Source organism: Euprymna scolopes, chromosome 26, assembly GCF_053919585.1.
Source record: "Euprymna scolopes isolate OS-2025 chromosome 26, ASM5391958v1, whole genome shotgun sequence".
Taxonomy (NCBI): domain Eukaryota; kingdom Metazoa; phylum Mollusca; class Cephalopoda; order Sepiida; family Sepiolidae; genus Euprymna; species Euprymna scolopes.
Genome location: NC_136507.1, coordinates 76,784,745 through 76,907,852, shown reverse-complemented (window position 1 = coordinate 76,907,852; position 123,108 = coordinate 76,784,745). Strand labels below are relative to the sequence as shown.

Below are 123,108 nucleotides of genomic sequence, written 5' to 3'. Positions count from 1 at the left end.
GTCGAACTTCAAAACAATACTGATCTTGAGAAAATGCGTCGTCTCTGTCAAAAGTGTTGGGCAGACATGCAAACATACATACATACATACATTTATATATTGGTAACTAAAAATTTTTGACCGAAACCGATTAAAAAGCTTGCCCTATCTGTAAATACCCTGTATGTAAAATTTCAAATGTTTAGACCAGAAAGTGTCTGAGTAATTTGGTAGAAACCGCAGAGGTCAAATTTTTTTTTTACTTCGACCCCTATTATGACCCCTTAACATTTATTGTTTTGGGCTCAAAGCAAGTTATTAAGTTAGATCCATGTTCAAGGAACCTATATCTAAAATTTCAAGTGTTAGACCCAAAATTGTCGAAGGAGTTTTGTAGAGTTCTCAAAGGTCAAACCGTTGAACTTTGACCTCTTAAAAGCCAAATTTCTGGCAGAAAACCGATCACAAAGATTTTCCCAAATCTCAGTACCCTGTATATCAAATTTCGAGCCTGTAGAGTGAAAATTGACAGAGTTATTGCATAGGGAAATGTAAACACACACACACAGACACGTTCACTTTTATAGATGTATAGATTGAACAAAAATATACGCATACATAAATATACGGAAACAATTTTGTGTTTACTGTAAACTTTTTTTGCAAATATTATGCAAGCATAAATCATGTAGAATATCTGCATGAATATAATTGCACGTAATAGTTAACAAAAGATGATCATCCCATAAGAAAGCTGAAAAAACTAATAGGGAATTAATTAAAATGAATGTTTAAAAGAATATGCAAATTAGCTAGATCTTTTGCTAGTGAATGCAATTCCACAAGCCATATATAAGAGGGTTTTTAATATAAATATCAATACACACAAAAGAAAAACGAATTTATAGGAGTATATATATATGTATATATATATATATATATATATATATATATGAGTAAATGGTAGTTTGCTTGAAGCATTGCTGGTAAAGAAGTATATGAAAGTTTTAAAAGCCAAAAGCAATGTGGAAAGGACCGGAATCATGAGAGTAAAGAAAAGAAAAACATACAAACAGATAGACGGGTAGGTTCAAGTAGAGACATATCTAACTGTTTAATCATCTATCATTCCTCCCCTCGTTATATAATTAATTTACAACCAAGTTGTTGTTATGTCCAATGTATATAAAGTCCGTTGGTGGTATGGAACTTTGATTTTTTTCGGGAGAAATACACCTCCCCTTTTCAAAAAGAAAGCAAAAGTATATTCAAGATGGCTTGTCTTATTAAAAAAACAAAAAAGGTGTTTGACGAAAATTCCCCCTATATTAAACACATTATATATATATAATTTAGGGGGAATTTTCGTCAAACACCTTTTTTGTTTTTTTAATAAGACATGGTTTTGGGTTTAACTCATTTTACTCTAAATACAGGGTTGAACGATGAAATTGTTGCCCTAAAGAAAACAACACGACCACCTTATTTTAAAACTTTTGAAAAAGATCAATTCAGGTAACTTAATTATCTAGTAGAGCTGGCATCTATTCAATGTAGCCGCCTTCAGCCTCAATCACCACCTCAATATGGGTCCGGAACTGGGAGCATTTCTTTTCCACAAGCACCAGCGGGAGCTTGGCGAATACTCAGCGTATGGCGGTGATCAGGCTGGCTTTGGTGTTGTGGGAGGTCATGTTGGTGATGTACTCGACATATGACCAAACGAAGGGGTCCAGCTGGTTCAGGTCGGGGAAGGAGAGGGACCAGTGACAGAAAAGTACAAAGTCATAGCACTCTTTCTGAAGCCAAGCCTGCGTCTGTTTTTAAATGTGGGCTGGGCCCAAGTCCTGTCGCCACACCCAGGGCTGCCAGTGGCCACCTGATTGCACTAGGAAATCACCACACTCTTCAACACATCCAGGTACACATTGGTGTTGACTTTCAAGCCAACTTCGAAGATCTGAGATGGCATGATGTGGCCCTCACTTGAAACCATACCAAAGACCATAACCATGGATGGAAACTTTGTTTTTATTACTCTGGGCACTTCCCTGTTATTCATGGCAATCCAGCGATGTATTTTGAGAGAGCTGGCAATGGTCCTGTTGTCATAACTTGGATCGGTAGAGAGCATGAGTTGTACAGTGGCGCATCTCCGATCTTGCTTGTTGAACACTGTGTCACTTTTAGACATGATAGAAGGCTCCTATCACTCTTGGTATTTGTACGCAATTGACCAACTAGTAGATGGTCTGCAACAACAAAAAAAAAAAAAAGAAAAAAAAAAAAGAAAATCAGTTTTCATCAAATGGAAATGGAACCATGTTGTCTTTTCTAGGGCGACAATTTTATCATTCCACCCTGTAATTTATATATGGCTAAAATAGGACAAATTTACCAAGTAACTGACAACAACAAAAATAGCAATAATTGAAATTAAACTTTAATAATTTAGTAAAATGCAATCATTATTACGTGAGTTTAAATCATTGCGATTCTTTTTTAATAACTAGTTCAGGTACTTGTGCAGAGTATGGTGCCTTAAACGAACGCATTTTAGGTGAAAATATTATAACGCACGACGTCCGTGTCATATCAAAATTAGTATGAATTTAAAAAAAATTGCGAAAAATGTATACAGTCGATGTGCTAGATGTATTTTTTTTTTTTTTAACAAATCTACAATTGCATTCTGACATTTTCTGCTTAAAAAATGGCGGACTCTTAATTAAAATCAAGGCAGATAAGTCAGTTTGTCGTACAGAATTGGTCGCACAAACTGTTCCACATTAAAACTAACAACAACAAAAATAATAATATTTGAAATTAACTATTAATAATATGATAAATACTCGATAATTTGATCATTTTTTTTTCGTAAATTTTGGTATTTATACTAATTTCGACATGACATGTAAGTATGTAATAATGTTTTCACCTGAAATGCGTTGGTTTAAAGCACAAGTACCCGAAGTTATTATAAAGTGATTGTAAGTAGATTTTACAAACACTTATGACGCAATAGGTGTTTCGAATACCTACGTAAGCACGCGGATCCTGTTGAATCCCGTGTAAAATTATATTCGTAATAATTTTATTTATATTGTTTATGTCAGTGACTGAGTGACTGACTGACTGCACCAGTGCACCATCCCACGACCCCCCTCCCCACTATGCCGCTTCCGTAGTAGATATTTTTCATTTTTATTAAGGAATTATTGATAGCCAGGCAGGGTGGGGTAAACAGAGAGGGAGAGAGAGAGAAAGAGGTAAACAGAGACCGGGAGAGGGTGCAAAGGGGTAAAGAGAGAAAGAGGGGGTAAAGGGTGAGAAAAGAGAGAGGGGGGGTTAAAGGGTAAGAAAGAATGGGTAAAGAGTGAAACAGAGAGATCTGTTTCACTCTTTACCCATTCTTTCTTTCTTAGAAAGAGAGAGCGAGAGAGGGGAGTAGAGAGAGACAGAGAGAGAGAGAGAGAAAGAGAGAGAGAGAGAGAGAGAGAGAGGGGGGGGGAGTAAAGAGAGAGAGAGATGGAGCGAGCCAGCCACTCCCAAGAAATAGTTTGTATACATATAATACACACGTCATCGTCACTAATACGACTACTAGTCGTCTGTTTAGTACACAAATTCTTCTCTGGGCCATAAGTTACTGTTTGTATTTACTTCTTCAAAGAACAGAGAGAGAGAAAAAAAAAAAAAGAAAGAAAAGGAAAATAATACTAAAGAAGAAACTTAAGTAATTTGGTAAACTCTATTTTAATTTTATAACTTGTTGAATCCAAAAATCGCCTCAAAGAAACAAGCTCCAATTTAGTCGGGTGTAATCGGAATTTCCAGCAGTCATAACTTAGTCCGTACCAATTAGAAATTAAAATAGTATCTGTTTTTAACTTTATTTAATCGAAAATTAGTTAACTGTGATTTAACTTGTACTTCTGTAGTTAAATTAAAAAAAAAAAAAAACTTTTCAAAACAAACTAAAAGGCACTTATTGATTCTTTTACACAATTTGAACCGAGTTTTTTTTTTTTTTTTTTTTGCAGATCTGAAACTAAGTTAACCATAACTTAAGGTTTAGTTCAGCAAACGTCGGTTCGAGTCAAATTCTGTAGAAGCACCCAATTATTAACTAATCTCTCTCTCTTTCTCTCTCAGATTTCTGAAAGGTGAGAGCACTTTAATAATTTTGTAAATTTTATTTTGCATTTCGGATTAAATTTTTTTTTTTTTTTTTTATAGATGAGGACTGATGCTTTGTATTTTTAATTATTGTAGTATTTGCAATATTCGAACTGCTGTTCTAATATTGGAGCAGTGGAGCACTAACCGAATCCTTCAACTTTACTTTAATTCCATAGAGAACAAAAAACTTGAGTCCCAAACCTACTTCCTTAATGCACACTAGTCCGTGTTTTCGGAAAATAAGTCGGTAAATTAATATAATTTAAACCAGTATTTTTTTTTTTTTTTTTTAACTTGAACTAGAACCGTAATTCTCTTTAACTTTTTGGGTACTCATGCAGTGCATGCACTCCGTGCTGAAATAACGTTATTATTTAAAAAAAGCCATTCTTAACATGGGGAAGGGAGAGTGTTTTGTACCTATTCTGTATCTTACAATTGAATAATAAAAAAAAAAAACTTTAATTAAACGTAGAAATATGACTTAAAAAAAAAATAGCGCGGATCACTCTCTGCATTATCACCAACTAATGGGTTTGTTTTTGGAATATTTCCCTCCATCCGGTTTTCTTTTACAATAGTTTCCTTTTTCTTTGCATATTAAAGTTATGGAGGCTCGCCAGCGCTATAATCAAAATGATCCATTTTTATTTAGTGAGATTAAAAACAGTCGGATTTAATTTATCATTTGACTTTCGCGCCTTCCGTAAACAAACTTTTAAAGTTGTTGAAGTCAATCGCTTCATGTGTGTGTGTGTGTGTGCATATATATATGAGTTTACAAATTAATTAAACTTGAACATGCTTCAATTAGAAATGTCATATTTAATTAAACTTTGACGTTCCCAAACTAAGGAATTTTCCATTTAAAGCTAAAAATCAGGTCGACGCTTTTGATAATAATGAAAGAAAAACCTGTTTAGTGTTTGGCGTGTTCTAAACTAATTTTTTTAAATTAACTTCTATTAACCATTTTTTATCATTGTAGATACGGATTTACTAATTTATTAAACTCATTAACGGCAATATGGATGGCTATGACGCGGGCAAAAGTTCTGACGGTAAGTAAACCATTTCTTTTTTTTTTGTTTGTTTGTTTGGGTTTTTTGTTGTTGTTTTTAGAAAGGCCATTTTTTTTATTTGGTTACTTGTTAAACTTCGTATAATTAACCTATAATTTATTTTTAAACTAAAAAATACATAAACCAGTATTGTTTTTATTTTGTGTTCAAGTATTTCTTGAATGATGATGATGGTTTTGATGGGTCTGTTTCATGATGGTAATTCTTTATTTAATTATTGGCTTTCAAAAAAAAAAAAAAAAAAAAAAAAAATCCATGTTTCACCACATGGCTTTAAAAAAATGTCATACGTGATGACGAAATTCCTGAATTACGCACAAAACTATTTTTTTTTATAGGCAACCTATTTTTAATCCTTGTAAAGCGAGGCATTAATTAAAATTAAGGCTATCTTGAACTTTTTAGCTTTAAGATGGCCACCATAGAAATAACATCAACCAGGCCATTACAGGCGGACATTTAGGAAATTGACCCCCCCCGACCCCCGCTAAATTCCATACTTTACACTTTTTGGTGCTTCTACACTTTATTGCCGAAATTGGAGACGCCATTTTATTTCACGCACCTGCTCTCCGAATTTAGGGGAGAACATATTAAACTAGTACCGAAGTATGAAATAAATAACAAAAAATCAAACTTCCGGAAAGAACTATGAAAAAAAGTAAATAAAGTGAAAGAGAACATATGTCCGTAATTGTTTAATTGGAAATGTTTCGATTTAATTGATGAAAACCGGAAAGTTTTTCATGGAAGATTTTTTTTTTTTAAAAACAGAAAATGAAACGACAATGGTTTAAACTGGGCGAGCGCCATTTGAAAACAAAACCAAAACATTTATTATATAAAAATGTATCAGAATATAATTGGAAAACATTTATTGAAAAGTTTGCGTAAAAAAATAATTTTAAACCGTTTAATTTACTTATTTCATGCTTCGGCCATAGGTCTCCCCTGGATTTGGAGAGCAGGTGAAATAAAATGACGTCTCCAATTTTCGGCAATAAAGTGTAGAAGCACAAATAGAAAAGAGGCTTGCCTTTTTTCTGTTCTTGGGCTTCGGCCGGGATCAAAGTGTAGTATCTGTTTTGCAGATGCTGCACTTAAGATAATTTGTCCCAGTCAATGGAGGAGAAACCCTCTATACTGGTACAATTATTATTTTTGGTAACCAGAGTGCCCCCTTTTTGCCTACTTTTAGGGGAGCTGGTTTTTACCCCACATTAAAAACGGCCTTGTGCCTAATTTGCTTTGGTGGGAAGCAAATAAATACAATAAAGTGTAGAAGCACCACACTTTTTTTTTGGCGCTTATACAGTTTAGTCAAGACATTAAAAAAATGAAAATATTGAAAAAAAAAAAAAGTTATATAACGTACTCGTTATAGTCTGAAGTTCTCTGAAAAAAATTTCACTTAATTTCAAGTTTTTATTTTACAGCGAAAAAAAAAATTTATGATATCGAGCAAAAGGTTCGATTTTTAGGAAGAAAAGCTAGTAATAAAGATGGGGAGGGGGAGTGTCGGCGCTTTAACTGGAGTTATCTCCCCATGGCGTGTTCAACAAATTTCATAATGGCTGACTTGAACGCGCTCTCATAAAAACGTGTTTTTCTGCTGTTATATAAAAACTACTCGATCAAATTAAATGAAATTTTTTTCGGAGATTTTCAGTCCAAAACAGGATACTTGTACAGTTTAGCCAAGACATTAAAAAAATGAAAATATCAAAAAAAGTTTAAATTGTATGTATCCGTTATAGAACGAAGTTCTCCGGAAAGAAATTTTTCACTTAAATCATCAAGTAGGTTTTTTTGTTTTTTTTTTTACAGCGGAAAAACATGATTTTTTTTTTTTTTTTTTTATGAGAGCGCGTTGAAGGCGGTCATTTTGGATTTATAAAAAAATTGTTTGAATTTTAGAAATAACAAAGGGAGATAACTTCAGTTAAAGCGCTGGCACCCCTTCCCATCTTTAATACTAGCTAAATCGAACATTTTGCTCGGTATCATAACAAATTGTTTTTTCGCTGTAAAAAAAAAAAAACAAAAAAAAAAAAAACTGATGAAATTAAGAGAATTGTTTTTGCATATAACTTCGTTCCATAACGGATACATACAATTTAAACTTTTTTCGATATTTTCATTTTTTTTAATGTCTTGACTAAACTGTACAAGTACCCCTTTTTTTTTTTATTCGTGTCACTCTTATCGATTACAAACTTTCAGATTAAAAAAAAAATTTTTATCGCCGGATCAGTTTTCAATAATAACGTCAACACGTACTTTGACCATCACCGAGAAAAAATTTTGCAACCCTCTCACGTGACCGGTGATTATTCCCGTTTAAAAAAGGGGGGGATAATTTACTTTATTTCCAACTCGATGACGATTTTAAGGGTTTTCGAGTATGCTGTAAATGAATACCACAGTAATATCCTAGTTTAGCGTCGGAAAAAAGTATTTTTTTTTTTTTAGATTAGGTTCACCTCCACAATTTTCTTTTAAATGAGACCTTTTAGAGGTTCGACTATGCTGAATACGAAAATCGCACTGAAATTTTGCATAAATAATTAGTTATCGAGATATAAAAAGTTGTATTGTGCATTGTATTCTTTGGCGGCCATCTTTTTTACGCGCGTGCAGTGTCATAGATGAGTAGATTTGTTTATGGCGCGCTCGCGCGTAAAAAAGATGGCCGCCAAAGAATACAATGCATAATACATTTTAATCTCGATAATTACTTATTTCTGCAAAATTTCAATGCGATTTTCGTATTCAGCATAGTTGAAAACCTTTAAAAGCCGTCATTTAAAAGAAAATTGTGGAGGTAGACCTAATCTGAATTTCCCTAAAAATATTCAATTCAAACAAAATTGACTACAAAGTTTTTATTTTATTTTTTTAAATTACATTTTCACCCCAAACAAGGCACATTGCCACTTTGATATAGGGAGGGACATAAGCTACAGGGGTACTATGTAGGGAGTTGGGCAGCATGATGTCTGTTCACATTACACTTGAACTTCCGTATGTCAGTACAGTTGGAAGCTGAATCCCGGAAGGGAGTTCCAAAGTCTAGCACTTCTGAGGAAGAAACTACTGGAGTAGAAGGCTCTCTTACATCTAGGGATTTCTGTGTAAGGGTGGGATTTAGCTGTTTGTCGGGGGTATTTACGTCGAGGGGGTACAAGTGCTTGCAGTTTGTCAGAGCATTCACCATTAAAATACTTATAGAACAGGCAGAGGGATGCAACATTTCATTGATGGGACAGAGGCTGAAGCTTAGATGACCATTCAGGGCCTATCAGGTTGGTGACTCTCTTTTGAACCCTCTCAAGGAGTGAGAGACCAGCAGCAGATGTACCAGCCCAAATATGACAACAATACTCCATAAATGAGCAAATGGTGGCCTTATAGAGGTACAGGATACTTTCGGGAGTTAGTAGTTTTCTAGCACCATAGAGAAAGCCTACCTTCTTCGCAGCGGTCCTGGCAATGCTCTCAATGTAAATGTTCCAACTCGTCTTCCCTGTGAACGTTAGGCCGAGGAGTTTAAAAGAAGTACTTTCAGTTAATGCGTCTTTGGCCATTGCTATTGGTGATAGAGAAGGTTTCTTGTAATTATTGAAGGAAACAAGTTTAGTCTTGGCAGCATTGAAAGTGACCATCCATTTTTGTTCTCATTCCACTACAGATTGGAGGTCATCCTCTAGTGTTTCTGCCATTTCCTTAGATATGTGTTCATTTGTTTTCCCGTCGTGCCTTTTATAGAGCGTGGTGTCCATATCCTGTCAAAAGCCTTAGATATATCTAAGGCTACCACTCTACTCTCCCCTGTTTTGTCCAGTGTATGGTATATACGTTCAAAGATTAGTTTGGATATCTGCTGTAGAGCGGGCTTGCCTAAATCCATATTGTTGGTCGGTCAGAAGTTTAGCATCTGTAAGGTGATGGACTAGAGCTTAAGTTTAATTGTATAATAAAGAAGAAACAACAAAAAGCAAAAGCATTTTTTAGTTATGAGTAAAAACATGTGACAATTCAACGTGTTTCACTTTTAGCATTTGATACAAATATTTCTGTTTAGTTCACATTAATTTGGTTTGCATACGTTTTTTTTTTTTTTTTTTTTTTTTTTTCTACTAAATTGAACGCATACTTTGTGGCCATCAAGAAAAATATTGTGACTTTTTCAAGTAACCGGTGATTATTTTCCGGGGATTATCATTATAAACATAACTTTCAGGTTAATAAAATTTTTGGAAAGAAAAAAAAAAAAAGGACTTTTCACATCGAGGGTCACTTTTTAATTGCAACGTTCTACTAAATCGATCCCTCATTTTCGGATACGGGTTGGTATTACCGTACACATAGATTCGAAAAAGTGGTCAAAAAACAATATAACAAATGTTACCAAAGGCAAGATAAGTTACTTTTCTACCTAACTGTATAATTTTTTAGTGTTTTTATTTAATATAACATGTTTATTCATCTTGAAAAACATTCAGTGTTTTACCGATGTATTGGAAAATTTAAAATGGTGCATGACTCTGTTGAGTACGGTAAGTTGGGAAAACAAAAACCTTACATGTTCAGCTTTTTACCTTGATAAGTCTCCATTTAAAGAATCCTTCTATACTTATTTGATCCTCTCATATGTGTGTGTGTATATATATATATATATGTGTGTGTGTATGTGTGAGGGGTAGTTCTCTAATCTTAATTAAAAAATAATGAACTTATGTGCAGTTATATTCATCCTTGATTTGTTTATGGATATGATTTACTTTTTCCCAGGTGATTATTCATTTCATCGTTTCACGTATTTGATGAAACTTGCTATAACTTATATATTTTATTAATTTATTTATTGTTGTAAGTGATAAAAATTTCATTTAAAATAATTTAAGTGATTGAAATAGGAATCAGCCCTACACACATTGTTATCGATCTGATGACAAAATTTAACATTTTCTTGTTACACCCACCTCTACAGACCTGACTGCACTATTTATATTGCATAATATTCTAAATAGCTCGATAAAAATTGAGGATATGGGTTTATGCAGGAGCGATGGCCTGACGATAGCTATCGTCAGGCCATCGCTCCTGTATAAACCCATATCCTCAATTTTTATCATTTCATTTTTTATCATTTCGTCATTAACTATAGTTAATGACGAAACAAGTGTAAAATGTGATGGAATTAGAAGAAAACTATGGAAGGATATGGAAACTATGGACCTAAAGGTTGCAATAATCGACAATATTAAGCAAGTCAACTTTTTAGACATCACCTTTTGTTTTAGAAACCGGTATTTACCAACCATACACTAAGGAAAATGCTAACCCCACATATATCCACCCACTAACCATCCACCATTAATAGGCACATACCAAAATCAATTGAATGTAGGATAAATAACTCCTCCAAGGAAGAAACCTTCGATAAATTAAAAAATATCTATAATAATGCACTCAAAAATAGCAGATACAAAAACTCTATTAAATACAATAGCAGCAATATACATACGATTAGATCTAGAAATCAAGGTAAAAAAATAATCTGGTTCACCCCCTCCTTCAACCTAATGTTAAAAACAAAACTTGGAAATAGGTTTCTACATCTTATAAATAAACACTTCCCACATACAATCTTAAACAAAAACACCTTAAAACTAAGCTACAGCTGTACTGAAAACCTAGAAAGAATCATAAAAACACAAAATATTAAGGAGAAATAATCCAACTACTGGCACTAATAATAGTGGTAACAACAATGGCTGTAATTGCCAAAGACTGCCTGAATGCCTGCTAAACAATAATTGCCTCACATCTTTGGTAGTATACCAGGCTAAAATATACACCATAGAAAACCCGGAAATAGAAAAATTCTATATAACTTTTAAAAGCAGATTCTATGGTCATACATTGTCAATGAATAATGTAGCATATAGTACAGACACCTCACTCTCAGTACACTATTGGAATTTAATTGAAACAAACAAAACACCTATAGTCAAAAGGTGAATTATTATCATTAACTTCATCCTGTTATTTATGTTTAACAGAAATTTAAAATTAAGTTTAAGGACAGCAAAAAATTAAATTTTAAAAGTAGAATCAGCTATAGGCTGTAAACACTTTAGAGGATATGCATTAAATGCGCTGTAAAAAATAAATCGCTATCCCCTTTATTGTAATGATATTGCAACCCTCATTCTCCTTACCCTACAGGGATATCTTAACAAATTTATTAATTAACCAATGAAAAAATCGAAAGGATATGAAATGATTCTAGTACACCTAATTAATAACTATACTAATCTAAAAACATTGAAGAAAAGGCTAACATAAACAATTTAGTCAAATGAAGGATGGAGCCACTCTCTTGCTGCTGTATAACACCAATAATGTCAATCTATACCAATTAATACTAAAATAAACAAATGGAGACACAATACGCCATCAACTGGAAGAAGGTGAGTGCACTTTGCATACTTAAAAATAAAACACCCGAAAACCATTAACTAAAATAATCTATGTGGCTAATATACTTATAAATGGAATGTTAATAAATACCTATGAGAATCTAATATATAAACGGCTATATGTCTGTCTCCATATTTTCAAACGCTATCTCCTCTGAAACAAAAATTCGCAGAGCGGCGCTAGGGGGCCCTCAAATGATTTTTTTTTTTTTTTTAACGGATCGTTCTTTTATGGGTTTTTAGCCGGTTAAAATAGTTTTAAGGGATCAAAAATAGGTAAAAATTGAAAAAATCGTTATGCATTTTGTACATTCATATTAGTTTATTTTACATTTTTAATCAGTTCATGTGCGTGTCACATGAGTACAGTGGTAACATCACCAGCTTTGAATGCTACAGTTTTGGTTTCAATTCTAACTCATGTCACTCAAAAACTTTTCTTTTTCACTTTTGAAATCACGACTCTATAATAATGTATACGAAATCTGGACAAATTAGAATATTATATAAGCATATTTTACGCTCGAGCAAAGCCGAGTGCTCTCCTCCTCCTCCGCTAGAATTATCATAAAACAGCATTGTATAATGGAATCTAACATATAATTGATTTCGAGCATTAAGTACTTTAACTGAATGTTTTATGTGAACTGAGAGGTCTACCAAGACGCATCTATGCTATTATGTATTTGTTTGCATGTATAGTCAGAGAATCCGTTCTCTATAAGGAAACACAAATTTATAAAATCTAATATATAAAAGGCACTATGTCTGTCTGTCTGTCTCTATATTTTCAAACTCTATCTTTTTTGAAACTAAAAGTCACAGAGCAGCGCTAGGGGCTTCAAATGATGGGATTTTTTACGTACTGTTCTTTTACAGGATTTTAGCCCGTTAATAGTTTTTAAAGGGTCAAAAAGAGGTCAAAATTGAAACAATCGTTCTACATTTTGTACATTTATCTTTATTTTTAATCAGTTCATAAATGTGTCACGTTGGTACAGTGGTAACATCATCAGCTTTGAATGCTACAGATTTGCTTTCTGTTTCGATTCTAGCTGATGGCACCCAAATATTTTTTTTTATGAAATCCCTATTCTATAATGATATATACAAAATCTGGACAAATTAAAATATCCTATTCAAGCGTATTTTACGATCGAGCAAAACTAAATCTCACCTGTCTGTATAAATGTATGTTTGTATGTCTTGCAAAAACTTTCGGCAGAGGCGATGGATCCTGACAAGGTCAGTATCATTTTGAAGCTCAATGTCTCTGACGACAATATTGAAAAGTTGACCAAAAACATTAATTCCTTCACCCTAAACTGGCCAGTTTTGTACAAGAAGGGGGCGATTTTTTTTTTTTTTTTTTTTTTTTAAATCTCATAAAAGGTGGGTCTCTAAATTTAGATTCCATTGAAACATGTATGCACATATGTAATCAATAATGTATGATATAATAAACTAGGCACGGCCAAAAACAAATGGAAGAAAAACTTTAAACTAATTAAAATCTATTAAAATCCATTATTCTTGACCAACTTTTTTTTCCAGAAAGATAGAAACCTGAATTTTATCATGAAAAGCAGAATGATAAAAAAACTTCTAATAGAATTTTAAATTTTCTCAAAAAAAAAAAAAAACACTATTCACCACCATTTTTGTCTATGGATAACATTTAAATTTTTTTTTTAAAAGGTTTTTGAATCGATTAATTTTTTTTTTTTTTTTTTTTTTTTAGGATGATTTGCTATAAAAATATACACAAATATTATAACATAAGAATCTGAATTTCAAATAATTCCATATTTTATCTTACTTTATAGATTTCAAGTGGTGAAATAAAAAAAAAATTTAAAAAAATCCAAAATTTAGTGATAGTTTGGAAGAAACTACGTTAGCCCTTACAGGACTGTATGCTGTTCATTTAGTAAATTTCCATGTATTTTTAATGTGCTTTAACGATTAAGTGAAGAATCAACTACATAAGAGTTTAATTCTTTTTTCATAAGCTATATATATATATATATATATATATATTTGTTGTCTACATAACCCCCAAAGTTAAGCAATCATGAGGCTGGCCAGTACCAGATGGGTGACCATTTTGAGAATGCTAGGCACTGTATGTGTTGGAGACAACTCCTGCATCTAAGTATCACATTTGGTTGTCTTGACCCTGTCTTGCCATCAGGATCTAAAACCAGAACTCATTTCTGGACGAGTGTGGTAGATGCAAGTCCCCTACACTTTAAACTAAGTGAAGCACAAGTCACAGCAAAAAGGAAAAGAGGAAGATAACAACTGTTTGTATGCCTTATGGTCTACTAATAGGTGAGGTAATATCACATAACGAATTGCTGAAAGGAATATTTTTTAGCAAAATGTGCAATTATTGGATCAATTTTTTTTTTCTTTTTTTGATATCGATCCTTCAAAGCATTTTCTTTTTATTAGTATATTAGCCATATTGGGCTCGCTAAAAGAAAATTATTAATTTTAAGATTTAAAAGTAGTGTTTTTTTTTTTTTTTTTTTTTTTTTTTTTTTTTAAATAATGAAAAAAAATTTTTTATTTTTACTAATCTGAAAAAATAATTAACATTCCAGGGCTCTATTAACAAATTTATCTTTAGTTAACCTTTGATAACTAAATATTTTCGTCTACTAGCCAAACTCACATGATTTTTAGAATATGATATCTTTGTTCTGTGGCGAGTATGTACATCATGAAGATTTTTCTGTGTTATAGGTGTAATTCTAATTCTAAATATGCAATAAATTTTATGTTGATACTTGACGGTATAAACATTCTGATTTCTTCAGATGTTTTTTTAAACAGCCTTTGTTAAAAAAAAATAATAGTACATTGTTCTATTAAACTTTTATTGTTTAAATAATTTAACTTTGTTCGTTTTATTGAAAAAAAAAAAAAAAAAGTTGAAAAGATATTTTTCATTCAGTAGTGAGCTTTGGAAGACTGTCAGTGAAAGAAATACAATCGCTAAAAGATAAGCGTTTTATTATTCCTAGTCGATACTTTGAAAAATCACTCTCAAATGCAACTGTTTCACTCACAATATAGATCCCTGATAATCAACGAATTTCACATTTGAAAACACAATGGATAAAAAATTAAACGCATTCAAAATTCAGATTTTCAACCTTAAAATCTGATACGTGTAGTTTTTTTTTTTTTTCTATAATCCTCACTCTTCCCACATGACAATATAGTTTCAGTTGACTATTTTAAGCATATTTGTAACCACAAATAAAGGGGGGGGAGGTTTGTAGGCAAAAAAATATATAAATATCGATTATGAAAAAATAATGTAGACCGTTATAAAGTCCATTCTTTATTTAATAATTGGTGCAAATTTCGTGTTGATTAAATAATTACTTGATTTTTTGATAGATTTTTAAAGAGAGACTCCGTCAAAAAATACTTACTTCCTCCTTCTGTTTTGGCTGTGTCTATAATATCTATATATTGCGTTGCCAGCCAGATTTAGTTGTAGGTCATTCAGTTAATTGATCCTAATTGAAAAATACATTTTTACTTTAATTCGATTTAGGTCTGATTTTTGGTCACCATGTTGAACAAACGATTATATAACGTTCTTTTTAATATTAGAAAAATGTAAAGTTATATAAAAAAAAACTCACAGCCTTCCTTAATCTTACCAGTAACCCTAAGTTTGGGTGGCAATATGAAAAATCAGTACTTATGCACTTATGTTGCCGTGCTGAAATATTATTTTGAAAGCCATTCTCAACATGAGGAGGGGAGGGTGTTTTTAACTACTCTGTACTTCCACCTAACAATTTAATGAAAAAAGATATTGTGAAACCTGAAAATGATATTTTAGAAAATAGCATGATAGTATAAGTGCATGAGCACTGAAAAATCTGTGTGTGTTGTCGGTAGACCATTTTGTTCTCAAGACAGTTAAACTTTTATTCAAGTTGTTTAAATTGGTAAATTTTTACTTTAACTGCAACTCAACGCTCATCTTTAAATTGCCGATTTTTTTTTCAGGTTTTTGGGTTTGCTGAAAAGTATTCAGTGAAAACTAATATCACATTCAAATTTGGGGCAAACAAGTAGTTTTCTGGATATTAAGCAATTTTTTTCGCCATTCTTAACATGGGGGTTTATAACATGCATGTGCATTAGTACTTGTTCAGTTGGGGAAAAAACATGGCTGCCAGTGAACTCATAAAGATTACATTGGATAATAATGGTATTAATATCCAGAAAGCTACTTGTTTGTCCCAAATTTAAATGTGATATTCGTTTTCAGCATACCCGAAAATCGATAAGTTGTTAGTTTAACAGTGAATGTTGAGTTAAAGTGTAAAAAAAAAAAAAAAAAAAAAAAAAATACTAAGCAGACCAGGCCTAGAGTTTAGTAGCATTGGGATCCTTTAATCGTAGAAAAAATAAACATTGTAAACCGGCGATGGAAGGGAGATAATCCCCTATCGATCTTTATAAGAGATGCCTCCCCTTTGTCAACTTTTTTTTTTTTTTCACAAATTCGAAACGATAACCATTAGAGACTAGCTCACAGAAATAAGAAAATAGTGGAGTTAGTAACGTTTCCGTTTTTTTTTTTTTTTTTTTTTTTTCCCCCCCCAAACAACAACAAACATGCCTGAGGATGGTCAAAGGACAATCCGACCCCATACAAATAACACAAGATGAGAACAAAAGTCTGCTCAATACAAATAATAAACAATCAGCCCTCAGCTAAAAAATTCAGAACTTTAAATACCTTTTAAACTTTTAGATAGAGGTTAATTTCCGCCCCTTCCTCTGTGGGCTTGAAGTTCCACGAAGGTATGAACTGATGAGAATGATGAAAATATAAGCAGTTAAGAGGCAGGGGATAATCATTACTATGGTAAACATACAATATTTTGAAAGGAAATACCGTTGGGAAATTATTTGAAAACAAATTATTTTGGTTTCTTTGCATTTAAAAGTTTCTTTTTTTTTTTTTTTTTTTTTTTTAACCACTTGTGTCACCATGACATTGTGTGAATTTCTATCAGTGTGTGTGTGTGTGTGTGTGTGTGTCTTCGAATTTTGAGCCATTACTTACATTCTGAAGATGGCATGTTCTTGTTGGCCATGTTGTCTGTTTAACTTGCCAACTCGTCATTTACTTGTTTTTCGGGTCAAACCATCAAAGTGTGTAGACTAACTAAAGACTTTATCGGAGTTTACTTCATGTGACTACTTTGCTCAAAATCGATATTTTATACATTAAAATACAGTCATATTGAAGTGCCACTGCATTATCGTGGCCAAATCTTACTGTTTCGACCGATGTTACCACAAAAAAGAAAAGGTTCTTGCCCAGAATTACCTCATATTAAAAAACAAAAACAAAAATCTGCATGATCTATGTACCCATGACAAAACGAAGATATTATATTCCAAAAATCACGTACAAGGAAATTGATCAATTGGTTTTATTTTTGGTCCCCCGATAAAAGGAGGGTGGACCTGTAAATTCACCTTGTCTGTTCATCTGTCCGCACTTTTCTCAATAACTATGCTTTGGAATTTTGATGGACTCAAATTTATATATGTTAAGGCCTAAAACTGCACCGTTTGTTCATTTTCGTCAGAATCTGACGTTCCCAGAGGACTTTTGGGGCTAAATGGGGAGGGGCAAATGCTGAACTTAGTCATTTTTTTTTTTTTTTTTTTTTTAATGTCTAGTTCACTGTGCACTCATGGGGGACCATGCATGCTTCACTTGTTTAAATAAGAAAATCAAATTTTAGTAACAGAAGAGCGACTGTCTTGACCGCCATTTTGAAAACTATTCAAATAAAAAGGGAGATAACTGAGTGATTCAGATTTGCAAGATTTATGTTGTAATGCTTACGAACTTCCATTAATCACTTAATGATTTTCTTTAAAACTACTTGGTCAATTTGTGATCTTTGGAATATATTTTCATTTTTTTTTTTAATATGGAAGAATTCTGGTCAAGAAATATTTTTTTTTTTTTTTTACTAATTGGTTTTTCAACAAGTTTCATTAAACCGTTTTTATAAATCAAATTCTAAAAAATTTTTCATTTTTCATTCCATTTATATTTTGAAATAATCAACAGGTAAGAGGGAGTATATAATAGTTTCCATTTAACAAATTAGGTTTATTTTACATGCTAAACTTGGTATTCTAAATCGTATTAAAAATTTGTACATACAATTTGATTTTATTTGTTAACTAGCAAAGATACCCATGCTTTGCTATACGCTCAGATACCTGCTTCGCAGGCACTCTTGCAGTAAGTGGATGTTGTACCCACACCAAATATGACCTTGAAAAAATGGTGTGCACCATCTAGTTCGCAGACCATCATGTCAGGTTTAGTCATGATCGGTTGAATGATGTTGGATGTAGGAGAGTATATATATCTATTTACTATATAATTAAATGATTGCAGAAATTCCCCTCTGGACCCAAATACCATAGATTTGCAACAACATATGCCACATACAAATTTATGTCTAAAGTATTAGCCACTATCTTATGTAACTTTAGAACACCATTTTAGACAGATTTGGTCGTTATAATAAAATCCTACATTACATCCTAGGAGCAACATCATCACAATCGCAACATCTTTTGATAAGGTAGTTCCTATTTTTTCCTCCAAATGTACATTCCTCTTACCACCCCCACTCATCACGGAAACTGTATAAACTTTATAACTATTTTCCCTGGCACCTTTTGTAACTGGTTCATACACTCATATACATACCATTATCTTTCCCCGTTACCGATTACAAAATAATTTCTCCCTTAGAAATTTCCGTTTGTTTTTTTTTTTTTTTTTCATTGGCTGAGAACTGATAGATCCATTATTTGGGAATAAACAACTTATTCAAAAAAACGAACACGTCAGACCTTCACAAACATGCCGTCTCGTTCTACATGAAGCATTGGTTTTATAAATATTAAACCAAATACAAAAAATCTTAATCGCTTATAATCATAATTTTATGTATTAATACCCTTACCGTTATCTACACAAACATTGTCACCATGAAACTAACCCCCTTAAAAACAAAAAAAAAGATCCTGATACAAACATAATTAACATTTACGGTTAGCATTATTTTTTGGGCTTTTTCTTCAATTCTACATACCAAACAGTCAATGATGCTTTTTTTTTGTTTGTTTTGTTTTTTATTTTAGTTTGTTTTGTTATGGGTGGTTCACTTTCCGATTTTTTTTTTTTTTTTTTTTTTTTTTTTTTTTTCCAGTATTCACCCTAAAAAAAATATAATCCCTGGAAAAAAAAAAAATTAAAATTATAAGAATAACATTTACGGTTAGCATTGTTTCTTTTCCTACTTCGATTCTCCTTCCAGACACTCAACAATGCTATTTTCTTTGTTTTCTTTACACAGTTAACTGTGTTTGACTCTAACATTTAATCATAACTGTAAATTGACATTTTATGTTCTTCAAAATCTCCTTATGCCGTTAAACGGTCTACTCCTTACTATTTTTGAAGTGTGTATGAGTTTAGTTCTGCGTGTGCAGGTTTATTTTGTGTGCATGTTTTTTCCATGTCTGCGTGAATGTTTTTTATGTGTGTGTGCTCCGCGTGTATGTATGTTTGCTTTTTTTTTTTTTTTTTTTTTTTTTTTTTGCATGTGTGTGTTTTGGTGTGTGCTTTTGTATGCGTGTGTTTATTTGTTTGTGCAAGTGTTTTTTTTTTTTTTTTTTTTTTTTTTTTTGCATGTGTGTGTTTTTGGGGTTTGTGCTTGTGTGTTTTTGTGCATGTGTCAGTGCGTGTTTGAGAGACAAATCAATCTAATATGTGTGTCAACCAAACTCGGGTATGGCAACGCATGGCTGGGCGGGTACAGCTAGTGTGTGTGTGTTTGTGTGCATGCGTGTGTATATCTCCATCTTGTTTGTTAACTTATATAATTTCCGTAATTTTTTGCAATTATTACAAAAACAATTACTATTTAAGTATTAGCCCCAAAGAGGCAGTTATTTCGATCTTAGTCACTGAATAAATATGTCAAATTCCATTTGAATTGATTAATTTCCTGAATAGTAAAAACATGAGTCACAATTGTCGCTTTGCTGTTAATGTACATTTTTGAAGAATAATTAACAGGAAAGTGACCACCTGTCGTTAATTTAAATTAGCTTTTAATCACGTGATTACATTTTACCCATGTAAAATCTGTGAAGCATTTCTAATATACCCATATTGTTCATTTCATAAATGTAAACAAACTTCTGTTTACATTAAGCAAGATACCAGTGTTAACGAAAGGGTTCCTTTTAGTGATTACATGGTTCGAGGATATTTGTACAATTAAACAACAAATTTACATTTTTAAATGAAACATTTTGCGAAGTAAAGCAACATTGAAGGGTCAACAACAATTTTGAACAAATTAATAATTGAAATGGAACATTTTTGAACTAAAGCAACATTGGAGTTTTTAAGATAGTTTCCGAAGAACTTCTCGTTCTTTGACCAAGAGGCACCACCTGGCGACAGTGAAACGCACCAAAAAATATGGCTGCCGTCTGTATACTGCAGAAGTGCTCTTAAAAAAATACTTGATAAATTTGCGTGATTTTTAGAATATAACATCCTTATTCCGTGACGGCTACTTATATCATAAAGATTTTTTTTCTGTATTTTTGTTTTGTATACAAGTTTGATTCTAAATAAGTATTCAAAAATGTGCTTTGGGTGAGTTAAGGTGCACTTGTGTCGAAACTGGACTATTTTCCTTTTCTAAAAATTGAACATTAACAAGTATTTTTTTTTTTTTTTTTTTATACAATGAAAGAAGACTAAAAAAAAAAAAAAAAAAAATCCATACTTTTAGGAATGAGTATCTGGGAAGGGGTTGTTTGTATGGAATCATTTCGTAGTATTGACAGAGAATCCAGCGCCAGTCCTGGAACTGATCGAAACTGTTCACAATAATTCTTTATTGTAAAAAAAAAAAAAAACTTTTACAAATTTCTCGTACTTACACACGTGTGTGTTTGTAATACACGTGTGTGTATGTATATTTAAATTGATTGTAGCCTAGAGGTAGAATGCTATCCTACAGAGTCATGGTTGATTTTATGATTTGGTTCGAATCTCTCAACTGGGAATAATTATTACTTCTTACACCAATGATCGCATAAGCATGAAACGCCAGTGTCTGTAGGTATAAAATAATTGTCAATATTTATTCGTAAAAATATCACTAACAACCAATTTTAGTAAGGGGCACTTTCGGAATATTCTGTAAATTAAGCCTAATTTATTTTTGATCTGACAAAGTTTCTGAGATGGAAAAACACGTTTCTGTGTAGCTTGCTTGCCATAAACATTTCTATACTATTTTCAACTCGTTTATTGAGCACTTGTAGTAAACACTGGAATTATGCAATCGTTCTTTGTTCTCTCGCCATATAAATTGTTGGCCTCCTTTTAGTGAGTGGTTAGCACTTTAGTTCTAAAATTATATAATAATTATAAGTCCATGTTTGTACAGGAAATCGTTTGTGTACATTTTCAGCGTCTCGTATTCTCTTCAAAGACCGTCATTCTATAAGATCATTACATTGCAATTTTAGATGAAAGTTGACAAGTAGGGTTTGTTTTGAAATAGACAGACCTACGAAAATGTGGTAAAAAAAACAAAACAAATAACAAATGTTATCAAAGGCAAGATAAATTGCTATTCTACCTTGCTGAATAAGCTTAATATAAAACGTTTTTCAGATCGAAAAGCAAGTAGTGTAAAGCGTTACGTGAGAACAAGAAAAAATAGCCGCAAAATGACTCTGGCATCTTTTGAAGTCTCGATAATGGTTTTAAAATAATAAAAAAAATAAAACAGTACTCATGGAACCGTCACATTTATTGGGTTGGTTTCTACCAGTATTTTGTTTCTATTTTTGAGCGATCATTGAGATATGACTCACATCGTGGGCATTTTTTTTTTTTTTTGTTCTCGCATAACGCTTGTCACTATTTGTTTTTCAAACCGAATAAATGTTTAAATATAAGTAAAAACATTAAAGACTTCTTCAGCTGGATAGAAGAGTAACTTTTTGATAAACATTTATTTGTTATATATTTTTTGACAACTTTTTCGTATGTCTGTCTATTGTAAAACAAACCCAACAAATATTCATAAATTTAATATCAACTGAAAAACTTAAAAGGGCATTTGTTTTTTTGTTTTTTTTTTACAATAGCCAACAAAAAACGCATGAAAAAATACATACACCAAATAACTGTTACCAAAAGCAAGGTAGCAATTTTTTTTTTTTTTTAATATTTATTTTAAAGCATTTTTTTAACTTGAAAACAAAAGTTGTTTCAAGTCTGAGATGGAAGGGGGGGTCCTTATATCCATTTTGAACCTCAATACTTGTTCAAACATCGAAAATTAAACAAAATATTTGAAAAACACATTCCATAAATGTTAAAAACCGACCTTATATCTAATTTTTCCCTCGTAGGGAGGCATGAAGAAATCTTTGTTACCGGTTTTTTGTTCCTTGAACAAGGGCAAACACGACAGTAACAGAGGCCTACCTTTTAAAATTCAATACAAATTTTATTATCTTGATCTTCAACAGGAACTGGAAGCAGGTTCATTCTCTCTTTGAATATGGGTGTTCGCAGCCATAGAAGGGGTTGATAAGATGCCTTCTGAGGTAAAGGATCCAATATTCGCACTGTCAGCATAGTGCAGAGGTCCATGAAAAATGTTAGTGCAGTAATTATACCAATGAAAGTCTCTTAACAACTTCAAGGAGATGTGTCTATATTTAGGCATGAAATAAACGATTAGAGTCTATAACGGACTCTTAGTAATGAGTCGAATTATTTAGGCATAAGATAAACTGTTTTAAAGAGATGAAAATTGGAGGCTCTGTGCCTCCTGCAGGGGTTGAGTTTCAGAGTCCTTCTTCTAGAGTTCGCCTGCTTGATGTGACTGGAATGGATTCTCTGCATCCGACCAGTTCAAGTTCTTTGCTGCTGAAACTGAAGAGCAAACACACAAAATACAAAAAGCCTGCTAAAGTGCAGTGCTTCACAGAAAATATAATCGGCCATTCTGATTTTTTTTTTTTTTACATAGGCATCACCACTTATAAAGGCCAAGAGGCTAATCGAGGATAAGGGTTAAAGAGTGTACAGTAGAAATTGGACAATATAGTAATCATTAGTAAATCGAAATTCTGTAAATTTGTTAACAAGTGGAACGGCTAATCAAGAACTTGTTTACGTTAGACTTGAAGACAACCATATTTTAGTCAGCTGGAAAGCAGGAAAACGGAAGACAATTCCACAGGCGTGCAGTTCTAAGAAAGAAGCTTTGTTCATGGAATCTACGTTTAGGTTTAGGCACAGATAAAGAGTGGGGGGAATTATTGATAGTGTTTCTTGTGAAAGTTTGGCGAGGGGGGATCATAGACTGAAGCTCAGTCGAACACTTTCCATGAAAATAACTATACAGAGAGACAAACTCGCAACATCTCTTCTGTGAGATAGAGGTTGCAGGGAAGAGAAAAGGACATCTTCTATGAGGCTACGAAGTCTATTTTGAACCCTATCAAGGCAGGACAAGTCCTTTCTAGCAGCTCCTGCCCAGATGTGGCAACAGTATTCCATCCTTGGACGTACCTGGCTCTTATATAGATAGAGAATTACATCAGCAGTGAGATATCTACTGGATCGATAGAAGTATCCCACCATTTTTCCAGCGGCCTTGGCAACAGATTTGATGTACGAGTTCCATTTAAGATCAGGAGTAAAGGTCAAGCCCAGAAGTTTGTCAAAACTTGAGGCCTCAAGACGAGCACCATTCATTTCAATTGATGCCAGATGTGGATCAGAATGTTGATGATGTAAAGAGAGAAGCTTGGTTTTAGGTGCAGTAAAAGTAACCAGCCACTCCTTTCCCCATTGTACCACGTGCTCAAGACCAGAGGAGAGAGAATAGGAGAGAACTTGGTCGTTTACTGTCTTAGATGTGCTACCATAGATTGTAGTGTCATCAGCATAAATGTCTACAAATGATGTAAGGATATGATTTGGAAGATCATTAATGTAGATCAGAAAAAGAGTTGGGCCCAGGATGGACCCCTGAGGGACTCCAGCATTAATACTGTGGGCTTCTGATTTCTGCCCATCAACCACTACTCTTATGAACCTATCAGAAAGAAATGATTTAATAATTAAGACATTTCCAGCTATACCATAGCTGGAGATCTTGTGAAGTAAACCTTTATGCCATACCCTATCAAAGGCTTTTGATATGTCAAGAGCAATTGCCCTAGAAAGGTTGCCTCTGTCGAGAGATTCGCTAATCCTATGAGATATAACTGTAAGCACATCTGCTGTAGATCTAGCAGCACGGAAACCATATTGTGTGTCACTAAGGTTATTTTTGCTGAGGTGGTTGATTACTTCTCTATTAAACAGATTCCAGCAACTTACTCATGATGCACAGGAGACTTATTGGTCATTACTGAGAGGGGGGATGACCGATCACCTGAATTCTTAAATACAGTGCATACTGATGAGATTTTCCAGGGTGATGGGAAGCAATTCTCCTTAAGATAATGTTTAAACAGTTTTGTAAGTATGAGCGCTAGTTCTGGTTGAAGTTTTTTGAGTACTATAATTAGAATACCATCAGGGTCAGTTGCTTTACTGGAATCAAGATTTTTGATTAGCTTGGCAACATCACGTATGTATATCACATAGCGTGTTTTCTGATACAGGAGGAAATATTGGGGGTTGGTGGCCTTGGTCGCAAAGGGTAGAATTAGCTGCAAAGTTCTTGGCAAATAGTTTGGCTTTGTCTGATGCTGACGAGATTACCTCAGGTCCATTGATGATAGTTGGGATAGAACACATGCTTCTGTTCAGGATTCTGTTTGCTATTTGCCAAAACTGGTAGGAACCAAGCCGCTGCTCAGCTACTTTGGACTTGATGGACTGAGCATACAACTCTCTTGCATTCTTTATTACTTTCTTACAATGGTTGCTCGCAGTCTTGAAAGTGGCTTTAGTTTCCATACATCTATTACGTTGGAGGCAGTGGAAAAGGTGATTTGTGTGCAATGGCAGCAGCACATTCTGGAGAGAACCATGGCTGGCTGTTAGGTTTTTGTTGGAACTTTTTTGAGCATATGAAATGGTCTATACCTACAATTAACCATTCCGTCAGGTCTGATACTATAGAGGACACATCCTTTTTAAACCTGGAACACAAGAGGTAGATCTGATATAAATGTACGGAAGCTATCCCAGTCAGCATTAGTGTATCGATATACTGTACGATAGAGAGGTACATCTGGGGACTTATTACATTTCATTTTTATCTTAATTGATACAACAGAGTGGTTGGAAGAGCCAAGAAGAGACAGAACAGAAACTGAACATAGTTCAGGGCAAGTTGTGAGAAAATGATCTAGTAGACTCGCATACTGGCCGTCATTATCGGGCACACGGGTGGGTTCGTGAACAATCTGAGTGAGGTCATAAGCAATGGAGAAATCATGACAGAACCTCCCCTCATCATCTGTCTTGTTTGAGTGGGTCAACCATTCCACGTTGTGAACATTGAAGTCTCCACATAACGTGAATGTTAGCTGAAGGATAAGCAGATAAGGACTTGCTCAATTTTCTCAGATATGCTTTTAAAGATAGTAACTGCGCTGTTGTGGGGGCGATAGAGATTAAATATAAGTGCAGTAGTGTGAGCTAGTGCTACCCGGAAGCACATATAGGGTAAGTTAGGATCTTCTCTGGAGATGTCTCTACCACATGGAAAGCCATCTTTTAATATAGGCACATATTTCATGCCAATGGCCATCTTGGGGGTCAGATTTAGAAGTTGAGTTAGAGTATCCTTTAATTGCGAACTCATCTAGGGAAATAGCCTGTCCAATGCCAGTTTCACTTGAAAATAAAAGGTCTGGTTTAGTCTCCTGTAATTGGGTTTCAACCTCTGGAAGGTTAGAACGTAAACCCCTGATGTTGAAGGAGACATGATAGTGGGGGTTTACGTTGGAAGTTGGAGATCCAGGTATAATTGTGTATTTTTTCTTGAAACTTGTCATGATGGAATTTTGGAATTTGTGGACTAGGTCATCAGATTTGCTTAGAGCAGGACAGAGAGGGGAAACTAAGAGAAAAAGAAATGAAGAAATTTTTTTTTTTTTTTTTTTTTTTTTGTAGCACAGGATAAGGTAAAGCTGTAACAATTACCCACTAATATGGCATCGAGAGGCCCCACCAGAAGCTACTGCATGGTCCAGAATCCATTCACCAAATGGCAATACAGCAGCCCCAGTACTTTGCTCCTGCTGATAGGATAGCCTCCTAAGTGGTTAATCCAAGGTTCGGGTCCCTGACTATCAGGCGGATAACGTCAGCCCAGAATAAAACGTTTACCTCCAGCACCCTTACTAGTGACATGGCTACAAGAATAGACATAGAAACAGAAAATTTCCGCCATCTCTGCCAACTGTTCGTGCAAAATACTGCCAACCTAGAATACAGCTTTTTCTTCTCCCTTTCTCAGAAAACTCACTCATTTAAAAAATGAGGACTGAGGGACAAATAAAGAGAAGCGAGAGCTGCCGATAATGTATCCACCATGCGTTTTCTACTCTCCATTAAAAAAAAAAAAAAAAAATATTACGTATTGTACTTAAAAGTCCAACTGGCGTGTTTAAGTGATTGGCTCAAAAACAATACAATGGGAGGCATGATGTAATTGTCAAATTTCTGACAGAGGCAAGTAAATACGAACACTCAGTACTATTGCAAAACACTTTTTTTAACCATTATATTTAATGGTTTTGTTAGACAAAATTAGATGTAATATAATTTAATAAACATTTTTTATCATTGTTTGATTGCATCTTGTTTAAAAATTTACTGTTGCATTATGGTCCAATGCTTTTTTGTTTGTTTTTCATGGGAATGTAAGCAAGACGGACTTTAAAGGAAATTCCAATTTTATTTGAAATACAATTATCAATCGGTTTTATTTCCAAATATATACAAAACAGTCCATTTCGAGACGGTTGCCAAATTTCATGCATATTTTAGATAAAATGTATTTGTTGGTCTAAAATTATATTTATAGTTGCACGAACAGTTTTTTTTTTTTTTACTTAAAATTCCATTCAAGTTGTCTCTTACAAAAAAAAATTATTCAATCATCATGCGTCACTAAGCAAAGCATACAAACAAAATACAACCATGTTGTTAAAAATTGACTTTACGGCCAGTCAAGGGTAACTTAATGTGACAGAGTAGACATCTTGGATTTATCTCTTTTGCTCTCATTGTGAAGTGTAAGATCTCTATCAGGCCTATAATGATATGTAAACAAAACAGATTGCATCAGTAGGTGCAGAGATAACCAAGCATCAGGAGCAGCCACTGATATGACAGCGTTGTTTCATAAGCGACAATGCTGCCAACCTATGCTTAACTATGATATTCAATCAACTGTTAACGATGTATTAAATTGCCAGAAACTATGCTTTTTGTACCCATCCTTTCACTACTGATACATAGTTCATTATAACAAAGAATTATCGGGCAAATCACATTGACCAAGGAAAAAGCTACACTGAGAGAGAGAGAGAGAGAAACCCAGGCGATTTTGACAGATGAAATACGAATATGTGATAAAAAATATTTATAAAAGGTCACAAGTGACAAACTTCGTCTAAATTCATTCAAAGACACACCAGGTTTAAATAAAAATAAAACGTGGAATCCAGGAAACGAACATTTCCTCGTGGCAAGACTAACCGTATCCTTATGACACCTCCTACAGCAAAAGTTTGCTATTGTTCATACCTGAAAAATGTGTCTACAACTACATCCACACATGCAATATGAGCTTGCCGCGTCAGCTCAGCAGCAGTGGTGGCAGAGGAAGATGCATTGATTTGTATGGATTACTCTTTCTCTAGCAGCAGCTGCTAACTTGAACGTCTTTGCCCTTTCCTTCTTATAGTAGCAGAGGTTGTTCGCCCACAGATGGCAACAGCAAAACTTTAATAACAAGGACTTTGATATTTTCTTTTCAGAAATCCTAAGAACAAGAGACATTTCAAATTATTCAAACCTTTAACAACTTTAATAACAAGGACTTTAATGTTTTCTTCACTTCGAAACATTCTGTTAACAAGAGACATTTCTAATTATTTTCGCACTAGCAAACCTTAATAACAAGGATTTTTTTATTTTCTCCTCAGTAACTTATTAACAAGAGACATTTTGACACTTCTACAGAATTGAGACGAGATTTCCGGAAATCGTAAAACTGAATTTCACATGAAAACAATGATATCTACGTATTCTTTGTATTTGTAAGATGATTATATCCAAAAATTGACGAGGTAGAAAAATTTTTTATTAAAGAAAATAAAAAATAGAATTTGATGAAAATGATTGTAAGATACCGTAGAGTTCAACAGGGAGGTAAATTTCTGTTCAAATTAAACAAAGATGGCGGCAATTTTTCACCTACTACACAGTTGTTTTGTTTAATAATTCAGTAATATTCAGGTAATTTCGACTGCATAATTTGGAAGCTACCAATGTAACTTATGGGAATTGACAACAAAAAAAATCATGTGACACCATATTTTTTTTATTTTATTTTATTTTTATTTTTTTATCTGAAAACTCTATTTATCGACGACAAAATCTTGTCCCAATAATGTAGAAACACTGACATTTCCAACCATTTTGTTTCTTTCAATAAATATTTAATGCAATACTCTGTCTTTCTTGCTACCATATGCTAAATTTGTTATTGTGACCATCGTTATTGAGATACAATACCTTGTGACGACGATATAACACTGGTGCCAGAAGTAACGATATGACATTGCCGTCTCACAAAAAAAAAAAAAACTATCTAACCATCATGCATCAGTAAGTAAAGCATGCAAACAAAATAGAACCATGTTAAAAATTGAATAAAAGGCCACAATAAAAGTGTAGCTTAGTGTGGCAGTGTAGACATCTTGGATTTATCACTCTGCTAGTGTTTTTCTGGTCCTGGATATGACCTTAACTATATCCAGGAAACGAACATTTCCCCATGGCAAGGCTAACCGTATCCTTACGACACATCCTACAGCATAAAAGTTTGCTATTGTTCATACCTGAAAAATGTGTCAATTTAATTGCCATTGCTCCCAGGTCCACTCTGACCCAGATTGGTAGTACCTGTTAGGGTCCCAACTATGGGTTAAATAGAAACTGACTTGAAAAAAAACAAATATATTCTATTAAAAAATTTTTCTTCAAAATCACTGGATTCAGCATTAAATAACCTGAAAAGGGTTAATATGCCGTAAAACAATTAATCAACCTAGTGCTTAACGCCTACACATTTGATTTGGTTAATATTGTACATAGATGGTTAAGTCTTGTATGTAGCTTCGTTGGACTTTCTCGAGGTGAAAAGAACTTGAGTAGCTCATTTAAATCGAGTACAAAAAACAACAAAAACTGAATACTGACATGCAGTTGTTGATCTATCATTTCTTCTTTGATCTTGAACAAACTTTCTTCAGTCAAATGAAACTGCTCAAAAGTTCAAATCTTATTCAACCCATTGTCTTCATTTAGGCTCTAATGCTAGACTTAACTGAAATGTTTTATGTGTCAGTCCTTAAAAAAATCTTAGTATATTGACAGTTCAGAACTGGCTTTGAAGCTTGGTAGGAGATGCCCTTTTCTCTTGCAACCTCTCTCTCATAGATTGTGAAAGGATCCCCCGCTCAGGTCAGCAATTGACCTCTGGCTTTGGTCGTGATCGTCTAGTCTACCGGGAGTCCTTCACGTGGATTCTCAGCATCTCGGCTTAGTGTTGATTTCTGCTGAAAAGCAAAGAAAAGCTTCGCATGTGCGCCGGAAAAAGACAAACTCGAGTTTTCTAACTACGATAAAGTTAATTTCATGAAAGTTCCAAGTTTTACATATATACAACGTTCAGCTTGATTACACCAGAACATATCAAGATTTTCCCAAAAACTTATTCTTTGTTCTCTCGATGGCGGTTAGGATGGATGGAGGTGGGTGGGTGGCATCCTCCGGGAGCATGTGTTTCTCTTGAGATTAAGATTCAAGTTACAAGCTTGTCTCCTTAGTTTTATTTTCATGGCAAGTGCTAATCTGAGTTTCGATCTATGGTTCCCCGACCCCCAAACTTTCATAAAACACTTGTCTATCTACAATCACTGCCAACAATTTTTTTTTTTTTTTTTTTTTTTTTTTTTTTTTTCAAAGGAGTCATCACTTATCAAGGCCTGGAAGCTACTCGAGGATAAGGGTTAAGGAGTGTACAGTAGTAAACGGGAAAATGTGGAAATTTGGTAAATTGGATTACTTAAGGGGATGGCTCATCAAGAACTTGTTCATGTTAGACTTGAATACTACCGTATTGTAGTCGGTTGGAAAGCAGGAAAACAGGACTGAGTTCAGTGGTTACAAGAAAGTAGCTTTGTTCATGGAATCTACGTTTAGGTTTAGGCACAGATAAAGAGTGGGGGAAATTATTGATAGTGGTTTTAGCTAGACGAGTGTTTTTCATGAAAGTCAGGACGGGGGAACCATAGATTCGAGCCCAGACGAGCACTTGCCATGAAAATAACAAAGCAGAGACAGGATTGTAACGTCTCTTCAGTGGGAAAGAGGTTGCAGGGAATAGAAAAGGGCATCCCCCACTAGGCTACAAAGTCTATTTTGAACTCTGTCAATCCAGGATAAGATGCCTCTAACAGCTCCTGCCCAGATGTGGCAACAGTACTCTATCCTTGGACGTATTTGGCTCTTATACAGGTAGACAATCGCATCAGCAGTGAGATATCTACTGAAGCAGAAGAACAATCCCATCACTACATATAAATTTTAGTCACAAGTTCAGGACACTATGATTTCTAAACAGTTGGGCTCGGAAAGTGAGAGATGACATCTTCTGAAAATGAAGAGACACTAAACAAATGATATCGTCCGAGTCTCTCGATCCCCAAGTAAAAAAAAAAAACAAGTAATGAAAATTAGATATTAATGACATTGCCTAGGTTGCTGCAAAGAAGGTGGGCTCTCGCTGCTGTGCTAGTTTACTCATATCTGAGAGTATCCTGTACCTCTACAAAGCTACTTTTTACTTGTGCATGGAGTATCGTTGCCACATTTGGGCTGGTGCATCTGCCACAGGTCTTTTCCTCTTGCAGGGTTCAAAAAAGAGTCGCCAACCTAATGTCCCGCACTAGCAACCAAGCTCTAATCTCTGTCCTATCACTGAAATGTTTTACAAGTATAGTGGAATGTGCTCTGACAAAGTCGTAACACTTTTACACCCTCGACGTAAATACTCTCGACCAACCTGACAAGCAGCAAAACCCCACCCCTACACAGTAAAGATCCCTAGATGCTGGAGGAAAACCTTTTACTCAAATAGTTTTTCCCTCATAGTGTTAAACTTTGGAATTTCCTCCTGGATCCCTACTTTCCTGATTGAACTGACATGCACAAGTTCAAAATGTAATGTGAACAAACATCTTGCTGCTCAACTTCCTACATAGTATCCCTGTAAATTTGGTCCCAAATAGTAATTTCTTATTTCCAAGTGGCACTGTACTTTGTTTGGTGTGAAATAATTCTAGGACAACAGTATATTCTTTTCATTGTTTTGACTCTTGAGTGTGTATCCGTTGATATTATGTTTTTACATAGTGATGTGGTTCTCGATTGATTAACTGTGCCGGATATATACTAGTCAAAACGATGAAAAGAATATTCTGTGGTCATAGCCCTAGAAATAACGGACAAAAAAAAAATTATATTTTTAATGAAAAATATGAAGACCCTCTGAAAACATCTATAATATAAATATCACTTGTCTGTTTAAATGTATGTATCTCTGCCTAAAACTTTCGACAGAGGTGACAGATTTTCACGAGATTGATATCCTTTTGAAACTCTACCCTTTGGATGACAAATATGGAAAAATTGGCTAAAACATTAATTCCTTCACCCTCAATTGATCGTTTTTTTTTTTTCCGCCGATATTCTGAAGTCATCCCCTCTTGATTGACTAGCCTTAATTTAAACTTTCATCACTTCCAGTTTGGCAATGGACGCAACGGCAAAAACGTTTTTTTTTTTTTTTTCTTTTTTTAACCGTTCTTTTTCTCCTTCGCGGTATGGGTTCAAGCTTGCTTACTACCATCCCCCCCCCCCAACACACACCTCCAAACGCCCGGGCAATGCCGGGCACCCAAGCTTTTTCCACATAAATGTCCTAAAACAAACAATTCTTTTTGTATTCTTAAATATTTTTTTAATCAGTACCAAAAAGATAAAAATCTGATTTCAAACATCAATTGAAAGACAATTCAGAAATTCTTGGACATATTTAAAAAATAGTTTCGCTTGTTTGACAATCTTCAAGCAAAATAATGACCTACTTTTTTAAAACTTTTTAATACATGTTGTTTTTATTTATTTTTTTTTTGTTTCTTATAAGATAATAAAACTATTAACCAAATCAGAAAACCTACTTTCTTATTGTTTATTTTAAACTGCCAAGAATACCTGGCATTGCTCAGAAATAAATAGGGAACTCCTTTTCCTCGCCCTGTACTGCACTCCATGTTATTATCAAAATTTATCCCGTGCTTGATGAAAACATTTAAAATAGTTTAGAATTTTACAGAATTAAATTTAGTAGATATACAAGAAACCAAAATGCATTCTGTTGGAGTTTACAAAAGTAAATTTTGTTTTAAATAAGATATATATATATATTTTACTCACATAAAATTAATATACAAAAGTATAGATTTATGCGTAAACTTGAAGTATTTACTTCAAAAGTGCTCAATACGTACGTAGAGCTAGTTAGTAAGTTATAAAATGTATATGGCGATTAAGCTACACTGAATATTCCGCGTTTCATCCACTCTAGGATTCTTCAGATTTACGATAAGCCTGAAGAATCCTAGAGTGGATGAAACGCGAAATATTCAGTGTAGCTTAATCGCCATATACATTTTATAACTTATATATATATGTTAGAAAAGCATTTCATCCAAGGCACGAAAATTGTTAAACAAAATGTTTTTACTGTAGGCTTTAAAAATAAAGGTACAAGATTCAATTTGAAATTTATTTATCTTCAAAGTGCACTTTTATAAATTTTACAAAGTAAGGTATAAAAATTTGATTTAAATTGAATCAAAAAATTACCTTGGATTTATTTTATGTAATGTATATTCTGTTGCACTTTAAAAAAAAAAATCATTGAAAATTTTATATCTATATCATTAATTGCTAGATGAAAGATAATGTTTTTAAATTGCAACAAGTTTTCTCACTTGTATCTTTTTAAGATTATATTTTAAAAATCCCCTTCTCTCTATTTCAGTTTGTATTTCTCCTCACACCACAACTCATTTTTTATAACCTCCTCTTTGTAATACAGGTCTGAATGAGAAAATCTAAATTTTTTTTTAACAAAAACTTTAAAATAACTTTTTTAGATTAAATCTTTTAAAACTTCTTTCAGAATAGAAAATCTTTAAAATTTAATCTGGAACATATTTCATATAGGTTTCATTAACAAATATTCAGTACATAACGAGAAAAATAGAGATAAAAATTTCAAAAGAACTGTATAACTGGTTACGGTCAACAGTAGTCCTCACCAGCGAAAGTCTTTGTTATTCTGTTATTATTTAAAACATTTTGTGTCCTGCTCTTTCGCGCGAGGACTAATATATCTTTTTTGTGCCATTATATTTTTGTTTTTCGTGTATAATCATGCTACCTTTTGACCCGCAAAACTTGTGTGCCACTTTCCCCCCCCCCCTCCTTCACGGTACGGGTTTGAGCCTGCCTACTTTTTTTTTTTTTTTTTTCTGTTTCTCAACACCCCCTCCAAATACCCAGGCAACGCCAGGCACCCAAGCTAGTTGTAGATAAATGACAATTAAGAAACAATAAATCAAATTTGGACTTGGGGGCTTTCAATTTGAAAAAATGCTGATTCATTCCCTGCGCTGTATTAAACATGATTTTTAATGTTATGTATTAATTCTTGATGATACTATTCAATAATACAACTGACCATTCTGTTTGACCCTCTACCAAAAGAGTGAGTCTAAAATTATATATATGTATATATAATCTCATTCAGACACGGTAGTGTTTGAATATATGGTTAAGTTGCAGTTTTAGTCATTTAAAACTGCTTTAGAGCTTCACCGCTCACTCATTTTTGGACCAAATTTCAAACAATTATTACAGTTTATAGATCACCTTCTCAGTTATATTGTAAAAAAAAAAAAAAAAAAAAAAATTTCGTTCGGTAAAACAAAAGTTATGATGAATTTACCAGTGTTCAAAATTGTAAAAATTTGTAAGGAGTTGAGTTACGTTCTTTATGACTGGTTTCTATGGCAACCACGTCACTTCAGTGACTACTGTTGCTACTAATTCACTGCTGTCGCAAAAAAGAGAAGCAATAAGTGAAAAAGAATGAAATCAGACGAGGGCCATACATTGTTTTACATATGTGTATGTTATGTTTATGGGGGTAAACAAAAAGGCCGAAATTAAACAAAGAACAAGTGAATTTACTGGAAGCCTGTAAAAATCATGGATTACAATAGAAAAATGCGAGCATGCAAAGTAATATGGTTGACCATGGAAAAGAAAAGGACAAGATATTCTAGTAGTAAAAAATAAATTTATAACTTAAAATATTGCAGCATTAAGAATTGATTATATAATATTAAATTGAATTTAAAAAAAAAATTCTTAACGCTGCAATATTTTAAGTTATAAATTTATTTTTTCTACTAGAATGTTTTGTCCTTTTCTTTTCCATGTTTAACCATATTACTTTGCATGCTCGCATTTTTCTATTGTGTTTGAATCGTTTCTATTTTTGTGGGAAATAGAATTTTTATAATAAATTTTTGGGAGTAGAAAGTGGACTTTGAGCTGCCTTTTGGCAGCCTAACCCCCCTCCCTCACCTCTATCTTGTCATGTAGTTTCATATTTAATGAATGTTTCTGACAAAGGGGAAAGAACTGATATTTCTGTGTCAGCTATTGTTTTGAGTTGGTGGTATGTGGAGATTTTTGTTGTCCATCGCTAGCTGTTTGGTCATGTCGATCCCTAGCAATCTTCTTGACCCAATCTACTCTTGTCCGGCTTATATTCCGAGGAACGCTTGACCAGTCAACTCGCTAAAACTAGCAATTGTCCAACTGGTGTAATATTGTACATGTTATCAAAGAAACCAGACGGGAAATGGAAAGAAATTCAACTCGCTGTTTCAGTTTTTAACAAAAGATTTTTATTCCTGCTTCTCCAGTTGCGTGTGACTTCTCGTCTCAACTATGACGTCCCCCACGTCTCGAACACGTGCTTTTTGAAACCCCTTTCTCCATCCAAGTGTGTCCTTTTGTCTGTACTGCGACGTCACATCACATATCCGGCTTGGTCATTTGCATATGTTAGCTGTTGCTGCTGCTACCAGCATCAGCGGCTTTGTTACATAGGTACTGAAGACTGTTCTTAACTGTCCGTAAACTGTCACAGAATTCATTGCCACTCCTAAAACTTTGCATAAACTAACTCTAAATGTATTGCCTATTGTCCAGTCTTTTTGTCCCAGTCACTACCACACCTTGATTAACAATCTTAGTTTTGTTCTGTGTGTCTTGGTGAGCAAATTCCTATACCTATATTCTGCTGATAAACTGTTTTCACTTCCTAACACTTGGGGGCTTAGGATCATCGATAGTATCACAAGTCTCTCCATCTCATTAATCCTTGAGTGTTTTCATTTTTTATGGTAGATGACTCTGTAAATAAAAAACTAAAAAAAAAAAAAAAAAACTGTGACAATAAAATAACCCATGCATATCTGAACCTATCATCATCATCGCCTCCGTTCAGTCTCTGAAAATAATGGATACCCTCTGTAAGGGTGGATGTGCATGCAATTGTGAAGCAACCACATCTCTCCTGAATCAGCACATGCTTGAGTCCAGCAGCAATGAAAAGTCCAGGATGACTGGAAACCATGCCAAGATAAGCTTGTTTGTTTGTTTTTGTTTTACGGCATATCAACCCTTTTTAGGTTATTTAATGCCGAATCCAGTAGAGTATATATATATATATATATATTTTTTTTTTAAGTCGGTTTCTATTTAACCCATAGTTGGGACCCTAATAGGTACTACCACTCCGGGTCAGAGTGGACCTGGGAGCAATGGCAATTAAGGGATGGCTCCACATTCCCCAAAGCCTGCAAGGTGGGGCTCTCACCATCGGATATAGTTTAAGGTCATATCCAGGACCGCCAAGATTAGTGGAGACCACATAGTTGCTTAACTTTGTTGATCTAACAGAAATTGGTGTGCCAACATGGTTATACGGTATATTTGATATTAGTTGAACGTGTGAAAACCCTTTATTTAACTTGCAGCACCTCCCATGTTTGACCTGTGTTGTCTATCTATATAATATTCTGCTTGTTACTTCTTCAGCTAGTCCTTACATTATTCTTGGAAAAAAAGGGCTAAGTACAATTTTTGAAAGCCAGAATGCTTCAAAAAAGAAGAATGAAATTTGGTATTAAAAAGGGCCAATCTGGTAACCCTGGACACTAATATGAAAGTGATTTCCCTTTGATGTAGACTCATTTTCGAATATCAATGTGAAGTGGTTCTTCACCAAAGAAAGAAGTCAGCAAAACATATATATATATATATATATAAGGAACATTCGAAAGAAATAGGGCAAAAAAACATTTTCCACCAAAAGGTGGTGGACTGAACAACTAAATTAAAAATCGTCTCTTACAATTTGACTTTATTAGCACAATATTACTTTTTGAGTTAATAAATTACTCAGAAAGTAATATTGTGCTAATAAAGTTGATTTTTTTTTTTTTTTTTTTTTTTTTTTTTTTTTACTTTGGTCAGTTATATATTTAAAATATAATGGGCACTATTTCCATAGCAATGTTAATGAACTCAATGTTAATGATGGCTGTGTGTTATTGGTTTTTCTGTCCAAAAAACCAATCAGTTTTATCAAATCATTAGTTGATTAGATATATTTCTCATTCTGTGAAATTTCCACAGGTCCTACTAGTTTCCAATAATGGCTAGCTCATCTAGAATTTAGTCTGGCACAAGATCTAGAAAAATTATGTAACAAAAGCAGTTGTAAAGAAAATAATCTATCTCTATATATATAAAAGGCAAAATGTGTGTGACCATTTCGTGTATGTCTTCAAAAGGCTTTTCTCGCACACGCTCGCGGGGTCGTTACTACCGCTTAAAACTGTATATAGGTCCTAGATAATATGTAGGATTTGGGAACGCATGTAGCTTATAGATTTATTTACGTCGACTATTACAAAATTATTGCTATTTTGGCTTCTCGCGTGTTGTTGATTGGGCTTTTTAGTATAAATAAACTGAAACTAAGCTCAAACGGACATTCTCGGCATTGCGCCGGGAAAAACGTCCAGCGTGACTTCTATTTGACCTTCTTAATTAGGTCAAATGGAAGCAGCAGAGTTAACTTTTATTGCGCACGCCTGTTTTTATAGTTAAATAAGTAAATTCAAACCTGCTTAAAGTTGTCTGTCGCCGTGGCTCAATGGTTAACGTAGCACTTTTTTTTTTTTTCACACATTGATTTCCAACTCAAGGGTACGAGTTCGATTCTCATACTCACCTACCAAAACATTTTTTTTTCATTATTTAACACCCTTTCCCCGGAGTTTTGATTTACTTCAAGACACCTGGGCATCGCCGGGTAACCACCGCTAGTATATATATAAAAGCGAAAATGTGTGTATGTGTGTTTGTGTGTCCGCTAAAAACTTTCGACAGACACAACAAAAATTCACAAACTCTGTATCATATTGAAGCCCCATCCTTCGCCCGAAAAAATATCGAAAAATTGTCCAAATGCGTTCATTCTTTCACCCCGAAATCGACAATTTTCGACAAGGGGAGGTCAACAAAGACCTTCCCCTCGTGACGACGACCAGTTCTACGCATGTGTCAGATGACGTCATGACCTGATTTACTTTAAATAGTTGAAGAACTGACTAAATTTCATGTACGTCGCGTTAGCTCAGTTGGTTAGCACGTTGGTTCAGTATCTAAATGTTTTGGGTTCGAATCGTGGTGTGAGATGTCTTTTTTTTTTTTTTTTTTCTTTTTTTTTTTTTTTCAATTTTTTAAATTTAAATATTGAACCAGTGTTATTTAAGTCATTTCTCACGTAAAGTTTGTTTTTCTGTTTTTTTGTTTGTTTGTTTTTTTTTTTACTTCATACCCACCGATTTTTTTTTTTTTTTTTTTTTTTAAATTTTAATATCGAAACAGGCTTATTTAAGTCATTTTTCACTTTTTTTTCCCCCCCTTTTTGTTTTAGATTTTTACATTTAACATCGTTCGTTTGCCTTACGTTAGTTTTTTTCTGTGTTTTTTTTTTTTTTTTTTTTTTTTTTTTTTTTTTTTTTTTTTTCGATGTTTTGATTGCCCCCTCCCCCTCGCTTAAGTTTAAACGTTCGTTTTCATGTTTTCTTTTTTTGCTTCGCTTATAACAAACACACCTGGTCATTAACCTCATTTGCTGAATAGCTATTGCTTACATCGTCGTTGTCACGCTCTATGACTCCTGTGTGGGCACTTGTCAATTTGGGTCTTACTTAAATAAATTCAAACATCTTTCAGTAACTCATTCTGGTTTTCGGGTTCGATCCCCCCCCCCCCCCCGGTTTCTTTTTTATTTAAGAGAACACACCTCTAAACACCCGGGCAACGCCGGGTACCCCCACTAGTCTATAATATAAATCTCACCTGTCTGTTTAAATGTATGTATGTCTACCTAAAACTTTCGACAGAGGCGATGGATTTTCACGAAATCGGTATTGTTTTGAAGTTCAACCCTTCTGACGACAAATATCGAAAAATTGGCTCCAAACTTTTTCTTCACCCTCAACTGGGCACTTTTCTAAAGGAAGGAGTTGCTGTTTTCGCCGATATTTTCAAAAGTCATCCCCTCTTTTTGATTGACTAGCCTTAATGTAAACCTTCACCACTTCCGGTTTGGCGATAGACGCAAAGACGTCACGTTTTTTGTTTTCTTTTCGCGTTCTTTTCCTCTTTCATGGCATGGGCTTCTTGAGCCTGCCTGCAATCACTTTTTTTCTTTTTTTTTTCTTCTCTAAAACACTCCTTCAAACACCGGGCACCCAGACTAGTTAATAACAGAAAATGACAAAGCAGTTTAGGAAAAATAAATAGCCTTGTTCGCTGTAACCATGATGATGCTTTTATGAACATTTATTTAAGGCGGTGATGTCTGAATGACATCGTGTATTTCCAGTCGACTATATAAAGTTACAAGTTGCAAATTCATAAAACAAGATTAAATTGTAATACTTAAGAGTTCATTTTGTTTTAAGCACTTTTTTTTTTTTTTTTTTTAAAGCTCTAAACAAGACATTGTTCCTATTTACAATGCCTCCCCACGGGACAGAGTTAGACACCAGGTTCGTTTTTTAACGTGGTTGTTTGGAATATAACTCTAAATTGCTACTTTTTAGGATCATATCTAAATTTTTTTTTTTTTTTTTTTTTTTTTTTTTTTTTTTTTTTTTACAAGAGTCATCACTTATGGGCAATCGTGAGAAGTTAAGCAGTCAGATGTCTGTTAACATTACATTTAAACTTCTGCAGGTTAGCACACTCAGAGAAGCAGGAAACAGGGAGGGAATTCCAAAGTCTATTAGTCCGAGGAAATAAACTATTAGAGTAGAAAGCTTTCCAGCATCTAGGGACCTCAAAAATAAAGGGGGCGAGATTTTGCTGTTTGATGGGTTAGTCAGTATGTATGTCGAGGAGGCACAAATGCTAGAAGTTCATCAGAGCATCTTCTATTAAAGGACTTATAAAATAGACAAAGGAATGCGGCGATGGGTCAGAATATTAGAACTTGGCCAATAGTGTAGGACCTATTAGATTTGAAACTTTTTTAAATCCTGAATGAGACAATAGTGGTAGATGTATCGGTCCAAACTCGATGCATAGGAGACTGGTGATTCTATAGAAATATAGGATACTCTTTGATGTGAGTCATTTTCTAGCACGGTAAAGGGAGTCCACCTTTTTTGCAGCAGCCTTTGCAATATCTTCAATATACTTGTTCTAGTTCATGTTTTAATCATTCATTGCAACAAAGAGAAAAAAAATCTGATTAGCACATCACGACTTTGAGATATTTTGTAAGGCTCTGAAGAGGTTCCACCAATCAGTAAAAATTCTCATCAGATATTTCATCAGATAACCCGTAAAAATGTGCCCTGCTGATTTAGTTTTTATTTACTTCTGAATAATCCATCTGGTTTATTTTTAAAATGATTTGCAGATTATAAAAAATAAATCTAATTGTTTGGTAAGTTTAATTTTTGAAGTCTTTCTTGCCGCTACGAGGGTCGTTCCAAAAGTTTTTTTTTTTTCTTCCACTTGAAAAATTGAATAGCTATAAAGGCAGGAGTAATGCAATTAAAGCTACCAACCTTTTGTGCTTCAGAATTTTTTGCTACATAGTCACCACCATTCTTAATGCACTTTTGCCTTGACAGAGTACAAAATAGACTTCGTGGCTTAGTGGGGGATGCCCTTTTTTCTACCCTGCAACCTCTCTCCCACAGAAGAGACGTTGCGAGCCTATCCTTGTTTTATCGTTATTTCCATGGCAGGTGCTCGTCTGAACTCCAATCTATGGTCCTCGCTCGCCAATCTTTCACGAAAAACACCCGTCTAGCCGAATCCACTGTGAAAAATTTCCCCCACTCTTTATCTGTGCCTAAATCAAAACATGGATTCCATGAACAAAGCTTCTTTCTTAGAACTGCACGCCTGTGAAACTCTGTTCCGTCTGCCTGCTTCCCACCTGCCTACAACTTGAATGTGTTCAAGTCCAACGTTAACAAATTCCTAATGAAACGCCCCCTTAAGTAAACACTTCATCAAATCTCCACACTAACGTAATGTACTTGCAATAATCCTTATTCCTGAGTGGCTTCCGGGCCTTGATAAGTGGTGACCACTGTGTAAAAAAAAAAAAAAAAAAAATTCAATGCTGCATTTCTGATTCTGACACCCGTCCATGACAAGTGTTGCTTTTTTAGTCTCACACCGTCAATATCTGCAACAGAGGTTTTGTCCTTTTTAGTTGTTTTTTTTTTTTTTTTTTTTAAGCTCCTTCAAGTGATTTCCTGCTTTATCTGGAACAATTTCTATCAATAAAAAAAAATATCCTTGTGTAGGGAAGCGTGTGTGTGATCCTCATACCACACTTTGAGGATCCTACCTCTCTTTATTTTTATTTTATCAAATGATAGTGAGATTATTATCAAAACTTTACCTAAGGTTTGAACGAAAGATTTTGAGACTTGCTTGAACAGATTATTACATTTAGAAGTCTCTTATTGGTGAAATATTTAATATTATTATTAATCTCAATCTGAACATTTAATCATGACTGATAATAAATTATTGGATAATTGGAGGCGGATATAAATGAAAAAAAAATGACTCTTGACAAAAACATTTTAAAGTCCACATGAGTTGATTAGTCATACTCGTAACGATTAAAATTTAAATAGGCTATAAAATTTTCTATACATAATTTATGCTCGCCCCCATTGTGCATGGCAATTACGTGTCCGTTTTAAGAGCTGGAACATAGCTTTCATTTGAACAAACTTTGTTTCAATTTATTTCCAAGCTTTAATAATTAACAGAACAAAAGGAAATAGCCATGTTTCCCACTGCATTTGTAAAATAATTATTTTAAAATCCATATAATTGTGTACTAAAATTTATAAATAAAACAATTTGTTGCTAGGTTTTAGGTATTTGTCAAGTCTGATTTTTTTTTTTTTTTTTTTTTTTAAAAAGAAAAATGTCTAAATTGTCTCAACAGTTGCACCACATTATAAATCCGATGACTTTATCCTCATTCATAAACCCTTTCATGTAACATGAATTTGAACATAGTTTTTCTTGTTTGTCAGTTTTATAGCCTACTAGCAGACGACCCGGCGTTTTCCAGTTATGAACTACACTTAAATATATAAATTTTGTATTATAGAACCAATACTCTATTGCTTATTATTGATGGGACGATTCCAATTTTGTTTCCTGATTCTGACACATACAAATTCTAATCTATAAATATAAAAGCGAAAATGTGTGTATGTATATGTGTGCACTTTTTGTGTATGTCTGCAAAAGGCTTTTTTCGTCGGCCTTCTCGGTTGGCTTGCTCCTTAAAACTTTTTATATCCCGTCTAAATCATAATATCTACGACTTAAGAACGGGGGTTGTGTGTGTATTTAATTTACCCGACTTTTACCAGCTATTTTTCCATCGCCGTTTTCTTCGAAGAGTGAGTGATGGGGCGGGGGAAACAGGAACTGGCCTGCAGCGCAAAACTAGGTCAAACATCATGCGACTTAACTTCCTCGCACCTGTCAATTTCATTTCACTTTATAAACCTTAACTTAACACACTTATCAATTCCTCTCCCTTCGTGTCTGAGATGGTTAGGTCTCAGGTTTTTTCCATTTCCTTTCCACCTTTCACGTCAAGGCTTCGGGGTTTCAAGCCTACTTTCCTACTAAAACTTTTTTTTTTTTTTTACACCTCCAAACAACCGGCCAACGTTTTTTTTTTTTTTTTCCCCAGCATACACATCTAAACACCCGGGTAACGCCAGGTACCCACCCGCTAGTTCTTTATAAATCTCTAAATATTTAAGTATAGTTAGGATTTTCCTGCCTACTGTAAAAACATGTTAACTGTGCATATATTATCGAAAACATTAAAATACATTTGTCTGTGGGATATGTAGATTTTAGCTTTTCTGGTAGTTCAAAATCAATAAATATTTATTTTATTATTAGCTTGGGTGCCTGGTGTTGCCCGGGTGTTTGGAGGTGGTCTTTTAAGCAAAAAAAAAAAGTAATAGGCAGGCGGACTCGAACCTGTACCGTGAAGGAGGTAAAGAATGTGAAAAAAAAAAAAAAAGTGATGTCTTTACCGTTGCGTCCATCGCAAAACCGGAAGTGACGAAGGTTTAAATTAAGGCTAGTCAATCAAAAAGAGGGGATGTTTTTTGAAAATATTGGCAAAAAAGCGACCCCCCCTCCTTGTAGAAAAGTGCCCAGTTGAGGGTGAAGGAATTAATGTTTTTGACTAATTTTTTGATATTTGTCGTCTGAAGGGTTGCACTTCGAAACGATACCAACATCGTGAAAATCTGTCACTTCTGTCAAGTTTTAGGCAGACATACATACATTTAAACAGACGGGTGAGATTTATATTATAGACTAGCGTGGGGTACCGGCGTTGCCCGGGTGTTTTGAGGTGTGTGTGGTTTTGGGTAAATCAAAACTCCAGGGTGGGTGGGGGTTAAAAAAAAAAAAAAAAAAAAAAAAAAAAATGTTTTGGTAGGTGAGTATGAGAATCGAACCTGAACCCTTGAGGCAAAGTTGGAAATTAAAGTGAAAATAAAATTGTGCGACGTTAACCACTGGGCCACCGCAACATACTAACAGAAATACATTTGACTTTATTTAAGTATTAAAAACAGAATTGACACGTGGCCGCAATAAAAGTTAACTCTACTGCTTCTATTTGACCTCATTAATGAGGTCAAATAGAAGTCACGGAGTTAACTTCTGCTGCGGGGCAGCTTTTGGGTTTGTTTACCCAACTTTGACTGGTTTTTTCTCTAAGATGTTGGGGAGGGGGAACCCAGCTCCCCATTGTCCAGATTGAATAGCAATTGTCTGATATAAGGAGTTTGGCCCCACATTGATCAAAGCTGATTGCTTTTGAACGTTTCCCGGTGCGATTAGCTTTGAATTAGTCTCACTTTTTATACGAAAAAGCTGAATGAACAAAAGACGGGTTGAAATAGCAATAATTTTGTAAAAGTCGCTGTAAGTAAATCTAGACGATACGTGCTTTCCCAAATCGTAGATATTATCTAGGGTGTATATAAACAGTTTTAAGTGATAGTACCCCCCTCCGGGAGCGTTGGCGAAAAAAGCCTTTGCGAGACCTACATGAAATGATTACACATTTTGCCTTAGACTAGAAAGCAAAAAAAAAAGAATGTGAAAAATGGCTTAAATAACCCTACTTCAATATTAAAATTTAAAAAACCGAAAAAAAAAAAGACATCTCACACCACGATTCGAACCCAAAAAGAATAAGCGAAGTAAAAAACACTAAACTAAAAAAAAACAAAAGAAAACAGCAAAACGAACGTTAAAACCTCTTTAAAAAATCTGAAAAATAAAAACCAAAAAAAAAAAACACATGAAAAATGGCCTCCTGGGTGTTTGGAGGTGTGTGGTTTTGGGTAAATCAAAACTTCAGGGTGGGTGGGGGTTAAAATAAAAAAGAAAAGTTTTGGTAGGTGAGTATGAGGATCGAACCCGAACCCTTGAGGCAAAGTTGGAAATTAAAGTGTGAAAAAAAAATCATGTGACTTTAACCATTGGGCCACCGCGTCATACAACGGAAAACTTCCATTTGACCTAATTAAGGTCAAATAGAAGTCATGTAGTTAACTTTTGCTCTGAGGCAGCGTTTGGGTTTGTTTACACCCAAATTTGACTTTTTTTTTTCCCCTACTATGTTTGGGAGGGGGAAAGCAGCTCTCAATTGTCTAAATTGAATAGAAATTGTCTGATATACAAGATTGATCAAAGCTGATTGCTTCTGGACGTTTCATGACGCGATGCCGAGAAAGTTGATTTAGTTTGAATTAGTTTAGCTTTTTATACGAAAAAGACGAATCAACGCGCGAAAAGCCAAAATAGCAATAATTTTGTAAAAGTCAACGTAAATAAATCTATACGCGACTCGCTTTCCCAAATCCTAGATATTATTATCTAGGACCTAATATAAACAGTTGTAAGCGATAGTAACGAACCCGGGACAGTGTGCGAGAAAAGCCTTTGCGAGACATACACGAAATGGTCACACACATTTTGCCTTTTATATATATATATACTAGCGGGGGGGGGGTACCCGGCGATGCCTGGGTGTCTTGAGGTAAATCAAAACTCGAGGAGGGGGGGGGTTGAATAATTAAAAAAAAAATGTTTTGGTAGGTGAGTATGAGAATCGAACCCATACCCTTGAGTTGGAAATTAATGTGTGAAAAAAAAAACAAAAAAAAAACGGGCGACGTTAACCATTAGGCCACCGCGACAAACATACACAGGTTTGAATTTATTTATTTAACTATAAAAACAGGCGTGCGCAATAAAAGTTAACTCTGCTGCTTTCATTTGACCTAATTAAGAAGATCAAAGAGAAGTCACGCAGCGTTTGGGTTTGTTTACCCAAATTTAACTGTTGTTGGGGAGGGGGAAAGCAGTTCCCAATTGTCCAGATTGAATAGCAACTGTCTAATATACAAGATTGATCAAAGCTGATTGCTTCTGGACGTTTCCCGGTGCGATTGCCAGGAACGCTGTTAGCTTTGAATTAGTTTCGCTTTTTATACGAAAAGGCCTAATCAACATGTGAGAAGCCAAAATAGCAATAATTTTGTAAAAGTTGACGTAAGTAAATCTATAAGCTACATGCGTTCCCAAATCCTAGTTATTATTATCTAGGACCTATATAAACAGTTATAAGCGATAGTAATGAACCCGGGACCGTGTGCGAGAAAAGCCTTTGCCAGACATACACGAAATGGTCACACACATTTTGCCTTGTGTGTGTATATATATATATATATATATATATATATATATATAAATAGTGGGGGGGGGGGTACCCGGCGTTGCCCGGGTGTTTGTAGGTGTGTGTATGGAGGGTGGTAATTAATAATGCTGCTTGAATATTATAAAAAAGACTATGTAAAAAATAAAAATCCAAAACCAAAACAGAAAAAAAATGACATAAATAAACCTGTGTATGGGGGGGGGGGGACTAAAGAATAAGCGAAGTAATAAAAAAAAGTTTGGTCGGGAGAAGGGATTGAACCCGGAAGCTTTGACGCGGAGATGGAAACCAATGCCAACTACTTAACGGTCTCGACCACGAGTGAGAGTAATTAATTAGCGTGTTAAGTTAAAGCTTATAAAGCTAAAAGAGGTTTGATTGACAGGACGACGCTAAATGAGGTCATCGCGCGATCGTTATTTTTAGTTTTCACTTCACCCCAGATGATGGTGGGAAGGGGGGAAAGCAGAGCAAAAACCGAGAACCCAACGTTTTTCACTGTATTTATACTAAAATGCAGGACGAACCGGAGACAAAGCGAAATAGCGCGAATCTCATAAAAGTAGACGTAAATAAATCTAGAGATGACCCGCGTTCCCAAATCCTACATATTATGATATAGGACCCATATAAACAGTTGTAAGCGATAGTAACGAACCCGGGAGCGTGTGTGAGAAAAGCCTTTTGAAGACATACACAAAATGGTCACACACATTTTGCCTTTTATATATATATAGATAGACTAGCGAGGGGTACCCGGCGTTGCCCGAGTGTTTGGAGGTGTGTGTGTGTGGAAACTCTGGGGGGGGGGGGTTTAAAAAAAAAAAGCAAGTATGAGGATCGAACCCGAACCGTTGAGGCAAAGTTGTTACTTAAAGTGTGGGGAAAAAAAATTTGACGTTAACGTGCCTCACCGCGAGATGCTAACGGAAACACATTTTAATTTATTTAATTACTTGAATTTGGCAGGTGTCCGTTTGAATGAGTTAATGAGGTCAAGTTTGACTGCGGGATAGTATTTCATTTACTGCGGAACGCTTTTTTTTTTTATTATTTTCCCAAGATGTTATAGGAAAAAGACTAACCCACATGCGGCGAGCGACAAGTCTTGAATATTTATCTTCCCGAAATCGAGCAAATTAAATAGACAAGCAAGCTTCGTTGTTAACTGTGAGATATTACGATTTATATGTGATATAAAAAGTTTTAAAAAGTTGTGAAGCGACCGACCGCTTCTCTGAAAAAAGCCTTTCGTAGACATACAGAAAAAGCGAACACACATACATACATTTTCGCTTTTATATTTATAGATTAGTACCAATAGTGGAATGTTTACTTAAAATAAAATCAATTAAAAAAAAAAATTTTTAAAAAAAGATAATTAAAGGAATCACTTTTAGCATCGGAAAATAAACACCAGTAGGCAGTTTGGGTGAAGAGAGGTGTTAAAAAAAAAAAAAATGGTAGTGGGCAAGCAGGCTCGAACCTGTAACAAGGTGAAAAAAAAGTGACGTCATTGTCGATGAGTTCATGGCAAAACTGGAAGTTGCGAACATCAAAATTAAGGTTACTCAGTCGAAAGGAAATGATAACTTGCAAAAATGTCAGTGGAAAAAACCGACCCCTCCTTGTAATTTGAGGGTGAAGGAATTAATCTTTTTGGGTAAATTTTTTTTATATTTAGCGTTTGAAAGATAGAGAGTTAAAACTATACCGATTTCGTCATGTTCCGACACGTCTGTCAGAAGTTTTTGTGAGACACCCACACATTATGCTCTTTTTATATATATATATATATATATATATATATATATATATATATATATATATGAACAAAAGATTAATAAAACATGTTAAAAGACATCTTGAAAAAGCTCTATTTCCTTTTCGGTTTTATTGAGCTTTTACATCTTTTATTTTACTTGTAAATATTAACTCTTTAATATTTATAATATATTTTAAGTTTACCATTTTGATAACCTTAGTAAACTTATTGTAATTTTTATATATATATATATATATATATATATAATTTGTTTACTGTTTTTTGGGGAAAAAATTCCAACAAAGTGCTCGATTACAAAGAAAAACTTTTTCGATATAAGAGCTTAATATTTATTTAATAGTACAGAAGTTCAGAAAAACATTGGTACCGTCGGTTTCAAGCCCAACATAAAGAGGACCAGTGAACTAATTCAAAGCTAAGGCACCGTTCCTGGCAATCGCACCGGGAAACGTCCAGAAGCAATCAGCTTTATGTTGGGCTTGAAACCGACGGTACCAATGTTTTTCTGAACTTCTGTACTATATACATATATATATATATTTATATTTATATTTAATAGTACAGAAGTTCAGAAAAACATTGGTACATATATATACACCGAATATATGTCAACTTATGTCACGGTAACATATAATGAGCGAATTTCTAACAGTATTTTGTCTAGTTTATTATTTATAACACCTTTTCCCAAACTTACCATGTTAAAGAGAGTGTTGGGCGCCATTTTGAATTTTCCAATACATCGGTAAACACTGCATGTTTTTCGAGCTGAATAAACATGTTACATTGAATAAAAACAAAAAAATATATCCAGTTTGGTAGAAAAGTAACTTATCTTGCCTTTGATAATATTTATTTGTTATATATTTGTTTTTTGACAACTTTTTCGAATCTATGTGTACAGTAATACAAACCCTATATCTTTCTTGTGGTTTCTTGGTCTTACTGGATTCCAGGACAAGAATTCATCTAGTCTGGTTGAGTATCCAGCTTTGTGTTGCTACTTGAAGTAACATCACTTGGAGAAGATGCACGATTCTTCATAAAAGTTAGTGTTGGTTAGTTATACTGAGGACTTGTTTGTGTGTATGCTTGAAAATTCTACTAAAACTACAAAAGAAATCAACATGCAGTTGATATATTCTTGCTTGGCATTGCCTTGGCTAAATATTCAAAATTTAGCAATAAATATTCATTCCTTGACCCTAAACAGGCACAGATTTCGTCGGTGGGTTAGAGGCGTTTTTTTTTTGTTTTTTTTTTTGTTTTTTTTTTTGTTTTTTTTTTCTCGGCCAAATTATGTAATAACTAAAGGGAAATAACACTTTTTTTATCAAAGGGGTTACTTCCCTTTATAACGACACCTTCCTAGAAATTGATACAAATGTGGGTTGTCTAATAAAACCCCAGGATACGGCATTAAAAATTAGTAACAAAATACAATACAGTATATAAAACATATGTATATAATCAGAGGACATAAATAACGCCGTAAGGCCGGAAAAAACCTTGTATTCTACATTGTAACCTGAAAGTACTGTATCAGGGCCACCGTATCCTGTCCTGCGGTTCTACTGTATATGTCTAGAGAGAGTAATGGTCTGGGTGGGGGGAAGGGAAAGAGAAAGGTAGAGATAGAAGTTTTAATAAGAATGTGTTACACTAACGCTGGGTAACTCTACTAGTTATATAATATAGCTAAATCCGTCTTCATTTTTCAACTCTATTTTGATTTTAGCCATTTACAAATGCAAATGATTCAAATTTCAACTAACGTCAGGGCTATAAATAGAAATAGGAACGAGGTCATGCTAAATCGTAAACATCTAGAAATCGACAGTAGCTAGGAGGAAGAGAGAAAGCGTGTCACTAGCAATTTGGAAAGGTTATTTGTACCGCTCTTGCTAAACTAGTTGAAAAACCATATCTTTGCAGATATCCTAAGTCGCAGTCTGGTTTTAAAGATGCCCGATGAACTAAGGATATATTTTCTGCCAAGTAGCATCAAGAAAGTGTATTGAACAGCGTGTGCCGCTCTGTCAGGTGTCTGTGGAATTAATCAAGGCATTTGATACTGGCCAACCATGAAATTCTGTGGAAGGTGTTGGATTTTGACGCTTGTTTTTACTGCGAAGTTCAAGCAACTTCATAGTTGCATGGAGGTTGCCTTTCAAATGAATTTCTCGTTAATAATGAACTGAAACGGGGTGATATATCCGCAATAACATTGTTCTCACTTTGTCTGACAGCTGTGCTCTGGTCTGCTTTCAATTTCTACAATTGCAGTATAGGGGTTTATATTAGACTAGCGGGGGTACCTGGCATTGCCTGGGTGTTGGGGGCAGGGTAAACCCTGTTTAAATATAAAACAAACGATGTTAAACTTAAAAAAAAAATGAAACAACAAACAGTGATATTAAAAATGGGAAAAACAATTTTTATAGGTGTAAAAGAAAAAAGGGGGGGGGCAGGTAGGCTCGGACTCGGAACCTTAAGGTCAATAGGCTGACGGCATACACTTGTGCTATGGTGACGGAAGCAATGTAAGACGTTAAATTTAGTGATTTAAAAGTGAACGAGTTCAAACTGAGATTAAACCTCACGCTATTCCGCAGTTAACTATTTCTGCAAGACTTTTTTTTTTTTTTTTCTCCCCCAACTTGAGGGAGCCCAAAATAGCAATTGTCTGGTATAATGGTTTTCACCGACAATGTATCAAAGCACGAGTGCCGTCGAGGTTTCAGTTTCGCTTTTTTATACTGAAAAGCCAATGACACGCGTTGGCCAATAAATGTCGAAAATCGCCCAAATTAAAGATACATGCCGAGTCGTTTCTTAAATCTTAGGTATTATCATCTCGGTAGCATATAAAAAGTTATAAAAATGAGCGAGCAAGCCAAGAACCACCCCAAAAAAAGCGTTTGGCAGACATACAGAAAAAATGCGCACGCGCACACACACATTTTTGCTTTATGTTAAAGACTAGCGGGGGGTACCTGGCATTGCCCAGGTATTTTTAGGTGTGGGTGTGTGTTTGGGGGGGGGGGTAAATCAGAACAAAAAGGGAACTTAGCGATTTAAAAAAAAAAAAAAAAAAAAAAAATGGTTGGTGGGATGTGGGCTCGAACTTGAGACCTATAGACTGAGTCTGAACACCTGCGCTATGGCGACAATGTTAATGTAAGAGTAATTAAAGTGAGTCAAGTCAAGGAGGTTTGATTGACAGATGGACGCTTAATGAGTTCATCGCGGTAGCGTTACGATGACGGGGCAGTTTTTTGGCGTTTGTTTACTTTGTTTCAGTGCGGGACTGTTTTTTCATTTACTGTGAGACAGTTTGGGCTTCCCCAAGCTGATTAAACCAGCTCCTCATTGAAAGGGATTGTCCAAATTGAATAGCAATTGTCTGATATAAGGAAAAACTGCATTGATCAAAGTTGATTGCTTTTGGATGTTCCCACCAATCGCGCTGGGAACGATGCAATAACTTTTTGTATTAGTTTTGCTTTTATTATACGAAAAAGGCGAATCTACACGCGCCGATCGAAAAATGTTGAATATTTAGCTTTTGAAATTTGGGTAAATTAAATACACACGCGAAACCCCCCCCCTTCGTAACTCGTATATATTATGATTTCGACGTGATATAAAAAGTTTTAAAAATCAGCGACGGCCTCGAGAAGCCGCCGGAAAAAATCCTTTTGTGGACATACACAAAAAGTGAACATACATACACACATTTTTGCTTTTATATATAGATTAAGTTTCCAAGCCAAAACCCTTGTTTATTTTATGGATTCGTTTGCGAGTTGCTATTATATGCTGATGATGCTGATGTATCTGGGGATATGGCATAATTACGTTGACACACAGGTTAGATCACTGAAGTTAAGCAACGTTGAACCTGGTCAGTACTAAAATTTAAGAATTCCAGGTGCTGTATGCGCTCTCCGCTAATCTAGTACTTCTCCTTGCCACTGGACTCGAGCAGTACCGGTTTAGGAGAGGTCTGGTTAGGGATTGTGCAACCTTTGCCTCATAATTACATGCACAGCTACCCTTACAGGGTATATCCATTGTCTTTCAAAACTGAACAGAGGCTTCCTTTTGCAGCTGAACTGTCTGGAAAAATATTCTACCTGAAAAGATTTTAATCAAAAACCCTATTTTTGATGGATTTGTTTGAGAATTACATTGTACCTTTTCTCCACGTTAAAAAACGACCCTGGTGTCTAACTCTGTCCCGTGGGGAGGCATTGTAAATAGGTACAATAATGCGCTTGGCCTTTTGGTCAAGATAACAATGCACTAGGCAATTTTATTTTTTGTACATTTTTTTCTATATTTCCCACTCCCCAACACGAACTATTTTTCTTCCAAATTCAAGAACTTTTATTTTTTCCAATGAATTGAACTTTTTACGCACGCACACTGTATATATATATATATATATATATATATATATATATATATATATATCCTTTTTGTAAAAACGCTGGGGTTTTCATTAGTTAGCTTTAGATTCCACAGAGTGAATGAGGTATTGTGGTAGATGCGACCAGTCAAGAGTAAAGTCGCCACAGACGCCATTTTTACTTTAGTTACAAAGACCCTGCAACACTCCCCTCCCCAGATCTTATAGGGCCTTGTGCCTAAATTTGTTTTGTCTTTTGGAGATTTTACTTTTTTAAATGTTTTAATTTTATATTTGTATTTTTTTCTTTAAACGAAATAAATTAAATATAAAGATCAAAGTGTAGTATCTGTTCAGATGCTGCACTTCCATTTCTTGTTCTCTTTCGGTGGAGGATCAGTCCTTCATGACTGAGACAATTTTTTATTTTTGTACCTCTTCTCCACGTTAAAAAACGACCCTGGGGAGGCATAGTAAATAGGTACAATAATGCGCTGATGATGCTGACCTAGTAACACATTTCCCATGCAATCAGTTGTGGATCTTCTTACGAATGTTTGTACTTTGGACTAACGGTTAGCATTAGGAAAACTAAAGTTATGTATGCTCCCTTTTTATACAGCTGTGGTTTGGAATGTTCATGAACTGAGATACTATTTTACTTAGCTTGATCTCTGAGACCCTTCTGATAATAGATTTTTTTATTGGTTTTATTATCATTATCAAGTTTTTTATCCAGCATCTGCTGTCATGCTTAGATTCTGTTTCAAGAGGTTTGTTTTCATGTTGCATGAATATGCATTTAAAAATGATGCACGATTCAGATTTTGAACCTGGTTTTAAGTTCTATATGACAGTTTTTATTTTTCCAAGCTCAGTTGCTCTACCAAGGCTTCAGACTCTAGTTTATTCTACTATAGCTGATATTTAACACAGGTAACTGTAGATTCTAAACAGGTGGAAAAATGTTACACCTGAAAAGATTCTAAGCCAAAATCCTTGTTATTGATGAAAATATGCAATCCGTTGTGGAGCTCTTCACGAATGTTTGGACTTGCTTTGGACTATCATGTACACTTCCACTCTATACACGTGATTGGGTATGTTCATGAACTGAGATACCATTCTACCGTTTTTTTTTTTTTTCCTCCTTCTTTCTCTTGGACATTGTAACTAGTTAACTGTCTATGGAATACCGCTGAACACATGACGGCACATTTTCTAATTGATGATCGCCAAAGAACTACGATAAAACCTGATGCATTAAAATAAAAAATGGCGTAAATATCATAAAACACAATTGCGACTATTCTTCCGATCTTTTTTAATCATGCTCATATTCTTTTTATTGGTCCTCCAACAATGGGAGGGTGGACCTGTAAATTTGTTTGTTCGTTTGTCTGCACTTTTCTCAATAAGTATGCCTTGGGATTTTTTGAAATTTTGCAGAAACATTAAACATGATATGGGTAAAAAAAAAAGTAACAGAACGGATTTTCCAGGAAAATTCTAGTTACCCCCCTCCCTTTCGGATTAAAATGGCTAAAATTGACACTTTTGTGCTTATTCAAAAAAAAATTTGATACCTTAAATTTTTATAAAACTTTCTGAAGTTTTAACTAACTGATTTCTACATAATTTTGTTTGTCTATACATCGCGATACCCCAGGGCCTCTTTTCGGACTAATAAAAACACTCCATTTTTGAGACTATTTGTCCAAAATTTTCTGTGTATGTTTATTTAGCAGTTTTGCATGGTGCTGAACTCAAATTTAAATATGTTAAGGCCTTGGGGACTTTGGGGGCTAAAGGCGGGGGGAGCAAATTATGGACTTAGTCATGTTTTTTTATGCATGGTACAGAACACAAATTTACATATGTTAAGAGCTAAAACTGCACCGTTTGTTCATTTTCACTAGGATTTGACATACCCAGGGGACTTTTGGGGCTAAATGGGGCTGGGGCTGAACATAATCCTTTTTATTTTTTTTTTTTTATGCCTCGTTCATTGTGCACTCATGGGGGACCATTCATGCTTCACTTGTTTTCTCTTAAAGTTAATGAGTTCTTATTTTTCTGATGAGTCAGGGCGGAAAATATTCCAACATTTACATGACTGTATGAATACAGCATAATCTTGTTGACGCATCGGTACTTGCTAGATGATCGAAGTTAAGCAACGTCGAGCCTGGCCAGTACCAGATGGATGACCATTTGAGGCGCTGTATGTACCGCGAGGTAAAATACCAGATTGGGAAACTGGCGCAGTCTAGCCTTCTTTCGAGGGCAGATGGGCCTCTCTTAAGCTGTGGTAGGCAACCCATCTAGTGATGGCATCACAATAAAAAAAATACCCTTGATAGCCCTGGTAAAGCATCAAGTATTCAGCTGCGGACAAGATTCGAATGATACTACAAAAACTTGTTCAATCTCGGCTGCATCCGCATATGTTTATCTGTATGTTTCTGTGCTACGAAACAGGTGTTGTCAGAATTGAACATTTGAACATGCTTAAAGAAATAAGTAAGATGAACAACATGCAATTTAGAATATAGACCTTTTGTCATTTATTTGTATATCATAAAGAGTTGGTATAAACAAAGGGTGAAATATAATTGAATAAGAAGCATTTTTCTCCCATGAACATATATAACTCATTTGTAAACATCAAATATTACAAGTATATTTAAATCACATTCATATAATTTTATTTGAGACCCATATAATATTAAATAGATCAAGTATTTAAAAAGAAAATCTTTATTGTATATATATATGTGTGTGTATATGTGTGTATGTATGTATGTATATATATATATTACTATTTATATATATATATATATATATTACTATTTTTATATATATATATACTTATTTATATATTTATTATACTATTTTTATATATATTAATTATACTTATTTATATATATATATTTAATATACTTATTTATATATTTATTATACTATTTTTATATATATTAATTATACTTATTTATATATATATTTATTATACTATTTTTATATATATTAATTATACTATTTTTATATATATATATACTATTTTTATATATATATATATATATATATATATTAATTATACTATTTATATATATATATATATATAAATAGTATAATTTATATATATATATTTATATATATTTATTAACTATACTATTTATATACTAATCTTACATATAAAGTAAAGTCAGACTTTTTTTATCGTTTATTATTGATAGCTTTCTTCTTACAATTTTGTTTATTTTAATAAACTAACAAATCGAAATCAAACTTTTTTTTTAATCATTGCAGTTTGTTGCAAAGAATTTGATATTTCCCTTGATAAGGGATCTAACATTTTCTATCAGTCTGCAACAATCTCAGTCTCCAAGCTTGACCCCTCTTGAGGATTGATTTAATGTGAAAAAAAAAATAGAAGTGTGCATGTGTAGGGGAGGGTATAACAAAAGAAAAATGTTGATCAGCAGAACAAAGATTATAAGAAGTGAGATTAGTAGAAAATATAGTAGGGAGAAAGTTATTCACCAAGGCACACAAAGGAAACAAAAATAGGATTGTTAATCAAGGTGTTGCAGTGATAAACAAAAGAACCAGATAATAGAGGGTGATATATTTAGAGTTAGTTTTATGAATGGTAATAACTTTTGCAACATATTAAAACAGTAAGGGACTCTTTACAAACTGTTTTGTGTTTGCGGCAGTTGAGGACAGTTGAAAGAGGTTGTGGCTTGGTGCAGATTGAGATGAGCTGACGTTATCTGACAAACACGGCCATGACAGAAGACATAGATGTAGACCATAGCTGTCAGAGAGACTTTTCCTCGATAGTGTCACACACATACACACACAGCTCGACTGATATATACAGAATGTGTTGGAATCTTGTTTCTCTCGAGTTTGTGTTTTGAGTTTTGTTTTTTTATACTTGTGAATCTGTGCTCGTCTTTTTGGCAGTTGTCAATATAAGTTGTCAATATAAGTTGTCAATATAAGAGGCGACAGCTGTGTAGATTGCGACTTGTTACTGGAGTGGAAATCACTTTGAAAAGTAGATTTAAATTTCTGTTGATGCTGCATGCCAGATTCAAGTCTCCTTGTATTGTTCTCAGTTGAAGTGAGAGTACATTTAGTTTTTTGAGCTCCTCTATGTAGGTATACATGGAGAATCCTGTCAGTATTCTGGCTGCCAATATGCTCCTCACATGTACAATATCTTTTTTGTTGCTTGGATGGTCTATTAAATAGATTGCATTGGAGTTATGTATAAGGGATGACAATTGTCTGCTGTTAAGTTGAGAAAGGTTCTCCACATCAGGTTGAGAACCTGCTTGGCTCTGTTCATCGTCTCAATAAAATGGTATGTTTTTTTTTGGGAAATCGGTAGGTCAGTGTGATTGTAGCAGTATTTATCATTATTAAATCAAATCAAATTTAATTAGTTAACTGCAACAATAGATAGGAAGCTGTTTGTTGGGATAAACAAAAAAACTAAAAGAGTGAACTGTCAGTATTTTGGCTGCCAATATGCTCCTCACATGTTTGATATCTTTTTTTTTGTTGTTGTTGCTTGGATGGCTTATTAAATGGCCTGCATTGGAGTTATGTATAAAGGATGATAATTGTCTGCTGTTAAGTTGAGAAAGGATCTTCACATCAGGTTGAGAACCTGCTTGGCTTTGTTCATCATCTCAATACAATATATATATTTTTTTTAATGGGAAATCAGTATGTGTGTGTGATTGTAGCAGTATTTATAATCATTATCAAATCAAATTTAATAACTGCAACAAGCCATATAAAGAGGCATGTGAGAGCTATTTACATCTACTTAAAGATCACTTTAATCATGGATATGGTAGTCATCGTCACAACCTCCTCTGGTAGGTTATTCTTTATAGCATAAACACAGAATGTTTTTTTTTTTTTTTTCTGTTGAGCTGAAAGCGACAACAGCATATCCACAGAGACCACTACTTGGCACTGGAATGAAAAACTCCTGGAAAAGTAGATTTAAGTTCCTGTTGATGATGCTGTATTCCAGAATAAAGTCTCCTTGTATCTTCATTAGTTCAACTGAGATTAGATTTTTTTTTTTAGCCTCTCATAGGAATTCTGTCAGTATTCTGGTTGCTAACTGTTGAATATCATCTGTTGATGATATAAAGTCTCCCTGATATCCTCCGTTGTTCAAATGAGGAAAGACTTAGTTTTTTTTTTTTTTGTTTTTTATAGGCAATCTTTGTGGGTCTACATGGAGAATCCTGTTATTATTCTGGTTGTAAATATGCTCCATGTGTACAATATCTTTTTTGTCGGTAGGGATTTGTTGCTTGGGTGGTCTATTTAAGAATAGACCATATCAGATTTAAATTAAATTTTAAATTTAAATTATGGGAAAATATTAAAGTGCAACAAGTAATGTAACTAGACAGCTATCGTATATTTACATCCAGATATGCACTGAATGGCCTATTTAAACTCTGTTATGATGGTCATCGCTATAATCTTCTTTTGTAGTTAGTTTCATGGAACTTAAACATGGGTTGAGAATGTTGCCTTTCTTCTGTTCAAATTAAAGCAATCATAGTACATCTTTTTTGTGAGCGGCCACAAAGACTGCGACTTGGGACTGAAGTAAAAAAAAAAAAAAAAAAAAAAAACACTTTGAAAAGTAGATTTAAATTCCCATTGATAATTTTGTATGCTAGAATCAAATTTCCTTGCACCTTGCGCTACTCAAGTGAGAACAGATTTCGTTTTTAGAGACGCTCCATATGTAACGTTGTATACATTTATACACAAGACCCACAAGTTGCATGCAGTCTACGTCACAAAGGAGACCAAGACAAAGAATAACTCCAACTTGCTTTTTCGTGCAACATTTCTTTTCATTCTCCCACCACGCATGATTTCTCGTTAGAGCTGTGACGTCACTCGCATCTCGAACCTGAGCGTCTCTTTCTCCTTTTTATAGTCTTTCTTTACCAGTGATGTCATTTCGCATCTGTTACACTTATGATACTATGGACCCACCACCACCACCACCATAAAAAAAAAAAAAAAAAAGGACGAAAACTTTGAGATGCATCATTATGCTTCATATCCTCAACCACATCCTCAACATCACAAATGGCTCAAAATGCGAGATTCTCAACCGTCAGTATTATAATACTATGGACTCCCACCCCCCTAGCCAAAAAAAGAAAGAGGAAAACTATAACAAAAGATAAGTTGATCAGCAGAACAAGGGTTATAAAGTAAGATTTATTAGAAAAAACAGTGGGGAGGAAATTGTTCACTAAGGAACACAAAGGAAGCTAAAATAGGATTGTTAATCAAGATGAGCAGTGATTGGGACAATAGTTCATTGTATTTAAAGTTAGTTTACAGTTAGTTTTAAGAGTGACAATGAATTTTGCGATGGTTTACGGACAGTCTTGGGTTTGGAAACCCTGCAGGTCTGACACGTAAAAGGCAGTTCGTGGCTCAGAGCGGATCGAGAGGAGTTTATTTCAACCGATGACAAAGAGATCCCAACTGACTATGTAGACAGGAACATTAGCGTTTAGAGGGTTGTTTATATGTACCCAGAGCCAAACTGACATCCACAAAATATTTTTTTTTTTTTTTTTGTTTTGAGTGGTTCTATTTTTTTATACCTGTGAACCTGTGTACGCCCGCTCTACAGCTGCATGAGACAATGACACAGTCATAAGAGAAGATGAAGGAAAAAGAAACCACAAAAACTGCGTTGGGGTAGGTAATTGTCAAGCAAGGGGGAGGGTCTCGCGTAAGTTCTATTGTGTAAGATTCTTGTTGACAGTTTGCACCAAAGTTTTCATTGGACGTCTCACTTTCCTCCAACCTTCCACCTTCTCTGCGATTTCTTAAGCAAGAATCGCTCTTAACATGGTCAAACCAACACAGGCAACTGATTGTCAGAAGCTTGTCAAACTTTGATGCATTCTTGTTAACAGGGTATCGGGGCCAATATGTCTGGTCTAATTTCCTTTTAGAAATTGTCTGGGTTAAAATGATTTTCCAATGGTCGTTATCTTAAATGATACATAGCAATATTTTTTTTTTTTATACAGAGTTACTTTGCTGAGCGGGTGTGAGGCAGAGGATGCTAATTGACTGTTAGAAGAGGAAATAATTTTCTTTTATCTTAAAGGTCGATATAAGTCTTTTTTTTTTTATCTGTATTTACGTGACAATGTTCTACTTCCTGTTGAGAAATAAAACCACCACACGTTGCATATATTCTTCATTTCATACATCTTGCTACTGCTGATCAGTGAAGTGCAAGGTTACAATAAAATTAGTCTTCAAAAGATTGTAAGCAACGTACTTGGCAAAAACAAAACATTTAATTCAAATGAACAGGGGTTAAGTTTCAGATAATATATTTATAATGATCAGATTTTTAAAAAATATATCTAGATAATACTAGACTACCCGTGACCAGTTGGATCAGCGTATGTTATAGCTAGCTATGGAATAGTGGGTATATTAATTATGCCAAAAATATACATGCTTGTGCATACAACAATGGCCACCACTTTTAACATAAGGAACTACATTGCTTAATATTCAGAAAACTACTTATTTGTGGTAAATTTAAATGCAATATTCAGTTTCAGCATACCCAAAAACTTTTAAAAGTAATCATTTTCAAGGAAAATGTTACGGTGGAAACAAAGTAAAAAATTTACCAATACTGCTATTCTTTTATTTGCTTTTTTTAAAAAAAAAAAAAAAAAAAGAAAAAGCTGCATTATATACAGTGTTGGTCATCCGAACCTTAGAATTTGTCTGTCACTTCCGCCGAAGTGTGGCTCTTAACGAAAACCAGTATGGCATGAATCATAAGTCAATGGCTATGACTTTTTCCCATTTTTAACAGGATAAAAAGTTGGTTTGTGTAATCTTCAAAATAGTAATAAACATTTGTAAGTAATTTTAATGTCTTTAAACTGCCAATTACGGAATCTAAAGACTTAAAAATAGTTTAAAATCTTTAAAAAAAAAACTAAAGCCAATATGTAAGAAAAGTAACTACTGTTGCGTTTGGTTACAGTTTGTGAGAAATAGGATTTACCAGTTAAATGGTTTTAATTTCTTCATTTTTTTTATTAACCAATCTTAACTATGTAATGCCACTTTTATTGCTTTTGGTAACAGTTACTTATTGTGTGTGTGTGTGTTTATGTTCCACTTATAAAAAAAAAAAAGTTGACAGTTTCTTTTTATTAATATGGTTTCAATGACTGGGCAAGCTGAATTGAGTAATTTTAACGTCTTTAAACTCTCAATTACAGAATATATAAAATACTTTAAATCATAATTGTTTTGTTTTTGTTTGAAAACGATACCAACTACAAATAAAATTCCTAAAACGAGAATGTAAAAAAAAAAAAAAAAAAAAAAAATGCAAAAATATTACTTTATTATTTGAATTGGACTATGTAGTACAATATTACTTTTTTGAATATTTAGTATGTATTAATTTCTCATTTGGGCCAGTTCTGTATGGGCACTATTTTCATAAAAATGTTAAACTCATATTCTATGTGTAATTCGTTTTTCTGTCATTTTGTTTTTATTTGCATATTTTAAACGTGAAAAAATTGATGCAAAAAAAAAAAAAGCTTTTATGGCCTTGTTTTTATTTACTTATGCATGCAAATAATTTTTTAAACTGTAAACTGAATGGACGGTTTCAATGCCCAAGCAAGATGATTTGAGTTTTATAATATAATAGATTCTGTTTGTTCCTTCCTTACTTGGGTAACTTTGAAAAAGGTCAAATAAAATTTTTGAAGACCAAACTACTTCAGAAAAGGCCAAATTCGCAAAAAAAGGCCGATCTGGCAAACCTGGACAAGAATATATGAAAGTGACCTCCCTTTGTAGTTTCGTTTTCAAATGTCATAATGTATGATCATTGTGATGATGCGAGAAAAGAATTCATAGGAATTCCGACATGCAGCAGTTTTTCACCGAAGAAAGAAGTCATTGAAACGCTATGTTGAACAAAAGAACATTTGAAAGAAGCAGGGCAAAACAAAGGAAAACATTGCCTGTGAAGATATACTGAACTGAAGGAGCAAATTAAAGATTATCCTTTACAAGGTGATTTTATTTGTATTGAACTATATAGCACAATATTACTTTTTGAATATTTAATACTTATTAATTTATCTCATTTGGATCAGTTCTGTATTTAAAATACAATGGACACTCTTTTCATGAAAATGTTACTCATATTTTTTTTGCACTTTCCAGAAAAATATCAGCTTTATAAAAACGTTTGTTGATTAAATATATTTCTTATTCTTTAGAATTCCCCCGGGTCCTTCTAGTTGATATCATATTCTATGCAATTTTTTAAAATTTTATTTTATTTCTTTAAGAGTAGTTGAATAAGCATAGTGAGGCGGGGGAGGGGATATTAAGTGAGAGATTGTTGACTTGCTCAATTACAGTTAATAACTAGAACAATAAAAATTTATTTTCAAACAGAATTCCATCTCGGAAGTAAAGTTATGTAATTCATGTGATTAAATTATGTAGAAAAAAAGCCGTAGGGAAACAAACGTTGATTAACTTGTTTTAATTATAATAAATAATGGCTGAAATTTGAAAACCATTTAATAACACAAATCTAGAAGTGTAAGCCATGTTTAGTTTCGGAACAGTTTCTGATGGTTCGTTGTTCTAAACAAGTCTTGAAAGATGACTGGTTTGCAGTAGACAGAACAGTTTCCGATGGTTCGTTGTTACACACCAGTCCTGAGAGGTGACTGGTTTCTGATTGGTTGGTAGTAGAACGTGAATTAATTCGATTCGTCAGTTCCTAGCAGCATCGTTTATAAATAGAATCGCCCGACTGTGTGGGATCATACCTCATTATGAATCAAAAATATTGCAACATCGAAAAATCATACAATTTTACACTTAATTGATTTGTTTGTATTTTCCATCTGTGTCAATGACAAACTGATAAACCCTTCATTTTTAGAAGATTTATATTTTTTTATCAAGGGCCTGGGGCCACTCGAGGATCAGGGTTAATGTGTGTACAGTAGTCATAGGGACAGTAGTGTAGTAATCGTTTGTGCTGGAGATGTTGTATAATTAGATTATTTATGATGGCAGTTCAATAAGAACTGGTTTACGTTGGATTTAAAGACGACCATATTGTAAGTTTGAAAGCAGATCAACGGAACAGTTCCACAGGTGGACAATTCTAGAAAAGAAACTTTGTTCATGGAATCCACATTTAGGTTTAGGCACATACAGATAGTAGAGGAAATTATTTATAGTGATTTTGACTAACCAAGTGCTTTTCATGAAAAATTGGTGAGGGAACATGTAAAATGGAGCTCAGTCAAACACTTGCCATGAAAATAACGATAGAACAGAGACACTTCCAACGTCTCTTCTGTGGGAAAGAGGTTGCAGAAAAGAACATCACCTACTAAATTAAGAAGTCAGTTTTGAACTTTGTCAAGGCAGGATAAGATTTACAAATTTGTTCAAACTTGAGGCGTTCAAATGCTAAGTTATGTTTTTTTTCTCTTTATTAATGGTTTCATGGCATTCACCAGCAAATTTTACATTTACATGGTAAATTTCATTATTTTATCTTGAACTAGCAGGGAGATCCGACATTGTCCAGGATTAAATGATCAACAAATTTTCTTCAACATTTTTATTGTTCTCAAAATCGGTGAAACACCCAGTTTTCAATCAAATCGATTGGATCCACTGCAATGTACCGGAAGGAAGCTTCACATGCCTCCCTGCAGTGCCTTAGTCCACAATACATTGTAGCCTACATTGCACTGTAGAGAATCTACCGTTGATTTTATAAAATCATCTGTAAATAATGACTTCACTTAGTTTAAAATGCAAAAGTCAAGTATCATGGTTCAGTTGTGCTATAAGCGGAAATCTTCATTTTGAACGCACCCCTGTATTATCAAAGAACCAACTGTTGGTTTTATGAAATTATTTTTATAGAATTACTTGAAAAAAACTTGCACATACAAAAGTCAAAAATCATGCTTCAATAGTGCTCAGAAAAGAAACCTTTATTTCAAACATGCCCCTGTCTTATACAATAATCTACAGTTTATTTTATAGACTGGACCTTTCTGCTTGTGCAGTCATAAAACTTAAATGCACTCGTGATGTTAGGTTGTATAAAAGTGTTAACTTTGGTCAAAATCGAACTTCCTTCTTTTATATTTTTTTTTCAGTTTTTCAATACTTTATCAGACACATTCCAATAAAAAGCATATGTAAGAACATTCCCAGACACATCAAGTACCTTCATGTAAAAATTTGAAAAAATCGACCCATTTCAAAGTCCATAGGGAACGACCTTGCTCACACACACACACACAAAATTTCTTAATAATAGATATTTTTTTTTATTTTTCTCAATGGAAATATTATCAATGAAAACAAATATTTCCAAGAAAATGGGAGAGGGGGGGATCACTTTTCTTATTCAAATGCTTATATAGGGCATCCATAAAGTCCGTGTGCATTAAAAAAAATATATATATAACTTTATTTGCATTTGTGATAAAAAAATTATATAAAAAAAGTGCAAATAAGATATAAATTTTTTTAAAAATGCACGCAGACTTTATGGACACCCTGTATATACATTTGAATACGAAAAGTGACCCTCCCCCCCTTCATTTTCTCAAAATTTTTCATTGATAAAATTCTGAGAGGGGGGGATTATATATAAGGAATTTATGGACACCCTATACAGTAGAACCCTGGGATACGGTATTAAAAATTAACAAAACACAGTACAGTATATAATACATGTATATAATCAAATAACATTGTAAGACGGGGCAAATACGATAACCAGTGTTCAGGAAAATATTGTATTCTACATCGTAACCTGAAAAAAAAACGTATCTTTGGGCCACCGTATCCCTGGGTTCTACTTGTATTTCAAAAAGTTATGAATAAACTTTGATAATTTACTTTTTTTTTCTATGTGCGTGAGAGTCCTTGAACAGTTTAGATTATGAATGGATCAGCAGTTTGAAATGGTCCAGTTAAAGAAAGTAGTTGGTGCATTAGTTTAAAAGTCGACATTAAAATAGGTGACCAACTCTAATTTTGTTAATGCATCATGGCATTAAAAGATTAACTCATAGAAGTAATATTCAGCTTTCTATGCTCAGCTGTTTGGGTTTCCATAAACTGCAGACAGGCTCTTACCAGTGTTATTAAGTGGATTGACAGTTAAAAGAAGAAAATCCTACGTGATATCTTTCATTAATTGGACCAGGAGATGTAACTCTTGAAGAGAAAACAAAGAATACCGATTTTAATTTTTTTTTTTTTTTTTTTTTTTTTTCAACAGATTTTCCAGAGAACGACTCATGTAGACAGTTGGATACTTGCTGTTTAGATGATCTGTAGCAGTAATTCTTTCTTGTCTTCATTTAAAAAAAAAAAAAAAATAGCAACCATAAACATCGGCACAAAATCATGAGAAAGATCTTTGCTTTTCATCTACAAAAATTTAAAGTTCAAGATTTATACAGATTAGCTACTCATCGAAAACTCTTCTGAAATTAAACATGGCTTTCAATTTTTTTGAAAACCAAAATTTATTTCTGCCTATTATTACCATGTTAATTTTTTTGCTTTGGATTTGATTATTTTGTCTCTGAATTTCATCACCGACAGTTAAAGACAATTTTGCTTTTGAAGTGTTTCTACTTCTCTTCCTTTTTCTTATTATACAACTAAATCATTTTTGTTATCTATTTATATAAAGTGGCTTTATGTCTTGTCTGAAGCAACTTCAATAAAAATTTTTTATAAATGTATCATGTTGTCTAATCAGGTTTTACATCTTTCATCCACAGCTTATTTTTGTCTATTTTTTTATTTCAACATTGTAATTGTTAGAATATGTTTAAACATGTTTTTCTCATACAAGCTAAGATCTATACTACAGGTTTCTTTCGTTGGGCGTGGCGTTTTAAAAATTTCTAGAATCAGAGCCAAGTATTTGGATTAACTTTACAGGTGACCTATTTCGCTGTGATCTGTAAAATGGGGTAATGAGTTTAGAAGCGAACTGTGGAGTTAATACAAAAAAAAATGTCTGACTTTATTTTTGACACCTCCGATTCTTAGTTAGACTAAGGAACTCCTGTATTCTGTGATGTATGGAGCAGTCAAAGTATACCATCATTTTCAATTTGAAGCCAGATTCACAGTGTCCATCCAGTTTCTTTTTATTGCAATCAGATCTCTCTCAATAGTCTGCTTCCAGTTCATTTTTGGTCTTCCTCTTTTTCCGGTCCTGGATATGATCTTAAACTATATCCGATGGTGAGGCCCTAGCTTGCAGGCTTTGGGAGTTTGTGTGGAGCCACCCTTCAATTGCCATTGCTCCCAGGTCCACTCTGACCTGGAGTGGTAGTACCTGTTAGGGTCCCAACTATGGGTTAAATAGAAACAGACTTGAAAAAAAAAAAACAAATATACTCTATTAAAAAATTTTTCTTCAGAATCACTGGATTCGGCATTAAATAACCTGAAAAGGGTTGATATGCCGTAAAACAAAAACAACCAATCCTCTTTTTCCATCAGAGGTCTAATGGAGCACTCAGTTGGTAATTTAGGGTATGTCCAAGCCAGATGTTGTTTGCAGATTATTATTGTTCGTTATATTGCGGCCTCTGCGATCCTGACTAGTAGATTAATCATTCCATTTGATCTCTAGAATTTTTTTTAAGGCACTTGGAATCAAAATGTCTAATCTCCTCTCCTAGCTGATTCAGACTCCCTTTAAGTGATAGTAGCTGATCTGTGTTTTTCAACTAAAACCGATATAATTTATTAAAACAAAAGCATGTTTTGTTGTAATTTTAATTTAATATTTCAAGTGGTCTTCTCCTCCTTATCAAAAGTTACATATCTCTTTAAAAGAAAAAGAAAAGTCCATTGTATTCTTTGTGTTCTGATGGCCGCAATAATACCAGACACAAGTTATCATTTTATATTTTTTACCAAAAATCGTTAGCTCGGAATATAATCTCGATTCTGAAAGGATGTCTGCAAGGAAGAGCATGTTGAAAATAACTCGCAAAAAAACAAACTCTAGTAGATATTTACATGTTGCCCACCTCAGCATGATGTGACACAAGGTAAGAAAGAGGGGATGTCCAGCTAGCACCTCTAAAGAAGGGGCACTCTGGCCTAGCAAAAATTATCTGGACATCCTCATCAACATTCCCTACTTGGGGCACCTCAAGCAATAAACTTGCCCCACCCGAAAGCTGGGTGGCAGTGCCTGGGAGCGTGGACCTCCTATGTAATACCTAGATGGTGTACCTCAGTCCAACAGGTACTCGACCAGTTCCTAACTCTGCACCTGTCGGGATGATTATCATGAACGGATTCTTCAAGTCTCCAAGCAACCAAACCAGCAAGAAAACTCATCCTTCAACATTAAAAATAACGGGAAGGTCTTTTCAAAGTTTTCCCATCAGTAGAACGTATTACTGTGAGACTTCTTCCCTGCTGATTACAACCTGGTCGTCTTCAAATCCTATTTCAACACATTCTAATAACAGATCGGCCTTATCATAAATAATTTTAATATAATGCTATAATACCAACAAGAGAAAATGAAAATAAAATCCTAGAAAAAAAATGGAGTGTTGGGGATGTCTGTAGTATTTTAATGCAAATTTTTTTCATTCTTATTTGGATCATTCAATGTAATCTCTGATCTCTTTCAGGTGTATCTTGTCGAACTTGGAAATCTTCCTATTCCGTAGTGATAAGTAAGATTGTACTTCTAAAAAAAAAAAAAAAAATGTTTAAGTCTTGCAAAGTTTGCACTAGAATTGTCCACAGGCACCTGTGGATAAAATATTTGATAAAATTCAGTTGCAAATTTACATACTTCCAGAGGTTGAGTGTTCAATTCTCAGTGCAGACCACACTCAAAATACAAAATTACTCAGGACTTTTACCCTATCATAACTGACAGAGCGAGAGCATGCTATCCCCATGGATTAAATAAAGGTTTCCCTTTGAAATTCCATGCAGATTCCCGAGTTCAGCGATCTGAAGAAGGTCGGAGTTTACATCAACCGAAATGTGAAAATGACACTCGAGATGACAACAGGTGTCCCAATAATCTAAATCATATGAATAATCAATCCTCATCTCAAAAATTCAGAAACATGTTTATGTAGATCAAGATCTGTCCCGGATTTTTGAGAACTGAACCGTAAATTGGATTATTCATTTTTTTCTCATAATAGAAGAAAAATGCTTCAATCACGGTGTACAAGTTTGAGCAGAATTTCCCCATTGAATAGTTAAAGAGAATCGTTAACGTATGCACAATTATCAAGCAATTTTTTATTTCAAAACAATTTTTTTTTTTGTAAAAACAAAAAACTTTACTATTTAGGTCAAACATGAAATTTAGTTTTAAACTTTTTTTTCTTTTGAAGAGAGTCACTGCTTATCAAAAGCCATTCAAAAATAGGGGTTTATGAGAGAACACCGTGATAATTGATAAGGATGGAAATGCATAATAATTTTTCTATTTCAATATTTTCTTCAAATAATTTTCAGCTGTTAACATACTTGAAGGATACAATATCTTGTCAGACTCCCTCGGTCATTTTCTTTCTATTTATTTATTTATTTTTTATTTATTTATTTTTTTTTTTATTCAATTTTCACCCCAAACAAGGCACAGTGCCACTTTGAAGCAGGGGGCTACTATCAGGGACATAATTTGCAGGGGCATTATGAAGGGAGATAAGTAGAAAGATGTTTGTTCACATTACACTTGAACTTCTGCATATCAGTACAGTTGGGAAAGCAGAATCCCGGAAGGGAGTTCCAAAGACCTGCAGTTCTGAGGAAGAAACTATTGGAGTAAAAGGCTTTCTTGCACCTAGGGATCTCTACTGTAAAGGGGTGAGACTTAGTTGCTTGTCGGGGGTAGTTACGTCAAGGAGGTACAAGTGTTTGCAGTTCGTCAGAGCATTCACCATTAAATTATTTGTAGAACAGGCAGAGGGATGCAATATCTCGTTGATGGGACAGAGGCTGTAGCCTAGATGACAGTTCAGGACCTATCAGGTTGGCGACTCTCTTTTGAACTCTGTCCAGGAGCAAGAGACAAGCAGCAGATGCACCAGCCCAAATGTGACAACAGTACTCCATACATGGGCGAATGGTAGCCTTATAGAGGTACAGGATACTTTCCGGCGTAAGTAATTTTCTAGCACGGTAGAGGAAGCCAACCTTCTTTGCAGCAGCCTTGGCAATGGTCTCAATGTATCTATCCCAGTTTATATTCCCTGTAAACGTTAGGCCGAGGAGTTTAAAAGAAGTACTTTTAGGCAATGTGTTCTTGGCCAATGGCTATTGGTGGTAGAGAAGGTTTCTTGTAGTTATTGAAGGAAACAAGCTTAGTCTTGGCAGCATTGAATGTGACCAACGATTTTTGTCTCCATTCCACTACAGATTGGAGGTCATCCTCTAGTGTTTCTGCCATTTCCTTAGATATGTATTCATTTGTTTTCCCCTCATATCTGTTATAGAGAGTGGTGTCATCGGCAAATATACCCATCTCCGAAACAATTTTATCGGGGAGGTCATTTATGAATATCAGGAATAATAGAGGTCCAAGGATAGACCCCTGAGGTACTCCCGCATTTGTCATATTGTTTAGATGTATGAATGTTGAGGACAACTTGGATTTTTCTCTTAAGAAGGATTTAATTACATTATGTATTCTTCCAGTGATACCATATGATCTAATTTTCCTTAGAAGACTATCGTGCCATACCCTGTCAAAAGCCTTAGATATATCAAGGGCCACCGCTCTACCCTCCCCTGTTTTGTCCAGTGAACGACTTTCAAATGTTACACTTCTCCCATTTGTCGTCTCATACAGCATAATCACGTTAACACACCAATTATTATATTATCAAAGTTAAGCAACACTGAATCTCGTCAGTACCAGATAGGTGACAATTTGGTGCTCTATGTAGGAGGGCATTGACACCTCTCTGCAAGAGCTGACAAAAAACCTATCATCTCCCCTGATGAGGATATACATTGCATGCAACTGGAAAGCACTTGTGACTTTATATTCCCATGAAACTGCCTCCTTCGAAGGAAGTCTGTTTGGCCCGCCTGAGATGAGTGCCACTTTGGTATTTGTCATCTGCCCTAATGTACGTTCAGGTATTTCCTTTTATCTTGTTTTTTATACACGGCTGCTGGCCATTATATTTTTTGTTGTGGTAAAGATAAGGAGGAAATAGGAAAGAAAGTTGCTTGCTGCAAAGTTATGTATAGTCTCCCCCCCCCCTCTCCTGTTTACACTTTGGTAAAAAGAAAAAAAAAAGTATTAAGGTGCAAAAAGTCAACTGTTGTAGTGAGATGTTGCTTTACGCTCTCTTGCTTTCATCACGATGTACAAGTTTGAGCAGAATTCCCTCTTTGAATAGTAGAGAACCGTTAACGTATGCACAATTATCAAGCGTTTTTTTTTTTTTTTTTTTTTTTTTTTTTTGCAAAACAATTTAAAAAGAAAAAAAATAGTTCAGACATGATTTCTCATGAAATTTAGTTTTAAACATTTTTTTTTTTTTTTTCTTTCAAGGGATTCACTGCTTAGCAGAAGCCACTCAAAAATAGGGGTTTATGAGAACACCGTGATAATTGATAACGATGGAAATTGGGTACAAATTTATTAATTACGAGGATGGCTCAACATGTTATAGTCAGCTGGGAAGCAACTCTGTCGTATTGTGTTCCATAGGACAGCTCTAGAAAAGAATTTTCTTTTAGTTTTAAGTACAAATAGAGTAAAGAAATTAGTAGTGGTTGTATTTGTAAAATTTTTTTGACTTCTAATGGGGGTATGAGACGAATGGATTCGCCAATCATTTTTATAACCAACGGCTGTGCTAAACAACCAATGAAAACGTCCCAAAATTATTATAAAAATTGTCGAATTTTGGATTCAATCAGTTCGCCGTTTACTACGCCACGGACCGCATTTAATTCTTGGCCGCCATCTTGGTTACTGATCTGAACTACGCCACCATCTTTGTTCAAACACAATGTCTCAAAACTTGACAGTATTATTAATGTCTATTAAAATACGTTTTATCTTGCCTAGTGTATGTTCTGTTTGTGTTTGGCTATATGGGAGTAGGATGTACATAATGTGAAGTTTGTAGTTATTAAACCAAAAACGTAATATTATCTATCTATCCACTATTTGGACATAAACTGTTGGAACGATTAATTGGAATTGGAAAAATCAGAACTTTTTGCAATATCAAAATCGGAAAAACTTGTTCCTATTTTCCGATGCCGAAAACAATTCCTGTAATTATCTGGTTTGATTCTGCTGGTAGTAATAACACAATGTTTATTGATTTATTTTATTGCGGACTGTTATCCTCATCTTTCTTAGTTGTTGTTTCATGATGTTACGGCCAACTATTCCTCTGGCCTTCGTCAGGTGGTAACCACGACGGGATAATTGGCCAAAACGTTGTGAAACAACTACTAAGAAAGATGAGGATAATAGTCCGCAATAAATAAATTAATAAATAATAATCATTTCAAAAATGAATTCCAATTAAATATAAATATTTATTAATTTAAATTTCCAGTAAAGCTAAACTCTATAGATCACTCCCCCTCAGGAGTGTGTTTTTATGTTTGAGAAAATATCTGCACATTTAACATGTTTTTATGGTAATCAGGACAAAATAATGATTTTATAGTTAAATCTTTAGATTTATAAGGAATAAGAATCGGAAATTTAGTATGGAATCTGTAATAATATTGGATGTGTCTCATCAATATATATATATATATATATAATATATAAAGCTGAATGTCTGTGTGCGTGTCTGGTCACGGATAGGCTCCTATATGGTTGACTATTTTAAAAAACTGATTACATATAATGATAGATGTATCAAGACACAAGAATGGGTATGTTTGATCTGGCAGAACGGTGGTTCATTAAAATTGTGGGGGTCTGCGTTCGCGTCTGGTCTACAAAGTATGGAAATAAAAAAAATTAACAAAAACGTTTGCAAGTGTTTTTGATATAGATGTACATAAGAATACTTTGATAAGTATGTTTTAAGTTAAATAGGGATGGTATAATAAAATTGTGAGGTCTGCGTTCGCACCTGGCCTCCATAGAATGGAAATAGACACAAACTTTAATAAAGACTTTTCATGTCTATCTGCGTAAGTATATTTTGATAATTATGTTTCGTTTTTGAAGAAATATGGTATAATAAAATTATGGGGTGTTCGTTCGTGCCTGACCTCCATAGAATGGAAATATGTCACAAAGTTTAACAAAGTTTTTTAATATAGATCCACATAATATTGTGATAAGTGTTTCAGTGTGAACAGGTATGGTATAATCAATTATGGGATTTATCTATTTTATTTTTACTTTCATCATATTTTGCTTTGGTTTTGATACCCCAAAATTCGAAGCTATCTCTTTACAACCCTTCCTTTTCATAACCTGTCATACTTTCATAAATCAGAGTCCATTTTCTGTAGGCTGTTTTTGAACCCGGTCAACGACAGGTACGTTTGCTAGTGTATGTATATATATATATAGATATAAACTAGCAGGCGTGGTCATAAAATACGCTGAAATATATTTTAATTAATTCAGATTTCGTATTATATTGGACCCCAAAAATATAGTAATGATTTTTAAAAGTTAAATGACTCGTGTGCCACAAATCAAGAATCGAAACCAAAACGTTTAGCTTACGATTTACTTTTTCCTTTGACGTTAATGCTTCAGCTATGTAGACATGTTTGCTGCAAGGCTAAAAATTAAAACCTGAACCAATAACTATTATGTTAGTCATGCATATTCATAATGCCGTCATTCGACTTTTATCTGGAAATTCTATTTAAAAAATTTTTTTTTTTTTTTTTTTAAATTTTTAATCTTCACATTTTTGCACCAATTTTCCCCGGCTAAAACCCAAATATAAAGTTTTGCATGGGTTCGAATACCCTATATATTAAGTTTTATGTCTGTAGACCAAAAACTGACAATTTGGTAGGTAAAATTTTTTAAATAATATATATATATATATACACACAAAGAGGTTGTCTTTATTATAACCTTTTTATGCAAATATTATGCAATTATAAATAATGTAGGACATCTGCATGAATATAATTAAATGTAATAGTTAACTAAAAGCGGTCATCTCATAAGAAAATCGAAAAAAAAAAAACTAATCGGGAATTAAAGTTTGTTTAAAAGAATAGGCAAATAAGCTAGATATTTTGCAGATAAATGCAATTCCACGCACCATATATAACAAAGTTGTATTTTCTTTATAAAATTCGGAAAAAGGGTTTTTAATATGGATATCAATACACACACACACACAAATTATATGGAAGTTTTACCATTTACTTTTAAAACAAATATATATATATATATATATATAGCCATATATATTTTTGTAACTTATTACCTAGCTCTATGCATTGAGCACTGTTGAAGTAAATACTGAAAATTTACACATAAAATTATATTTTTGTATATTAAATTGTGATTACATGAAGTAGTCACACACACACACACACACACATATATATATATATATATATATATATATATATATATATATATATATATATATATAATCATAAAAGCTTATTACACTTTTGAGTAGGCCTGTATCATCATAACTAGTTTATATCAAAGAATAAGCTAGAATCGTATGAAGTGGAAATACTATTGGTGTAGGAGTTGGTATAGTTTTACCACTTAATTGCTTCCGACTCTCCAGCCGTCGTTTATAATATTAAAAAAAGTGAAGGATGCTTGTGTATTGTTATATTTCCATTAAATAATGTGTTTGAAGTTGGGTTGTTAAAATAAGAGGCTGTTTTGATGAAATCTGCTACTTTATAATAAAGATCAATGTGTATTTGTACATTTTTTTTATATAAATACTAGTAAGTTGCCTGGTTGTAAGATACGCTTAAATATGATATTTTAATTCATCCAGATTATGTATTTATTATTATAGAGACAATTCTCTATTAATTATAATATTGAACTTAATAATATATAGTAGTTTTTTTTTTTTTTTTTTTTTTACAGAGGAGTCACTACTTATCAAGGCTCAGAAGCCACTCGAGGATAAGGGTTAATGAGTGTACAATAGTCAGTGGGACAATATCGTAATTGTTAGTAATGGAAATTTGGTAAATTAGATGACTCAAAGGGATGGCTCAAGAACTTGTTTAGATTGGACTTGAAGATGACCGTATTGTAGTCAGCTGCAAAGCAGACAAACATACGAGCTCCACAGGCGTGCAGTTCTAAGAAAGAAGCTTTGTTCATGGAATTCATGTTTAGGTTTAGGTACAGATAAAGAGTGGGGGAAATTACTGATAGTGTTTTCAGCTGGACGAGTGCATTTCATGAAAGTTAGATCGAAACTAAAAATAAAAGAAATATGACTTAGGTGCTATCAGCTAGAATTGAAACCAAACCATACAACTCTCTACCCTCATTTCTTAGCCTCTGAGCCACACTCATACGCATGTATATAAATTTACCTATCATCCCCCCCTTTTTTTAGATGGAATCACCCGATCGTTGAAGAAAAAATTCAAGGAAACAAGGTCCACAGAGTTTTATAAATATAATATATCCATTAGAAATGAAAAAATGTCAAAAGCATTTTAAGTGGGGAGAGGGAGCTAAAAAAAAAAAAAAAAAAAAGTTAGACAATCCTATTGTCTGAAATTAAGGAAAAAATATTTCACTCAAAATAGGTAGTTTTTTTTTTTATTTTCCTTCAGTCATCAGAAATAATTTATGTATGAAAGAATAAATTACTGATATAATTGTATGATTATTTTTATTTATTTTTTTTCTATAAAATATATATATATTTTTTTTTCATGGAAGGTCATTATATTAGGCTTACGTCTGTTTTACATGCTAACATGCATTGAATGGCTTTAAGAAATTGATTGCCAAACTAACCTATCTCTGGCCAAGTCTTTATTCCTCTTTCCTCTAGATCCATTTTCATAACTTCCTCCCATGTTTTTTTGGCCTCCAGCTGTGAATTGGATTTGCTATATCAACTGTTGTGCATCTACTATCTCAAAAACTCCCATTCAGTCTTTCCAAGTCAAAGTGTCTTGTTTTGCACACACATCTTGCACTGTCCAGATTTAATCTTCTTCTGAAGTTATCAGATCTAAGCCTAGCTTTGAGATTCACATTACAAATCCATTATGTTATAGGATGTATACTAGTATCGAGTTTTCTTTGTATCGGTTTTCCTGTTTTATTGTTGCCAGTAGTAGTTGGAGGTAATTAAACCTGCATGAGCATATTTTCAACAAGCTGTACCAACCCAACGTTGTGAGGGATCCACTAGATTGGTAGTTATTTTCTATGTATTCCTATGTTTTATAATTTTTTTTTTTCTCAGTTTCTAAGCAAAAAAAAAAAAAAAAAAATCAGAAACGCTAACCCCCATTAACTTGCCAAAATTTTACAAAAAAAACACTCTACTTGCTACAACCACTACATATGATCCCCCCTCCCACTGTGCCTAAATCTAAACGTAGATTCCATGAACAAAGCTTCTTTCCCCGAACTGTCTGTCTGTGAAACAGTGTTCTGCTGGCCTGCTTCCTGGTTGAATATAACATAGTAGCCTTCTAATCCAGTGTAAACAAGTTCTTGTTGAACCGTCCCCATAAATAATCCAATTCTACCCAATTTACATTAACGATTACTAAACTACCACCTTACATTCATTAACCCTTATCCTCAAGTGGCTATGAGGCCTTGATAAGTGATGACTCCCAAGTAAATAAAAAAAAGTGTTTAAGAATATCCATATTTGCAAACCCTTGCACCAGATTTAAAAAAAATTTTTAAAGCTACAATTTAAAAAACAAAAAAACTAAGGTATCACAATTCATTGTTAATAACATGGTACAGTAATACCAAATGAAAATTGACGAGTAAGAATCATTTTATTTGTCAGGCTAAATGATATTTTTAAGTTAATTTTTAAAATCCGGCCAGGTAATATTTTATATACTAGAAGGATATCAGAATAAAAATTAGACAATATCTACCAATTAAGGAAGTTCGCAATATCTGTAAATTTTAATAAAATAATATAAAATGTGTGTGTGTGTGTGGTGATGGGGGGATTATTTATTCATGAAAGTGCTGTAAAATTCCTGACCTGATATTAACTTTTGCTAAACGCATTTAAGTGACGGGGTGCGTCCGCTTGTGAATTTAATCTCTTGACATTTCCTCCTTTATAGGAAGTCAGTTCAACACACCTAGGATGAATGCCATACAAACAAGTAAGCCTTGTTGGTCAATATGGATAAAATTAAAGTTATGTTGGTTCTTATTAATAAATAAAAATTCCATAAAATTCTTCATTGTTCAAATTAACTACCGAATTATGACTATCTGAAATTTTGTTGGAAACTTGAGAACTTGCTGTCTTGTAGTCAGTTTTCATAGTCTATATAGAGTCTGGTTATTGGAGTTACCAAAATAGGTTTGGAACCATTTGGTGTTGCAATGGCCTATGTGTCCACATTAAGAGTTTAGATATAATGAAAGTAAAATTTTGATTTCATTTCCATTTTGTGGTTTGTAAAAAAAAATGAATAAATAAATAAATAAAATAAAAAGTTAAAATAAGACGGTACAGTAGAACCCTGAGATACAGCATTAATCCATTTCAGGGTTGGGATGTAACGTGAAATTGCCGTAAGGTGGAGCCTAAGCAAAATTTTATACAGTATATATTAAAAATTGGTAACAAAATACAGTACAGTATATAATACACATGTATATAATCAAATAACATAAATAACACTGTAAGGCTGGGAAAATATCGTAACCAGGGCCGGAAAAACATTGTATTCCAGTTCATAACCTGCACAAAAAAAAAAAAAAAAAACTTATCCCAGGGCTCTACTATAAAATTAAAAACGAATAACTGAACAAGTGTTAACAGGTTTTTAAAATATTTTATACAAATTAGATGCACAGGTTGAGCATAAAAATTTCTTTACAACTAAAAAGAAAATATTACAAAAGTAGTTGAGATATCTTAATCTGACTTTACAATTAAAACTTGGAAAATCCCTGTGTTGGACTACTGTCACGTCTTTGTTCCACTTATGGAAACAGGAAATAGTGCATTCTTTCCGAATACACTTAAGATGGCGAAGGTTGTCTGACTTGGTTGTTGTTTTCTCCCTAAACACTTAAAATTGTTTCGTCCAGCATTTTTTTTTGTTTTTTTTTACTTTATAACTTGTGTTACAGGACGATTATTTATTTATATATATATATATATTAGTGATGAGACGATTCCAATATTTTTCCTGATTCAATACAATTACCGATTCTGATTCTTTATAAATTTCTAAATATTTAACTATAGAGTAATTTCTTTCCACTCCTCGTTAAAACACATGATAAATGTTCAGCTGTTTTCTCAAATGTAAAAAAAAACACTTGTGCTAGGATGATCTATAGATTTTAGTTTTTTACTGGTTGTTTAAAATTAATAAATATTTATTTCATCAATACTACCAATTGTGGAAGATTTTGGTTCAAACAAAAAAAAAAAAAAAAAAAGATAAAGAAAAGAAAATTTAAAAAATGTTTTTTTGCATTGGAAAATGGACGCAAATTTTACCGATTCCGATACCCCCAAAAGTTCCAATTTTTCTGGTTCTCAATTTTGATTAATCATCTCAACACACACACACACACACACACACACACACACACACACACACACACACACACATTTTTTTTCACAAAAAGTTTTTATATATTAAAATCTGGTAATATTCATATACCAATAAAATATAAGTCAATATTAATTGACTCAATTGATTAAATTTCATGATTATCGGTTTTCATAATCGGACATGAGTATAATATATTTGCGAAAATCAAGACAACCAAATATAAAATAAGAACGCCATACGGGGTATTTCTATTACGATTGTTTTGTAACCATTTGGACAAATTTAAACATTATTTAAAAATTTTGCAAAAATAGCTACTCTTCAGACATATATATATATATATATACTAGCAAAAGTACCCGTCGTTGACGGGATCCAAAAACAGCCTACAGAAAATGGACTCTGATTTATAAAAGTATGATAGGTTATGAAAAGGAAAGGGTGTAAAGAGATAGCTTCAAATTTGGGGGTATCAAAACCAAAGCAAAATATGATGAAAGTAAAAATAAAATAGATAAACCCCCATAATTTATTATACCATACCTGTTCACACTGAAACACTTATCACAATATTCTGTGGATCTATATTAAAAAACCTTGTTCAACTTTGTGACATATTTCCATTCTATGGAGGTTAAGCGCGAACGAACACCCCATAATTTTATTATACCATATTTCTTCAAACTGAAACATAATTATCAAAGTATACTTACGCAGATAGATATGAAGTCTTTATTAAAGTGTGTGCCTATTTCCATTCTATGAAGGCCATGCGCAAACGCAGACCCCACAATTTTATTATACCATCCTTATTTAAGTTAAAACATACTTATCAAAGTATTATGTACATTTATATCAAAAACACTTGTAAACGTTTTTTGTTTTTTTTTTTATTTCCATACTTTGTGGACCAGGCGCATACGCAGACCCCACAATTTTAATGAATCATCATTATGCCAGATCAAAGATACCCATTCCTGTGTCTCGATACATCTTTCATTATATGTAATCAGTTTTCTATACGAGCACACACACACACACACAAACATTCAGCTTTATATTATATATATATATATATATATATATATATATATATAATCCCTATTTTAAGGGGAAAGGCTGCTTGAACATGCTGTGTTCATCCTCATTTTTATTTTATTTTATTTTTTTAAATTTTCTTCAAATTGAATAAGTATCCCATTTTTGGATTTTCTTATTTCTACAATTTTATATTTTTATATTCATTTAATCTTAATTTTTTTTTTTCTATTTTTATAATTATTTTATCCTCTCTGATTTATTTATTTACTCTCCAACTCCTTTCAGATTTTAGTCTTTATATGTCCAGCTATTCATTTCTCAATTTGCCTTAGTTTCGAGAGAGAATTAAAAAAAAAAAAAAAAAAAAGCTAATATTTAACAGACTTTAACATATTTACGCATGCATAAAAGAGCACTTCAAGTTGACTTGCACCTGCTAAGTTAAAATTATTTTTCAATATTGACCTCTTCAGCTGTTTTTATGGACTAACAACCAAATTGAATTTGTTCCACAGGTCCAAATCCCTTATATATCAAGTTTCAAGTCTGTAGACCAAAAATTGACAGGAATTTGCTAGAGACCATTTTCCGGATAGAAAAGATATATAATAGTTAATATTTTTTTTTTTTTTTTCTTTTTCAGTTCTGGGTCCTCCACCATCATATGATTCTGTCGTATATGGAACGGATTCTGGTGCTGCTAGTGGAGTAGTAACAACGGGAGCCAACATCCCACCTCCTCCTCCAGGTTCTGCATACCCACAGCCATACAACATGTACCCACCACCTCCGATTAATGATGTAAACCAACCGTACACACCGTATCCAAGTTGCTACAATCAATCCCAGCCAGGAACTGCAATTGTCCATCCCACCACAATTGTGGTAAGATATAAATATCGTTTTGCATCCTTCTTTTTCTATATTTCCTATTTGATGTACCTCCTAATTGGGGCAGCGATTGGAAAAAAGAAAAAAAAAGAAGTTTATTCAATTTTTAAAATGTTTCAGGTTACATTTCTTAATTTTAAGATAAGGATTCATTATTCAGATTTGGATTCTTCAAACTATTGTTCTCATCTTGAGTGTTATTTTCACAACATTTCAGTTGATACAAACTCCGGCCTTCTTCAGGTGTATCTTGTCGGACCTGATAATCTTTGTCACACTCTGGGTGGGTGAGGGGAATTTTGCACAGAATTTCTAACGGAACCCTTTATTTAATCGATGAGAATAACATGTTCTCATTTCGTCAGCCATAACTGGGTAGAAGTGTAATTCACAGTTGTGAACTACAGGGTGGAACGATAAAATTGTCGCCCTAGAAAAGACGACATGATTCCATTTCCGTTTGATGAAAACCGGTTTTTGTTGCAGACCATTTACTAGTTGACCAGTTGTGTACAAATCTCAAGAACGATAGGAACCTTCTATCATGTCTGAAAGTGACACAATGTTCAACAAGCGAAATCGAAGATGTGCTGCTGTAAAACTCCTGCTCTCTACCGATGCATTGTGGTGATTTGCTGGTGAAATCAAGTGGCTGCTGGCAGACCCTGGGTGTGGCAGCAGAACTCAGCGCCGGCCCACAAGTCTAAAGAGAGCAAGGCTTGGTTTCAGGAGTGCTACGACTTTGTACTCTTTTCTCACAGCCCCCCCCCCCAAGAAAGGAACCCGCTGGACTATTTCCTCAAGAACATCATCAACATGTCTTCCCATAACACCAAAGCCAGCCTGATTGCCACCATCCACAGGGTATGAGTATTTGCCGAGCTCCAACCGGCGCTTGTGGAAAAGGTATGCTTCCAGTTCTGGACTCGTATTGAGTTGGTGATTGAGGCTGAAGGTGACTACATTGAATAGATGTCGGCTCTACTACATAATCAAGTTACTTAAATTTTTTTTTTTTTTTTTTTTTCAATAAACGTTTTAAAATAAAGCTGTAGTGTTGTTTTCTTTAGGTCAACAAATTTATCGTTCCACCCTGTACAGGATTCACTTCTACCCAATTATGGTTGACGGAATGAGAGCGTGCTACTTACGTAGATTAAATAAAGTGTTCCATTGGAAATTTTGTACAGATTCCCGAGTTCAAAGAAAAGATTCTGAGTTCGACAAAATTTACCTGAAAAAGGTCTGAGGTTACATTGCTTGAAATTTTGTGAAAAATAGCACTCAAAATGTAGTTTGTAGAATCTAAATAATCTGTATTTCATCTGTATTCGTGATCCGTTTGCGACCTGAAATTGCATCCAATGGTAAGGGAGGAACCCAATTTGGAGGCTTGCTTACTTCTGATTTGTTAATTTTTACAAAATATTTAATTTCCATTGATTATTAGACTTCAGCCAATCAGAAATAGTTGCTCTGGGAGCCGCCAAGTACCTGCTTTGTATCGCTACTTAAGTCGCAGCTAAATAACAGTCAGCAGTGAGAGTCTTAACTTGCCACATGAACTCTTGTCAGTCACAACATGGTATTATCAACTACTAAATTCCTATCTGACAAATCCTAATCTAGCCTTGATGGAATAGTCCTTAGCTCTCGGCAGACGACACAAGAAATATTCACAAACTCAATCTCACACAGCTTGCATATTTTCACGCTGCTTATTCAGTCAGCTTAAAGCTTATTCATACAAATTATTGCTAGATGTTTTTATAACTATTGCTGAGACAATTCCAATATTTTTCCAGATTCTGATACAATTAACGATTCTGTCCTAAATTCCTGATTTCGATTCTTTTTATGTAGTTGTTTTTTTTTTTATTTGGGAGAGAGAAGTACCTTAAAAAAAAAAAAGCAATGTAATGTGTGGATATATTATGTTGATGCAAAAATAATGTTTTTTTTTTTACATGAAGTTGAGCGTCAAAAAACATTTTTGCACCAACCTAATTTCACAAATCCAAAACTGGTAGTTTAAATTTAATATATATTTTGTTTCTAAACAAAAATATAAAAGTGGGTATTTGTGGTCTGGCTGACCAAATGAAGACTTACAATTAAAAAGTTGATTTTTAGGGGTATTACGGTCCATTTTCAACGAATATCACATTTCAAATTGTCACCAGCAAGTAGTTTTTATCATTTTCTGATATTTTCCCTATAAATTCACTGGTCGTCATTTTAAATATTGTTTGCAATTTTGAATGTGATATTCATTTGAAACTGACCCGAATACCCCTAAAAATAAACTTTTTAATCGTAAGTTTTCATTTGGTTTATCAGGCCACAAATCGCAAGAATTGTTCTTTTGGCATCAAAAATTAAGCTCAAAATTTTCTTATATGGATTCTGATACCCCCAAATAGTTTTGATTGTTGCAATTACCAATTCTGATTTACATGGACATTAATAGCAACACTATTCAATCATCAGTTACTACTAAACTGTTATGTGGACGAAATATATTAAGGCTGCTCCTTTTGATAAGAAACTGAAAATTTTTCATTTTCATTTTGGCGAGCAAATATTTAGACTTGGTATTTCTTAAAAATAGTGAGATTTGAAACAAAACATTTTCAGGTAAAAACACTATTACGTACTAGTGTGTCGTTAGAAATTAAAAGATGTACTAGATCTATTTCTCACAAAATTCCTAGTCGGTAGAGTTTAGACATTTTCTATTTTTTTCAATCGTGCATTTCAAGGAAAGCAAGGGAAATAAGTCAGCTTGTCATACTGAATTGGCCACACAACTCTTTTATATTTAAAGCATATGATGAAACTCGGTAATTTAATAAATTCTATTTTTACTTGTAATTTTTCTACTAGATCATTTTTTTCATGATTTATACTAACTTAAGTCAAGGGTTATCTCCTTTGTTTATCATACTGAATTCGTCGCACAACTCTTTCACATTGAAACACGCGATAAAACTTGATAATTAGATAAATTCTATTTTTACTTGAAGTTATTTTTCTACTGGATCATTTTTTTTTGTAATTTTTGCAATTTATACGAATTGCGACATGGTACGTAATGTTTTTTACCTGAAATGCTTTGGTTTCAAATCCTACTTTTCTGCAGAATTACTTTAGTTTTTTCTTAAGAGATTCCATTCTTTAACTCAAATTCTTAAAGCAAACTTGTAAGTAAATTTCAATATTTGTATAAATTGTTTCTTTGCATTCATTGATATTGGTTTTCGTTTACAAAGCAGACTTTTAGTTGCCACTACTCTCTGGTCAATTTTCTAAATCAAAGTAGTCGTCCTATCAGTCGGGTCCTATCTATGGATTAAAAATGTATTTCAGTATTTTATACTATACTAGCAGGGGTGCCCAGCGTTGCCTGGATGTTTGGAGGTGTGTTGAGAAAAAACAAAAGTCGTAGTAGGCAGGCAGACTCAAACCCGTACCGTGAAGGCGGAAAAGAACGTAAAAAAAAAATGTGATATCTTTGCTGTTGGGCTCATCACCAAACCGGAAGTGACAAAGATTTAAATCGAAAAGAGGGAATGACATTCGAAAATATTGGCGAAAAAAGCGACCCCTCCTTGTAGAAAAGTGCCCAGTTGAGGGTGAAAGAATTAATATTTTTAGCCAATTTTTCAATATTTGTTGTCCGAAGGGTCGAGCTTCAAAATGATACTGATCTCGTAAAAATCCGTTGCCTCTAGCGAAAGTTTTAGGTAGATATACATACATACATACATACATGCACACATTTAAACAGACAGGTGAGATTTATATTATAGACTAGCGAGGGGTACCCGGCGTTGCCCGGGTGTTTGGAGGTGTGTGTGGAAACTCCGGAGGTGGGGGGGGGGGTTAAAAAAAAATAAAAGTATGAGGATCGAACCTGAACCCTTGAGGCAAAGTTGTAAATTAAAGTGTGAAAAAAAAAAATGTGCGACGTTAACTATTGCCCCACCGCGAGATGGTATTTATTTGCTCCCCCACAGAGCAAATTAGGCACAAGGCCGTTTTTAATGTGAGGTAAAAACCAGCTCCCCTAAAAGTAGGCAAAAAGGGGGCACTCTGGTTACCAAAAATAATAATTGTCCCAGTATAGAGGGTTTCCCCTCCATTGACTGGTACAAATCATCTTAAGTGCAGTATCTGCCGGAACAGATACTACACTTTGATCTTGTCCCGAAGGCCAAGTCAAATTCCTTATCCCTGAGTGGCTTCCGGGCCTTGATAAATTGCCCCACCGCGAGATGCTAAAGGAAACACGTTTCAATTTATTTAATTACTTGGATTTGGCAGGTGCCCGTTTTAATGAGTTAATGAGGTCAAGTTTGACTGCGGGATAGTATTTCATTTACTGCGGGAACGCTTCCCAAGATGTTATAGGAAAAAGACTAACCCACATGCGGCGAGCGACAAATGTCGAATATTTATTTTCCCGAAATCGAGCAAATTAAATAGACAGGTGAGCTTCGTTGTTAACTGTGAGATATTACGATTTATATGTGATATAAAAAGTTGTAAAAAAGTTGTGAAGCGACCGACCGCTTCTCTGAAAAAAGCCTTTTGTAGACCTACAGAAAAAGCGAACACACATACATACACACATACATACATACATACATACATACATACATACATACATACATTTTCGCTTTTATATTTATAGATGATCTTTTTTTCCCCCCTGCCACTTAGTTTCAATAGGAAAATAATTGAATACTTTTCTAACAAATCTTTCACACTTGTGAAACTATGCATAAATTTCATTCCCCTCGTCCTTCTTTCCCTCCATTAAAATTAAATTTATTTCAAACAGAATGCATCTCATAAATAAATACTTATTCCCATACAGAGAGTAGCAGTTTTACTCTCTATCCAATATAGTCCTCTCACACCGCTTACATCAGTATTGTTTTATTAACAACTGTACTTATTTTCACACGATCCTTATTTCAACCTCTGATTATTCATAACTAGGGCTATGACAACAGCATATCCTTTTCATTGTTTTGACTCTCGAGTGTGTATCCGTTGATATCTTGTATGCTTTTATATAGAGTGATGTGGTTTTCGGTTGATTGTCTGTGTCGGTTATATACTCAAGAGTTAAAACAATAAGAATATTCTGTTGTCATGGCCCTATTCATAACATCCTATGCCAGCTTTCTGACATAAATAATAAGCAATTACATTCTGCTTTTCATCCTTATTGAATTCGAAAAATAACAGCTTATCATACTGTCAGATTTCAAATACTGAAATCTTGCTACTACTAATATTTTTAGGCATTCTTCAGAATACCCGAATTAATTGCAGAACACCTACGATCATGTTCAACATGTCCCATGCTGATTGAAACGCATTCTTTTAAAAATAGCTTTGTGAAAATAACTTAGTGGGGGGGGTGGCCTTTTCTCTTCCCTGCAACCTCTCTCCCACAGAAGAGACTTTGCGAGTCTATCTTTGTTTTATCGTTATTTCCATGGCAGGTGCTCGTCTGAACTCCAATCTCTGGTCCCCCCCCTCACCAATCTTTTACGAAAAACACCCGTCTAGCTGAATCCACTGTCAAAAATTTTCCTCACTCTTTATCTGTGCCTAAATCAAAATGTAGATTCCATGAACAAAGCTTCTTTCTTAGAACTGCATGTCTGTTCCATCTGCCTGCTTCCCACCTGACTACAACCTGGATGTCTTTAAGTCCAACATAAACAAATTCCTAATGAACTGCCCCCTTAAGTAGACACTTCATTAAATCTCCACACTAACGTACTGTACTTGCAATAACCCTTATCCCTGAGTGGCTTCCGGGCCTTGATAAATGGTGACCACCGTGTAAAAAAAAACAAAACAAAAAAAACAAAAAACACCATAAATGTTGGCTATTCCAACAATGCCTTCTACACATTTATTATGAAAAGAAAAAATACTTAAACGTATTGATTTTATGGACGCCTAAGACAAATCCTGTTCTCGATTACAAGATAAACACTGACATTACTGCACAAAAAAGATGTATCAAACTTTTTCACTTAGACAAACTAATACAAATTCAATCTTTCATGTGCCGTTAAACCCTACCGAAACATTACTGCAATTAGTTTCATCCATGCAATAATTCTCAATATGGTGTTTATCTTTTGACCACATTACACATAAAAAACTTTTGTTTTCTTTGACAATTAATGGAGCTATTACTAAAAATTATCAACATTTGTTTTGAATACAGTATCTTTGCAAATTTGATTCCCCCCCCCCCCCAGTCATATTTTCTAGTTTCTAAACTATTACTTTTGATTTATTAATAGAATGCTTTATAATGCTTGGTGTTCTAACATAAAAAGAAAACATTATGTGAACTATATTTTGTATATTTTTATTTATAAAAAATTGCAGAAGAAATACTCCCAGTAAAATGTTTTTAAGAAAAGAAAAACCTAATCTATTAGACACGCTATCTCCTTGATTTTATAAACATCTCATAAATTCTATTTTACTCCCTAAACTAATAAACTGATCATGTTGACTCTTTCTCTTTATTTTCTGTGAATAAAACCTCTGTTCATTCCTATTTTAGTCGCTAAAATAAGAGAATACTCTTTTGTTGTCTCTTAAAATGGGGAGAAATTATTTTCGATTTTGTTCATTTTAACTTCAATTTATTTATAAAACTGATTCACCATTCTGCATTCTAAAATTCTTTTATTTCTTTACATTTCTCGGGCTGTTCACACATAAAACAGCAGGGGTGGTATAACCTGTATTTTTTTTTCTTTTTTTTTTTTTTTTTCTATTTTCCTAGGCAACACTGGAACACAGACAGCTAGTTTATAAATAAATAAATAAATAAAAAAAAAGATTTAATCACATCTTTGTCATAAAGATTATGATATGCAAATAATATGTACTTAAAACTACATTCTTGATAATTGAGGGAAATTAAAGTTATTATGTTGACTTGTTTTTTTTTTGTTTTTTTTTTGTTTGGTAAACATTTATTAATTTAAAAAAAAAAACTTACATTGGTGCAAAAAAAAAAATCCCCTTAAAGTTCTGAATTTTTTAGATGAGGGCTGATTATTTATATTACTTGATTGGACTATTGTTCTCATCTTGAGTGTTATTTGTGCAACGTTTCGGTCGGTTCGGCTTTTGATTTTCTCCTTTCTTTTCCAAACAACAACCAACATGTCTGAAGATGGTCGAAAGCCAAACCGCCCAAAATGTTTCGCAAATAAGACTCGTGAGAAAAATAGTCTGATCAATACAAGTAATAAAGTTCAAAGAAATTTCAACTTTTTTTATTCTTATGATCTAATTATCACCAATACTTGCTTCCGCAAACACTATCATTTGCCCACTTTTTTTTTTTTTAATTTATTCCTACCCAGACAAATTATTTTATGAAAGATTAAATCAAATTATATTTGATTCTTTAAAAACATTGTGCAACAATCCACAAGAAAGACTGCCAAACCAAAATTAAATATTAGTTCTGTTAGATAACAAAGAAACTCTAAAGAGACTAACTTTACTTTATATATACATGTATTTTTAGGTTCACCATAAAAATGAAATATTGAATATATACAGTTTTCTAAACAAGATATTCAATCCTTTTTATATTGTTATAATTTAGATTCATAAAAAATATTTTCTCATTGCATTTATAGAAGAAAAAGAAGCATTTAATGATTATGGAAAAATTTCATTCAAGTATGCGTGGGGGCGGCAGTATAATGTGTATACTGAAGAAGGAAAAAATAAAAAAAACTCAAATGTTAAAGCCAAAACGATTTTGTGCTGTCGGTATTTACAATCACTGCTATTAATAAACATTCATCACGACAGAACAAAAATGTAAAAGAGGAAAGAAAACTGCTGCTATGTGTCATCTACGCAACATGATTCTGTTTTATGTGATGAGCCATCATCCTGATAATCTGCTGGGATCAAAGAATTTGTTCACTATAGAATAGCTTTTGCTAATATGAATACAATAGTTAACAAAGCCCAGTACGCTGCTTTGATCATTGCGGGGTCTGTGTTAGCAACAGATAATTCAAGTTAAGTATGGAATTTCTTTATTTTTTTTTTTATTTATTTATTTATTCATTTTTTATATGGGAGTCGCCACTTATCAAGGCCCAGAGGCCACTCGAGGATAAGAGTTAATGAGTGTACAGTAGTCAATGGGACAATATCGTAATCGTTAGTAGCAGAAATTCGGTAAATTGGATTACTTAAGGGGGCGGCTCCTCAAAAACTTGTTTACGTTGGACTTGAAGACGACCAAATTATAGTCAGCTGGAAAGCAGGCAAATGGAAGAGAGTTTCACATGCAGTTCTAAGAAAGAAGCTTTGTTCATGGAATCTACATTTAGGTTTAGACATATGGGAAATTAGTGATAGTCGTTTCAGCTAGATAAGTGTTTTTCATGAAAGTTTGGCGAACGGGGTGGGGGGACCATAGACTGTAGCTCAGATGAGCACTTGCCATGAAAATAACTATAAAGCAGAGACATGCTCGCAACGTCTCTTCTGTAAGAAAAAAAGTTGCAGGGAACAGAAAAGGGCATCCCCCCCCCCACACACACACAGTCTATTTTGAACTCCTGCCCAGATGTTTCTAGCAACTCCTGGCCAGATGTGGTAACAGTACTCCATTCTTGGGCATGCTCAGCTTTTATACAGGTAGAGAATTACATCAACAGTGAGATATCTACTGGAGTGGTAGAAGGATCCTACGATTTTTCCAGCAACTTTGGTAATGGATTTAATGTACATGTTCCATTTCAGATTAGGAGTACAGGTCAGACCCTGAAGCTTGTCAAAACATGGAACTTCCCCAAGATGAGAGCCATTCATTTTAATTGATACCAGATGAGGATCCAAGCGTTGAGATACAGATAGAAGCTTGGTTTTAGATGCATTAAAATTAACCAGCCACCTTTTTCCCCATTGTATCACATGCTCAAGATCATAGGAGAAACAATCAAAATTTGGTCATTTAAGGCCGTTGATCTGTTACAAAGATGGTAGTGTTGTCAGCATAGATGTCTATGAATGATCTTAGGATGTGATTTGAGAGATCATTGATGTAGATCAGGAAGAGTGGCCCCAGGATGGACCCCCTGAGGGATTCCAGCATTAATACTGTGAGCTTCTCTGGTTTCTCCCCATCAGCCACTACTCTTATGAACCTATCAGAGAGAAATCATTTAATAATTGAAAAGACATTTCCAGCGATACCATAGCTGGAGATCCTGTAGAGTAAACTTTTATGCCATGCTCTATCAAAGTTAATTTATTTTTCTGGGTAATGCTGAAACAGAGACAGCTAGTTTGAAATAAAAAAAAAAGTAAATAAATAAATTTAGTTACAACTTTGTCATAAAGATATAATATGCAAATATGGATCTAAAAATAAATTCTCAATAAAATAATTTATGTTTACTTTATATTATTTTGTTTAAGAAAATAAAATTTACAATTTTTAGTGAATAATATGGTTCGAAAATCGTAATTTGTATACAAAAGTTTTTAAACATTTTTTTCAAACTTTAGCGTTTTTAAATTTTAATATTCCCTTGTGTGGTTTTCCATTTCATTTAATTGCAATTTGTTTGACCGATGTGCCTGTGAGATTAAAAACTTCCCATTTCTGAATGCAAAAACTACCAGCAGGCAATATTTGAGGTGTGGCTCCATCAATAAATCCGAGTTTGTGTGCATTCATTTCAGACAATGATTGTGTGCTCATTTAACTTTGGTGCTTGGTTCTGACACCAGTCACAATCACGAGATTTCTGTCACCGCTGTAAACAAAAGCATTTTCTTTCTAAACAAAATTACAACTTCGCCTTAAAAAAAGCAAAACAAATAAGCAATGTTTTATTAGAAACTAGTGGGGGTACCTAGTGTTGTCCAGGTGTGTGTAGGTGGTGTAGTAAGGAACCACGGGATGGGGTGGTGCAAAAAAAAGTGGTAGTATTGGGGGGGAGGGTTAAAACAACAGTAGGCAGCCCGAGTGGAGAGAGATTTAAAAAAAATAAAAATTTAAAAAGTGGTAGTAGGCAGGCTCAAAATGCGAAAGAGAAAAAAAAGCTAAAAAAAAGAAGTGACGTCTTAGCCGATGTTGCGACTGGAAGTCCCAAGCATTGAAATTAAGCGTAGTCAATCCAATCGAGACGATGACTTTGCGAAAGTGTCTACACAAAACTGACCCCTCTTTGTGAAAAACGGTCCTGAGGGTGAAAAAATTAATGTTTTAGACCAATTTTCTGATATTTGTCGTCCAAAAGATCTGGTTAGGATTCATTGCGTGTGTCAAGTTTTTGGCAGACACACACACACACACACACACACACACACACACACACACACACACACACACATTTTGCCTTTTATATGAAAAAGACAAGCACTGGAAATCAGATTTTTTAAAAAACTCTATCAAATAAAAGATAGAAATGACGTCTGTTTGCAAATTGGAGATATTACGATTTAGGAAGTATAAGGAAACTTCTCCATAAATGTAACTGACGTAAGAAGGCCGACGAAAAGGCCTTTCGCGGACACAAACGCTCACACCCTTTTTACCTTTTATATCGTAGATTACGATGATACTTTCTCCTAAATCAAAACAAACATATCTTCAAACAATTCAGGTCCTGGATATGACCTTAAACTATATCCGATGGTGAGGTCCTAGATTGCGGGCTTTGGGAAATGTGGAGCCACCCCTTAATTACCATTGCTCCCAGGTCCACTCTGACCCTGAGTGGTAGTATCTGTAAGGGTCCCAACTATGGGTTAAATAGAAACTGACTTGGAAAAAAAATATATATATATTCTATTAAAAACTTTTCAAGATCACTGGATTCGGCATTAAATAACCTGAAAAGGGTTGATATGCCGTAAAACCAAAACAACCAATTCATTAACTTAAGACCTCCCAAATCCATCTGTCTCTGAAATTTAGAGACCTAACTGACCTACTTACCTGCCTGCATGCTCTGCTAGAATATATTTAAAGTAGACAACACTCGGCCTACTTGAAAAGGCTATACTGCTGACATTTCTTTGATTTTCCTTGCATGCTTATGTGTAATAGTTTGACTTTATTTTTATTTTTTTAAAATCTGGAATCTTGTTCATGCACTCTGTGACCTGCATGTCTCTATTAAAGATGAAACTGATTCTTTTGTTTTGCATCTGCATCCATTTGACACAATCAAATACCATTTTCAGCTTGGTCATTTTTGAAGAAAAAAAAAAGAAAAACAATGCCAATCAATTTCTCCATTACATATGTTTTTTTTCTTCCCCTCTCGATTGTTTGATGTAGTGAGACAAATAATTTTTTTTTTTTTTTTTACATATTAAATTTGTTTAATAAGGTTAATTCTATAGATCTAGGCACCCAAGAAAGCTGAAATCTGGTAAGAATGATCCTTTTATAGATACAAAGAATCAGCTGTGAAAGTTAAAGACCCTAACCTAACCCCTATACTTTTAACTGTAGAAAAAAAAAAGGAAGATTTTCTAAATTTTTTTTCTTAAGTATTATCAGTTGCCTAGAAGTCTCTATTCTTTTTATAAAAAGTTATGCATTGTTGCTAAGTAGCAGAGTGCTCAATTGAAGTGGAAGCAAATATATCTCAAAATTTGGATAAAATGAAACCTTGAAGTGATAATGGTTTATCATAATCTGTAGTAATATTAATATATCCTTGTCTGGTTCTAAAATAAAATAAAAATCATAAATCTATGCTTCTAACTCTATTTTAATGAATTAAAAACCATCCTTTATTTGATTGGATATATCTTAGTCTTTTTTTTTTTTAATTTTTTTTTTTTTTTTTTTACATAATATTAAATTTGTTTAATAAGGTTAATTCTATAGATCTATAGATCTCTTTAAATTTACTTGATTGGTTTTGTTTCATGTGGTGCAATTTGTAATGTTTGTCTCTGAAGAGTTGTTTGATAGAACAGAATATATCCACTATCAGTACAACAAAGCACGTGTAAGATGCTTATGAAAAAATATGAATATAACAATTTGAAAATTAAAAAGATAAAATAAACAAGTTATGACTGGATTGATTTTTTTTTTTTTTTTTTTTTTTGTCATTGGAAGGTTATGATCATCTGAGGTTAGTGCATTTATTAAAATAATTGTTCTGTAAAACTTGTAAACTATTTGTACTAAATAATTCTGGGTTATGTAGGTGGCATCTAGCTTATGATGGTAGGCTATAAGGGGGGAGGGTCCTCAAAATTATGAATGTATTGAACTGTCTGAGGAGGAGTATTCTTAGGTTGATGGGACTTTCTGTTTGATTTTTATGTACATATTCTTAGCACTGCTGAATGCCTCACTGATATAAGAAAAATAAAAACATATGCAGAGAACTATATACACATAAAATATTAGTATAATTGTATGCCTGTATAGTAAATAAGACCAAACTTTTTTGGATGAGCATAAAATTGTGTGTCTATTCCCAGTGAAGCAGTATAGATATATCTTTTCCACTCTGTCAATCCAATAACTGATTTTATTCAATGCTGGAAAAGGGACTGCATTTATGAGCAAAGTAATTTTTATTGACTGTAATTTTTTTTTTTTTTTTTTTTTTTACTGGTTTACTTGAACAACAATATAAAAACAGATTTTTCAATTGACCTCCAAAAAAAAAAAAAAAATAACCCATAATGTAAACACATTCTATTTACATGAAGCAAGACCACAGCCTACTAATAAAAAATGTTTATTAGTAGGCAGTGGCAAAACCAAAAGTTCCTTTTAGTAATGTCACGTGATGCCAGCCGGTGATGGTGATATTTCCCCAAATAAAAAAAAAAAATGGCCACATCCTTACAAAGAAAACCACCTAATTTATTAAATAAAAATTAAGTATAATGTTATAATTAAAGAGATATATAAAAACATGCATGGGTACAGTAAACATATTATACCAGAATATCAAAGCAATCGGTCCAGTGTTTTTTTTTAAGTACATCGAAAACAAACATAGCAAGAGTTTTGTTTATATATATAGATTAGTATAAGAGCCGAAACAATTGTGCACTTGTATAGTAAATAAAACCAAAATTTTTTTGGACGAGCATAAAAATGTGTCTATTCCCAGTGAAGCAGTATAATATATATCTTTTTTACTCTACTAACTGTAACTCCAATAACTGATTTTATTCAATGCTAAAAAAGGAGCTGCATTTATGAGCAGAATAATTTTTATTTACTGTATTTAATTTTTTTATTTTATTTTATTTTACTGGTTTACTTAAATAATAATAATTTCTTTTCAATTCACCTAAAAAAAGCAAAACAACAAAAGCACAGTGTCATTAAAACATTAGGGGTCACATTTACAGGCATATCCTAAGTAGGATTTAAATTTCTGCATGTTTTGTACAATTTGGCGGGAGGAGCAAGGAAGGAATTCCAAGTTCTATCGGAATAAAAAAGCCTTCCAGAATCTGACCACCTTTACAGCAAAGGAGTATGATACTACACGATGGCTTCATCTCTGGGGAAGACCGTCTGAAATATTGTGAGAAATAAGTAGAGTTTGCTCATATAATGTTAGCTTTGTCATGTAGGTGTGGAAAACTTGATGAAAAGCAATATTTGACTGAATGTGTTCAAAGGTGTTTTATCATCGGGTTTAAAAGCTAAACAGGATTTGAGAAGTGGGTGACAGGAAGTGTAATGCAAACAGGCAGAAGACTGAGACACGAGTTCATCAAACTAGGTGGAAGTGCTATTACGTTTCTGAATTTTCTTTTTAGATGAGGATTTATCATGCATATTATTTGTATTCTTCTGACTACTGTTCTCATCTTGAGTGTTATTTTCACATTTCAGATGCATAGTAGATAAAATACTTGGTAAAATTCAGTTTTAAAGTTACACTATTCCGACGATTAAAGGTTCAGTTCTCAGTGCGGGCAACACTCAAAATACAATTGCAAATTACTTAGGACTTCTACTCAGTCATGGCTGATAGAATGAGAACATGCTTCTCATGTTTCTAGTGTAAATCTACTATACGGCATAATCGTGTAGACACACTGGTTCGCGTGAGATCACCAAAGTTAAGCAAAGTTGGCCAGTACGTGATGGGTGACCATTTGAGAATGCTGTATGTAGGACATGGACACTTTCCTGCAAGAACTGTATAAGCCTAACATCATTATCTCCCCTGGTCAGGATATACATGCAACTGGAGACTTGTGAATTTGATAATCCCTAGAAATGTCCTACTTTGGAGAAAGCCTGTTCAACCCGCCTAGTGCTGCTTGAGTGTGAATCTACTACTGACTCTATGCATATCAGAAATTTGGTCGACACCCAAATCATTTTTAACATAAAGCTGAAACTGTGATGTATATTACTAGCTGTACCCGGCGTCGCCCATTATTAAATGTAACGTTACATTACTTTAATAAAATGACGTTAAAAAAACAAAACCAAAAGAAACTGAGACCTGTGCATGCACGCAAGTGTTTTTTTTTTTTTTTTTTTTTTCGTTTTTCTAAAGTTCACTTCTTGTAAGTAAAAAAAAAAAAAAAAGCGAGCTAAAACCAAAACCTAGACAATGAGTCAAATATGATCTCTAAAAGGTATTTTCAAATCTTACTCTTAACATAATTTGAATGATTAGCGCATGCGCAGTCGTGAAACAGTTGAAAACAGAAAAATATCTGACGGCTTCCATGTACCAATTTTTCAATTTTGAGCCCTTAGCAGCCCTTTTTTCCAGATAAAAACTGATAAGTTTTCTACATGTCTGAATACCCTATATACCAAGTTTCAAGTCTGTAGATAAAAAAATTTGTTGACGCAGACACGCATTCTCACTTTTATAGATTTATCATTGTAGTCGGAAATAATGGTTAATCAACAATGCCCTTGCTATCCAACAATTTGGAAATTGTCTGCACGGCAACCAAAAAGGCAAATCTGCTTGCCTGATGGTTTACCTCAAACTCCACTGTAGACCCAACCAACCACCATCTACCAAATTTTCCTTTGTAGACTGAAGCCACACTTGATGATCTAAAAATCACTCCTTCGCTTGTCCGTGATGCCATAAAAAAAAATCCTAGAGACCTCGAAAGCATGTAGGCCCAATTTTATCCCTACTAAACTATAAAAAAATGTTCCGCTGAAGTTGTTCCGGTACTCTCCAAACTCTTCAACAAATGTCTTACTGAATCTTGTTTTACCAAACTGCTAAAAAAATTGCTTCTGTTGTACCAGTTTTCAAAAATTCTGGCATTAGAACCAACTCACCAAATTATCCTCTCTTAGCCTCCTCCCTCTCTTAAAATTTTTTGAGTCCTTAATCAATCAAGCACTCTTTCGCCACCTCATAGATAATAAATTTCTTTCTGACTGACAGTATAGATTTAAGCAAGCCTGTATTACTACAGATATCCTAACTGTAATTGAACGTTTATATCATGCACTGGATAAAGCAGGAAGGCTAGGTCAGTCTCCCTGGACATATCTAAGGCCTTTGACAGGGTTTGGCACAATGGTCTTCTCATCAAAATGAAATCATATCGTATTACTGGACGCTTAATTAACGTAATCAAATCCTTTTTAAATAATAGAAAACTCCAGGTTGTCCTTGATGGTCGTACATCTGAATAACATGATATAAATGCGGGTGTGCCACAGGGGTCAATTCTTGGACCATTATTATTCCTGATATTCATAAATCACCTCTCTGATAAAATTGTCTCTGAGATGGGTATATTTACTGATGACACTCTGTTCTATAACATGCCTTGAGGGGAAAACTAATGAATACATATCTAAAGAAATGGATAAAACTCAGTCCGTAGTGGAATGGGACTGGTAATGTTCAATGCCATCAAGACTAAGCTTTCTTTCTTTTAATAATTACAAGAAACCTCTCAACTACTGATTGCCATGGCTAATTGTTCGGACGGCAATTAGAACAAATCTAAGAATCCAATCTAAGGGAAATAACTCCTACATTTTCAGAGAAGAGTTGTTTCACCTGAACCGTGGAATGATCCCTGGGATTCTCGTATGTAAACACGGGAATGAGAATAGGACGATAAGCAGGAGTCTGCGATTAGGATAATGGAGAAACGAACATTGTTCTTCGTAGCAGAGACATTTCTAATTCAATCTGTTGCCATCTGAGTATATATTTTTATGTAATCATTATGTTTGAGGGTGATCCTGGTTGAGTAAGGTAACGAAATAACTTTTCAACGGGCCATACGGACAGTGATGACATCGCCAGTCGGGGCGATGACCGTTTCAGTGAATGCAGAATTGTTCCCTGTGCACGATTTAGAAGTTTAGAGAGCTTGTAGAAGCCGCCAACTTACACTACTTATGGAATGTTTCGTTCCCAACATTTCCCTTGCAGCTGCACATGTTCCGTTTGAGAGATTGCCAAACCTCCTCGGCAAATTGCTCCTTCATATGGGTATATGATATAGGCTAATGCAGACTCGTTTAGATGTTTGTGAAATATCAAACCATGCAGGGTCCGAGGTTTGCTTTTTGGCTTTGAATCAGCGATGTAATTTCACACGAACCATGACATCGAATTTTAACAAGGATGTGATCAATTTTGTTAGCAGTCATGCCATTATTTGAATACCAGGTCAGAAAGTGTCATTTCAGTTGTGTATCCTGAGTGACTCTGCACTAAACATAGCCCAAAACCATAAGGACTCTGTATTAATTGCTTTTTATCCATTGTTCTACACCTGTGCTGTCTTTTAAGACCAGCAGAATTTTAGTGTTGACGTAGCTCAGCGAAGAACTTGGATAAGTGGTCAGTTCTGTTGGAAACCAAGAAAAGAAATAAAAACTTTCCATGAAGAATAACGACTATGTATTGGAACACAATAAAAGAAAGTTATTCTATTCTTGTTGAAGGAAAGAAGTTGAGGAATTTGATACTAACTCTCGTTCAGGGTGAATTTCGTAAGTAATTCTTAAATTACTGTTTTATCGGTCGCTGATTTCAATCCTCTCCTCCTCTCTCTTTCTCTGTGTCTTCTGCCGAGTTGAACGATGGTCTTTTGGTGAGTTTTCCAAGTATTAGTTCAGTTTTTGTGAGCTTTTATTTGAAACTAGCCTGGGTGCCCAGTGTTGCCCGGGTGTTTGGAGGTGTGTTGAGCCAAAAAAAAAAAAAAAAGTGGTAGTAGGCAGGCAGGTTCGAACCCATACCGCGAAGGGGAAAAGAACATGAAAAAAAGTGACATCTTCGCCACTTCCGGTTTGGCGATGGAAGCAATGGCAAAGGTTTAAATTAAGGCTAGTCAATCAAAAAGGTGGGACGACTTTCTAAAATATTGGCAAAAAAGCGACCACAGTGCCCAGTTGAGGGTTAAAGAATTAATGTTTTTAGCCAATTTTTCGATATTTGTCGTCTGAAGGGTCGAGCTTCAAAATGATATCGATCTCATGAAAATCCGTCGCCTCTGTCAAAAGTTTTAGGCAGGCATACATACATTTAAACAGACAAGTGAGATTTATATTTTAGACTAGCGGGGGTGCCCGGGTGTTACGAGGTGTGTGTGCTCTTAAATATAAAAAGAAACTCGGGGGGGGGGGTGTAAAAATGTTTTGGTAAGTTGGTAGGATCGAACCCGAAGACCTGAGGTGAAGTTGGAAAATAAAATGACACGTTAACCGCTCGGCCAGCCAGAATGAGTTACTGAAAGATGTTTGAATTTATTTAAGTAAGAAGAGAATTGATAACTGCCCGCACTTAATGACGTCAAGTGGAAGTCATAGAGTTAACATTTTGTGTGAGCGTTACGACGACGTAAGCAATAGCTATTCAGTGGTGGACATTTTCTGCGGGACAGTTTTTAATGAGGTCAATAACCCAGTTTGTTTGCTTTTACCTAACTTTGGGGAAAACCAGCACCCCCGTTTATTAGAGGAGCGTCTCGTCTCAAAATGAAAGCAACAATCTGATATGACGACGGTAAGCCAACATTGACCAAACGTTACATCGCTTTCTAGAGACCACTGGCCATGGGCCAGAGATTTGAATTGAGTTTCGCTTTTTCTATACTGAAAAGCGAAAGCAATATGCGGCGATCCCAAAATGTCGAATATTTAACATTTCAAAGTCAGGCAAATTAAATAGACGGGCGACCCCACCCCCCTCGTTCGTAACTCGTATATATCATTTTGACGTGATATAAACAGTTTTAAAAATGAGCGACGGCCTCAAGAAGCCCCCGAAAAAAATCCTTTTGCGGATATACACAAAAAGCGAACATACATACATACACACATTTTCGCTTATATATATATATATATATATATATATATATATATATATATATATAGATGTGTTCTGTGATTCACTAGACAATCACAATTCATATCACATTTTTTCTTATAATTGGTTGAGTAATAAAAGTCTTTGTTTCACTTAAAAAGTTGGACCATAATTCCGATCCACAATGTGGGGGCTAGATTCTATTTCAAGATTGTATCTTTTCAACGTAAGTTTATTAGTTGGGAAGTATGTCATCATGACCTCATGACCATAATTGAGTATGTTAGTAATATTAAGTTATTTCCCAACAATTCTGTTAAAGTCAAAGTGCTTTTCTATAGTTTTACACTCTAACATCAATGCAGCAAATATTCTCATCTTTTAAATTGTAAATGTAAGTAACGCTTCAAAACTGCAGATATTCTTGTGTTGCCTTTTATCCCAATATGAAACATAAAAACAGCTAAATTGTTTAATTAATAAAATTTGCCAATATTTGGTCCTCCCCCCCTCTATTTCCTTTAATTTCGTGATTAATTAAATTCTTTGTGTCCCATACAGAGTTAGAAAAATTTGACGTCTTGGCCTTATAAATAACTATCAGTTCAACCCAGCTTTGTTTGGGCCTTCTGTACTGTTCATAACTTTATGTGCATATATATATATATATATATATATATATATATATATATATATATATGTGTGTGTGTGTATTTTATATATATAATAAAAAGTTTGACTCTGCCTACATCTAAAATTTCAAGTGTTCAGACCCAAAATTGGTGGAGGAGTTTGGTAGAGTCTTTGAAAGTCAACTCTTTCAACTTTGACCTCTTGGCAGCCAAATTTTCTCCCAAAAACTGATTAAAAAGCTTGCCCTATGTCTGAATGCCCTTTATGTAAAATTTCAAATGTTTAGACCCAAAATTTGCTGAATAGTTGACTAGAAACTGCAACGATCAAATATTTTGAACTTTGACCCCTTTGTAGCTAATTTTTTGGCCAAAACTGATTAAAAAAGCTTGCCCCTATATCTGAATACACTTTATGTAAAATCTCAAATGTTTAGACCAAAAATCGGCTGAGAGGTCAGATATTTTTAAACACTGATTGTTTTGTGTTCAAATCGAGTTTTATCCATGTCCAAGGAACCTACGTCTAAAATTTCAAGTGTTTAGACCCAAAATTGGCAGAGGAGTTTGATAATGTTTTCAAAGGTCAAATCGTTGAACTTTGACCCCTTTACAGCCAAATTTGTGGCTGAAAACCGATTAAAAAGATTTTGCCAAATCTCAATACCCCTCATGTCAAATCTCGAGTCTGTAGACTGAAAATTGACAGAATTTGGTAGGGAAATGCACACACACACACACACACACGCGCAATTTCACTTTTATAGATATAGATTGAATGAAGTACCATTTTATTTTCACCGCAACCGTGCACTACCTCTAACTTAGTGTCTCCCCCTTTTCATCTTTTCCAGCCTGCAAATGAACAATCAAGAACTGTGATGGGGATGAGCACTCGTCGTATGATAAAAGCCATCTTCTGTCTGATTCTTGTTCCTGTCATAATATTTGTTATATTTCTTTTCATATTTAAACTGCGGTGAACTTCTCAAAAGCTTTCAAATCACTTCTACTTTGTATTGTCTTTTAGTCTTTATCTCTCTGCTCTCTCTCTTTGTGCTATCTCTCTCTCTCTATCTGCACTCTCTCCTGAATGGAGATATAAGAAAAAAAAAAAAAGTAAACTTGTGAACAGTTTTAAATTTGTTGGTGAAACCTATCAGGTCAGTATGTTTAAAGAAATTTAAAAAAAAAAAAAATTTTTTTTTTTTTTTTTTTTTTAAATAGCAGCTCAATATTTTTTCCCACTATGCAATTTAGGCTGCAGACTAACAGAAATTTTTTTTTTTTTTTTTTTTTTTTAAATAGCAGCTCAACATTTTTTCCCACTATGCAATTTAGGCTGCAGACTAACAGAATTTTTTTTTTTTTTTTTTTTTTTTTTACTTGTTTTTACATATTCATGTATAAATTTAATGCAAGATATGCCAATGTTTTTCTGAGCTTTATAGACACAAAAGTCCTAGATTTGAGTTTTGTCCTCTCTTGATTTCTTTGGTAGGAATTCTGATTTCAAATGTATTCTGAAGAGCCTGAATGATAGATGAACTCCAGTCTAGAATAGCTTCCTGCTTCTGATTGCCATGGTGTATGTGGTCTGTAGTATATGATGTATGGAATGTTATATCCTTAAAGGATAGAGCAATTTTTGTATGAAACTTTAAGTGGGAGAGCATAGCAGAGCAAAAATAAAAAATTTTAAAAGAAAAAACAACCAAAACCATAGCCTGAACTAATTGTAACTTTTTTTGCAATCCAATAAGGCTTTTTCAAATGACAACAGTTGGACAGCAAATCTGGACTAGCTCCCTCATTTGAAAAGGTTCTATTGGGTTGAAATAAATTTGAGACTGAGCTAAGTTTTTTTTTTAACTTATACATAAATCATACACACGCTGTACAAACTAAATCTATTCATGATGTCATTTGCATTGGTTTTGTTTTTTAAGGGTCACAAGTATGACTTGAAATAGGCTTTATTCAAGTCTTACATTTAGTGAAATAGGCGTTGCATCTTTTCACCCGCGCCACTGTTTTAACATTTAGCTGCACAAAGTATGCATGCTTGCATGAATAAAATGAGACAATTGCTTGTGTTTCTCGTTTCAACATAACTTTAATAATTACACATTGCATCTTTTATTTTATTTTTTTCATAAATCGAATATTGGTTGAAATGAAAAATCTAGTAGCATGAACTAAAACCAATTTTGTCAAAATTGCATTCTGAACTTCTTTTTTCCCTTTTGCTTTTTCACAATCAACATCACATAGCCGATCCCTTCCCCCCATCCCTGTATTCATACCATAATCAGCACTCTTCTCACTATTGCTCGCTGTGTTGGTTTGGCACCTCTGGCTCATAGCTTGAAAGTATTTATGTTACAAGTGTGCGTGTGTGGGAGGAGATTAAACAAAAACTAAAGTAAGATTAAGTTTGTCTAGTAAGAAAAAAGCTCATGAAACAAAACCTGGAAAACGTGTTCTGGTGCTTCAGCAAATAAAATGAAAATGTTCATAATAGTTTCATGTGTGGATTTGGCTGCCTCCTACTGCAGAGATGTGATATAAAGCTATGGGTACATACAGGCTTGAAAAGATTTTGAATTTTGCCTTGGAAAGATCTGATTTCTAGTCTTACCTTTTAAAAATCCTTGAAAATATGGAAAATGTTTTAAAAAGGCCTTGAAAATTGTGATCTTTATGTCGAGTAAAAATCTGTCAAAATATTAAAACTAAAATCGAAATGAATACTATTAATTTTTTCAATCATTAATAAAAATACCATTAAAATGTTTTTTAAATATTGGAAGTTTGACTGAGGAATGATGTGATTGCTAAGATTAACCTATTGAAAAAAAGAAAAAAAAAGTCATGGTGAGGCGACTGTAAATAATAATCAAATTGGTTTACTTTAGCTCATTCGGCATAGTTAGGGTTGGTGTTTGCGAATGGTTCAAAGACTAGTTTTCAGTCGAATCATACCAAAGCCTCAAAAAAAAAATGGTATTTGATGCATAAAGCATTTTAAGACGTAGACCACTCCTGTTGGGAAGAGTAGTGCTCTTCCCTCTCAATGCAGTAACTAATAAGAGAGCCTTCTGCCCCCCACCCCCTAACATTTAAGCCTCTCTAGGTAAATTAATTAGGGGATGCCCTTTTCTCTTCCCTGCAACTTCTTTCCCCACAGAGACGTTGCTAGCCTGTCTCTGCCCTATCGTTATTTTCAAAACAAGCATTCATCTGAGCTCCAATCTATTGCCAAACTTTCACAAAAAAATACTGGAAACCACTATCAATAATTTCCCCCACTCTTTATCTGTGCCTAAATTTAAATGCGGATTCAATAAACAAAGCTTCTTTCTTAGAACTGCCTGCCTGTGGAACTCTGTTCCATTTGCCTGCTTTCCAACTGACTACAATATGGTTGTCTTCAAGTCCAATGTAAACAAGTTCCTGATGAGCTGTCCACATAAGTAATCCAATTTACCAAATTTCCACTACTAATGATTACTGCACTACTGTCCCAATGATTACCGTACACTCATTAACCCTTATCCTCAAGTAGCCTCTGGGCCTTGATAAGCGATGACTCCTTTGTAAAAAAAAAAAAAAAAAAAAAAAAAAAAAACCTTATTCAATGATTACATTTCAATCATTCTTAAAAACGCAAAACATTCTTAAGAATTCTTAAAAATATTAAAAGGCAGTATTTGATCTGATCCATAGATGAGGATTCTCAGATTATTAAATCTTTTTATTTGAAATTTAACCAAAAATAAAATTCTATTTTATTTTTCCATTAAAAAAAAAAAAAAAAAAATAATAATAATAATACAAGTAAAACAAATTCCCTGAAAATTTTTTTTTTTTTTTTTTGGTGGGGGTGGGGGGGGGGCTGTAAAATGATGGTTTCTTTATATCTATTTCTGTCTGGGTACGGCATGATCATGTTGATGCATCGGATACAACTTGATCACCAAAGTTAAGCAACGTTGAACCTGTTCAGTACTAAATGGGTGACCATTTGGGACTTTGGCATTGTTTCCAGTTGTCCTGGACTTCTCCTTGCCACTGGACTTAAGCAGATTCAGGAGATGGGTGGTTGGGATTGCACAACCCTTGTCTCACAATTACACGTGCAGTTGCCTGTAAAGGGGTTATTCTTTGTCTTTCAAGACTGAACGGATGTATCGATCTGTCTATAGATTTTTAATGGGAAAGGTTTATCTATTAAATTTATTTTTTTAATTTGATAAATTTCTTAATGTTTCACCTTTTATGTGTTGTATCTAAAACTCTGAGATCGTCATCTATTTTTTTTACTAGTACGATTATTTTTTTGTGTGTTTATGCACTTGTGCCGTTTTTATCTAATGTAACATTTGTTACATGTCAACACTTGAGACCCACACGTTGTATGCAGACAGTCGCAAAGAAACAAGAGCAAGGAAATGATTTGACTTGCTTTTCTTTTTTAATTGAAACAAGACATTTATTTACAAGTACTTCCAGAATAACGTCTTGTCTTTTATTCAAGTCCTTTCATAACTCCATGTGCTTAACAAGACTCTATAGTGTCGAACATGTGGTACTCTTGTCTTTGTCCAGCCATATTTAGGACACATCTTTTCCTGTTGCTCTCATCTATTTCCATTTTTCTCGGACTACGTTTCTCTTTTTTTTTTCTTTTTTTTTTTTTATAATCTTTTTCTTTCCTTCCTTGCTGTGACATCATCTCGCACATGGCTCTGTCATTTGCATACGTTGGCTGTCATACAGCTGCTGCTGTCATATGCACATCTGCACTCTGTTACACCTACATTCATTTTAGTTTTCTGGTAGTTTGAAATCAATAAATATTTATTTTATTTAAAGAAAATTAAGTTTTTAATAAAAAAAATTATTTGAATCATTGTTTAAAACTGCCACCATTGTAACCATATTCCTAACCAGAATTTTTTTTTTTTTTTTTTTTTTTTTTTTTCCATTTAAAACAGAGAAAAAAATTTTCATATTGTAAAGAATATAAAAGAAAGAAGTAAAAAAAAAAAATAAATAAAATATCCAGCGGCTAACTGGAATCAAATATTAAAATGCTTGATAGAATCCTGTCTGATTTCACAGACCAAAAATCAAATCCTACTTTAAAAAAAAAAATATCTCTCCTACCACAGTTCAAAAGATCTTCATATAACAACAAAAAAAAAATAACTAAATTAGACACGGGGTGAATTCAATCGTCTCTTCACATGCTTTTATCCTTCCCTTCTCTTATATTCCTTTTTTTTTACATCCTCAACTAACCACTTCTGCCCCCTTCCCTTTCATGACTGACACAAACAACCATCCAACTTTGTCACACTTTTTTCTGCCTCACATTTTTTTTTTTTCAAGTTATATGGGAAAAGAAATAAGAATTTTAGTTTGTGCTGCTTTATTATTTCACAAATTATTTAAAATTAGATTCAAAGTAAAATAAAAAATGTGTAATTCTTGTATTGACGAGAAACGCACAATATGGTCATAATGCTATTCATATAAAGGAGAGATGGTAAAAAATGTTCAATACTAAGATAATGTAAAAGGGATAACTCCAGTTTAATGCAAAGATTTATTTCCTTGCATTATTTGAATTGTTTAAAGCTGCCACCATTCCTCACCAGAATTTTTTTTTTTTCTTTCCCATTCAAAAAATGGCAAGAAATATTTTGATATTGTAAAGAGGAAGGAAGAAAAAATAAAATCCAGCGGCTAACTAGAATCAAATATAGATGTTAAATTTACTTCCAAAACCTGGTTGGCATAATTTCATATTAGATATCGTTAAATCCTGTTGTTGGTAGCACAGAAAACTCTTGTCTCAATTTGAGCAATCAAAATAATTTATTCTCTAAAAGTGAATATGAAAATTCCAATGACATGAAAAAGAATGTTTTTAGTATTTTTTTTTTTTTTTTAAAAGATTACTTTAAGGATTGGATACTCTAAGAATCATAAATTCCTACACTATATTTATGCATTTAATAATGAAAGTATAGTTTTTGTGGAGTTTTTTAATGTCAATTTTTACTCCTAAATGCAAAACCTGTTTTGCCATTTTATTTTTATTTGTATTTATTTTTTTATTTTAAAATGGTTTATAATTTTTATTTTTTATTTAAAAAATTTTATTTTTATTTAATTTTACTTTTATTTTTTAAAAATCTTTTTTTAATTTTATTTAAATTTTTTTTGTTTTTTTTGCCTGTCTCTGCATGAGACTATTTGTACAAAACACTTATTTTAATGTTATAAGGCAGAAATCGTTGAAAATAAACTTTTTCAAAGGACTCCGACTGAAAATAATTTTGTACTACTGTAGTCTTTAACAAAGTTAAACGAAACGCAGACAACCGTAACAGTGTAATAAATAAACTGATAATCATCAGTGGCCCTGCCGTTCTAACAGCCTCGGTGACCACCGCTCTCCAAATTGTAGAGCCATGATAATCTCGGGAAGACAAGTAAAGACGGTAGTTTTGTTTTGCTTTCCGTCTTGATTGCATCTCCCCCTGTGAGTTAAATGCAAACCCAAATACCTACCTAGAAATTTCTACGACTTGGCGCGATACATACATCACCTAGCCTTCCCAAATGGTCACCCATCTGGTACTGGCCAGACTCAACGTTGCTTTTGGTGATCTGGTGAGAACCGGTGTGTTTTTTTTTCCTCCATAGTAAAGAAGCACTTATAATAAAAATGAAGTTTTCACAACTAAAAACATTCTTTTTTTTTTTTTCTTTCAAAAATGACTGTCCTGACATAATTTATATTATTTTCCCGCCTCTCGAAAAGAGCTTAAGTTATTGGGGGAAAAAAAATTATATTCTGCTTCATTTTCTGGCTTTTGTGTTCAAATTATATGAAACAAAAAAAAAAAAATAGTAATAAACATGCAAAACATAGCTATTTTGTAAAATCGTGTGTATTGGAAAGAAACTTGAAGAAAACGTCCAAAAATTTGTGTAAACTCTTTTTGGTTTAGATTTTTTGCCTGATCTCTTGCACTTATGTTTCATTATTAGCCCACCGTGGGACAGGTATTCCAACTTGTTTCTATGTTAAAACTGAAAATGTTGTTTTCTTAAATTGATATATATATATATATATATATATATATATATATATATATATATATATATATATATATTAAATAAATATCAACAATTATTTTTATACATACACTAGGGTTTCATGCTTATGCAATCATCATTGTAGGAAGTGATAATTACTGCTGGTCGGGAGATTCAAACCCAGCCAACATAGCTTCTGCAAGCTAGTCCCTTTTCTTCAGGCCACCAGCAATTAACATTTAAAAGGAAGGAAATGAAATACTGAAGAAGCCATGTTTCATACAAGGATAAAATCCAGCAAAATTTATAGGAAAAAACTAAAACAAAATGGACAAAGCATCAAATTTAAAGGATATGATTTCATTGGAAATTCGTCTAAAAACTGATATTGTTTCTTTTTCTTCACAGAAACTTTGTCAGTGTGAAACCGATGATATTTTCCGATAACTTTTCTGCAGGAGACTTAATAAGGAAGAGGGGATAAAAAGAGGGCTGTTAAACGAGAAGGTTGGGTAGCATGTAAGGAGACGTTCAGGGTATACACGTCAAAATTGTTGATCAGAGAATTTGGATAGTAGCTTCATTTTGGAAACGGAACAAAGCAGTGTGATTTGGAGGAGGGAGGGGGGTCTATATTAACTTGTGTTTACTGCAATGTTTTTTCTTTAATGTGTTCTTTGTGCTAAAATTGTCTTTGCATTCTTTGTCCAACTATGATTAGAATTGGTGATGATACCGGTTTCAATGAAATGCCTGTGATGTAGCTCATAATCACCTGACTGACCAAAACATGCTCATGAACGTGTAGTGGCATATAAATGCTTATGTAAAACAAATAGTGTATGTATATATATATATATATATATATATATTATATACACTTGTGCCCGATATTATTCATACCCCTCGGATCTTTGAGATTTCTATAAGAATATTGCTCAAACCAGAAGGTAGACAATATTAAAGGGATTTCAAACAATAAATCAAGCATAAGCATTTAATTTAAACTCCAAAAATAAATAAATTATGCAAGTTTGGAACATTATACAAAGAAAAACAATAATGGCACTAGTTCAAAATTATTCATACCTCTCTTACTAATAGTCAATAGCATGCCCTTTATTCTTAATAACTGCCTGTAACCGTTTTGGATATTTATCAACAAGGTTTTTACAAGCATCAACACTGATTTTTGACCATTCTTCAATGCAGTAGTCTCCAAATCCCTAAATTTCTAGGTTTCCGCTTTTTAACCTCAGTTTTCACTATGTGCCAGAGGTTTTCGATAGGGTTCAGGTCGGGACTCTGGCTAGGCTATTCCAAAACATTAATTTGATTATCCTCAAACCATTTCTTGACTATTTTGGCAGTATGTTTTGGATCATTATCCTGTTGAAGGACCCAGTTTGGTCCTAAATGGAGCTTCTCCGCATCCTGTCTAATGTTTTTCTGGAGTATCTCCAAATATTGCTCCTTCTTCATGGTTCCATCTATCTTGACCAAACTACCTGGACCACTAGCCGAAAAGGAGCCCGAAAACATTAGGCTACCACCACCATGTTTCACCGTGGGTATGGTGTTCTTTTGGTTGTAAGCTTCTCCTTTCTTCCTCCAAACGTAAGAAGCATCCATATGGCCAAACAATTCAATTTTTGTTTCGTCAGTCCACAAAATACTTGAGAAAACGGACTCTGGAGAATTCACATGGGTCCTAGCAAACTTTAGACGTGCTGCAAGGTGTTTTCTGGTGTGCAATGGAGTCCTTCTTGGTCTTCTTCCTTTCAGACCATTTTCATGCAGAGTCCTTTGCAATGTTTGCCTTGATATTTTTATGCCAGAAGACTCCAGATTTTCTAAAATGTCCTTAGTAGTGGTGGTTGGATTTGCATTAACACTTCTTACAATATTCCTGGTGGCTCTAGCAGACAGTTTCCTTTTCCTTCCTCTACCAATCAAGTTGTTTGTTGTGTGGTGGCTCTGGAATTTTTTGATGATGCTCAGTACTGTTGCTGTAGGGACCTCAAATTTCTTGGAAATTGACTTGTAACCTAAACCATCCTTATGTGAATTCACAATTTTAGTCCTAAGATCATTACTAAGCTCTTTTTTCTTCCCCATTCTAATAATTTTTATTCTTTTATTGGTTTTCAGTTGATATCATTTTAATTTCTGAAAAATGCAAAAAACGAAATGAAATTAATCAAAGGTTGTATAAAAGCATTCAAAATAAGAATCAAACAGGAAACAAACAGTCAGAAACTCGATTAATACTGAAAAAATAAGGGGGTATGATTATTTTTGAACATTGCAGATTTTATAAATAGCTGTATATTTCTTTTATTACAAGTATCCCGAGATTTTAAAATGACGAAAATGATCAGAAGAGGTTTATTAAGAACATGTATCAATATGGACGTAAACAATAAATTCTTACAAAGTTACACCTAATAAACTCAATTTTCAAGGGGGGGTATGAATAATATCGGGCACAAGTGTATATATGAGAGAGAGAGAAAATAAGAAGGAACAAACTGTATTATGTGTTCATCAACGTTTCGTCTTTATTTCGAGACTTCCTCTGGATGAAATACTATTTCCATTATTTTCATCATATATATATATTATATACTAGGATTGGGGAGCTTTGCCCACTCTTAAAATATGCTTAAATATGATATTTTAATTTGTCCAGATTTCATATGTATAATAGTCGTGATTTCAAAAGTAAAAAAAAAAAAAAATAAGTATGTGGGTGTCATCATCTAGAATAAAAACCGAAAGCAAAACTGTAGCATTTAAAGCAGGTGACATTACGACTGTACCAACGTGACACGCATATGAACTGATGAACAATAAACTAAGATGAATGTACAAAATGTATATTCAATTTTGACCCATTTTTGACCCCTTAAAAACTATTTTAACCGGCTAAAGATCCATAAAAGAATGGTCCATAAAAAATTCAATCATTTGATGCCCCGAGTGCCGTTCTGGGACTTTTAGTTTCGGAGGAGATAGAGTTTGAAATATGGAGACAAACAGACATATTAGATATATATGATAATTCTACGTATGCTTTGTTGTAAGTTAAGATGTTTCTGAACTAAAAATAATGAATTGTAACAATTGATAAATTTAAAAAAAGTCTTTTGGGAAACAAAAGCATGTAAATAAGTTTTTTAATGTTTAATATTTTGAACAGACCTCTACCTTTTTTGCAAAAAAATATTTTTGATAAAAAAAAACCCAAACAAATATAAAACTTATTCGTAATTGGAAATCTAGTACATTTCATTTAAGAGCTAAAAGACAAACTCTCCTACTCGTGTGTGTGTGTGTAAACTTATGCATAAAAAAAAAAAGACACATATAGCGAACCATATATACATAAGTACTGACCAAAGCAATTGTTTGTTTATATAACAAACTATTTTGGCTGAACATAATGAGTGTGTTTCTATGAATAATAAAGTAGTAAAATATTAAATGTTTATAGCTCTAGTATTGCACTATTGAGCTATTTAAAGGAATTTTGTGTTAGTAATATTTATATTCGAATAGAAAATTATATATATATATGGGTCGTTCTGTTAAGTCTAATGTAACTTCAGGTCTTGGATATGACCTTAAACTATATCCAGTGGTGAGGCCCCAGCTTGCGGGCTTTGGGGAGTGTGGAGCTACCTTTTAATTGCCATTGCTCCCAGGTCCACTCTGACCCGGAGTGGTAGTACCTGTTAGGGTCCCAACTATGGGTTAAATAGAAACTGACTTGAAAACAACAAATATATTCTATTAAAAAAATTTTCTTCAAAATCTTTGGATTCAGCATTAAATAACCTGAAAAGGGTTGATATGCCGTAAAACAACCAACCAACTAATGTAACTTCATGAAATACTATTTTTTAGTCATAGGTAATGTATTTTTATTTTATTTTATTTTTTTTGTTACTTGAAAAGAAGTTTTGTTAAAAAAAACAAAAAAAAACATACTTATAAAATCGAAAAGGTTTTATCAACGTGTTTCAATGAATTACTGCTGAAAGCAAGTTTTGTTCTTGATCAATTTTTTTGTATTTTTTTTTATGTATATTACATTAATATATTTGTAATAATTTGTTTCAAATTGTATATAATGTGTGCTTGTGTGTGTGTTTCTATTAAAAAGAAAAAAAAAAAAAAAAATCCCAAAACTGAAAATGTTGTCTTTTTTTTATTTTCTCTTTTTATTACTGGAAAGTACTTTAAAAAATACTTTCATTCATTTTTCTCTCTCTCTCCCTTATGGGATGCCTTCAATATGGTTCCAGACTTTTTTCATATGGGCACTTTTTTTTTTTTTTTTTTTTTTTTTGATTGTACGCACATGCAAGTAATCTCCTCCAGCTGCAATGCACTTGTACCATTCCAACAACTTCTGGAAGGCCCCATGCAAGTCTTCGTGTGAGAGCTTGTCAATGATCTTCATCACAACCTCTTTCATCTTCTCAATTGTCTTGTGACAGTTTCTAAGGTTTTCCTTGAACTTAGAGAATAACCAAAAGTCACAAGCAACAAGGTCTGGACTATATGGAGGGTGGGGAACTGTCTTGCTGCCCATCTTGGTCAAATAGTCTGTGACAAGGATGGAGTTGTGGACCGATGTATTTGGACGAACTTCATGCAAATCTTCTGCATCTGTGTACAGTTCTCACACTGACATCAAACTGTGCACTTACTTTTGTTATCAATGAAATTCTTTATTTGGCCAATCAACTCTAGTGTTCTGACTTCCTTACTCCTCCCACACCTCTCATCCTCCACAGACTCCTTACCTTCTTTGAATCTCTTATGCCACTCAAAAATTGATGCTCAATTAATGTAAGATGGTCCAAAAGCAGTCTGAAGCATTCCATACGTTTCTGTGGCATTTTTTCCAAGTTTAAAACAGAATTTTATTGCATATCGTTCTTCTAAGGTGTCCTCGCATCCAGATTGCATTTTTGAAATTCACCAGCCATAATGATCAGGCTTTTTAGTAGGGTGTATTCCAATTCCTACTGTAGCTTTTCATTTGAACCTGAAACCATTAAAATTGGGTCGGACATCTCAAAATGTAGAGCAATAACATGCTTAATTTTTAAGAGATTACGGCAATTTTAAATGCGTGTACAAAAAAGTTTGGAAACTTATTGAAGGCACCTCAATATTAAACGTACTGTCTAATGTATTTTTCAATCCAAACGTTTTTGGTAAATATTCTTAGTGAGAGTGGTGCTTGAGGGGTTGAACTTAATTCGACTTTGATTTAGAAAGTAATTTTTACTCAACAGTTTGACGATTTATTTGTTCATCAAGCTGTGATCAAGGTTTGGTATCTGTTCTGTCAGGGGAGACTCGGACATTTTTTTTTTTTTTTTGTGTCTCAATCTAGAGTTTCCATTTTGTCTGATGTATATTGGCGGCACAGTTTTCAGTATAAAATGTAAAAATCTTCAGTTAAATGATACAATCAGTTTCTTTCATTATTCTAACAAAATGTTTTAGTGTGGGTGCCACTTAAGGGATTAGAACCCATTCTTCTTTTAGGACCAGAATAAGTAACCATATTTCAACATGTGTATATGGTACCCCCCCAAAAGGGAGAGATTGGACCTAGTAATTCTCTCTCCTTCATCTATTCATTTATTCACACTTTTCTCAATAACCACGCCTTGGATTTTTTTGAAATTTTGCACAAACATTAATCATGGTGAAAGTAAATTTGTCCAGAATAGATTTTCTGGGATAATTCTGGTTGCCTCATCCAGGGGTCATTATAGGGGTAAAATTGACCCAAAATCGTTCATCCATTCGTTTGTTAGCACTTTTTTTTAATAACCACGCCTTGGATTTAAAAAAAAAAAAAAAAAAAAATTTGCACAAACATTAGTCATGGTAAAAGTAAATTTTTTACTCATGGAGGGGGACCCTACATGCTCGGCTTATTTTCAGAGATATCTATAGTTAGTCAAAGATTGGAATCTCTTTCAAATATTAGGCTTACTCTTTGATGCATATTGACAACATTGGTTTTCAGTTTACTGTGACAATCTAAATTGGAAAGATACAATCAGTTTTCATCGATTATTCAAACAAAAAAATTTCATGGTAAGTATTCTTTATTAGCAACACATTTTTATATATTAGTATAAATGAATGCTCCAACTTATAAAGTCAAGTCTCTTAAAAGTAATTTTAACATCAAATAATATTGTATTTACAAAAGATAATGTAAATAAATTGAAGAAAAAAAAAAAATGGATACTAATGTGTTCAATACCTGTCAGCCATATAGCAAAAGGTGTTGTTTTTCTATGTACACTGCCTGATTTTCCTTAATGGTTACCCATTTGATTACTGACCAGGCTCAGCATTACTTACTTTTGTGATCTAACAAGAACTGGTGCATATGTCATCCACACATGTTTCATTTCAAGGATCCTCAGTATGGCACTGTTTGGTCGTATATGACAAAATTGGAACTGGTTAAATGGTGTTTGCATATCTGATGTTATTGAGTTAACAGCAAAGTTTTGATCAAAAGTAGACTACTAAGGTTGATTCAATTCTGCACTTAGTTTGGCGGCAGTAGTCCAATGATTTCTTCCCGTAATGTGACTTTATATATATATAAAGTGAATGTGTCTGTGTGTGTCTGCACATTTCCCTACGCAATAACTCTGTCAATTTTAAGTCTACAGACTCGAAATTTGATTTATAGGGTACTGAGATTTGGAAAAATCTTTGATCCGTTTTCGGCCAGAAATTTGGCTGTTAAGAAGTCAAAGTTCAACGATTTGACCTTTGAGAACTCTACCAAACTCCTCCGACAATTTTGGGTCTAAACACTTGAAATTTTAGATATAGGTTCCTTGGACATGGATCTAACTTAATAACTTGATTTGAGCCCCAAAAAATAAATGTTAAGGGGTCATAATAGGGGTGAAAGTTTTAAAAAAAAAAAAAAAAATGACTGCTTTTCTGGTTTTTTTTTTTTTTTTTTTTTTTTTTTTTTTTTTTTTTTTTTTTTTGCTCAACATACACCTGCAAACACCCGGGCAACGCCGGGCTGAAATGCTAGCTACCTATATAAGTAAGTTTAGAAATTTGTCCAAAATTATTCCAGTTGCTGAAGGATTTTTCTTCCTTTTTGAATGTCTTTAGTGATCAAACCTCCTGCTAAACAATCTTAAGTAATTTGGTCCATTTTTACATTCAAAGTAATTTAACTAAAATCAGGAGAGGTTAAAAAAAAAAATATATATATAAAGTCAAATTAAACTTCTCCATTTTAGCTTTCTTTAGTTTTTAATTTTGAAAGAATTTGATTGGAGGAGTAGGGGCAAGGGGAGACAATCATGAAACTTGCGAAACATTTGCTCAAAATTTCACCGGAAATGGACATAAATACTCTAGAACAGAAAAGAACTATTGATTTTTCTTACAGGTTCATAAACTAATTTCTTCAAAGACATGCACAGGTGGAGCACATATGATATTCACAATTTTAATTATGGAAATTGTTTGATCTAAAAAAAAAAAAAAATAATAATAATAAAAAAATAAATCACTCTTTTCCACTAGTTACTGTTTTAAATTATTTATAAATCTTTATCCGCTATCCAATCTTTATTTATCTGGAAACTGTTTGTTTTAATTTATTTCGAAATGTTAATTGAAAACCGTTTTCTCTCTCTCCCTAATGAAAAAGGTGTTCATAAAAAAATGTTCAGATAATTAACCATTTATGATCTAAATTATGATGTAGATGATTAAAAAAATATTTATTAATTTTAGTTAGTTTAAAAGGGCGATGATACTATGATTGTCTTTAAACTGGAAAAATTATGAAGTTCAATAGTTAAACTACCACTGAGAATTTTTGCATTTTATAAACTTACCTTCATTATTATTGATAATGCTTGAAAAAAAGTGTTTATGACAAATAAAATCCTCCGATCTGAGACAGATGGCGGCATACTGAAGGTAAGCAACGGACAGTTGCAATCTGGAGGTATCTGGCATCTACCCAGATACTGAACTAATGCGTACAAGGCGTGCTTGAATCAATTCCTACTTTATTTATGGCGTTATATTCATTTATTTACGATTGAACAGTTCAGCCAGGTCATAAAGGGTGAATGTTTTGAAGTTATCTAAAAACTCCACAAAAGTTTCATAAATTCTGTGATTGTCTTCACTTGCCTTGAAGCAAACTCTTCCAAAGAAAAAAAAAACAAAACAAAGAAAAGTAAAATGCAGAAGTACCCAAAAATTATTCTTGCTTGAATCAATTCCTACTTTATTTATGGCGTTATATTCATTTATTTACGATTGAACAGTTCAGCCAGGTCATAAAGGGTGAATGTTTTGAAGTTATCTAAAAACTCCACAAAAGTTTCATAAATTCTGTGATTGTCTTCACTTGCCTTGAAGCAAACTCTTCCAAAGAAAAAAAAAACAAAACAAAGAAAAGTAAAATGCAGAAGTACCCAAAAATTATTTAAAAAAAAAAAAAAAAAATTGCATCAGATATAAAACTATGCTAATGAAACTTGGATCAGTATTAACATAAGTAGGCATTGAAATATTGAAATAAAATTTGTGCCATTCCAATTATTTTGTCTAATATACATGTATGCATATTGGTTCACAATAAAAAAATAAATTCCTTTTTTTTTTTTTTTTCTTTTTCAGTGTGCAAACCAACAGCAACCCCAGAGTAATGGTTGTCGCAGAGCCATGATCCTTATCGTGGGTTTCGTGTTTTTCTTCATTGTCATCATCATTGCTTGGAGGTTTAGTTATCGCTGACTAAGATGAGGCACCCTCAACACGAGGGAAAACCAAGAATTTGCTCAAACTCGGATGCTTTTAATCTTGTCAATGTCAAAAAAACAAAAAAAAAAAATAAAAAATAAAGCAAAGCTGAAACATATACATACAACATAATTAATTTTGGACATGTTTTGTCGAGTATCTTATACATTCTGTCTTTTAAATTTGTTTACCATTCTTTCCTAAATCTTAATAACTTTTCACACACACGGACGGGGGGTGGGGTGCATTTTGAAAAAAGTGATTTCTAAGTTGTTTAAAGAGAGGAAAAAGATATATTTCTAAACTGCAATGAACTAGTTATCTGCCCTTAGATAATTTTGTGAACAAGGCAGGCCACCATATTGAATGCCAGTAGTAATTCGTATTAGTTGATAAATCTTGGTTTTATTTGAGGAAATATAAATCATGCTTTTAGTACAAGATGAGTTGTCAAGTAATGCTGTCCAACATCTGGAATTCTGGTGCTTTTCATTGTTCATCTTTTTAGCGAACGCATCTCGGGTGAAAACATCATTACGTACTTATGTGTAATGTCAAAATTTGTATAAATTACAAAAAAATGATCCAGTAGATGATGTGCTACATGTATTTTTAATAAAAATTATTCACAATTACATTCTGTTTGAAAATAGTGGACTCTTGATTTTAAGGAAGGGGAGATAAGTCAAGTTTTTCATACTGTATTGGTCACACAGATCTTCCACATTAAAACACGATAAAACTTGATATTTCAATTAAATCTTATTTTTACTTGTAATTATTTTTCTACTGAATCAATTTTTTTTTTTTTTTTGTAATTTTTGGGATTTATACTAATTTTGCCATGACACATAAGTATGTAATGTTTTCACCTGAAATGCGTTGGTTTAAAACATCACTAACATAAACAAGCACTAGAATTTCTCCTCTTAAACTAGGAAATTGCCATATTGAATTTACGAAATTCATACTGCTTATTTCTTGAACTTTTCACTGACATTTAGCCATTTCCCAGGGGAGGTTGTAAAATTTGTGTTTGAACAAATATAAGTAGCTAGGATCTTGAGAGAATGCTCACCAGATCTAATAATACATATAGAATATTTGGTATATTCAATGAAATATTCTTAAAAGAATGACAGTATAACTACTCTCCCCCTGTATATCTATATTTCATTGGATAACGCAATCAATTTATGTCTGCTTATTCTGGTTTGGATTCTTTCCATCTTTATAAGTTTTTTTTGTTTTTTTTTTTACTTGAGGCAAGAACTGGTTGATGTAGTTGCCATAGTTACTGTATGCCCAAATACCTTCTAATCCATCTGGATTCATCCTCAGGTATAATAAACCAAACTGATTTTGGCTTGTTTATAGAAGTGTCATATATATATATATATATATATATAGTAGAACCTCAGAATACGGTGGTCCGAGGATACTTTTTTCAGATTACGATGTGGAATTGAATGTTTCTCCAGTCCCTGGTTACGGTATTTTCCCTGCATTCCGGTGTTATTTACAATGTTATTTGATTATATAGATGTGTATTATATACTGTACTGTATTATTAATTTTTGATGTCGTATCTCGGGGTTCTAGTGTGTGTGTGTATATATATATATATACACACACACACATTCCTATAAAGTTATATATTGTGTGCATTGATAGTCATATTAAAAACCCATTTTTCTATTTATTAAAAAAGAAAAAACTTTCTTATATATGGGTCATAGAATTGCATTCTTCTGCAAAAGATCTAGCTAATTTGCATATTCTTTTAAACATTTATTTTAATTAATTCCCTATTAGTTGTTTTTTTTTTTTCTTATGGGATGATCATCTGTTCTATATGATTTATACTTGCGTAATATTTGCATAAAAAGGTTATAGTAAACGCAAAACTCTTTCCATATATACTTATGTATATGTTTATATTTTTGTTTAGAAAATTTTGCCTATCAAACTCCTAGAGGTTTTGGTCTAGAAACATGAAACTTTATATTTAGGTTTTAGCCCAGGGAAAATCGATACAAAAGTGAAAATTAATTGAAAAGAAAAAATGAAATTTTCCAAATGAAGGTTAAACGACGGCATTATGAATATGCATGCATAACGTAATAGTTATAGGTTCATGTTTTAATTTTTAGCTTTGCAGCAAATATGTCTTCGTAGCTAAGTCATTAATGACAGAGGCAAAAATAAATCGTAAGCTAAACGTTTTGGTTTCGATTCTCAATGGTGGCACACAATTTTTTTTTTTTTTTTTTTAAATCATTACTATATATATGGTCCAATAGAATATAATAATAAATACGAAATCTGCATTAATCAAAATATCATATTTAAGCATATTTTACGATCAGGCAATGCTGGGTGCCCTGCTAGTATGTATTGTTTGACCAAGTACAAATAATTTTTAAAGTTTTTCCTTAACCCATGGATTTTCAATGAATGGCTCATATCATCAGAAGAGATATTATTAGCAAAATAGATATGGGTAATTATAAATTTTGCTTATCAGCACATAAATTAAATTTGAAATAGTGTAATAAGGATACTCCATACAAAAACAGTTGTAAAGTTCACGTCAATGAAAACTGGAATGAATTGCAGATTTCTTGATAACTGATTAATAGATTTGATAACTAGATTTGATAACCGATTAATAGATTTTTTAATAATAAATCTTTTGAAGATCCAAAGCAAGCACATGTGGTAACCCATTATTTTCAATATGGCAGAATCCTTTGAAAAGTCGTTTGAATAACTCGATATTCATGCAGGCGAAATATTCGAATGAATTAACTGGAAAAAAGTTTTTCATGTACTATTTGCAGAGAAATTTCGTCTATAGTTAATTTATATGAAATTATATTTTTTTTCTTATATTAAAGTTATTAAAAGTATCTCGAGTATAATATAAAGAAATTCTCAGATGCTCACCTCAGCAATTTATGTACAAATGAAATCTAATTTTCTCTAAGCCGTATCTAGATCATAAAGCAACTTGACCGTGTCTGGTGGAAGTTGGGGTTTAAAAGGGAGAAAGGGGAGAGGTATGAGGGATAAGAAACAGAGGGATGGAGAAAGGTTAAAAGCTCTCCCTTTGAGTTTTCTTTATCTGCTTAGGATTGTCTGATACATATTGAGATTAATATTTATTTGACTTTGTCTACAGTATAATCGGAACAAATAACTTTATAGTTAAATATTTAGATATTTATAAAGAATCTGTAATTGTATCAGGATTGGGGTAAATATTAGAATCGTCCCATCACTAATGTATGAGCATGTGTGTGTGTGTGTGTATATATATATATATATATATATATATATATATATATATATATATATTAGTGAATAAATGGCAAAAAACTATATCCCAAAATTTATGATGTTGACCATTTTTATTATTTGAAATTCAAAATGGCGTAATGGAAACATATTAAAGATATTTGCAGCTTCTCTTCCAATTTTCAGATTTTAATCATGTCAAATCACACTTCATTTCCTTTTGACGGATTGATTGTTGCTATTTCTTCTGATGAGTTAAGGGCATAATAGATTCACTGATTGATATAATAATGAAGTGATTGATTTTGCGCTACAAAACAGATACTGTCAAGAATTGTATAAGTCAACTGAATTAAAGGAATAAATAAGATGGTCAACATTATGAATTTTGGGATATAGTTTGTCATTTATTCAGTATATTGCTCTGTAATTACATTGAGCTTCTTAAATAAGGATTAGTATATATAAGAAAATATATTTCTACAGTAATATATATATATATATATATATATATATATATATAAATATATAATGAAGTAAACATATCAAAGAAAAGGTGCATTTACAGAATACTCATTTCATTTTATTAGTAGTAGAATTTGTCTTATCCGTGTTGAATAGTGTAAAGTCAACAAACAACTCCTCAGAGACAAATTTATATTCCTCTGAGAAAAGATACAGCTGAAGATTTTATTTTTTATTTTTCCAATTGGTTCAAAAAGGATAAAAATTGATGGAAGAAAGTAGAAATTCTTGTCATAAGGGTAGGTATATATTAGCTGGGAGACCCAACGTTGTCCAGGATTGAATTATGATCAACGGATGTTTTACAATCCCATATTTTTATTGTCATTGAAATCGTCTGTTTTTTTTTTTTTTTTAATTTAATCGATTGATTGCCTGCTCTAGTTGGGAACCAATCACTATGCACTGGGAGGAAGCTTCATATGCCTCCCCGCATTGATTTAGTCCACAATACATTGTAGTCTACATTGCACTGTAGACAGCCTACTGTGTAATAATAATACTTTTTATATAAAATGGCTTCAATTAAAGTTTAAAATAAGTCAAGTATCATGCTTTAATCGTGCTCTAAACGAAACATTCATTTCAATGTGCCCTTATATCAAAGAACCTACGATTGATTTTTATATACCCGCCCTTACTGCTTTGCGGTAATAATGACTTGAATTTAAGTTTAAAACTTCTCAAATGCTCTGGTGATGTTAGGCTGTATAAGGTGTTATCTTTGGTCAGAATTGCCTGTTCTTTCATTGGATTATTTTGATTATCGATACTTATCAATGATATTCTGATATAAAACCTATCTAAGGACACTGACAGGTACATAAAATTCTTTTGTGTAGAATTTCATAAAAATCAGCCCAGCCGTTTTCGTGTCCATAGGAACAAACTAAAAAGTTCCTTTTATATAATACTAGCGAGGGGTACCTGGCGTTGCCCAGGTGTTTGGGGGGGGGGGTTAAAAAAAAAGTAAGTATGAGGATCGAACCCGAACCGTTTAGGCAAAGTTGTAAATTAAAGTGTGAAAAAAAAAAAAAAAAAAAAAACGTGATATTAACCATTGCCCCACCACGAGATGCTAACGGAAACACGTTTGAATTTATTTAATTAGTTTGATTTAGCAGGTGCCCGTTTTAATGAGTTAATGAGGTCAAGTTTGACTGCAGGATAGTATTCATTTACTGCTGAACGCTTTTTTTTTCCAACCCCCAAGATGTTATAGGAAAAAGACTAACCCACATGCGGCGAGCGACAAATATTGAATATTTATCTTCCCGAAATCGACCAAATTAAATAGACAGGCAAGCTTCGTTGTTAACTGTGAGATATTACGATTTATATGTGATATAAAATGTTTTAAAAAGTTGTGAACCGACCGACCGCTTCTCTGATAAAAAGCCTTTTGTAGACACAGAAAAAGCGAACACATACACACACATTTTCGCTTTTATATTTATAGATTGTGTGTGTGTATGTATATATATATATATATACTTCTATAAATAATACAAAATCAGTTAGGGTTAATTGGGCCTACAGTAATTATATCAGCCAATTCTTGCTTGAAGTAAGAAAATTAATAAGATGGTTGTAAAGGATCCAAACAAGAATGAATAGACTCGAATTACTTCAAAAACTAGTTGGGCTGACAAGCCATTAGAGTAAGAAATTTTTTTTTTTTTTTTTTTTTTTTTTGAAAGTACAAGCTACTGTAAAAGGGTGGGTTAAAAAAAAAAAAAAAAAAACCTTTTTCTAAAAGAACAATATTTTGGGCTGTTTTTTTTTTTTTCAGTTTCCCCCCCAATATGTGTATGTGCGTGATGGATGGTGGTAGTAGCAGGAAAAGAATGAGTGTAGCCGATAGGATTGTCTCAGTATTGTCACCCTTAAAGGGATCCGTAACTTGGGTGGCATCATAACCTTTCTCCAAAACCTAGGTGGGTCATAAAATATTGAAGTGTACAGATACTCACATACACACACATATACATAAATATATTTTTTCTATAGATATATAAATAAATATATATAAAAAAAAAATACAACAAATAAATGGTATTATTTTATGTTTACATTTCATACTCTAAACTGTAGAGTTTAAAGAATTTTTTTTATTCTTATTTTTTTGTAATGTTTCTTCAGAATTTTTCAATAACTGCTGCTGAAAACAAGTTTATTTCTGTCAGAAGCTTGAATAACATTTATTTGGTGCAATTTATCATTTCGCTTGCTTTTAAAATATTCAGTATTTTATTGTATAGAAAAAAAAATGGTGAAAAAAGGGTATACACTTTTTTTTTTTTTTTCCATTAGTAATATAGTTTTATTTTATCATTTATGTAAAGTTTTTGTTTTAGCAAACGTTTCAATTTTTTTTCATTTAACATTAAATATTTTATTTTTAAATTTCAATCTTACAATCATATGAACTAACTTTATACATAAAATAATAAAATGCATAGCTTTTATTTTATTACTTATTATTGATGTAACTCTTTTCAATACAATATCAAACCATTTGTTTATGCAGGAGCTGTTGTTTCAGTTCGGTTTTGTCTGGAGATATATAGATTCTAGTTCAAAAATATTCAAAAGTAAAAATCATTGGATTTTAAGGAGATTGTTGATAGTGCTCAATTAAAAAGAGCAAGATATTTTATTCAAGTTAGATAAACAAAATTATCATAAGTCGCTACAAAAAACTTACTGTTTTTAACCTTAAAAAAACATTGTCAAGTGACAACATACCTGATCTTATTCAAGGCCGGTCATTTAATGAAAATGGAAACCAAATAAAAAAAACAATATAGAAAGAGAAAGGAAAAAGTATTGGAGACCTATTCTTAAAGTGGCCAGGCATATATACAAATATCACACTAGCTAAAGTAGTTTTTTTTTTGTTTGTTTTTATATTTTTACTTTTGAATATGAAATCCCTGAAAAATGCAATTTTAAATTGCAATAACAATCATTTACCAAATCATTTTTTAATCAATAAATGTCAACTGCAATAAAACAATTAATTCCACTGACTAACAATCTTTAAATACACAATAAAAATTGCTAAAAAAAAAAAAGAAATATATTTTTTTACTATTCATTGGTACTAAAGTAAAGGTCTAGTATTTGGTAGTGTTGGGATGATTAATCAGAATCTGAGAGAAAAAATTGTGCCTATCTTCCGATGCCAAAAACGATTCCTTTATCTTTTTTATTTGATTTTTGTTTAAGAAAAATCTTCCACTGCTGGTAATAATAATAAAATAATAAATATTTATTGATTTAAACTTCCAGTAAAACTAAAATCTGATTACGCCCCCTCCCACAAGTGTTATGTTTGAGAAAATATATGCACATTAAAGATGTTTTTTTATGGTAATCGGAACAAAATAACCTTTTTATAGTTAAATATTTAGAGATTTATAAAGAATCAGAATCTATAATGGTATCGGACTTGGAAAAAAAAATCACTATTTAGACTGGAAAGTGATCAATGATGCTACTGAGAGTTATTTCTCAGGTTACAATTTTAGAATCTTAAATAATATTAATGAATTTTAAGCATTAAAGAATTTTCGTGTGATGTCCATTTCTAGGATTGCAAACAGAAACCTTTCCAAATCTGATCTAGTATATCTCTTGAATAGCATCAAAGTGTCAATACTTTGTCTACTCTACTGGTGTCTTCCAATCGAGAAGAATAGTAAAGAGGTTTTTTTCTTTTGTTTTGTTTTTACTGAACATTAAAAGGTGCTGGGTCTTCCACACTAAGCCAACCTTGTATCACATCCTACTTATGTGATGTTAGTGCCTTAGCTGGTTGTTTACACATTGGACAATTTATATTTATTAAAAAGAAAAAGTAAATCTATTTATGAACTATTTGGTAAATGTCAGATCCAGACTACAAATTCCAATAATGTTTTTTTTTTTTTTTTTTTTTTAAAGATAAATTCAGAACTAGTTTGGAGTGAGAGCTTGAATTATCATGGAATTAAAAATGCTCTTTCAGTATTTTTTTTTTTTTATATAAATGAATGTTTTAGTGCGGATTTAGAATTACACTTGATTAAAAGAAAACAAAAATAAAGAAAAATCTTTATGATGTACACATTCGTCACAAAACAAAGATGTCATATTCCAAAAATTATGTAAATTGATCAAGTATTTTTTTTTAAATTAAAATTTTTTTTTTTTTAATGAGGAAAATCAGATTTTATGAGTTTTAGTGATTAAAAGGTTTTATTTATTTGGAATACAAAGAAAATCTCTGTAGTCGAATTGAATTATCACCTTTCAATTTTGGCAAAATTTAAAACAATGTGGCCGCTCCCGGATACCTTATTGCTTCCTCATAAGAGTTGATTTTATTAATGAAAAAAAAAAAAAAAAAATACTTGATCAATTTATATGATTTTTAGAATGTCATATTTGTTCCTTAATGAGTACATAGATCATAAAGATTTTTCTGCATTTTTTTTTTTTTTTTTTTTTTTTTAAGTGTAATTCAAAATAAGTAAACATTTTTTTAAAAAATAAATATGCTAGAGAAATCTTCCACTCTTTCAATGGAAACTTGTAATATACAAAAATTAAGGCAAATTTAAATGTAGTCAGAAATGATATATATTCAGTTAATTTCCAAATAAATTAATAACAAGTCTTGACAATTGCTTCAATGGAAATTTGTTAATAAAACAAGATTTTGATTTATCTCTTTTTTTTTTTTTTTTTTTTTTCATGCTAAAGTGCCAATAATAAAAATAAATTGAAAATTTCTCATTAGAAAATTCATGAAAATTATAGAGAAATTATTAATTCACTTTTATATCTTTAAAAGATGTTTATTTTTTTACCATCAATCTTCATGATCCATCGCTATTACAAGCCAAGAAACTACATATAAATGTTTAGGTGTCTTTGTTTAATCTATGTAATTTTTAGTTAGTTCTGATAATTAAAGGGAGTTAATTATATTTTCTATTATAATTTATTTAATCAAGAGGAGATAACTATCAATTTCTTAGTGTATTGTTCCCCTTACAACATAAATTAAGGGTTTTATTTTTTTATGCGTTTATTGCAAGTTTGAACCAAAGATTCCTATCTAACTTTGTAATAATTTTTCCTTTTAGATGTTTTTCTAAGGGAACTTTAAATAATATATATTAAAAGATACTGAGAGTTTATGTCTATTGGAGTACTTATACTAATATGCGGCCTTAATTTTTTTTTTTTTTTTTTTTTTTCAAGAAGGGAGTGAGGTCCATGGTGTATGATTGAAAAGATTCACGTTTTTGTTGTTCTCATTATTTCTGTGTCTGATTAAATAAATTCCCCCTTCTCCCAGGTATATTTATATATTTTGTAATAAGCTCTTCTAAAATAAAATATGTATATTTATTCCATATACAAGCTTTTCATTTTTAATTTTTTTTTTTAATTTTAATTATTATATTTTTCTAATGTTTATTTGCTTTGAGTCAGTGTGGATAACCTTGGTTGACGTTAGGGCTGTGGGGCTTGATTTGTAAATTGCTCTACTTTGACCCCCTGAAGAAAGTACAACTCTGAACTAAAAACTGCTAGTAAATATACTATATATATTATTCATAGCGTTTTTCTTTTCATTTG

General features: G+C 33.3%; 1 protein-coding gene across 8 annotated transcripts; it reads left to right on the top strand.

The window, feature by feature from the left end:
* Nucleotides 1-3,543: 3,543 nt before the first annotated feature.
* Nucleotides 3,544-114,474, top strand: LOC145248206 (uncharacterized). 8 transcript variants are annotated; one of them, XR_013863337.1, is made up of 6 exons: nucleotides 3,570-3,715; nucleotides 4,023-4,145; nucleotides 5,150-5,222; nucleotides 78,457-78,698; nucleotides 98,547-98,855; nucleotides 113,527-113,785. XR_013863337.1 is itself a non-coding variant. In XM_080110070.1 (5 exons), the coding sequence occupies exons 3-5, from the start codon at nucleotides 5,189-5,191 to the stop codon at nucleotides 113,641-113,643; spliced, it is 393 nt and encodes a 130-aa protein (XP_079966196.1). In that variant the 5' UTR covers nucleotides 3,544-3,723; nucleotides 4,023-4,145; nucleotides 5,150-5,188; the 3' UTR covers nucleotides 113,644-114,474. The 8 variants fall into 8 exon arrangements, 4 of the variants coding, with proteins under 4 accessions (XP_079966196.1, XP_079966195.1, XP_079966197.1 ...); XR_013863336.1 differs by having other exon boundaries at nucleotides 3,570-3,723; XM_080110070.1 differs by lacking the exon at nucleotides 98,547-98,855 and having other exon boundaries at nucleotides 3,544-3,723; nucleotides 113,527-114,474.
* The last annotated feature ends 8,634 nt before the right edge of the window (nucleotides 114,475-123,108 follow it).

What these genes read in the sequence shown, in the direction of transcription:
- LOC145248206 (XM_080110070.1), top strand. Translation starts at nt 5,189, where the DNA reads ATGGATGGCTATGACGCGGGCAAAAGTTCTGACG. An exon ending in CGCGGGCAAAAGTTCTGACG is followed by an intron (nt 5,223 to 78,456) that starts GTAAGTAAACCA and finishes TTTCTTTTTCAG; the next exon opens with TTCTGGGTCCTCCACCATCA. An exon ending in TCCATCCCACCACAATTGTG is followed by an intron (nt 78,699 to 113,526) that starts GTAAGATATAAA and finishes TTTCTTTTTCAG; the next exon opens with TGTGCAAACCAACAGCAACC.